General features: G+C 37.1%; 13 protein-coding genes across 21 annotated transcripts; 3 read left to right on the top strand and 10 right to left on the bottom strand.

Annotated features, from left to right (window-relative positions):
- Positions 1-4,457: 4,457 nt before the first annotated feature.
- Positions 4,458-17,139, bottom strand: LOC114523321 (guanylate cyclase soluble subunit alpha-2-like). The gene is made up of 7 exons (XM_028544206.1): positions 16,583-17,139; positions 16,406-16,479; positions 16,114-16,232; positions 9,690-10,888; positions 9,117-9,415; positions 8,329-8,591; positions 4,458-7,198 (listed from the first exon to the last, which is right to left on the bottom strand). Exons 1-7 carry the CDS (start codon positions 16,583-16,585, stop codon positions 7,140-7,142), a joined length of 2,016 nt encoding a protein of 671 aa, XP_028400007.1. The 5' UTR covers positions 16,586-17,139; the 3' UTR covers positions 4,458-7,139.
- Positions 17,140-20,181: 3,042 nt separating this feature from the next.
- On the bottom strand, positions 20,182-39,830 carry LOC114523320 (guanylate cyclase soluble subunit beta-1-like). 7 transcript variants are annotated; one of them, XM_028544199.1, is made up of 8 exons: positions 39,742-39,830; positions 27,536-27,680; positions 27,338-27,411; positions 27,131-27,234; positions 23,281-24,560; positions 22,702-22,848; positions 21,980-22,134; positions 20,182-21,366 (listed from the first exon to the last, which is right to left on the bottom strand). In XM_028544199.1, exons 2-8 carry the CDS (start codon positions 27,536-27,538, stop codon positions 21,027-21,029), a joined length of 2,103 nt encoding a protein of 700 aa, XP_028400000.1. In that variant the 5' UTR covers positions 27,539-27,680; positions 39,742-39,830; the 3' UTR covers positions 20,182-21,026. The 7 variants fall into 7 exon arrangements, with proteins under 7 accessions (XP_028400000.1, XP_028400003.1, XP_028400004.1 ...); XM_028544202.1 differs by lacking the exon at positions 39,742-39,830 and adding an exon at positions 38,104-38,319; XM_028544203.1 differs by lacking the exon at positions 39,742-39,830 and adding an exon at positions 34,927-35,100.
- Positions 39,831-40,012: 182 nt separating this feature from the next.
- LOC114523449 lies at positions 40,013-45,197 on the top strand. 2 transcript variants are annotated; one of them, XM_028544371.1, is made up of 6 exons: positions 40,013-40,143; positions 40,775-40,865; positions 41,249-41,381; positions 42,654-42,828; positions 43,736-43,816; positions 44,909-45,197. In XM_028544371.1, the coding sequence occupies exons 1-6, from the start codon at positions 40,086-40,088 to the stop codon at positions 44,992-44,994; spliced, it is 624 nt and encodes a 207-aa protein (XP_028400172.1). In that variant the 5' UTR covers positions 40,013-40,085; the 3' UTR covers positions 44,995-45,197. The 2 variants fall into 2 exon arrangements, 1 of the variants encoding a protein (XP_028400172.1); XR_003687022.1 differs by lacking the exons at positions 40,013-40,143; positions 40,775-40,865; positions 41,249-41,381 and adding an exon at positions 41,545-41,626.
- A 3,307-nt stretch (positions 45,198-48,504) lies between these two features.
- On the bottom strand, positions 48,505-56,099 carry LOC114523351 (zinc metalloproteinase nas-15-like). Its single transcript, XM_028544247.1, has 10 exons — positions 55,936-56,099; positions 54,955-55,119; positions 53,643-53,846; positions 53,061-53,193; positions 52,668-52,759; positions 52,417-52,500; positions 51,973-52,227; positions 51,381-51,506; positions 50,297-50,410; positions 48,505-49,450 (listed from the first exon to the last, which is right to left on the bottom strand). Exons 1-10 carry the CDS (start codon positions 55,991-55,993, stop codon positions 49,443-49,445), a joined length of 1,239 nt encoding a protein of 412 aa, XP_028400048.1. The 5' UTR covers positions 55,994-56,099; the 3' UTR covers positions 48,505-49,442.
- Positions 56,100-60,409: 4,310 nt separating this feature from the next.
- On the bottom strand, positions 60,410-68,589 carry LOC114523315 (zinc metalloproteinase nas-13-like). Its single transcript, XM_028544192.1, has 11 exons — positions 66,917-68,589; positions 66,409-66,579; positions 65,567-65,752; positions 64,932-65,061; positions 64,380-64,471; positions 64,178-64,261; positions 62,977-63,204; positions 62,383-62,502; positions 61,837-61,950; positions 60,812-60,949; positions 60,410-60,417 (listed from the first exon to the last, which is right to left on the bottom strand). Exons 1-11 carry the CDS (start codon positions 66,978-66,980, stop codon positions 60,410-60,412), a joined length of 1,335 nt encoding a protein of 444 aa, XP_028399993.1. The 5' UTR covers positions 66,981-68,589.
- Positions 68,590-71,563: 2,974 nt separating this feature from the next.
- On the bottom strand, positions 71,564-77,433 carry LOC114523313 (zinc metalloproteinase nas-4-like). The gene is made up of 10 exons (XM_028544191.1): positions 77,366-77,433; positions 76,871-77,035; positions 76,433-76,618; positions 74,965-75,094; positions 73,618-73,709; positions 73,420-73,503; positions 72,822-73,055; positions 72,218-72,343; positions 71,794-71,907; positions 71,564-71,568 (listed from the first exon to the last, which is right to left on the bottom strand). Exons 1-10 carry the CDS (start codon positions 77,421-77,423, stop codon positions 71,564-71,566), a joined length of 1,194 nt encoding a protein of 397 aa, XP_028399992.1. The 5' UTR covers positions 77,424-77,433.
- Positions 77,434-81,104: 3,671 nt separating this feature from the next.
- On the bottom strand, positions 81,105-85,501 carry LOC114523403 (zinc finger protein GLIS2-like). The gene has a single exon (XM_028544306.1). The coding sequence runs from the start codon at positions 84,280-84,282 to the stop codon at positions 82,750-82,752; it is 1,533 nt and encodes a 510-aa protein (XP_028400107.1). The 5' UTR covers positions 84,283-85,501; the 3' UTR covers positions 81,105-82,749.
- A 9-nt stretch (positions 85,502-85,510) lies between these two features.
- On the bottom strand, positions 85,511-96,840 carry LOC114523405 (ubiquitin-like-conjugating enzyme ATG3). Of its 2 annotated transcripts, none has more exons than XM_028544309.1 (12): positions 96,600-96,840; positions 96,436-96,477; positions 95,217-95,266; positions 94,984-95,054; positions 94,689-94,867; positions 94,272-94,347; positions 93,507-93,541; positions 93,133-93,288; positions 92,724-92,771; positions 90,609-90,685; positions 87,327-87,395; positions 85,511-86,706 (listed from the first exon to the last, which is right to left on the bottom strand). In XM_028544309.1, the coding sequence occupies exons 1-12, from the start codon at positions 96,675-96,677 to the stop codon at positions 86,622-86,624; spliced, it is 966 nt and encodes a 321-aa protein (XP_028400110.1). In that variant the 5' UTR covers positions 96,678-96,840; the 3' UTR covers positions 85,511-86,621. The 2 variants fall into 2 exon arrangements, with proteins under 2 accessions (XP_028400110.1, XP_028400109.1); XM_028544308.1 differs by having other exon boundaries at positions 94,272-94,350; positions 96,600-96,839.
- Positions 96,841-96,877: 37 nt separating this feature from the next.
- On the top strand, positions 96,878-114,040 carry LOC114523404 (replication factor C subunit 4-like). The gene is made up of 13 exons (XM_028544307.1): positions 96,878-97,069; positions 98,465-98,632; positions 99,093-99,153; positions 99,696-99,754; positions 105,087-105,156; positions 105,575-105,648; positions 105,940-106,060; positions 106,632-106,676; positions 112,096-112,176; positions 112,362-112,442; positions 112,656-112,700; positions 113,177-113,248; positions 113,575-114,040. The coding sequence occupies exons 1-13, from the start codon at positions 96,969-96,971 to the stop codon at positions 113,674-113,676; spliced, it is 1,080 nt and encodes a 359-aa protein (XP_028400108.1). The 5' UTR covers positions 96,878-96,968; the 3' UTR covers positions 113,677-114,040.
- Positions 114,041-114,057: 17 nt separating this feature from the next.
- Positions 114,058-128,642, bottom strand: LOC114523402 (misshapen-like kinase 1). Its single transcript, XM_028544305.1, has 34 exons — positions 128,293-128,642; positions 127,875-127,940; positions 125,070-125,126; positions 124,880-124,924; positions 124,626-124,706; positions 124,291-124,339; positions 124,137-124,198; positions 123,707-123,797; positions 123,286-123,358; positions 122,729-122,786; positions 122,473-122,527; positions 122,127-122,290; positions 121,786-121,873; positions 121,444-121,528; positions 121,006-121,088; positions 120,707-120,759; positions 120,266-120,339; positions 119,984-120,030; positions 119,745-119,800; positions 119,187-119,297; positions 118,750-118,968; positions 118,345-118,408; positions 118,164-118,229; positions 117,922-117,999; positions 117,724-117,791; positions 117,513-117,582; positions 117,143-117,243; positions 116,878-116,971; positions 116,322-116,380; positions 115,949-115,991; positions 115,761-115,796; positions 115,586-115,666; positions 115,346-115,485; positions 114,058-114,993 (listed from the first exon to the last, which is right to left on the bottom strand). The coding sequence occupies exons 1-34, from the start codon at positions 128,332-128,334 to the stop codon at positions 114,910-114,912; spliced, it is 2,643 nt and encodes an 880-aa protein (XP_028400106.1). The 5' UTR covers positions 128,335-128,642; the 3' UTR covers positions 114,058-114,909.
- A 2,039-nt stretch (positions 128,643-130,681) lies between these two features.
- LOC114523423 (gamma-interferon-inducible lysosomal thiol reductase-like) lies at positions 130,682-131,595 on the bottom strand. Its single transcript, XM_028544328.1, has one exon. It carries the CDS (start codon positions 131,509-131,511, stop codon positions 130,777-130,779), a length of 735 nt encoding a protein of 244 aa, XP_028400129.1. The 5' UTR covers positions 131,512-131,595; the 3' UTR covers positions 130,682-130,776.
- A 1,915-nt stretch (positions 131,596-133,510) lies between these two features.
- Positions 133,511-134,380, bottom strand: LOC114523464 (gamma-interferon-inducible lysosomal thiol reductase-like). Its single transcript, XM_028544393.1, has one exon. It carries the CDS (start codon positions 134,346-134,348, stop codon positions 133,599-133,601), a length of 750 nt encoding a protein of 249 aa, XP_028400194.1. The 5' UTR covers positions 134,349-134,380; the 3' UTR covers positions 133,511-133,598.
- A 1,207-nt stretch (positions 134,381-135,587) lies between these two features.
- Positions 135,588-136,448, top strand: LOC114523312. The gene has a single exon (XM_028544190.1). It carries the CDS (start codon positions 135,588-135,590, stop codon positions 136,446-136,448), a length of 861 nt encoding a protein of 286 aa, XP_028399991.1.
- The last annotated feature ends 5,345 nt before the right edge of the window (positions 136,449-141,793 follow it).

Genomic DNA, 141,793 nt, shown 5'->3' with positions numbered 1-141,793 from the left:
CAAAATCTTGTGCTGTACGGTTTTTGGTTATTTAATTTATTCTCTCCTTTTCACGAAGTTCATAATGAAAAACGGTTATGGTAAGATTCGAACCATCGATTTACCACTTGGGAGACCATTGTCTTAGCCACTAGACTATACAAGATCTTTTGCTGAACGGCTATGGTTCTTTGATTTGCTTTATCTTTTTCTCGAAAGACATAATGAAAATCTGAAATTCTTGGACTCGAGCCCCCAGTTTGAGACATGGATATAGCATTGGTTTCACCGCTAGAACAGCAGAACTTCAGGCGAATTACTACACTATTTTATTTCACCCAACCTTTTTTCGAAGGATCTTACATAAAATTATATTAGTTTACTTTGCTGATGATGATAAAATTTCTTGTCTAAAACGCACAAAAATTGAATCTTAGCTTTAACTTATAATATCAATATTTCTGCTGACGCTAAAATATCACAGAGCAAAGGAGGAGCATTATATCTCGCCATAAGCTATAGTTATATGTGGCCCAGGTGATGCTAATGGTTACGGCGCGCTTTTACGAGTCATTCGAACGATTTAGAGTGTCTAAATGACCTGCAGTACTCGCATTATTTATGCGACGTTCGATCTTTGTGTTCCATGCTACAGCTGTTAGTTACCCGCTCACCGGGCCAGCCCGGTAAGTTAGATTCATTTTTTGGCGTTTATATCGAGACTAAGCTGGCCCGTTTAAGTTTTAAGTTTTGTATTCCAGAAAACATTTAGCTCTTCCATTTAAAGTTTTTTCATGATGTATATTCATTCATAATTTTCTTATGAACGTATTTGTACATGTGATATACATCAGGGATACGGACAGGGACGCCGGAACGATGCGAGGGCAAGGAAGGCAGATTTTGGTGAAAGTGTACTCCTGTAGCGGCGCATTAATAAAGAATGTTTGCAAAACATCGTTAGTTGACTTCGTATCGTCGTGATTTCTCTTCCCAAGATAATTTGTGTGTCTAGACGATTGTGTTATTCTTGATGCTCGTTTTTGGCACTTCTACTTCGGATATAGAATGCATGTAATTAATCGGTTTTTAAAATGAAAGGGCATTTTTGCCTCCCTTGCCCCTGCTGGTAAAAGGCAAGGGGGGCAGTTGCCCCTGCTGCCACCCCCTTTTCCGGCGTACCTGGATACGGAATAATAACTAAGTAACTAAAAGTGAACACATTAAGTTTGTGTCTTTCATATCCTATTAAGTTATTCATAATATAATTATTCATATATAGCAACCCTTTGATCCGGCAGCGCAGAAATATGTAAATTTATATCTACAAGACACCGTGATTAGGTCATTTAGGTGTGTAATTTTGTGAATAAACACCACAGTATTACCATCATGCATGTATGACGTCATGCGTATAAAGGTATGAAAAATCCTAGATCTGCGCAGGGAAATTGGTTATTTTTGTTGAACACTCGTAGAAAATCCTAATGCATCAAAAAACCTTCACATATTCACAATAATTATACGACTGGAAACCAGGTTTCGCATGATCTTACAAAACTAAATTTTAAACAACTCGATGTATCATTTAATTATTCGCCGATGGCGAGATGATATAGACTATCGAGACGAAGTCGAGGTTTTTATCCAGCGATATTCATGCAAGCCTGATTTGGTTTATAAATATACTAAAAACAATAATAGCCAACCAACTTTAGTGTGCTCAGGGTGTAGATTTTGATCTTTTTGAAGCACCAACACCAACAATTTTTGTTATCATTCTCATGCAGGTATTCGTAACATGTTCGCTTACGATGAGACGGAGGCGAACGATGCCATTCCAATCAACGCTGCCAACTTCGCCCCAACTTTTAACGACGTGCAGCTGCTGATGAATCAGTATAATCTTGAGTTGAACGAGGATATTTCCATCCAGAATCGTGTTGAAGTTCTTAGTTTGGTAATTGATTCAGCGCGTGATCTGATCGCAACACAACTTGGAGTTACCTCGCAGGAAGTAGCTCTCATGCGAAACGGAACCGAGGCTAACAACAATATCAACAATGGTCAAATACTGAAACCAACTGACGAGGTATGATACATGCTGGAGGTTATCACTGAGCTTGTTTGTCAGTTATTTTTGCTTTTTACTATAGAGGGGAATGATATATTCGCTTTGTCAAACTGAAGAACGACCAAACGGTGTGTCAGTCGTATCATTGCGCTGTTTGAATAGGTGGGAAAAGCAAAGAATCCCTCGAAACACTGGAAACCGCCTTAACGAATAAAAAATGAAAATCCCTATCTAATTTTCGATGGTGCACCTTCATACCGATGCCCCGACAATATAGATCAACATGGCCCCCATACCCACATTTCCCGTGTTTCTATTAGATTATACCTAGAATATGTGGATGAAAACCATTTACGAAATTCTTGCTGCTTGTTTTAGACTTTAGTCCTGCTTTGCCATATTCATTGAATTTCGGTTTCTATATATCTCTATAGCCCCGTTTACACTACACTCGATTTTTTGGTACGGCACGGCTAAAAGGGGTACCCGTGCCCATTTCATCCGTGCCCGGCCTTTGTTTTGGAAGCCTGAGCACTAGTAAAATTGGGCACGGGTACCCATTTTAGCCGTGCCGTGCCGATAAATTGACTGTAGTGTAAACGGGCCTTATATGTCTATGTGTCAAAGAAAGGGCTAGTTTCACGTTGAATACCTTTATATTTCATTGTTTTTATATTTTGATAATAATTATTGTACTTTTGATAGGTTGTCCTTTGGGAGCAAAATCATCCCTCAAATGGGCGTGCCTGGTTCTTCCGTCAGGCTCAACGACCATTCGTGATCCACAACATACCATCCGACTTAAATGGGGCGTCAACAGACACCGAAATCCTAGCTGAGTTCATGAAGCTGGTTAACGAGAACACAAAGTTTGTCACATTTTCCCATCTCTCCAACGTTGGTGGCCGTCTGTTGCCGGCTGAAGCAATTTGCAAAGCTGTCCATGCTCAATACCCAGACTGTCATGTGCATGTCGATGGCGCGCAAACATGGGGCTGCATGGACTTGAATTTAGTTCAGATGGATTGTGACAGGTATAATTATGATTATGGTATAATTATGACCAGAACTTTTTGAAAACCTGCGAAGCATTACTGATTAAAAAGCATTACAACCACCCACGATATAATGTTGCTTCACTTGTTTGTGCTGTCAATACTAGTGAACACAAGTCATAAAATTGAAAATTCATATTATTAAATTAAAATATTATTCATTCAAATATTATTTAAATCCCACAGTCCTTTTTGTCATATGTAGTTTATGTACAACTTTATGATTATGAAGAGTGCATTAATTTTGAACAACCTGTTGTTTTTTAGTTATTCAGCATCATGCCACAAGTGGTTCTTGGGTCCCAAAGAAACTGGAATGCTTTACATGAAGTCGGCTCGTATTCCAAACTTTGTCCCAAACACCTATGGTTACGACATGAAGATTATCGCCCCCGAGGAGCTTTACGAAGATGCCCGCAGATTCGAAACCCTTGGTCAGCGTGCAGACCCCAGTGTGATGTGCATGCTGAACACTGCAGAGATTATGGGAGAAATTGGGTTCCATGCAATTGAAGAGCGGGTCCGCTACCTGGGCACATTGGTATACGATGGTTTCAAAAATTTTCCAAATTTCCCCATGACAACACCGGCAAATTTATCTCAACGCATTGGTGTGATTATTGCAGGGGTGGACCCTGATGTAAGTTGAAATATTAAACATATATTTATGTTGTTTTAGGTCGAATTATAATTGACTAATGTTAAAAGAAAGTCAATGAACAATTGCAATGGAAAATATTCTTGTCTCGTTAGTAGAAGTCTTTTTAAATGTCTTGATATTTACTGTACTTTTTGTCCCATTGGGGGGAAATTTACTTTTTACATTAGTTCTAATTCGAAAAGTTCTAATTTGATATTTACTTTTCCTTTCAGTGGGGCGCGGACCTCTATAATTATTTGTACCAAAGTTATAGAATCGCGGTAGCCAGTACAAGTGGTATACGCATCTCACCTACAATTTGCAACATGCCAGAACAGATGCAATTATTGTTGGATGCCGTCGCAGAATACATTCAACTGAGTCCACCTCCAAGCCCACCAGCCAACCAGTAATGCATTATTCAGAGAATGAACCAAATAATGTAGTTGAAGTAGCCTTTTAAATCGTATATAACTTGAAATACGTGCTACTATGATTAGTTCGATAATTAGTTGGAATATTTTTGGATGAAAATTGAGTTCCATAAATACATCATATACAACTCCTATTTTTACTCCTTTTTTTGGATGGAATCTCTACATATTCGGCAAGGATATAAGGCAACGAATTATTTCATTTCAAACCTAACTTATTACCACCATTCCAAAACAATCAATGTAAGAATGATGCGTTATGATGGCTAGGCATTACTTCAAAACTGACGCACAACGCTGCCACAACTATATGTATATGTGTCTCTAGTGGTATTTTTGAAGATTAACCTCTTTGCTTTTAAAAAAACAAACCCATTTTGTTGTTGGGAACATTTGAGAATTTTTCAAAGTGCTGATTTTTTAGCATTACATTTCACCTATTTCTATATAGATCAGATTCTTCGAAATCATTCTGCCTTTGCCAATTTGTTAATTTCATGGCGACCTACGTGCCAAAAAGGGAACGAAACACAATCTTGTTCACAGCACATGGAAATGAATGATCAAAGTGACTCCTTATTCTTTTCGACACGTAAAAAATTCAGGGCTATATTTAAACTTGAGAATGGTAGGTAATTGAAGCCAGCGATATATAATTAGCATTGACGATTGATGCGTTTGAACAGCGGTATAAATCATGCATGTTTATTCGGATGCGTAAAATGTCAAAAAAAAGAATATGCATAATTTGCCTAGCTATACGATTATGGTGTAAGTGTATGGTTTGCAAGCTTCCACTTCCAATCGACAGAATGAAGGAGTTGTCGCAATTCGACGTATTATCATCTGCATATGTAATTACATCACAGGCCTAATTTTACGAGAAAGTACAAACTTATGACCATGTTTCTTAGCAACATATTTTATCAAGTTTCATGCAGCGTGGCGTTATTGATATGACAGCAGGTCATTACAGGTCAACGAGACAAACAAAGTATTTCGACTGTCAACTTTTTAAAACTGCTGATATTTTACGCAGGTAAAGAATTCCCTGGTTGTTCATTGCTAACAACTTGTACAGGACATTTTTTAGAGCTTCATGTTATACAACAGAGCAACAGCAATTTCATATTCTACAAATTACCAATTATGGTGTTAAAATAACTTAGCATAATTTCATAAAATGCAATAACGTAATTAATCTGTGGTTTAATTTAGTTGTGGTAAAATGAAATTTTTTAAATTAATTGCTGTTCAAAATTATATTTTTTTCGTTTTCTTTCATATTGATGAATATAAAAAGTATTTGGTTTTAAGAACCTTCCTGTTTAAGCGTTGCGTTATTGCCATAACTTCTAGACATCAAACGAAAGCGAGTTTTGAATGTTTGTTTGAACAGCATTTACTTCAGCATTCAAGAAGGCAATTAAAATACCGAAATATGACTCGTCTACAATTGGCACAGCAGTGTGATTGACAATCTCGATTTCAAGTTTTCCTATATTTAGAGCAACGTTATGACAGCAACTCCAAAATACTGTTAAAGCCCAGCGTTTAAAAGATGCGGTTATTTGCATGTATCTTGTTTCCTCACTTATAAGACTTAAGTTCCACAGAGTTTGCACTAAGTATTGCTTTAACACGTTTGCCGTTCTACATGGGAGAAATAGCATATTCCCAACTGGTGTCACATCACTCTTATGAATAAATAAATAATGACCCAAATATGCGTCAACCGCTTAATATAGATGTTTGGTTGCAAGAATAATTAAACCATTTAATGACTTAAAATGCATGCTTCGGAATTGCCAATTTTCATTCGTCATTGAAGATCACGTGCGTTAAAATGGTTAATATTTTATATACAAGCTGAGAAGGTCTGCTGCCTTCGCGATGATGTTGATGTTCGTCAATGATATTAAACAGCCATTGTTTATATCATATTTAACTATAATCCAAATTGTACGATAGCAGTTACAAATCTCATTATCATTTCAAGCTGATTTTCATCGACATTGCAATTTTACTAGAGAATTTCCAAAAGTTGTTATAAATTACATCAATATTTTCTAAATAATTGATAAGAATACAACGGAATAATTGCCGATATAGGATTAGCGCTGCACTCCATATATAGCTCATGAATAGAGGAAATATTATTGAGAAGTTGCTTATTATTGTATACAAAACTACCATACAGTTTGTGAAACACCGAAATCCCTGAAAACCCTTTGTGTTTCACGCCTATGGACATTATCAGAACTATCAACATGCATATATAACAAAACCAATGTTTTTTTTTTCATAATGCTAATATCTTCAAAAATGCGAGCTCAAGATCGTGTCAGCGTGAGAGTTATAACGTGTGCAAATAACCTCAAAACTCCTCCCCTGCAGAGTTGTACATATAATTGCGTTCCGCTGTTTAACATTTGCATTAATTAATATCTACATACAAGTATAAGTACACGATATATGAGATATGGCGAGCTCAAAATGAGACATTCAGTTAGCCGATGTATTAAACTATACAGTGAAAACGTAGGTCTACAAAGATGATTATAACCTGCCAACTAATGCATTATGTAAGAAAATTTGTATGGCATGAACCTATATTCGTGTGTTTAAGCATAATTTTAGTTAGTCAATTTTTGCCTCCTGTCACAAGCAATATATACAAAACGTAATTATATATATTATTAAATTTGGAGTTTATATTATTACAATACCATTCTCAAGTCGACGAGTTGCCCTAAGCCTACTACTTGCTCGCTGCTGATACTTTTCACTCAGGGTGAAGTTCAGTTATTGCAACGCGCTGAATATGTTTGTTACTTCAGAAATGAACGGTTGGAACTATTGGTACCCGTAAATTTGATTTCACAGAGGAAATGCGTTCATGACGCAGTTAGGTTGCGGAGTCACTTTATTCATTTCCATTTCGGGCTTAAGTCAGGTCACGTGAGTGAACAAAACCGTGTTTCCCAACGACGTGGTGAACGCTCCTTAACTTTCCCTGAAAAAAATACAACATACTGCTTCGTTAGGGGGTCTGAGTAACATAAAAATATCCTGAAATGGCGAATAGTATATTTTTTGTAAACGCATGCACATTCGTCGAGTCTCAGTGCAGCAATAAACCAACGAAATAAGGTACGTTCACACAAAATCCTCGTTAAATTTCTCTAATTTTTGTGAATTAGAAAGCGTCAACGAAATATATTTTCGTCGTAAAGTCTGAGGACATTCAAGCAAATTAAATTGGCCTGGACAACTTATTCGAGAAGTACTATATATCGAAATAAAATTTTCGCAGTGAACAATTGAATTATTCATTATGTATCTAGCGATGGTAATTGAAAGATAGATTAATTTTGACATCCAACTGCTCCAATAACTTAAGCAAATATTATATCAAAGTTGTACAAATAGTTCATGCAACGCTTTAGTTTATAATTGTTTGGTCCTGCCATGGCAACTGTTGGAAACAGTAGACGTACAATATGCATGGCAACCATGGTCTGCGACAGCGTGTTGTACTAGCATTGAGAAAATACTAAATAACATGCGGAGTAAATCAAGGCTGTTTTATTTCTTCTCCACTTACTGTTGACAGTTTACACTTTATATTGAAACACTTTTATCGAAAATATTCACACTTTCTCATGTTCCTTCGAAATTCTAAAGTTATACTGGTCAACATTTAAACCACTATTATCGATATTCATTGCTTCTATGTTCTGATAATAAATTTGATGATTTTTAAGCATATTTTAGAGAAAACATCACCAAGTTGAACGATAACAGAGAATCGTTCCAGAGCAAATGCGACGCCAGAAGGATTTGGCCATTTTTGCCAGAGTACCTCCCACAGACGATTAAGGGAATTATAATAGCAACTACCTAACGAGTCTTCTAGAAATGGCATCCCCCCCTGAAAAGCCGTACTTTTACTGATAAGCGAATTTTTTTTACTCAGTAGTGATAAAGTGAGCGAACTGAAAACAATTAACTTTCTCAATAAATACAGTAAGGTCCCACCTGATCACTGTCATAAATATAACATAAATATCATATTATAAATATACCGTCAATAAGCTTAAGAATTTTTCACCGTGGCTTGTCTTGGACGCCAATGTGAGTTACCTTTGTTGTTTGATTCCGCCGGTGTTAATTTAACTTCATTATATGGATTGTTTTTCTTACTCTCTTCTATCTTTTCCAAAGTATGATTTGGTGGAGCATTCTCTTCTGTGACCGTTACCTTGACCACCATTTTACTTTTGCCGGCACTGCTTGCTTTTCTGGTGAGAAAGTAGCACGTCTCGTTACCACACCTTGGGTATGCATCTGGCAAGACACTTTGGTCGCGCATTTCGAAGGAAAACGCGTTGAACGACTTCAAATACCTGGAAGAAGCAGAGGTTTGAGTTGCATATGATGCATGCAATAAACCAGCGTTGGTTTCTGTAGATAGTAGGATCTATCCGTACACGTACAGCTTCCTCTAGAACTAGAGAGCTAAAGACACCCCGGTTTGGTATACGGGTACGGGTAGCCATATTTTACTCAATGGAATTTCTTCTTGTTTGCACGTTTCGTGATACAAATCATGCTGGCCTCAAGAGGCTAAAGTCTATAACCAATCTATAACAACTATAACCAATCATCTTACCTAAATAACTATTATTAGACCTAGAACTTGGTACATGGAAAACACTAGCTAATATAGTTATAGTTAAATTATCTTCGTGTGTTCTCATGTGCTCGAATGTGAGGCATGAACTTAAACAACACTGTGTTGGGGGGATAAAGAATAGTCTCTCCACCATGTTATAGTGTGCATACAAATGTGGTTCTCTTTTTTATTACCTAGAGCCTTTCATCTAAATCCAAAATATAAGATATTCTGATCAAAAGATTTATACACTTACTTGTATGTTGCCGGACTCACGTTAATTTTCCCAGCCTCACTTCCCGACTCCATCTTGTTAGCAAGAGTAACGTTATTCCCAAATAAACAATACCGTGGCATTTTCACTCCAACAACTCCAGTCACGACGGATCCAGTATGAATGCCAATGCGCATGCGCAGGGGCTTATTCTCTGGCGAGACCACCTGGGCCGCGGATTCCATCATAGAAAGCGCCATCAGCGCTATACGATAAGCATGGTCGGTCATTTTAACATCCAATCCACCTGCTACGACATATGCGTCACCAATTGTCTCAACCTGTTCAAAACGATTGAAAGTGTGAATGCAGTATTCGTCCTTAATGTGTAACGTGCCATCATAGTGGTTATCAGACATTTGATAGAGAATTGAACTTGTTGAAAATTTAATTCATACAATGTGCAATCATCCCCCTACCCCATCCTGCATGGTCATCGTAAACTGTCATAGTGTCAATTGAAAAAAAAAGTCATTAAACCCCGCTCCTTCAATATAAAAGGAAAGATACTGTGCGAAAAAGAACTCAAAAATTGAGGATATAATCAGAACGTACCTTATACAACTCTAATTCTGTACATCTCGTGTCAAACTTCGTGTACAGAGCACTTAACATATTCACGACATCCATGGGGACGCACTTTCCACATATTGCCGTGAAGCCCACAAGATCACTGAACAACATCGTAACGCTCTCGATTGTCTGCGCATCTACGGGTTTCTTATGAATAAGTTGCTGTGCAACCTCTTTGGGGAAAATTGCTTCTAATAAATCCTCAGTTTTCTTTTTCTCATGTTCAAGTTCCGCGGACGTCTCTTGTACTTTCGCCTTCAGTGATTGCAGTCGTTTCTTTAGACCGCCTTGCGCCTTTGACTGTTCGCTTACTAAAATCAAATCCCTAGTCGCATCGTGGATTGGAATATCACTGATGTATAATCCTTGCTTGCGCAAGTGATCCAGGTTTTCCACAACTGGGGAACCAACGTAAAGTATGCACTCCGATTCGGGCATGTGGATCATTTGTCCTGTGAGATTCATAACTCGTTGTGTTTTCTCGGAAACTGCACTGTTAAGATGGAGCAGAAATGATGAATTGCATTGTGCTTGAATTGAACGAAAGCTCCACTCAATATCCGGCCTAACCAGTTGAAAGTAGTCACTTAATCGATTGTTTTGATTCAAAAGGCTTCCACCGAGTATTCGCACGAGTGCGCTTCCCATTTGCACAATTTCAAAATTTCGGTTGAAGATAATATGGAACGGAAAGGCTTTACAAAATGTCTCCATGTTAATCGGGAGATCCTTGACGTTTGAGGACTTCTTGCGTTTTATTCCATGAACTTCATCATTGACTTGGTCAGTCAGCGGCACATCTGAACTTTCAATCTTGAATGTCACGCACCCAGTTTCCGGATCGAATTTCTTGAAAACGTCTACAACTACAGTTACATCGCATAACACTTTGGCACATTGTCTTAATGCTCCGCAAACAAACTTCTCCAAACCCCTTCGCCCGGAAAAATAATGTACTGTGAGGACATGTCCCTTTTTATCAGCTGGTTCGCAGGTAAACGATGGCGCTCTCATGCCGTCATACCTCTTCGCCTCTTTGAAAACTTGGTGCATGTGATCCAGGTTGTTCAGCATAGTGTGTAATGAACATCCGAGTGATGTTAACATTTTCTGATGATCATTGAAGCTCACGTTTACAAATTTTACTCCGAACGCATCCAACAAGTCGTCTTCTGGCGTGTCTGAAAAAAGAATTTGCATTTCAGAACTCAAATTAACCGAGATTTTAGAATAGACGTATTGTTTTAACACGCAGATCCGAAGCAGTATTTTGTGGTTAAATGAATGTTTGATCGAGTTGAAACATTTCAGGTAATATTGTCTGAGCATGAGGAATAAGTTTTAAGTTAACTGCTAATGATTCCTAGCTCGATTAATTTGATCATGATGAACGTCATAACTGCATGCCTGCATGATTATACATAGCTTAGAAATCGTAGATAGGAGCTGTTGGCCTCTCTATAGTAACTGTAAATCATGGCTTTTCTGTAATAACTGTAAATTATACCACGCTACGTTTTCAAAAGAATCAGCGAATGAAGTGGTATAGATTTGTACAGGCCGATATCGCAGTCGTGGTCGCAATCTGATTCTATCGGCTAATTATTGGTTACCACCGCGACTCCTCCGTATCCTGAGTGATATAATGTCTATTTAAGTTTTGTGCGAAAGTAGATTTTTGTAATCTATTAATAATCCAAAAACAAAAACTGCTATATACTAGTAAATATACGTAGCTACGTTCATTTCTAATGTAAATAATTATGCTATAGAAAAAACCAACATAAGTAGCTACGAAACTGGAATTATCAGCAATTGGGGAGCTTTTGCCGTGCAATGCTTTAAGAATTGCACTTTGTTTATAGTGTTATACTGGGAAGCTATTTGAATTCAAAATATAGCATTGAAATGATTATTAATATACAATAGAACACCTATACGGTTACACAATGATCTTGATAAAAGTATGCCACCGTATGCGTCTGAATGTTAACAATTGAATCCATTCACTATTTAACCCTTTTGGCCTCGATTGGTGCGTGTATTGTAGGAATATTGCATTAATTAACAGCAATTTGAAATTTGAAGATAATATTTTTATCATTCTGCTAGAAAGCACCTCTCGGACGAACACGCCTACTTTATTTTATCGGGAAATTGCCTTGAATAGTAAAGTGGTATCTACGGCGCTAACTAGCTGAATGATATATGAATCAATAATAGATATGCAATAGCTACATTCATAACGCTCGTCAGCCTAACATATTCACAACGCTCGTCAGTTTAATTTGCAGATAAGGAATGCTTGCAGGTCCGTGGAAGAATGCATTTTTAATGATATCACCAGGAAATTCTAATGTACAGTTCTAACGCGCATCGTAATTATAAACGAGGTAAAGAAATTGGAAATAATGGCGGGTGAATGTACGATGTTGCTAAATGATATAAAAGGGACAGCGCTGCCTTCGGTTGCCTCCGGGGACACCAGGTTCTGGGGGCAAATCTCTGCTGCCCTCCATGGCACGGCCTCACTTGAGTGGTCTACAGATTTTCGGAGTTTCAAGTCATTCACAACACAATCTGGCCTTGGGGTAACGCAACTTCAAAATTCCTATTCATTCCAGATACAAATATAACAGCTGCGCATTTACCCGAACATGATACTGAATATTGTTGTAGTGACGAACAGTTGGCCTTTTTTAAGGGCAAAAATCTCGTTTCCAAGACAGCGCACTATAGCAATGGGAATTTTCATGTGTGTTTACAAAGGCTTAGCGATTGTCAATGCGTCTTATTGACTTATGTTGTGAGGGTAACGCACGAGAAAGCACGATAAAGCTGTGTTTTTTTTTATGCAAGACATCGTCGTATGGCATATGCAAGACATCGTCGTATCGCATTGCACTATCTTGTTGGAAAACAAAATAAGCGAATGTTGCTAAACGTGTCTAAGGCTTTGCCACGAAGTATGTTCATTATAGTATTTTAATTAACTGGAAAATTACACTTTGCTTGCAACAAACGAATCTCTAAATCACCGACGACAAACCGAGCTATATGAAGCGAATATTATCAAACTTGACACTTCCATAATTGTGCGATTTTAAATCGCGTCATTTTAATATTGTGGCTTCATTTCGTTGCCATGACAACTTGACGATAATGATGTAATTAATTAAAAAGTGTGATATCCCTTGTCTATCTCTGCCACCTAATATCTATATACAGTGACACCGTTTTCAGCCTATTATTGACATAAATCCTTATAGCTACGGTAATTATCGGCCTTGTTTGAAGTTCGAAATTAATTTCTTAAGGTTACTCGCCCACAAAGGTCGTCGCCATCAAAATATTGAATGAGATACTGTTTGAAGTTATGGCAACTCCTGGAGGCGTTCCAGCCAATGTACACAGTTTCCCATTCAAATTAGGCCAGCTTCATTTCTCTCCAACCTTAGAAATGTGTCTTAAAACTTTTTACGCATCTTTTGTAGTTGACATACAAGTAAAGTAATCACACTGCAATTACCGACGCGTCCTTCTTCGAAGCAAAACATACATGTTTGTTCTGCCTCGCCCTCGTCAATTGAAGTAATCAACAACGTTTCATACCGAACCAGTATATGTACCAGTTTCATGGGTACATTATACAAAATATATTAATTTCAGCGCGAGTTAGACTGCCGAGATGAACGACCACGTTGCGTTTTAGAAAATGCAATATGGAAAGTGCATATATAGCTAGATATACTTGCATGGTACTTGGTGCTTATGGTGCAAGCAGTATTTTAGGATATAAAAGACAGTTCAAATTGCAGTTGTATACTAATATATCAAGAAATAATTTTCATGCATCCACTGAGAGATATCACACAGTCACGTTTTGTCCGCATGTGACATGTGAACTTTTTGGTGAGAAATCACAACATCAAAAAATTGAAAGGGTGATGCACAACTATACTTACTACACAATAAAGAGTATTTATGTTAGAAGTATTCTTTAATTAAGATTTCTATTAACGTATATATTGCCCAAAATTTCTTCTTGTTTATTCTTTATATTCTTTCTAAGGGGGGTCTGTTTGATAAAACTTTTAACTGCAGTTTATAATGATTATTTTTATCGGTATACTCCTGTGGCCTTATCAGTGCAATATTATCTTTGTGGGAATCTGTAAAATGAAGTTGGGTGCATCTTTGGATTTTTTAGATTATATTTAATTTAAAAATGTGTATGCCAAGGCTATATAAATTTACCCCATGCCAATGAAAAACGCCAGTTGAGTGACTTTATATATGACGGTGGCTGTTTGTACTGTTTCTAAATAGTGGTTTCATGTCGTAATTATTCGAATACTCGTTATTCGAATAAGGTGTTACAGGTGATGACAAGTATACATGTGTATTGCATGTCAAATAAACTCATCCGTGGATGCAAGAAATTGTACACGCGTTTATACGCGGTAGAATATTGCATATATCCGTAAACTATAGGGTAAACAATTGCCCCATGTTTGGTGTAGTCATGGACATACACAGTGGATCAAGTTGATCCGTAGCTTCGATATATAATGTGTACGATGAAATACCGCTATCTGTATAATGTATTTTTAATTCATTGAAAGTTGTCGGTAACAAAAATAGAACAAGGGCGTAGAAGTACTGATGCAGGTGTAGCCGATGGTGTGATGCAAAGTCCCAAGCAGCCAAAACATAATTATGATAGGATTACCATGCGTGAAATATTCGTGAAATAAAGTATAACAATTGTTATTTTCTTGTGTACGTTAGACACTTAGACTATTACTGTCTATATGAAAAGATTAAGTATACGGCGTTGAGAACTCAATATGTACATACATATACGCTAAATGAGGTGAATTTGGGCTTAATGTGGCCTATATCAGTTGCCTAGTTGTCAGTTAAAATTTCCAATAGTGATAATGATACTCAGTTTAATTGAAATTGTGAACGCCAAGCATTTTTTTTATTTTTGTTTGCAATATGCATCTTCGATGTCGTCTTGCAAAAAGTTGTAATTTAAAAATGATAAAAAGCGTGGATATAGCTATATACATGACAATTAAGTATAAAGACTTTTTCTTGTGATCTACAAAATTCCTTACGGCTTGAAACCCTGTTCCTCTGCATAGATTAAGTCTGGAGAATCAATTTCACAGTGCATATAGCTATGTATTGGAGACTAGACTAGAATTGTTCTGTGTAATTTTTACTTAATATATATAAAGTTTCGGCCTGCAATAATTTGACCCGGCACATTTGAGATGTATGACAGTCAATGCAAATTTCTCAAACGGTCGTCATATATTAAGCACTAAGTGTTCCTTAATGAGACTGTATATAAAACACATTTGCCATGAAGGGCAATAAATTCTCTGTTTTAAATGCAAGTTTACCGTCCTATAGTTAGCACCGAAAACTAATTTTACAGCAATTATAAAGCTTGCAATGTAGATTCGAGGTTACATACACAAATTTCCTATACTGATAATTGCGTCAATTGCACTGATAGAGAATGAGAAATGAGAAAGCAAATGTCGGTGGAAAAAGACGATAAGCGCCGTCTTCGTGGTGTTTTTGTGAATGCGATGTTCATTAACGAAGGGCCGTGAAAACCAATCTCATAAAGCAAAGCCTGAATTAAAAACCCAGATTCAATGGTAATGAGTAATGACCGCATACTGTGTGCCCTCCAAGATTCCTCGCTCGCTTGTTAATTGCCTGTTTTAATTGGAAAACCACTTTTCGCCCCATGTCAAAACACCGCTCAAAACATGCTGGCTGCTTCACGGTGTTTACACAGGAAATCGTTAGAAGATGCCTTTGCAAAATGACTATCGTGCCCCCGAAGATACATGCTAAAAGACACGAATACCATTTGTCCCGCTAGCGGCTCGAGTTTGCAATTTGTGTACGAAGCTAGATCTACGTTTTAAAACTGGAAGTCTATACGGTATATGCATGACGATTATTAAATATATGCCGGCGTTTTGAAGATAACATGTGTACATCGTACGGTAGTTAAATCCACATGCAGTATGCCGTATCCCGCATGCAGACATGATTGGCCTATTTGAGCAAGTTGTTGCATGTATATGTTTATACATGTTGCAGTGTAGCATATTCCCCTTTCGACACAATAGCGACTAAAGGCTTTATTTCACACCTTTTGATGTATATATGTGAGTTAAGCGGCATGTTCGTCTTTGTAAGAAAGTTACGATTTATCATATATAGCGAAGCCTTAGCTACATGTGAGTGCGGAGTATGTCGCGAATGTTGCGTTGTTAATTAATTTATATCCATAGTTCTCGAGGCAACAAGCAAACGGGCGACTAAAAGCATATGTAAACAGCCGTCGTCTGCCGCTATCAATTTATCATACCTAATACTCGCGATGCGATCTTCACAATTCTCCAAATCATTTCATCTTCGTAGACCTTTCCGTGGTTGTCCGAGTCGCAGAACTCTTCTGTATCGTTCTCTGAGAGACCCGCTTCGTCCCTGTGGCGAAAGATCCAAACGGACATCATTATATGAAGAACAAACTCGGCCAAAAGATTTGAATACACAAACTTGTCTAATTACAACACTGAGTAATTTCAATTCTGAAGCAATGCACGATGTATATATACAGTGTTTGTGTGATGATAGGAGCATTCCTGTCCCTTCTTTACCTTATTTCGTTCCATTTCTGCACGCCAAATGTCTCTACGACCAAATCGTATAGGATTTTGTGTATAAAAGCGAGCTAAAATGGGTAAAATATAGTTGTTATAGACATTGACAATCACGCTTGATAAGCCGTAAACTTTACGACAACAGACGTTGTTATGATACGATGATTTGCTTACCATGTCGTTTACGATGTCGTGGAATAGATTGAAATCTTCGACAGCACGTCTGTCATTGTTACCTGTGCCACTGGACGTGCGTTATTGTATGTCACACAAAATATATCACATCAGTAGCCCGTCATAGCATTCTGCTACCATCAAATTAAACTATATTAACCATTTAATATGTGCAAATTCGAATGGGGTACAGGCCAAATGAGTTCCGTGTGGATCACAACTCACTTCCGGAGTCGCATGCCGAACTTTTTTTAAATGCTCGATGACCTTTCCTATACCAACGGAACGCGATAAAGGCAAACGGTATACGGCCGTTTATATTACGGTCCTTCGGCGTATATATTCAATACATTCGCATCTATCAAATCGCGTTGTGAGATTTTATTCTTGCACACCTGCGGTCCGCTTCTTCACTGCATACAAGATTTCATGATTAATTTAAATATTGGCAGCTTAGCTGTATATTGCCTCTCGAAGAAACGGCCAACCACAAACGCGAATTATACTTTTCCTCATCACAAATTGAAATGAAAACGCCGTATGCAGTCGTCCCCCGTACATGCGTATAAACTAGATCTCATTAGAATGGGGGGATTAAAACTCGCCATTGTTTTGGAGACGTTCAGCATTGTTTGAGCAGAAATTGTTTACAAATGGACAAATTCATTCAAAGAAAGGTTGCATATACAGCATATAGAATTTTCTCTTTTGTTATTTAGATTTATATAAACGTCGTGTTCCGTTTCTATATATTGCAACTGATATACATGCATGCGGGTGTAATATATATATTTCTTTCGAGAATCTTGAAGATATGTCTACTCTTGCGTTCAGCCGTAATTTTGAACTTATTAATCTACCCATGCAGGAAGCATGACCTATAAAGTTAATAATACATCAACGCGCCTGTATCAGCGCATTCATGGAGTCATCGATCCAAGTTATTTTCGGAAACGTCACTGAAAATTCGTCTAGCTGTTGCCCGATTGGCGTAACATCGATTAAACTCAAACAGGACGCGCAAATTAGAGATCCATGCACTCTGTGATTGTGAGCTCCGAAGTTTTTTCAAGCATTTGTATTGCATACTCCTAGCTTACATGGCCATGTTGCGCAACAAAATTTACCACTCGATTTTAGGACTGTTTACGTTTCTATCATGAGAATTGCATGCACTCTTCTCACACGATATGAAGCTATGAAGATATGAAAGGCAAAAAAATGAAACAAGACCTTTTCCTTCTCAGCATAATTATGTAAGTTTATGGTCTGCCAGGTGTATAAAGTCCGTCACATTCCTGCCTTGATCAGAACCGAAACAAGTTGATTAAATTCGAGTCATAATTAAAGGTGCATGCAGTCTATATAGACAATAGTATTTTACCCATTTCATATCCTATTTCAAATCCATTTGTTTCGGTCTAATTCGTGTTTCATATCAAAAACTCAGTGCACTGTCGCTGTTGCCTGGCAACATGTGACAGCAATGGACAGCCAACTAAGTTTGCACGGTTCACTATGTATATTTTCATGCAACGCTAAAATCGCTTCAATTGGCTTACATATTATAAGAAACATCCCAAACATGATCGACAGAATTTGCGAATACAGCACAAAGCTTATATTTGCTTCAATACTGATAAAATGAAAACTATATATACTCCTACAACAACAACTTTCCATTTCCGACGGCCTCGTGAGTTCAAAACAGTGTTTTCTCCTAAATAGCCGCTCTGACGTGCTCTAATTAAGCCGCTTAAAAAAGTAGGATTATTAACAAAGTTCGTGAACTTTTTGTTTTACCGCGAGGATTGGTTATTATAAAAGAACGAAAGAAAATCGCTGCTTCTTTGAGAAAGTTGACGTACACGTGCAAAGCGTTGGAGTCTTATTATTCATAAAGCGGAGAAACCACTCAAAGCGTATACGTATATCGATTATTCTAACAAGTCAAGGATGAAAGAAACATTTACAAATTCTAACTGCGTTTGTTTGTGACTAGAAATGTGCCACTGTTAACTTTTTAGGTGACCTTAAATTCATGGTTGAGCTTTATGCAACATGTTCTATGTCTACGCCTCTACGGTACTTCGCTGAGTACATCATTTTTAACGTCGGTACAATACGGACAATTTGAACCGGAAATTGCTTTGTTTTCGCGGCACACCCGCTAATGATTGCTGGAATCACACACTTCAATCCTGAGAGTTAATGATATTTGCGGTTGTGTTCAAAAAACGCCGCAATATTTGTAGAACGAAGATTCGAAACTGCGAACAAGTAATAGGACATTGTGCAAATACAAGAGGAAATTGATTGTCTGCCACCTGCACTCGCAAACATGAATATTCTTTGTTAACGCCACAAATAGTTTATCCACGATAGAAACTATTATTCAGCGCTTAAGCACTGATAATGACCTATACCTGTTCCCGAAGCAATGAAAGCCATTCACTCTTGAGCCACATATCGTATTTTTGCCAGATACGGCAAACCGTTTAATCATCGTTATTATTAACTGCATGCAAGCACTTTTTTCAAAATCTTCGGTAGTTCGATTTAGCGGGAATTGAGAAATTATTGTGCATCGTTTTTTACAGAAATAGTTATTATTTATAGTGAAAATATTATGGCTCTATAACATGATGGCTCTATAACATGATTCTTGGCTTTCTGTCTACACACTCATTCTGACGACGCTGTAAGCATTTTCGTCGGGACTGAATGTTCTTATTGTAGTATTATTGCATGGGTAAACTGAGCGTTTATGTCACATAAATTATCCTCCGAAAAAAAGTAGTATATTGTTAGGATTAAGAGATGAAACAGATGATGCGTGATGGCGACGAAGGCGATATTTGATACATGAGTACAGAAATTTCTAACTCCCCCGAGTCAGGCGTTTATAACTTTATTATAAAACACACACTGTTTTTTAAAAACAATATTATGTTATCGGGAATGACAAATGTGTAAATGATGAATTACGCTCTCGCGGGTATTTCAAAGAGATGAAAGTGATTATCTATTTTGCCAAGAAGACACCAGCAAAACAGGCGGGAAACAGTGTCTATAATGCCATATGATATAAAAAACATCCACTGAATTAAAATGTGAACACCTGCATGCCTTCTGGTTAAATAATTCCAATTTTCGTTCGCCACTCAGTGGCAAGAGCATTACAAATATATATATATATATATATATATATATATATATATATATATATATATATATATATATATATATATAATTATATATATATATATATTTGATTTGAACATTTGAACCAGAGACCCCGCAACTAATTTGCGAAGGCGACCCTGGGGGAGTATCGACAATTTAACTTCGCTTCATCTTTGTGTTATGACCTGATATCAAACGATCATACGTTGTCTGACGCAGATTATTTTGTTTGAAATGAAATCTTTAAATCAAAATATAAATCCTTTGGCCCTCTTGCAAATTCAAGATTGAGTTATGAAACATACAAGACGTGCCAGAATAACTGCGATATGATATTATTCATGCAGATTTGTTTTATATATATGAGAATATTCAATTGAACATTTTCTTTAAAATATTTAATTCAATGCAGCATTTACAATTGTTAATGTCGTTGATATATTAGCATTGTAGTGTTGGAAATGTACGCTAACTATAGAAAAATCTTTTTCCGGGTATAGACATGCATTCTTGGAAAGTAGTGTTCCAAACGTTTGTGCGATTTTCTGTTTTCGAGACTTCATATGCATGAGTATAGATTTTCTTTCATACATATCCCGTGAGAAATTTTTCAGTAAGATTACTGGTATTCAGGCTGCGTTCAGACATGCCCGGCACTGGTTCCCGTCACTTTTTCTGATACCTAAGTTGAACCCGACCCTTCCAAGTTCCAAATGAAAATGGGAACAGTGCCCATGAACGGACACTACCTCCAGAGGTAGGAGCCTACTCAACAAGCGCAATGTGCTCAGCATGTTTTATGAACCAGTTTTAACTTCGGGCACTCGCAGTCTGAAGTCTGAACGCAGCTTTAGAGTGTTTCAGTAAGAAATCAGCATTCAGGTTTATCGATATTTATATCCGCATAGCACGGAAAATTCAGTTTTACCGCTATATTTTTTAAAGGAATACTCTATTTCAATTTAAAATATGACCAGTCTGACCATTTTGGCCGCTTCATGGAAAGCACCCTATGCCTCCCATCCAATCGCTTTCTCAGTTTGTGATTCGAAAAAAGGCATCAAAAAACATTTATTTTCCACAGGCTCAGCAGCATAGAAATATATAGAATACTGTTACGGTATAACACTCCTTCACGCAGCGCATGCCAACATTTTAAAGGTTTTGCATATTAAGCGTTTCTTTTCTCATCAATGTTTTCTGTGTATAATGATTCACTGAAGACGTAATTCGGGTTCCGTGCATGCTTATAGCGTACCTAAGAGTCCTGAAGTGCATCCACGATGTTCAGATTCGCTGCGATATCCTCAACGGGAAAGTTATCCACTGTCGCACACATTTGAATCATTTTTTTTGCTCGCTGCCTGGGTGGAGTGGGAGGTGGGGAAGAGCTCGGAGACTGGCGTACAGGAGTCCCGCTGCGAGGGGAAGACATTGGAGAAAGAAAAAGTCCGCCATAACTATGTGGTGGAATCGAGGACATGATGTCGAGAATTGAAGGTTTTCTTGGCGATGTTGGACTTCGTGATACGAAGAAACACGGAACGGGTGTAGGATTCGGGTTGGGTTCAAATTTATAATCTGATTCTTTCAGGTATCTGGAAATAGCACGGAATATTGTGCGTTAAATACGGACTCTAATATACGGATATAATATACAGATATCTAATATGACACAATTCGAGACCATCCTCCGAGGTATATGTACATCGCTATTTATGGCTTAAAAATCTCACCAGAGATTTTTAAGAAAAATCACACCACGAATTTTCGATGTTCATTGCAGTATCGGAATACGTCTTTTTTTTATCAAATACAAATACATTCTTTTATATACTTACTGATTGCCCGCATGTGTATACTTTTTTTAAAAGTATATAATAATAGTCCTTGTCAGGCAATATAAGACCAAGTACACCAGCTTTCCCCCCTAGTAATTTTTGTACTCTTAAATAGATCAACATTCAGTGATTGAGAAAATTCTATAATACTGAAAGGTTACGCATTTCTTAGGACCTCTTCATTAAACCTTAAATTTAAAATTTTAAACTGAACAAATCAAATACGATCATACCAAGGTCTGCCACATCATAGCATTAGTGGTGGTAGAAGTCCAACCTACGGTCACCTGTATTCAAGCATACGTGCAGGACAACTTGTTTACCACAATAGCAAATTTTACACGCGTTATAGTAACAACCATTCACTTACTTCCTTGTTTCAACGCTGACGTTGATGAATCCAGGTTTACTCCCAGATTCCGCTTTGTTTGCAATCCCGACGGTACCTCCAAATAAGCAATACCTTGGCATCTTCTTGCCGACTACACCGGCCATAACAGGTCCAGAGTGAACACCGATACGGATCTATAGATATAATAGACCATCAGACGAGGAAGTTGTCAAATTATGGCAAAGACCAAAAAAGCTAGGCTCCCCTGGTCTGTTCACGCTTGGCTTACAGTATTATTCCAGATCTAGATAATACCTTCGACATTAGATCATGGATTTCAACCTATTTCTAGCCTAAAATTCGGCTTCAGCTTGAAACAATATCGTATTTTTAACGTTATCATAAACTTTATTATTGTGCAGGCGTTGAGAATTTCCTCTAACAAGACTCTACATAGGGAATTCTTGCTGGTTTAATGTTAATGTCTTAGGATCTTTTTTAAATTTGTAAACACATTTTATAAACACAAGCAGCGCGCAAACGAATGTTTGTAAGAACGAATCACCTTTACTATAAGCGCATATAGTGAAGCATACATGCATCCGCGGCATAAAACCTCCGTGGTACGTGTTTGTTAAATTCCGGCCAGCCAGGACGATTAACGACAGACAGGGTCACAGGTTGACGGATCCGTACTATACTGGTGCATGCAACGTCGGTGTCACTGCATGCCAATTTTGTCTGATAAAAGGCGAACATACCTTGAGAGGCATTTTGTCAGCAGGTGATAATACTTTTATCGATGTCTCCATCATACCAAAGGCCATGTTCAATACTCTCTCCGCATGGTTGTCACAAGGGGTGGGAAGACCACCAACAACCATGTACGCATCGCCAATGGTCTCAACCTACGATCAAACATGATGCAGGAGAACGTCAATACATGAAGCAATCTTTGATGACGCTAACAATTCACTAATTAGCTCAAAAATGCTAAAATTACCGCAAAATACTGTAATAACGTTAGTAGACAGAATTCAGCTCATCTGACCCTTATCGACTAGCATCCCCACAGTGCATATATATACAGCATGTTTTTAACGATCGTTAATTGTGTGTTGTATATTCACGGAGAATGCAGAAAATTACACTTGAACTCGAAATTTTCCAAGGGTGGTAATCTCTTGGACACTCCTAGATCTAGGTGCACTAATACACTTTTGTTAAGGAAAACGTCGAACCAAAAGCTGAGCATTGCATGAGCGCAGACCTGGATTGCGAGATTGATACGCCTAAGATCGATAATGTATCTAAAATAGAAATATACTTTATGAACATACCTTATAAACTTCGTTTACACCACTTAATAAGTCGAAATAAGTGTACAATTTGTTGAGCATGCGCACAATATCCATGGGAACCACTTGATCGTTGGAACAAAGTGCGGTGAAGCCCACGATATCGCTGAACAAAATTGTGACCAGTTTGTAATTTTCCGCTTCGACTGCCTGATCAACGCGTAATTTTTCGGCAACATTTGGCGGTAAGATAGAATGCAGTAGATCGTCCGTCCTCTTTTTGTCCTCGATCAAACAAGATTCCATTTTTTTCAAGTTGTTGCTCGTCTCCTCCAGCTGCTCGACCAGCTCGCGTTCTGCGCCTCGAGTGTGCGTCATGAAGATGAGGTCCCGCGTGGCGTCGTGAAGCGGTAGGTCGCTTAGGTAAAGTCCTTGCGCACGCAGCGCGTCGAGGTCTGCGACTCTTGGGGAACAGAGGAATAACAGTGCTTTCGATTCAGGGACATGCACCATTTGCCCTTTAAGTCGTATTTTTAGCCCTTTCACCCTGCCCGGCTTTCCGCAGGCCGAACAAGACGAATGCGTTGGTCCACATGCCCCGCATGGGATTATTCCGTCCTTGGTTTCCACGACGAATACAGTATTGATATGTGCCAGGATGGGTGCAAAGCTTAAGGCTAACTTTGGCCGCTGCAAGTTGAAAACCTCGGTGAATTTTAATTTATCCGACGATTGCTTGTTGAGAACTCTTAATATAGCAACACCAGCTTGAATTATCGTCAAATCTTCGTCGAAAAGGACGTGGAAAGGGAACGCCTTGCAGAATGACATCACATTCATTGGATTATTTGCGATACCATTTCCTTTCAAGTAGTTCGCATTGAAGTCCCCATTCGTTTCATTCTCGATTTGAAGCAAACCAAGTTTGGACTCGTTTGTTTTGTCTTTCTCTTCATAAATGGCAAAGATCGTGTGATCACTGCCATTCTCGCCTTTTTTCTGCAATATATTCACCGTAACCGCGGTGTGAAGCACATCTGAGCAAATCGTCTTAACCAAGCCAATCACGATAGACTCAAGTCCCGAACGTCTTGTATAGTAGTGCAAAAGCAATGCACCGTCCTCTGCTTCCGTGCAACGAAACGAAGGCGCTTCCATTCCTGGGTAGATGTTTGCCAAGTGGTCGTGAAGGGCGTCCAAGTTGCAGAGAAAGTCTTGCAGGTTTCTTCCAAGAACACGTAGAATTTGATCATATCCAGACTGTACGGTGTAACGAAAGAAATGCGCACCAAAGCCTTCCAAAGCTGCATTAACATCCAGCCCTAAGAGATCAGAAAATATCAGTAATTCATTGTTTTCTGTTATGCCCGAATGAATTTGCAGCTATTCCCTGCTCTATCAATGTAATAATCAACAATATACCCGAACCATCTTTTGATTTATAATCCTTACGAACGTTTGTTTGCGGAGTCTTTCCCAACTCGTTACATTAAACATTAAATTTAACGATAAAATTTTGTTAGGTATTATTCATTCCTTGCTTTGACCTGTTATATTTTGACTATAAGCATTTTACATGATCTTCAGGTATATTGCCACACATCTTGGATTATTGCGAACATGGCGAAGTGGGGAATTGTGCCAAGCGAGTTTGTTTCTACACAGCGGTGTCCTGCAGTCCTGGCACAATTTTTTGCTGGGTTTTTTTTTCTCAATTAACGATTAATAAAAACATTCTAAGTAGTTAAGGTTTCAAAAGGGCGAACCCAAAACTGACATAGTCTTATTCCAGAACGGTGGACAGCTTTTGCTCCTACTTAAAATTTTACAAGAACCGATCAAGATATTAGATATTTAAATTTTTGACAAGGTCTATGATGGTCAGTTCATTTAAGCCAGTTTAGATTTCTGTACAATGGACGAATTTTACCGGTCCTAATCGCATATGCTATATATTATAGGCTTACGTACGATTCATGGGAATATTTAATTACTGAGAGCATGCAGTTTTGCCACAATTATAGCTAGATAATGCTTGCAACGTATTCTGTTCTTGGTAGTTATTATCCTGTGAAATCCTATAATGACCAATGAGTATGATCTATATCTTCACGTTTTCCAGCCATTTTTTAGACGTTAAATATGGCGGAAAAATATGTACTGCCCAAAAAAAAGCCAACAAACTGTCCGCAGCTGTTTTCAGTTAGTTCAGACCGCTCATCAGGGGCGTAACTTGACCCTAAGCGTTGGGGGGGTGTGAAGCAAATTTGCCCTACCAAAGGGCGTGACCTGCAACAAATACGCGGAAAAGGGCGTGGCAACCAAATGCAATTATAGCTCTTTTTGATAGGCTGTGAGACAGTTATATATTTATTACGCAAACCCGGCTGCATAAAACTGAAAGCGAGATTTTGATATATATTTCGGAAATTATTGAAATCTACGAGGCGCCACCATGGTTGGCGCCGAGAGAAAGATTTTCGAAAATTCGGTCCTCTAGATCGTCGGAAACGGCCTTCTCAGACTGACAACTTTCTCTCGAATTGTAAGTCGCACCCACGCCTAATTTTCAAGACTTCCCGCACCCGAACTGATTTTCAAGAAGCGATATCTCCTGCAAATTAAGTTAACTGAAAAATCTCAAGTTCTGCACATTTGCAGTCTCTCTAACCAGCGAACCCCTATTTGGATCGATTTTACTAACCTACAATTCTTATAGCTACATGTAAATTTAAAGTTTCGTTAGTTTGTTTAGTATTCATATGGTTTTTTTTATCAATTTGGGCAAAAATTGTCCAGCCTGAACCCAGCGGTCTGCCCTGCAAATTCCCAACAAATTGCCCTACCAAAACACTGTTTTCAACAATTGGGGGGTGTCACACCCCCCCACACCCCCCCAACAGTTACGCCCCCTGCCGCTCATCACCCTATCAGTGCAAATAGGTGACCCCTACGTTATAATACTCGCGTGTGACGTGATGCCGCATACAAAATTGCAAATGTGTTGATCGAATGGTAACATAGGCGTGAGAAAAGATATAATGTTCCTTATACCAAAGTCTTTTCCCAACTGAGCAGCGTGACAATTTGGCGTTGCTTATGAGATACCTACTTCTATTTCTATTCTATTCTATTCTTGTAAAGTGCACCGTCAGCACGTACCGTGCGATATTACGCGTGATCTATCAACGACCCTCAATATCTGCACAATTAATATTAGGACTTAAAAATAAAGGACTACGACGCAGTGAGTGAGAGACTTTTTTAAAAAAATGTATAAAAGACTTGCAGTTTTACACTCTGTTCACGCTCTGTTATATATGCAATTGTCAAGTTTGCGTCTTGTGTACAACGTCCGCATATTAGGGCGCAGAAAATGTTATTTCAAGTTGGCCGCAGCTCAACGAAATTAATTTCAAAACATAAATCAATTCTTTCGACTTCTTGTACCGATTATTAAAATCCATGCGATTGTTTATATATACGACATATTTTTTTACAAGCATTTATACGTAGGGTGCTTGGTCGTCGCCTTCGGGTTGCCTGAAGTTTAGGGTCGATATAAATGCTATTTGATGCAAGACGCTTTTTTGAGCTAGAAATCAGTAATCAGTAAAAGTTACTTTTGCCATAACATCAAATATTAACACAAGCCATACCGTCCTATTGATCTTAATTAAAAATTTCGTTATAACAACATCGATAACACAGTGAGCAGTGGGCTATATACATCAAGAAGAAATCATTCGAGATTACCCGTATATTCAACACGAGAACCCCGCGAAAACTGGCAGACAATCATGTGGCCTGACTAATAATACGTTGAGCGATAAATAATTTTAAAACTTCGTGCCAACGCTTATTCAATAGTATAATGTATAATCTCACTCACCCAGAACTTCACAAGCAGTTCCGACAAGTTTTAGTGTTTCCGCGTCGCTGTAGATCTTATGAATGAGGTAGGAGCCTCCTTCCAATTCCACGCCTGCCTTATGTCTACAGAAATAGGAGCAAGCGCGTTACGCCAGTAATTTGAGCAGAGCTGTTTAATTGCCAAACGACTCATTATCACGTTGGGTTATCGTGAAATGTTACTCACATAATTTCACGCCATTTTTCCTCACCGAATCCACCGATAACCATATCGGCGAGACAGCAGTGTATGAAGCCGTACTATAAAAGGAAGCGTTGGTACACATATGGTTAGCGCTTGTCGCCCGCAAATATTTCCGTAACTAACGCACTTGTCGAAGTGGGAACTAGTGAAATCTCACGGGTGTATCGCATGAGCACTTACCATACTTTATCAGCAAATTATTTGCATTCAAAAGAAATCCTGTCAATATGGTCAGCCTGGAGGTGATAACCGATCTCCGATGTACGCACACGTACGCTCCTACTTGCGTTGTTCTAGAAGGCGTCTCTTGTCTTGACACTTTTCGCTATAACATTAGCAACGAGAAGTCTGTCCGTCATGTTTACATCGTCAAGGTTAATGCGTTGGCTTTTTAGATTAATATTACAATTCATTCGCGTAATTTCGATCGATAAACATCGAATATGCCGTGTATTTTTATCTGGCCTCGATCGCGGACGACTTAACTCGCAGCTGGCCCGAGGTTCCCTTTTATAAAAACTTCCACACGATTGAGGATGTAAAATTCGGGCCTTGTGCATAAAATGGTGACGAGTAGAATGTGACAGATGTTTGCCGATGCAAGCCTTGATGTCAAAACCGGTCTTTAAACAGCGGGGGGAGGTATGTCAACAACAAAAATCTAATCGAAACGGAACATAATGAAGTTCTCGCAGTTGGAAGTACGTTAAACAAGACCGCGGTTGAAATTTATCTGGTGTAGACTAAAAGATAAACACGCAGAACCACACGAGGTCACTTCATGAGTTCTAAAACCGCTAAACCTCACGCGAGTTTTCGCTAGAAGTTATACAAATTGTTGCTTAATTGTCCGCGCAACACCGCCTTTACGACGGCGTCTATTCCAAATTTGGGTTGATGCTGATCATGCATACAAAACACCACTTAGAATTCATTTGATTGTGATCAGAAAGGACTTGAAACTCTTTTAATTTTAATTAGTTCGATGCAAACGGAAAGAGAAACGAATTTGTTTAAGTAATTGAACGAAAACAAAGGACAGATTAGAAACAAAAGAGTGTGGTAAACATGACGTCTGATTGGCAACAACAAGAACGCGGTGGGCTAAAAGAAATGTTTGTTCTAACCTCGATAGGCCTGTTTTGTACGGTTGCGTTGAATCTCGGTTGTGTTAAATGCTTCTTCAAACAAATACATAGAAAAGTATAGTAGATGTCGTGTCAGTTAGTAATCGTGTCGCTATGTGCATTTTGACGATAATTGATGAACATACCCCATTGTCTTTATCTTTGGCCTGATTTAAACTGGTCTTTCAACGTAAAATTTTAGGATAGGTAAAAAATATGTATATATATATAGTTCGCTATAGATATGCGAAAGGCTTTATATATATATACCCGCTAAGGACTTTATACTCGCTAAGTTTATTTCTAATCAACCGTTTACATAAAAGTGAATTTCTTCAACTTGTTGTCGCCTTGTCGGTAATACATATTATATGTCTCAAAAACGAAATCCGCTAAAAGTTTATTTCTAAATCGGCAAATCGCTTGCATGAGATTGCTTCTATACTCGATCATAGATGTGATTTTAGACAAGACAATATCAAGTACTCTACAACCAAAACTCTACAGCTCTGCGATTTTGCAGCGATAAAGCGAGCATAACTGACATTTGACAAGTCCATGCACAATTGTCTACGGAAGTAACAACTCCACTGCCCCATGCATGGCATCCCCTGACGAATATAGCGTGTTACATTCATAAGGCATTACTATAGAGCGTATATTAAGCATATATATAGTTGTTACAAATATTAACAGCACTCGGTCGATCACGATACTTCGCAATCTATTTGCAAAATTGAAATGCGATGTATTGTGACTGCTGGTTTAAAATATAGGTGTTACGGCGCTTATTGGAGCATTAAATACTTCCTAAAACAATTTCACCTCAAATTACTGAGTGCATGACCCAAAACGTACCCAGACTAGACGAACATCCAAATATCGAAGGCCTGCAATAGATTTTATTTATCCGCTTTCTTTCGCCAGAGAAATTAAAAAAGCTGTGACCCCGAGCTTTCACTCAATCCATGCAGGACACACGGTAGAAACGCGAACGTGTTGTGTGCATGGTGCTGTCAAAGAACTCTTTTTGAACTGGACGATAACTGACGGTTGTTTGGCCGCCATCTTTGAAGCCAACTCGAACCCGACGATGGAGGATCAGTGCCAGAATTGCAATAATGCGGAATTGATGATTGCGTCATGTAGTAAAAAAATTGTACTTAGGATGGCACTTTTTCAGTGCCATAATTGAAAACAGTCGATAAAATTTAAGATCAATTTTAAATCATTCCACATCATATTGTAGATTTTATACTGCGGTGAATTTGGGTTGCCAAAAAAAAACTGCAATTTAATTTAACAGAATTTCTGGCTGGTCAGTGTCCAAACGTGTATGGGCAATACGGATAACAGTTAAAAAACACTAGCTAAAAAATAAGGCAACAGAAATAACATTTTGCATGATGAGGTTTCCATGAGTAGGACGAGAAGCTCCAAAGTTCCAAATTTAGCCATATAAACCTCGTCAAATTATATTTTTGCAGCGAGTAATTTTCAAACGTTTAGGTAACTGATCGAAATTCACACTAACAGCTTATTGCCACCAATATGCAGTAGTAGAATGAATGCTATATATGCCAGTTTATTAAAGTGTATAGAATATGATGTAGAATGATCGATCCTCCAGGTGCAAAAATCATCGCAATTAACGCAGTTACGCAGTCCATTATTTTCGGCACGCTCAACCACAACGCTGACAAGAAAGAGAATGGCACTGGCCATCAATTCGGCGTGGAATTTGCTTTAAAGATGGCGACCTCGATTTATCCGTTCCAAAATAGAGTGCTTCTTCCCATTCAAAATGGAATAGGTCTAAATCCTTATATATGTCATATTTAAAAAAAGCCAGGTGAATAAATGGAAAGAACTTAGTTTTCCGCATTAAATTGACCTATCTGTTAAATGATAAAAATTTGGAAGTAGCTAAAGCAGCCCATTTAAAGAATTCGCTGCATGAGATAAGTCTGGGTTCCCTACAAGATATAAACATGAGCAAGATTAGGCTAAAAGAAAGCTATAGTAATGTAACTAACTTGCATGTGATCGGATAACAAAAGATTTTGTTTCTATTAATACCCATTTTCAAAATTGCATTAAAGAAGGCCATGCAATACCAAACACTAGTTAAATATACGCGCGATCTTTGTGAAATCAAAATTCCCAGTATCAAGAGATTACAGAGATTATATTATCCCCCTTATAGAGATTATATTAACTTCAACGTACATTTTGGTCATGCATGGCGGAAGTGTTGAATAAAACTGATGATAGCTATAAACGGCTATTGCATGGGTGGAAAATGGAAGACGCATTCGTTTGGCAAGCACATGCATGATGTGGGTATTGCTAGATAAACGTTACAAATAGCTATATATCAACGATATTAATTTGGTGATTAATTATAAGTTCAGCCTTATCAGTCGAGAACGAAGTGTATACATGCAGTTATTAAAATATATTCGTATATATTACCTGGAATCATCACTCTCGATGTGTATACTTGACAGATATATTGTTTTATTTTGTGCGATGACGAGTAGCTATATTTATTTATTCAATGAACATGTGCGATTGCAACGTATGAACCCGCTAAATCATACGGTGAATTACTCTGTTTCCGCAGTTTGATATAATCAAGCTCCTCTTCAGACTAAGGTAATGCATTCCAAGTTGAAAAATTACTCCGTGGCCATAAGATATAGCTTAAATAGTTACTAATGCAGCACGATATCAAGTCTTACACAATGCGGTCAGACACAAATTTGCGGCGAATCCGCAATATGTACACCCACTCAAAATTTGCACAAATTAATATTGAACTTCGAGACGGTTTCTTTAATTATGTATATATATTTATGTAGTCGTATTATGAAAATAGGCTTATTTGCAGGCTTAATCCGCTTCAGCCACGATATCGCGCTTTCAAATCTGTCGCCACAGCCGCGATTGAGCAACATGGAACGATGTCTATATAGACGCCAGCGAATCCTGTAAACTCAAGCGGGAGCTTATCGTTCTTTCAGGAGCTTAATTATCGTTCTTGCAAACAATTCCGGACCCGACTTTCAGATATTTATACGTAAAAGCTATAAGATACTGATCAGTAATGAATTATGCATGGCCTTTACAGGTAAGGCAAAGCCAAGATGGTCGGGTTTCACTTTACACGAGCGCAATTCACATGTCACGCACGACATCATATATTTTGCATGCAGTTTAGGAATGCTCTAGTCGAATAGATAAAATATACGCGGACTAGCACAAGTGGATAAACTAGAAGAGGGAAAAGTAAATTAGGCGAAAAGGTTCACGGATAAGCATCACATTTTCAGTATAAACATAGCTTTTGGCTTTCGTGACCGCGGCCAATCTGTCTAGATCTTGCGTTAATGCATGGAGGGAAACGGCATGTTCCATGTATGCATGCAAGAAGCAACTCTTCCGGTGGAATATCAAAACTCGCGAATATATAGTTAAGCGTAATATCTATGATTTTGCATGCAATATATGCGACACATGTAACTATATAGACGGTGAATGCGTGTTCGGTAAGCAAAAAAGAATATTGATCGCTTTCAAAACTCTCGATTAAACGTTCTCATTTTTAATCGATATATATTATCATTAAGGTTGTCCATGTTAATAAACAAATATATAAAATATATATATATATAATTATATATATTATATATATATATATATATATATATATTTATATATATATATTTATATATATATGTATTTATATAGAAATATAGAAATATCAATCACGTGACTATTAAACATGGCTTATATTGTTCACTTACCTCTAGTTTCTTTATTATTATCAATATTGTTCACCTTACTATGACACTTTATGAAATTTTCAAGATAGATTTCCAAATATTTCTCATAAAACTAACGTATGCAGTACAATCGCGTGATCGATATTTACCTATTTATATATATTTCCAGGTGACAACCTTAATGATAACGACGGGTAATCGATCAAAAAGACGTGCGCGCAAACCGTTGAAACTGGATCGCGTGCGAAAATAGTTATCGCCTGAAGATTGTACAAAAACGAGTACGTGAAACCTGTGTCGAAAGACAGTGATAGCGATGAAATACAATTTTTTGATTGCAGCACGTTTTGTCGATATCTCTGCACGTATAATTATAGACCTTAAAATAGATAAAATATATAGAGAGGCTATACATATATAAATACACGTGCATGCATGGTGCATGCATGCATGCAGCGATATGATTAAAATTCAAACATCTGACATATCTTTTATTTATGATAACGAAGATATGAATGTAATACAACCCAGGCACCCTGCATGCGAATTATGCACCGCAAACGCCTGCACTTCATCAGTCCCATATAATGAGGTGAATCATATGGGCATAATATATATGTTATTAGGGCCTGTTTACATCGAGCGAGTTATCTAGGCGAGGTAAAAAGCGCATCACATCAAAGGCTTAACCTTATTATATCTTTCATTATATGCAGTTTTCACCTTGCTTAGCCGCGATAACTCGCTCTATGTAACGCCTGTTTTACACTAGCGATATTTTTCGCGCGAAGCGAATTTATTCCTTTGTATGTGAGCAATTCGTTCTAGATAGTTGCAGTTGAGAGCTCTAAAAACAAAAGTAAAATGTCATGCACTTCGCGCGAAAATTATCGCTAGTGGAAAACCGGCTTAAACAGGCTCTAAAAACGTTGGTCACGCCAACGGATTTCTGATTTCCATCAGACCCGTCACCCAAACAATACAAAGAAAATAATATAGTTATATACAGAAGTTAATTTGAACTTATGTATGTTCTAGCATATAGTTATATACTAAATGAACGACTGAATAAGTTTCGTATGCTCTGCTAGGAAAACAACTTATATAAGGTCGAATAATTTCAAATATTGATAAATATCCCAGCTATACCAGCAACCTCGCAAGCTAGGCTTTTCTACCTACGACCAACGCGCCGCGCCAATATATACCGGTATCCCAAGAATAGTTATCCCCCCCCCGCAAATTTTGCCCCCGGGCCATATTTCCTTGGAGATTTGGCCCCCTTTCAGAAATTTGCTCCCGTCGAAATCATTTGCTTTATAGTTTATTGAGTTCGAAAATCCCAATGCTGCACGTGTGTACAATGACGTAACAAACTTTTAGATCAACTATGAACCATAAATGCATGCAAGTCGATCACAATCCTATAACCACTATATCTCTATTACACGTACTGTACTAAATAGCACAAGAAATCGGATCTGCGAATGCTGTTGTAATGATTACTAGCGAGCGCGGGTTTTCTGCGCAAAACATTACACATCATGCAACACACGTTCTTTCACTTTGTGGGAGAAGGGGAGCACTATGCTATAGGAAATGGCCTTTAAATCGTTGTTCTGGGGTTTATATTTTCATGGAACATATATTGGAAACGTTTATGTTTAATTGCATGACGGCTGAAACCCTTACTATTCATGATTCCCCAAAATTACATATGTAATCATGATGCTTCAGGCGGCCTGTTTACATAATTATAAGTGATCTCCATAAGTATATGTGACTTCATCGCATTTAAGCTCTTTTATCATGTCATTTGAACTTTTTAAAGATCAGTCAACGTGACAAAGTTCAACTTATCTTAAAATTATATGCCCTATAACAATAAGTTTGATAATACACACTGATTCTTTGTCAATACACTCTGAGTCTTTCTGTCAGTCCCATTGGTTAAAGTCTTCGTAGATTTGAACATATGGTTTCGATTGATAGCTACTATACCATATATATCTGCGGATGCATTTTTCCGTGATGAAAGTGAGGAAATAACTCTTCAGCAGGCGTATCATCAAGATAATTCATCAACCTAGCGAACGTTTCGAACTTTCGCGCAAATACACGTAAAAATTGTTGAATGATCGGACAAAATTTCTGACCACTTCTTTGAGCATATACACGCACATATCCGCAATCAATTTTTGGGTCTTTTTCTGCAATTATTTTCTCAAGATTCCATGAATTCGATCAAGCAGATATAGAAAAAAGGTTTCCCACCGTTATATTTATAAGCAACTTAATTTATGCGGACAGCAGACAAAATAGTTTGTATGTAGAGTATTACCTATTTGGTAAGGCGCCGTTTTGCATTTTAACATATGATATCATATATTAAGCCGGTAAGATTAATACAAACGACTTGAATTTGCAACATCATCTAATGCACATAGCTCGATTCGGTGAGGTTAAAACACAAGTGGGCCCAAACTCCAATGAAAATAGCGCAATATATATACGCGATGTGCTTGTATTACTATATAGTAATACGAACAGCGTCCAACTACTTTTCTTACAATGAATAAACATGCGAATATATATCAGGAAATATATTAAGCATTGTGTCGGTACCTGTATAGTAGATATTAGCATCACTACTTACATGTGTTATGTTGCTGAGAATCTGGCAAAGTCTTCCAAAGCTATATAAGTGATGATATCCAATTCAGAACTGAGTAAATCAGCTGCGCTATAGCTCTGCTATGATGCTAGCTATATATGATGTGCGATTTGCGAGTGCTCCGTTATTATTTAGGCGAAACGGATTTGAAACTATTAGCATGAGGAAGATTAATTTAAATCAAGGAGGGATGTCGCTTAGCATCTAGCCGCAAGTTCGTTAACGCTGGCTGCCCCATACGGCGACGTGCAGCGCACGTTAGTGCAGATGTTGTTCTAGCCTTCCCTAGTGCACATACAACATCCTAGTAACGCTTTCTACCGAGAAAGTTGCTAACCTGCCTTGCGTTTCTACAAAGTACGTACCGTCTGGATGAAGCAGGAGATCGTATCGGGAACCATGAAAAGCGCAATGAATATTGCATACGAATGTGACACTAATCACGTCAAAGGCAATCATTATAATGATTCGCCCAAGCCTTCGCGTATAAATAGGAATATTGTCGTAATGTTGATGAAATATTATTTTGGCGGAAAGATAATGCAGTTGCGGTATTGCCCAATGTTGACAGCAATCAGAATCGTCTGACTCTCGGTATTTGAAAATAAATTGCTCGAATAATGTATGTAGCTACGTTTAGTTTTAGACGAGCCTAACTGACTAAAGTTGAAGATGGACCACGGTTCGCATTTTTTTTACTTTTGCATTTTTATTCTATAAAACATTAGAAATGTGGTTTATATACACGAAAAGAAAACGCAACACTCAACAGCGAAGCGCAGCAGTATTTCTAACAAACATGGCTAGATCCCAAGTGCATTTTAAGCTGATTAATATATCATAATAGGTATATACGATCGCGTTAATGCATGTAACATAATCAGGGCAGTACGTAGCTACCATATAGTATATATATAAGTCTGATGCTAAGGGACATTCGGACAATCGGATTCAGTCATATGCAATACAATTAAGATGCAAGGATTCAGTCATATGCAATACAAGGGCCACTAAGTTATTCTGTTTCAATTTTCGCATGAAAGTCCCATGCATAGCGTGACTGTTTATTATTATCCGGCTGGTCAAATTTTTTTCGTCTTTAATGCGTTCTCAGCGAGAACATCTGAACCGGACGAAAATTGCTTGTGCATCCTATATATAACTTCGTATGCATGCGTCGTCTAAATTACGTGCCGTATAATGTTAAAAAGCTCATGGACCGTAAAAACCCTTTGTAATTTAATGTTGGGCCATCAGTTGAAGCATCGGCAATAATTCTTCGCTACAATGTGCAAAGATCAGATTAGAGAAGTGTAGGTTTTGACAGATTATTTCCAAATCGCATAATGCGATTAAACTACCCTCACCCTGACCTATATATATAAGATCTGTTGACTAGGCATAGGCAGACTGGTAGACTGTACATATAAAAAGTCATACTATTAGGAAGAGAAAGTTAATATTCGGTAGCTCAACTGTGGTAGGACAGAGAAACAAGTGTATAGTCAAGTAATTAAAAATCTGCATGCATGCATGCTCGATTCAGCACAGGTATATTTTTCTATACATTAGTGTATTACATATACATATATATTCTCTATTATATATTATTCCTTTAGCGCTAAATATAAGCTTTGATAGAAAATAAAAAATTGGCCATTTTCACCAAGACTCGGTAAATTTAAAGTGCCACTGTGACGAAAATTCAGTTGCCTTTTTTTACCTTTATTGTAAAGAAATACTAATATAATATCTCGCAAAATATTGGTGTGTCAAGTCATTTTATGACTGCGTTATGTGCGCATAAAGTTCGTAATTTTATGACCGCCCACCGCCATTAAAATCCGCCATATTGGCAAAGTTCATTACCGGCATAATTCGCTCAATTATAGTACGCGTCCCTCATATATATAATTACGATTATTATACACAACTATTCAACCCATATAAGTTGACATCGACATTTTCATAGGAATAGTATCGCATGTTCCTAAAAAAGTAGCAAACTGAGCAGTAGGAAGCCAATATTTTTCCTAGAGCTTACGTCAGTATATTTGTCGTTATTTCATCGAATATTGATCGAAATTGACTATGCAGTAGTTTATGCACTCACACACTCACACTCACATCAGTAAAACCTAGAGCCCAATAAAAATTTTTGGGTAATTTTGCCCCATGCAGGTTATGATAATGCCAAAATTTGTAACGCTGAGAAAGCTTTCGGGAAAATATGTTTCCCCGTGGTGAATTGCAATCTGCCTATGTACTGGATTGGATATACATGGTGTTCATAAATTCAATACAGCATTTCCAAAATATCCATTTCTAAATTGTGTTCCTATGGCAACAGACAACTGTCCATTCTAACGTGCATTATAATTGAACAAAAAAAAACTTTATTAAACTATTTCGACAACATCTGCCGCCCCAAATCATGCCCAGTTGTACACCTGAACGTCTAAAAACTGTATGCAGCCGTCTAAATTATATATATATTTCTATATTAGGTAATTTCGATAGATAAGACGAAACTATAACGATGGAACTACGTTTCCGTTCAAGTAGCTCTATATATACCCGAATTATGTTATCATTCTTTCAATTCTTCCGTAAATGTATAGTGTAAATGTTTAGTGTATTACCGATTCTCTCTAAGGTATAAAAGTACCGATTCCTGAGCGGTATATCTCCGTCGATAGCATATGGCTCAATCAGCTCTAGCTGAGTCCCATTTTTCTCAAAAGCAACGTTTTGCTTTTTGTTTTTAACCGTCCTTATTTTAAAGTGCTGCTCAAACACTTATTGCCGATGATAAAAGCTGGATGAAACTGAATCAAATTGATCAGTTAAATTTCATTTTTCCTCAAAACAGTGATCCGGTTAAAATTAACATCCTATAGCTGCGGGATATTTCGGTAGAGTAGTAGCAGAATCGTTGCTATTCCGGCAGAGTGTGCGGATGTCAAGTGCTTACCCTAACTGTTTAGCATTTTCAGTATATTCACAAATTCACACTACAGAACTGCAACCCGCGTGATCAATGTTCAAAAGAATTGCTGCATGATAGTGCATGCATGCATGCATGTAAGTTAAACTGAATTAATATATGTGTATATATAGTCGTTAAGAAAAGCAATCTTCAGCACGCTTTATACTTACCTTTATTTGTACAGATATCATCTGTTGTTCCTCGCATATTTATATATATATATATATACAACGGAAGCGAAGGCTAAATATTTAATTGTCACTTCGGCTTAAATATGCTGTCGGCCGCCATCCCTTTCCATATGCACTGCACTAATTACAAATTCTAATTTTCTGAAATTTTTAATTGCATTTGGACAGATAAGATTAGAATGACTCGCGATGATGAAGCGTGTCTGCAAACCATGTATACATGCAAATATAACATCATTGTAGATTCAGCAAGACGAAAAAACATGAACTGTTCTAAATAGGCAATCGAAGCCAACATATCAAATCAATGAGCATATACATACTGCCAATAATTGAGCTCGAGTTTATATACAATTTTTCTTGCGAGTGGACCACATTGTTAAACGTCTCCATCAAACAATTATCACCGTGTACGCCGACGTGTGTTCTTTTCATGCAATTAAAATGCATTTCATGCAGCAAGCAAGCCGCTAATCTTGATTAGGAAGCAAAGAACGGCATGAAGTTCAAAGCGAAAACCCAACGCGCCGCGTTATTTCGAAGTTTCCATCCATCTAATGGCCACAGCAGAAGCAAAGAACACCGCATGCAAACTTGAAGCGGGAAATATAAACGATAAACAAGAGTATTAACTCCCGTTAATGTGATAATAATGCAGTTTGTAAAGATATTTTAGCACAGTTATAGATAGTTAGGCTATATTCAGGTGCATGCATGTGTTAAAAACATCATATAGTCGAGTGCATGCTATCTGTATATATACACAATTTGCGGAAATCATGCGCCCAAGTCAACTGCATGGTTTTCGATTCATTTCTGACTAGGACGTCTTGAAATCGTTTTCACCTATATGCAAGCATCTTGTCAGTGGAAACCGAAATCAAAATTACATGAACTAATAATAACTTTTCTATTTCTGTAACTGTATAACCTATTGCTGAAAGGACCTATGCATAATGGGAATATCCGGACCCAAAGTTTTCTATTGAATGCGGCCGCGGCTACAATTCGACTCTAAGTATAGTGGAACAGCAGATAAAAATCCTCGGTAGGTATAAAAAAAACAACATATAAGACCGGTCATTGCGATTGCTGAAATATAGAGTTTACATTTATTACCTCCACGTCAACTATGGGACAAATACTGAATCTAGATCTTTTTACAGAACGTAGAAACATTTCAAGCCAGCCGTTTGTAATCCCATTCGGTTCAGAGTTGCAAAAAGAGTTCAACCTTCCTCCGGTAGGATTTCAAGTTTTGAAAACCTTCCTCAAAATGACGTTACGTCACTGATTCAAGCGGCAACCAGCATAATGAAATTTTGCTTTGTGGTACATATACATCCATGTGATCAATCAGAGTGTTCAACCTTGAACCTTCCTAGCTCACTTTACAAACCTCATTCAAAGCAAACCTTCCTCCGGGTGGTACCCGCAGCTTTTTTGCAACTCTGGTTCGGTTCAAACTGTATAGTTATCGTTCCACCGTAAATTTCAGCGTATATATTACATATATTCTCATTAAATCATTCAACTTGGAAGACATTTTCTTCCAGTGAGCTTGATCCGTGATCTCAATATTCTACGCTATTTAGAATTTTCTGATGTTATGCTTACCCTTTCCTGAAAATATCATATTTACGGTATATACGCGGTTTCCTTCTATACCAAGTTTCCTTCAAAAATCGTCCGTGTTCGCGTTAAAAGACGTCGTTTATCTCTAAACAAATGAAATTCTTTATTCCTTTTTCTTTTAACAATATGAAAAATGAAAAGTTTGAAGTAGATAATCCGATTTTGAGGCTATGTCTGCGTTTTGTATGCTTATCGTTCAATTTTGTCTCAATATAAATTTTGAGGCTATATGTCTGCGTTTTGTATATAGATGTTTATCGTTCAATTTTGTCTCAATACAAAGCAAATCGCATAAGTCTCACTGATACAAGGAAAACGTCTTCGAAATGGCTCTCGAGCCCGCAAGTATCGTCAGAGCTAATCATGATGGATGGAAAATTGCGGGTATGATTTTAATTCATTGCGTTGCGCAGCAATTAAAAACGCTGTGGCATGCATGCATGCGTTCTACAAATGTTGGGCATTTATATATAAGTCATCGTCTTTTGCCTCGAGTCCGCCGGAAGATTTCTCACTCAAACGCTTGCACGCTGAAGGCATGTTGATTTCATAACCGCCTTTGGCATGCATGTAAATTTGGAAAAACAAAACATGGTAAACTTCCAGCGAGACGATATACGTCGTTTTCAAAAGAAATTTGTGCTATTAGCTATAAAAAAGCTATATTATTAGCTACATTATTTGATTAAAAGCTATATTATTAGTACCGTGCTGACATTTTCATATTATGTAAAAATTTTCAATCTATCCTTATTTTGACCGCTCTTTTTGTACGCTCGTATAATACGATAAATATAAACAATACAGCCATGCCCAGCTTACGTTGTTAAGCTATCTCGCGTGAATGTAGCTAACGGGCTTACGTATCCATTATTGTTATTTCGTCATGTGTTTCGTATGCTTGAAGAGCATATACAGATATAAATTTGAACGTGGAAATGTACACGAACTGAAATATAATTTGAGTTTATTATATACATGCACTTTGAGTATATTATATACATGCACTTTGCAGTCAGGAACGCTCGCCTCATAGAGGATGGACAAGGTTCGGTAATTCCCAAATCACTTGTTCCAAAGAGAGATGTTGCTACAACCTCACGAAGGTGAGTATATATATAATAAGTCGTCACACATTGTCGTCATTACCCTTCCCTTTATGTCAAAAATGAACGGCCCCCTTCCCAGGCAGTGTTATTTTAAAACTATTGTCTATTGAACATCCCGTTCTTAAAATCGGTTGTAAAGATACGAAAAAAGACGTACGTATATTGACTGACTATATATAGCCACAAAAATAGCAACCAAACTGGTATATGCTTCTGATTCAATAATAAGGAACCCCATTTTTTATATAATTGGCCTTTCATCGCCTATCAACAATGATCGTTCTCTGCCAGTACGATACACAATCTCTGTTCTAATGTACCATATTACCTAATTGAATATTTTCCAGTTAATTCAAATGTTATATATATACTTGTTTAAGTGACAAGAACGGTGAAATAAAGTTGCCACCACTGGTGTCAAAGACTAAAGACAGGCCTAGTTTTGCACGAAGAATTTTTCATCGAAACAATCCTCATCCTCGTATCAACTTTCCTTTTCTTAATGGAGACAGGGTAAATCTCTTATAAATTCCTTAAAAAGAGACGCTTTTTAGTCACAGTAGAACTACCGAGTTAATATATTACGATAATTTTTGATCAGTGCAATATGATGCGTGTGAAAATTTAACCAAAAAATTATGCGGATAATTAACATCGCTTCTATGGCAACGAGTGCTATTCGTATACACTATACACTAAACATAAACATTGGCATTGCGATCTTCACTGTGATCGTTTGAGGCAAGCAAAGTAGCAAGGTAGGTAAATTCTCGTTAATTTTAGGGCACCTTATTCTTCGCTTTTCGAGACCGGGTGGCAAGACGACTAAGAGTACTTCTTACGATGCTTTTTGTACTAGCGAGGTTTGGTTCCTAGTAACAAATTGTTGTATGACACATACATATAGAGTTATAGAAGCGTCAATAATATCCCATTCTAAAATTGTAATATAAATTTTCCTAATTCTCAGCACTTCTGGCGAGTAATCTGCTCCAAAAATTTAGCTTGGGCGTTTGTTATTACGCAGTATTATTCACACTTCATTTTAAAAGTTTGCATTCCCCGGAAACTATACTGTATATTATTGTATTTCAAAATGACAAAATCACCATGACATCCGATATCATCATGGGCAACCCTTTTTATTTCTTGCATCAGTTGTATCCCAACGTCTCCCCCTCGCTTAATGAAATTAAAGCTTGCTACATGCATGTACAAATGTTTCGCTTAGCTTTAAGAATTGAGACAAATTCTCCTCATTCATAAAGGGAGATAGCAAAAAAAATTGCTTTCCCAGGTATTATACGAGCAGTACTGCCAGTAGTGACAAAATTCGTTCCTTCGTGCACAGAAGTTTAACAATCACAAATATGATTGTCATCTAGGAAATTTACGAGAAAAAATACCTCCTAGCTGCAATCTTATTATTTAACGTTACAACGGGCTAGACTGATTCATTAAAGTCATATTAAGGAACCGAAATATAATTTATTGAAAGCTGTGTTTCCAATTTGTGATGTGATTACAGCAATTGAGAAATTTCTGTGCAATAGTTCGCCTTTCGGCGCTGTTACAATATGCAATTTTCCTTGCAACATGCAATGCAATTATGATTCTGAGGGGATGTTAATTTGTAAAGAGTATTCGAAACTCTAAGAAAAGTTTGCAGATCGTAAATGTATTTGACAACTTTAAACGCCTCAGAAGTAGAATTGCTTTGCAAGTTGCAAGGAAAGTTGCAAATCCTTTCTTTTATTAAACGATGTGACGTTCATTTTGTTACAGTTAAATACCTACAAGGTCTGGAGCGCCGACATAGGCATGGAACCACCACCATTCCTTCGAGAAAAGTTTCCACCTCGTCCAAAACTGAAGCAATCCACGAATGCTCTAAATGAGGGATATAAAACTGTCTATCAGTTAGAAATCTCAGAAATGCCAGCCAGATTGAGATATGGAGGTACGTCCTTTCAACGACTGCATGGCTGTTTACGCCCTCTGCATATGCCCTTTCCTAAGCATTGTACAGGGTACGTGTATCAGGGAAAATTAATACTAAAAAATATTCACTTTGTGAGGTACACAGTTAGAAGTACCATTTTTGTATTATGCTTAATAAAAATATGAATGATAAGTGTTGCCTGTATACAGGTTCTGAGTAATGACCTCAACGTCATCTTTACGTTCGTCGCCTAGCTATGCGGTCAAACGATGCTTTTATGCGCTATATTGTTATAGAGTTTCTATATCCCAGAAATGTGTAAAATATAATTATAGCTATAGGTACATATACATTCAAACTTTCAGCTATTGCATAGCAAGGCGCCTCTGTACGTCTTAACGACCGACATAAACGAAGATAAACCTCAAAAACATAATCTTAATTTTTGGTTTAATAAATTATAGCATTACTTGTTTTGTTCTCAAGCAATGAACTCCCGAATTCGTCGACGTTTGACGGTTTGTTGCCAAATAAGCGTACGTACTCTAAAGCCCGCCGCACACGAAAGCTATCACTGCTCAGCTAACGACCAGTGTTGTCAGTACTGATGAGTTTAATTAATATTGTTTGCTGCGATTTATCCTGTATACAATAGTCTATTCTGTTGTCTCCTGTTGTCGGTACATTCTCGTTCGTTTTTGCCACCTTATCTCGTTCACATGTGCATGCAAAAAGAGCATAAAATTCTGTATAAGAATTAACATTCCTTCATATTCGTTCGTTCTCTACAATGAAAGTTATCTATTAAAAACGACATGTAACGAGGCATCTCGACTCAATTTATTGTTTTAACGCGTTCAGTTCATTAATTAATGGTTCACTAACTGTCCTTTCAAATTTTTAAATGAGGCATTTTTTCATTCAGTGGATGCAGTCAACTATCAGCCACCAGAGTTAATGAAACACTCACCATATGCTACCAAATACGCCTGGGCCACCGAGGGCTGTAAGTATGCTAATCTCAGGCTTCCCTTCTCAGCAAGTTCCCATTGCCATTCATTATACTAGTACAGGGTGAGCAAAAAAACTGACACCTTATAGCGGCTGTAATGTCATAAAAGTTGCCTAAAATATCTCATGGGTATACGAAGCATATCAAATAAGTACCCATTAATTAACCTAAAACATGAAGTTTTCCCTTTGGGAGTTAAAATGCATTCCAAGCTCTGTAAATAAAAAAGAACAGTTTATCAAATCGTTTTTCTAACACACGCGCCACATTGATTAGTTTAATTGGTTTAAACACTTTGGCATTAATTAACCACGTCCTGTTGATTGTACACATATATAGGAATTGTCAAATTCCAGCTATAACTTCGCGGCTAATTTTACTTTCAAAGTGTCAGGTTTTTTTGACTAACCCTGTAGATACGCGCATGACCTAATTTGTATAAGAATTCATTCACTCCCCCCGTGTATAGATTATGCAAACACAAAGTAGCGCAAGGGCAACAACCATAATATTTCTACGTCAAAAATTGTGACATGCGTGTCAAGAAATCTAGACTCTCCCGCCAGGTTTATTTGCAAAGTACGTGTTTTTTATTTGTCGTACACTACTCCAATCGTTGCCCATGATTAGATCCTGGTATGGTAACCTAGTATGCTTACTATTTACCGTGGGGAATCGAAAATTGCGGTCCGAAAAGCAAATGGTACAAGCTAAGGATTTCCGATGAATTTCCTATAGCTGTTGTAGCAATCATTTGCTTTTCCAATTTCCGATTCCACAAGGTACTATAAATCGTAAGCACCGCCCCTGCTTTTCCATGACGCGAAGCAGCTATAATGACCCGCGTTAACACTTGCGACTTTTGCTACTATCTTATATGCGATTTTCGTCTTTTGAAAGATGTGAACGAGTGAATCAGTTACGGATGTTCAAATAAGAGCTCTTATACATTCGTGACTACTAGTCACTAGTTACTAGTTACTCGTTCACATCTATACCAAAATTGATGTGCATGTAAACTGGCCTTAACGCAATTTCAACTGCAAACTGATTCATCGTCTATATATGGGAATATTTTTTTTTCAGTCATGCGCGACACATTTCCTTCCTTCAGACATCATGACGTGCCACCTGTCCCGAGTCGCAGTGACTCGGAAGCAAAAAATACCTGATAATCTCGTCTACTGAAATGAATATTACTTACTGTAAACGCGTCACGATGTGTATTATTTTAATTTATACTTGCTTGTGTGTTGCGACAATTTAGGTCCTTACAATTTAACATATAGCTATTATTACTGTTCATATTGCTTCGTAGAGTTTTTCAAACAAAAGATTACGTCGTAAAGTAATAAAAGAGGTTAATTTTATTACATTTCATTATCACAGAAATTGTTTCTCGCAGAATAGTCGGGTTTGTGTGATATTTATATACACGTTATATGATAGTTGAAGTATATATATCGAAAGGATTTGAATCAACTCCGAACAAGTTTTCGTTTATAAGAAATTAAAAAGATGACGAAAATAAGTACATGAAGCTTCATTGAGAGGAAGTGCGAACTTAAAATGATTAGCTGCATTATCTACACGATTTTCTACATCTTGTTGATAAAAGTCTTCACGAGCTCATTTTAACTTCTCCTTCAGTTGATGGAGTTGTGTGAAATCTAACGAAAGTTTCTTTCGTCTGACCAGCGGGAACGTACCTTAGACATTGTGATACTTGCTCTGTTCTGTTGCAATCTGCAGTCTCGTCCACAATTATGCTGTATTGACCACTGTTCCTGAATTCACTTGTGATCCTCTTTTGCACCATATCCGAGACAATTCCAATGAGTTCATTCTGAATTTTTGGACCAGGAACTGGTCCCTAACCGCTGCTAATCTTCTTCTTCTTCTTCTTGTTAGGGGGCGACGCTCTTTAAAAAAACCCTAAGGCTCTATCATTACTTGTTTGATCGGAATGAAACTTGGCACAATTATTCTAAGCAATATTCCGCATCGATTGACGGAGTTCGAATACTTTTGACCTTTGAAGCAAGTTACAAGCAATTCTTGATATATTTGCAGCAAATAATATATACATATCATTAATATTCAGCCTATACGTATACAGGGTGTCCCAAAAAAACGAAAACTATTGAAATCACTCATTGTTAAAATTTGAATGCCGTGCTAACGAATTTCAGTCCGTGGGGATTTAATGCAACTTATAAAATGCTAAATGCTTTGTGTTGTTAGAGAAAGGGGACATGTCGAAGGTCATAGTCCTTGAGATGCACATCTAAATAATGTTATCCATATTTGTAAATTGTAAATATTGTTAATAAATATCATTTTTGCGAACAAGCAAATTTTACTGCATCATATGCATGCATAAAAATGAGTATGGTATACATTTATACACCTGTGGGTCCCAACAGAGTGCTTAGGCATTCAAACTCTAACAATTGCATTGTTATGGGTGATTTCAATAGTTTTCTTTTTTTTGGGACACCCTGTATAAGTAAACGGAAACGATTAGAAATACATTGTCCTCTCTATTGTTATAAATACAATGCAGTTCAGAAATTAAACTCGGTTACGCAGTTCCTGGTCCCTATAGTACGATCGCACTTGTTTGGGAAGGCCTTTGTGCGTGTGCTTCAAGTTGGCGTTGAAGCTTCAGTTTCAGCAGCATCTAAAGTGCAGTAACTCAAGAAAATTCTCTCCATTGATATCTGAGACTTCCCAAATATTTTTTCTATTCTCTAACATTCTGCATGTTGGGCAGGAAACATGAGGCACTCTATAATAACTTGAAGGAATTGCCGGTTGCTTAATACTTGCTGCTTATGAGCGCTGTTTACTTGCTTCACGACGGATGTGTCTCGTTTCTGAATGGCTATGAAAAACGCGCACTTGATCATCGATGTTATGCAGTGCTTTTCGGATCTTCCATGCATGCTTAGAAAGTTTTTCTGGTTTTCTCCAATTATCGAATACAAATGAATCATCATTCTCGAACTCTTTGCAGGAAAACCACACACACACTGATTGTTCTCGATTTCGTAAGTAATCCATGAATATTTTTTATACAACTCAGCATTAAATCGCCGGGAATATTGTTAATTCCCAAGAATTGTGGCCGGATATTCTGCTAGAATGGGCTGATTGGGACAAAGGAACTTAGACGACATTGTTGATAACTGATAAACTGCTGTTAGGTCAACGACCTTTTCTGGCTTTTCATCTGCGTTTTTGTCCGAGATATTAATTTGTTGCTTTCAGTTGCTTAGTTAGCTCATCAATATTTTCGTCCAGGAGTATACCAGCACTGGCATAGCGTTTTGCTTTGTTAAACCTCTTTCTAAATGTTCGAACGTCCACGAACATTATATCTTCTTCGACTTGGTTTACAGTTGGCTGTTGCATTTCTATAATTTCTATTTATGGCTGGAACCACTGGGCATTTGTGTTATTCGCTTGCAACGCATTAGAACTAACTGCTTCCTTCGACTCACTTGATTTGGAGTCAACTAGACAACCTGTAGACTGGGTACAAGGTTGAGTAATAACCCTATCGATGCTAGCTAGGTACCGGCTCCGATTTATCGTCGGCGTTACCTCCAAAAAGCTTCCCAATTTGAATTGTGATGATTCAAGTAAAGGACTAAACTTTATCTTCTTACCATGATGGATATTTTGTATATGCGGTTCTTTATAGTCACTATTCATTTTTTTCTGGCATTCGTCGCATTTCACCCGATGGCGATAGCGTCGTACTTTTGCAACCACGACTACGAGAGTTAGTCGACATTTCAAATTTGCGATATTCTTACATTCGGTGACTATATAATTGACGTGATGTAATTTCTGTTGCCTCTATAAATTATTTGGACGAATATTTACATTACGCGCTGATCAAGGACAATTACAATTTTAAAACAACTAAATACTCGATGGCCGTGTGCTGCATAAGTTGGCATGCAAGCATTTCCAACATTACTGTAATCTTTTATCAGTATCTTTTATACCTACCTTATATTTTCCGTATTTATAATTAATCAGATTAATTACTTAACAGTTTCAATAAGTATGAAGTCCAGGCTTACGATTTTCAGCATTTAATTATATATAATTTTGTATTTCGGTGTAAAAAACTTTTCAACAAAATGCTACAAACATTGCGATAACATTAATTCGGAGTAAAAATAATAAAAATAAACAACAATTTCCATACTTTCCGACTGCAGCAGCTAGATCACAACGTTCAAAAGGAGAATTTGGTTATCAATATCCCATGGAAAACGCCTTTATATATTTAGATTAAATTTGTTTAGAAAAGTTAAGAAAACTTCATAGATTCTATTTAGGTATTGGGGACGGGTTTTGATTTTTAAATGTTTCAGTCAAGTACATAAATCAGGGTCCAAATTCTTTTGTTAATAATAAGTAAACACTTTTATTTTAATATTACGCACTACGCAGACTCGATTTCTTTGTTTATATTTTGTTTTTTAATTTCCCCCTACCACAATTTTTGCCCGACTTGGGTTGAAAATAGGAAGGGCAGTGCCCCCCCTGCTACCCCCCTTTTTTAGTGCGGTTATAATGGTCTTTGAAGGTCACGTCGAAGGTTCTTCTTAGTTTGTTCTCGTGGCTTCCGCCTTTCGGAATTAGAGACACGCAATATTGACGAGGTCAAGGCCCCACTTGGTTTTGTAGACGACGGCGTTATGTTTTCGTGCTGGCAATCGTAAACGCTTGAGTGAGATCATGTGAAATAGGAAGCGCGGTTGCCGATGATATAGGACTCAATGTGACTATCAGAAGGGAGAATCAGGTGGTTTGCCCAAATGCAATCGTGGTCTGATATAGTGGCAGATGAAGTTTAGGTCATTTGTTTTCTGCATCTCTTTATATGATAGCGCACTATAACGGTCATAATTATGTACTATACGACAATGATAATCAAGGACGAAGTAACGAGGGTAAACTACTGACTTCAAAACACTTTTGTGCTGACCGTATTTTATTAAGCGTGTGCTGTGAAATATGTTGCTGTAAATACAAGTTAAGCATATTATATACACGGATTGTCGTAGGATGCAAAAGGCCGTTAAAGGTCGTTCACAAGATCTAACTTCCAATTCCCTTATGACGTACGGAATGTAGTTTGTTATTGATAAAGAAGTACTGCATTGGCTTTAGTTGACTTCCTGCCAATATACATTGCAAGTAGACAATAAAACATACGTCAGGAGTGATTTGGATACGACGAAATAAGTTCGTGTGAACAGACCTTAAAAGAGTGAATCGAAAGTAATAAACTTTATGCCAGAATGTAAAAACTGAATTATGAAGTACGAGCCAAAAAACAAAAGCTGTGCACTTTTACTACTTCGGTAGCACATTCGAATTGGGAATCAATGTAATGGATAACCATGCAAACGTCACAGGTCACGTGACCGAGGAATTAGGCAATACAGGCGTAGTTGAATGTTCTGACATCTGATTGTGAAATGCGGGCAGACCAACTGTCACCAAAAATGGGCAAAAAGACTCGAAATGTTCAATTAGAAAAATACAGAAAATTCGCACTACTCTATTCACAGCAGTCCCAGCCATCAGCAAGTCATTGGCCTGAAGAATAAAAAATAGAATAGGATAAATGGCATCATAACTTCAATGAGACTATCGTAACTGACCGTTTGGTTTAGCATTCGAGCGGAAGAAGTAAGCATACCTACACTTTGAATAAAATTTGTAAAAAGTTATAAAGCTTTTTTGCTGTACGAATGTAAACGTTTACACGGAAGCCTGGCTGCTAAATTGTAGCTTGCGCTTCAGCGCAATGACGGGGCAATATCCAATGGTTTTGAAAATATACGAAAAATTCACTCGTAAAATTGATTAACATATAAATTAAAAGATGCTTTCGGATAGAAACACTTTGATTCAAGTAGATGGTGAAAAAAATTTTTGGAGTGTTTTTGAACAGGTAAATGGGTAGATTTTGTATTTTAAAGCACGCACGTTTTTTTGTAAGTTTAACTTGTGGATTTATCAACAAACGTACGACACCGTTTTTAACTTATTCGTCAATTTCGTTAAAATGACTTTGATGGGAAAGCATTTATTTTAAAGGTGAATCTGTTTAAAAAGTAATTGAAATTTCGCTAAAAATTGTAGTACAATATTTAAAACTATTCGTAGCACAATTAATGAATTATGATTATAGTTGAATGTGATAGCTCGAGAGTCGACTTTATAATTGTACTTGATATAGGATTTTACTTACACGACTTCGATCATTCAGCAGAAACGAGTATTATAGAATTTCAGTGATGGAAATATATGTTTATTGCTTCAGGCGAAGGGACTTTGCATGCATGTATTTCTAGTCTAATAGAAGACCCCAGTATTTTATTTGGCTGTTTTACCCCCAGGAGCTTGTGCTAATGAAAACCGTAAGTGAAATTCCCTTACCATTACATGTCTTGCAGCAATTTTTTTTCATAAAATTCACGAATGTCCTCTCACAATAGCCCAATCCTTTCCAATATTGGCAATTCCTGGCAGACCCTACATCGCCATTGCAACCTGAAAAATAGTTATTATATGGTTAATATATTTCAAGATTTCGGCTTATTTATTTACTCTCGACGTATAACACCGCTTATAGTTTTCATAAAATTAAGACGATACGTTGCGAGTACATGCAGAACCGGACGAATTTGGAAGCGTGTTCGAATTCGTTTAGTTTGCTTTGCAAATACATAGAACCAGTCCATTTTTATCCAATTTTACCCGGTGTAAACATCTAAGTGGGCGAATTGGAGTACGGTTCCAAATTCGTCTGGTCCTGCATGTGTGAACGTATAGCATAAATTCGTGTGCAGAACTCGTACATAATAGTGACAATGCATGGTTACTAACTCACTTACTGATCCTAAAGATGGAAAAATTTTCATCCGTTTACTATAAGAATTATACAATTACTTACTGATAGTTTCCGTGTTTGGATGGCCTGATCCAAACACGCGGGAATGTTGCGAGAGTTAAGAAAATTGCGCGAAACACAAGCGGAAGGCGAGTGTTTTGCGAGCTTTTCTTAACTCTAGCAACATTCCCAAGTAACAACGACAAGGCCTGAATATAAATTTAAATTCTTTAAAACTTTAAATTTCCGTGTTTGCATGGATAGCCTGATCCAAACACGGGCTTCGACGAATCAGAACACGCGTTATATACATGTTTTTTTATAATACTAATTACTACAGCCTGCATTTGAGTCGGTTATTCAAATCCAGGAGCTTGTAACGAAAATCGCGTAGATGAAATTCCTCTTACCACTGCATGTCTTGCAGCAGCTTCACATATTGCTTCAAAATATCTGTAAAATTGCATTCATATGGAACCGGACTAGCCCGGCTTTGGCGAGATCACGCCTGAACGTAGCGAGATCACCTTAAACGGGCTCATATGAAAACATGCTAAACCGGGCTGGCCCGTCTCATATGAACAGGCCCTAAAATCTTTCAATAAAAAAAGAAGAAAATCATCTAATTACCAGTGACAGAGCTAATGCATGTCTTGCAGCAGTTTTTCTTCATATAACTCACGTATGTCGTCTCACAATAGCCCAATCCCTTCCAATATTGGCAATTCCTAGCAGACTGCAAATCGCTTTCGCAACCTAAAATTCCGGAAAATTATAGTTAAATCAGTTGTAAATATATATCTAGCTCAGTTTTGACTTTATACTTAACACGTATTGATTAAATTATAAAAAACTTTGCTTTTCCAACTCGCCGCTCAGTTAGCACAGAAGAAGAGATAGTAGGCATGGCCACAAAATTGGCAATGTGAAATACACTAGTAATTTAATAATTCAGTTATTTATCTATTCAAGTGTTCAGTATGTGGATGACAGTGCGATTAATATAGCTACAGGCTTTGATGTTGCACATTTGAGTATTCATACTGCCATATACAGTGCGTCCCAAAAAGTACCCTTAATTAACAACAAAAGAGGGATTTCAATAGAGGGTATTATTTTTGGGACAAGGCACGAAAAAGTAGCTATACAGGTAAATAGATGTATCATGACATAGAACTTGTAAGCCTATTGAGTTTGGTATTTATGTGATGTTTTCTTATACCTGATGGGTTTGGTTTTCTTGTAGGCGTCGTTGAGCATTGCGATCGATAAAGAAGCTGAACTTGTTTCTTATCTTTTGGACTTAGCCCATTTCGTTGTCCTAATCGTCTCCCACTAGGATTTTTGCTATCAATTGTTTTCCGCCGGTTGCTTGAGAAAGCATATGATCCATAATGCATAACGCTACCATAGTCATATCCCACGCCAAGGCTGTCAACTCCGTTACTGGAATGTTTCTGGAAGTTGAATCTCATCCCTACAAATGTAATTTGGCGGTAATGTTACACTAGGATAAGCATTTCTATATAGCATTACTAAATTATGCATGCAAATAGCGACACGGCTATAATTAATGCACGCATAAATTATTCTCTAATTGGATTCGGATAAATTTATTTCCTAACATATAAAGTTCTTTAATCTTTATCATAAAAAAATACATTACTTGGTATAATGTTGTTCCAAAAAATTTCGACGTATGCGTCTCTGTCTGGACGGGATTGTTCATGCCAAAGTCCCATTGCATGACCTTGTGAAAATATAATCTATGTATTACGCTATCTACTTCTTTCCAATTAGATTGGTTTATAATGACTATGCATGGAATAAAGTCAATTAAAGTGATGTGATTCGGAGTTTGGTCGGTTCAATGTACTTAGATATATAACATGATTACGATGATGTCGTTTGGTTTACCAATTTCGTGAACAACCACTCCATGCTGTTGACAACCATTACCAATTGAAATTCTCTGTGCACCACCTACGCGGCCAACCTGTGAGTAGCATCTGAAAAAAGAAATTTCCCAAATCATTTCTTGAACTGAGTGCCGTATAATATTTTTTAGAAAACTAAGGACAGTTTTAATGCATGCATTTGGCGCATGCAGGTGGACTAAATGGTGATTCCCCAAGGGAATGTGTGTTTAGCCTAACGCTATGCATCCTGCATCGCCTTAACCTTACGATTATCTTCTTGTGGCACTTGTATAACTTATTCCGTGTTGCCTCAAAAGGCATAATCAGACATCGACTCGACTTCTGCATGCTGTCCAATCATGAACTCTAAGAATACTGCGGGACAACTTACCCGTTGCCGCGGAAAAAGTACATGTAATCTTTTGGTCTACTCTGTCTCGTCACATCCCGCCATCCACCCATACAAGAAGGTAACGTTGCTTCCCATTCTTGAATCCCGCGTTTGATGTTGGACTCAACACCTCCTAGAAAAAGATGTGCGTAAATTTAAATATGCTGTCCGTTTAATCCAGTTTAACTGTTAAGTTTTTAGTTTGAATATTTAGTTTCTGTTTGTACATGAATCATGCTACTTGTCTACCACCTGGAGATTCCTATACGGATAAACAGACTGTAGTGAACGATTTTTGGTAGGCGATACTTTTATATCTGCTCTATTTAGATGATATTATTTCCGTATTGAGCACTCTCTAGTAGCTATTTCGCGCAGGTGCTATTTGTCTACCACCTGGAGTCTGGAGATTCCTATAGCGATGAAACAGACTGCATATTGTACTGCATTGTATATATATAAGTAAAAGTTAGGCCCATGCCTAATACTTTGAGCCTGTAACACGCAAATGACGCTGAATATCAATTTTGGAAACTTTTCAACCTCGACGATAAGAAAATTAAAATGTATTTTAAAACTCACGTAAACTTCCGTCGATGGCGTAAGCTATGGCGTTTTCTCGCCATAACCTTCCACGATTACGTATGATTGCCCGTCTCTGGCGCGATGTTCCAGCATTTTCCTTGATTATTCTTATCGCTTCGTTTTTATTCTTCGTATTAATATCACCTTCGAACAAGAAGGTTTCCTGACTTTCCTCATCGCTTCTTCCTATCTCACCGTTGCCTAAAGGTGTAGAGGGAATGAATTATATCAAAATATGTCGTATATTACAGTGCACTCTCGCTTTAATAAGCACCCTCGGTATATGTATCAATATTCAATTTTCAAGTTACTTCAGTTTCATTTCTGGAATTAATCTGCATGCATGTATATATACCAATTAAGTCCTAAGTACTCTAATGATTTAGTGTTGGTAAGGCTGGATTTCATATGGCATAATTCGTCATAATTCATGATAATTCGTTGTTATGCGAAATCCGTCAGATGAAAACCGAATTACAACAAATTACGACATGTGAATAACGACGAATTATATCACATAAAAACTGGCGTTTACTCAAATACAATGCATATCGAACTGAAATATACGAGAACGGGCTATACATATGCCCACTTGTCATTTGCATATGTGTTTGCGGTTATAAAGTTCACACTTGAATATAATATCTATAATGTAAATGATATGTTCTTCCAGGTGCCAAATGACCGCATAAGTTTAAAAAGCAGCCTTAGCTTAAGGCTTTTCATGTTTACCCGACGAAACTTGGAGTGCCGTGCCTAAAAAGGTTTCACAGACTAAATATTATATTTCGTAACCCTATAGATGCATGACTAGATTTAGAAGGTGGTTATATTGCACCTTGTCTGACCTCAGTCATGAAAATTTTAATTTTCTTGGCCTTGCCAAGGAGCGTGCATCTAAACAACGGCTGTAACATCAAATTCAGTAAAAAGGCCATTCCTCCTGACCATGTTTCACAAGCCACATGCGCAATAATCACAAATAGGAGTTGTCGAATGATAATAAATTTATTTTTTGATATGTGTATTGTATTTATATAATCCCAGAGTGACGGAAGTGTATTTCTACTTATATATGGCCTACATCCGCCACAGGTTTGAATAAAGAAAAATCGGCGATATATATATCACTAAGACTTACTGTCTAAGATCGTTAGGGGGTTGTTATAAGGACTCCTCCTATATTGCATTTAAACAGCATGCTTATATATTTATTATAAAGTCAACAAATAGAGAAATATTTCAGTAAGGCAGGTTTGGTCGTGCTCAAAGAATAAACGACAATTCATGAAGTATACATTCACGCTACCTCTTTCTTTGGCATTTATGCTTAGAATCATATCGAATATACTCGAATCATCAGATCTTGACACGTCAGGATTATCTTTTGTCGCCTTCCATAGTGCTTCCCAATTGGTTTTATCGTCCCCTGGCTCTGGTAAATATATATTGTTTTCCTCCTGTACAGAATTTGCTAAAAATGGAATAACGAAATGTTATTCATATTTAATCCATCATGCAGTTACTTTTTTTCGCAGAAATACGCGCATATTTGTCAAATTAACACCCCTCCCGTTGAAGATTACTTGCATTTTTCTACTTTAATATTATTTATATTATATTTTTATACATAAGCTCCAATTATTTATAGTATATAAATATATAAATATTGCTTAGTTTGTGCATACTACTCTGTTGCTATACAGCTGTGAAAGCTTGATCATGACTTTTCCAAAACAAAAACATGCAAACAGAGATGCCTGCAATCATTGTATACGAAGCTACTGAAAACCCGTTTTAATGCAGCGGTGCCATATTATGAAGTAGCCTTCAGGATCGACCAAACAATCATACAGTCGCATATCTCAGGATCGACCCGTCAAATAATCATATAGTCGAGTTAACCCGAGTGAAGTGTTATAGCCGAGTGAAGTAAATTAATTGAGCATCACTGCTGCTCCATTCACCATCACTACAAGATACCAAATTTTCTTTGGTGATATAAAATCATTGTAAACAGTCATGTTGTAATAATTGTATCGAGACAGTCAGGAACCAATTTATGGTTAATACATATATATATAGCTATATTATTCAGCAACGTGCATGATATCAGCTCCACAAGTTCATTCCCAAATACCATTTCCAAATAGTTTTAGCTGAATAATAAATGCGCACTGATTAGTGAGGTCAATCAGGATACGAGAATTTAGTTATCATATTATTTGACGTAGACAACTGTATGCGACGCAAGCGCAAGAGTGTAACCCTGTAGTACAACGGCACTAACCTGGCGTGAATATAATTCCGCAAAGGGTGACAGCTGCAATGATGAACTTCGTAGACATGATTTTCCTCTTGACTTTTGTTCACTGGCACAGCGTTCGAATGAAGTGTTTCGTGCAGCGCATTGCTGTCGCCTTTATACCATCTCAAAGCGGGCTTGGCGCGCAATGTGTTCCCAGCTTGGCTTTGACGCAGGACCACGCATTGCGTGGGACGAACCAAAAACACATAAATTAGGCGAGGATGTTAATATGCGATTTCCGCTTCATTTGCAAACCAAATTTGGAAATTTCGATGTGTAAATCCGGCGTAATCAACGCCATTAGTAAGGGCGAGATATTGCGAAATAACCTGAAAATTACCTAATACAAAGAACCCATCCTTGTATATACGTTTGATTACTGTGTAGATGTTGCATGTGATTGACAACGTAACCTTAGCTCAAAAAGTTTTGTATTTTGTTATATGTCTTGTTTGAAAGCCATTTGCTGGGTTTTGATTTTCATTATCAAATTAAAACACCTCGTTTCAAGGTCCGGCTGCTGTGCTAAATATCCTTTTGTACCTGACGCCTAACAGGATATCCTTTGCGAAACGGCATAGTACAAAACATGGACTGGACTGAACCGGTCCATATTTTTTTCTCTGGACTCAAAATTGGACTCCAAGTTGCGCACTATTTACTTATAAATATAACTTCGCTACCTTGCTTTCGCGCCCAGCAGCGACCTCTAGTGCAGCCTTTTCATCTACAACTTGGTAGGCCTCGTAATTTGGGCTCATCGATATTGTTGATGAAAACGATTCCGCGCTTGATTGTCTACCATCAACAACCCTCGAGTACAGTATTTTCGCCATTTTTCCAAAAAGATTGCGTAAGTAAGAGGCATGTTTGATTTCTTGACTCAAAAGATATCAAAACGCAATGTCGGTTCTAGCCTGCAACGCAGACTATATATTGGGGTATATATAGTCTGCTAATCAGCGGCACAAAGCTTGTATGGTCACGTGGGTTTCCCGAGAAATTGTGGGACTCATTTTGATTGGTTAGCTTATAATTATGCAAAATAATCAAAATTTCAGAATATTTATTATTTTCACAAACAACATGGCGTCCTTCATCGAACCATCTTTGCTTGAAGAAGAGCACTTTTCGGAAGCTATTCGGATTGTATGCTGTTTTTTTCAAGTGGAAAGTCTTCATCGAGAGCAAGTCGAGGCACTCAAAGCCTTCTTACTCGGTAAGAATATCTTCTTTAGTGCTGACACGGCTACGGGAAGTCTCTAGTCTTCCAAGCGGTTCCTCTCCTCGCTGACCTTCTTGAAGAACAAGTCGTTGGAACCAGCATTGTAATCGTAATATGTCGGCCGCAATGTCGAGAGAACGCTTTCCTTTTACAAGATTTATATCTAACTTCTTTTCCAGAACAGAGAAACACAGCACGCACATCGGCGCGGCCATGTGGCAAATAACTATGCAATTTGCGCGCAAATCATATACATAATCATAATTATAATACCGGAAATAATTCGAATATTCATGTGACCATACAAGCTTTGTGTCGCTGATTAGCAGACTATATATACCCCAATATATAGTCTGCGTTGCAGGCTATGTCGGTTCGAGATGGCGCCACAGTCGGTCCGCCACAAACTACACTTCGATCATCGTGGCCTTTCGGTTTCAAGTAACATTGTTTTTAAGTTAAAATTTAAACACAATGTTACGTGGAAGACTTTCGGTTTAATCAATGCTTGTGCATGCGACTTACGATATATTATGCATGTGGTGATCATTTGCTTCACATCAAAATTTGACACCTGCATATACAGTATTCGTATTAAACAAAGAGGTATTATTTTTATTATTTGAGGTTTTTAAATGAACAATTGCAAGAGTGCCTAGACGGATAATTGCTCGGAATATGTCCATTTCTGAAATCTGAATCGAACAGTATAATGATAATAAGTCTGAAAGAGCGGTACATTCCTTTGAAGAATCAGGGAAATAGCTGTTTCATATATAACAGTTTTTTTTTACTCCATGCAGTTGCAGTCCAGGCTTTATCGAAATTTTTGCTGAGTCCAGAGAAACAAAATATGGACCGGTCCAGTCCAGTCCATACTTTGAACCATGCGTTGCGTCTTGCGAAACGGATATTAAATTAAACCATGCTCCCTGCTAGAACTGGTCAGAAAATTAGGTAACCGGCGTTAAACGTACGGTGTGAAAAATTAGTTGCAACCGAGGCAGTACCTTAAACTGTATGTGTGACTATTAGGGCAACCTGCATTTCATTTCACAGATATTTTTGGAACACTATCAATATCAAGTGTTTTCTATGTGCGTGCGATAACATTGTTTATTCGACTTTTATGAACTCGCATTTCGGGCATATCAGTGCGGCATAAAAGTTCATGAAAGACTATATTAATTGGACAGGATGCAAGCCAAGTCTGCGCCATGCCGTATTGCTTCACGACTGCGTCTAAACTTGACCAGTTGGCTACTTGGCTATGTCCTATGGCCAGAAGTTAGATTTAAAGTTCCTAGCTAATTGTATTCAGAATGAATTACAGGAATATCGATCATTCTCACGATTTAGTTCGTCATGCCATAAGAGCACGCGTTATTCATTTACCAATCTAGTTCGTTCTTGCACTCGCGCGAGACCAGAATGTGGTTTCAGACTTAATTGATACGCGCCTTTGTTTGAAATCGTGGAAAATATTCTCTTCCAAGTTCCAAACAGCGAAAGTTGATAGGATTCGTGAAGGTGCATCCATAAGAAAAATACTGAATAATTTCAAGGGCTCTTAAAACTATCATGCGGAAGTGCGGTGTCATTATCACACGCCCAATGTGAAAAAAAAAGAAATGTTCAAGTGCTTATGGTCAGATTTTGAACAAGGAATTGACAATTCTGATGAGCAATGTTACTTCTCCAAACATGTAATAGCACCTTCAATGACAATGCCAAATTCTAACACCTCTACAATAATTTTGCTTTCAAATCATGTTGCACAGATATGCAGTATCACCTAGCTAATAATACATATATGTATGTATTATATGTCTACGTGTTGACACTTGAGACCGCATTTTTATCTATTCGATGCAAGTCATTGTAGCGACACCATGCTGGTAGGAATAACGCCCAGCGAGGCCTGGATAGCCCTTATCAGTCGCCGAAGATTGATTTTTTCCATCCTTTGTGTTTGAAGATTGATTTTTTCCATCCTTTGAAGAGTTTTAAAAACTACAGAAACTGCAACAACCCATGAAGAGAGACTCGAGTTTCATTAACATAATCTAAGACCGATTTAAGAAACACTATCCGATGGTAAGCCCTATCGAGCTTTCGTACAAACGGCGCCAGATAATTAAAATGTTGCTCTAATTATTAAGTCATATTGTGAACGTCGAAACGTTGCGTTAATTAATTTTTTTAGTGCGGGTATAATGGTCTTTGAAGGTCACGTCGAAGATTCTTCTTAGTTTGTTCTCGTGGCTTCCGCTTTTCTGAATTAGAGACTCGCAATATTGACGAGGTCAAGCCCCCACTTGGTTTTGTAGACGGCGTTATGTTTTCGTGCTGCCAATCGTAAACGCTTGAATGAGATCATATGAAATATAGGAAGCGCGGTTGCCGATGATATAGGACTCAATGTGACTATCAGAAGCGAGAATCAGGTGGTTTGCGCAAATGCAATCGTGGTCTGATATAGTGGCAGATGAAGTTTAGGTCATTTGTTTTCTGCATCTCTTTATATGATAGAGCACTATAAGGGCCAAGTAACGAGGGTAAACTACAAGACTTCAAAACACTTTTGTGCCGACCGTATTTTATTAAGCGAGTGCTGTGAAAAATTTTGCTGTAATGTATACAAGTTAAGCATATTATATACACGATTGTCGTAGGAATGCAAAAGGCCGTTAAGGGTCGTTCACAGGATCTAACTTTCAATTCCCTTATGACGTACGGAATGTAGTTTGTTATTGATAAAGAAGTACTGCATTGGCTTTAGTTGACTTCCTGCCAATATACATTGTAAGTCAACAGACTATAAAACATACGTCAGGAGTGATTTAGATACGACGAAATAGGATCGTTTGAACAGACCTTTTGAGGGTAAATCGAAAGTAATAAACTTTATGCAAAAATGTAAAAACTAAATTATGAAGTACGAGCCAAAGAAACCCAAGTCAAATATAAATGCCTAATATAAATACAAAAGAGATGCCTGCGGAGGAGGCTACAAAAAATTATACCTGTGCACTTTTATTGCTTTGATACCGCATTCGAATTGGGAATCAATGTAATAAATAACCATGCAAACGTCACAGGTCACGTGACCGAGGAATTAGGCGATACGGGCGTGGTCTAGTGGTCTGACATCCGATTGTGAAATGGGGTTACCAAAAATTGGCAAAAATATACAGGAAATTTCGCATAGCAGTCCCAGCCATCAGCAAGTCATTGGTCTGAAGAATAAAAAAAAATAGAATAGGATAAATGGCATCATAACTTCAATGAGACTATCGAACTGACCGTTTGGTTTAGCATTCGAACGGAAGAAGTAAGCATACCTGCACTTTACATAAAATTTGTAAAAAGTTATAAAGCTTTTTTGCTGTACGAAAGTAAATGTTTACACGGAAGCCTGGCTGCTTAATTGTAGCTTGCGCTTCAGCCTTCAGCGCAATGATGGGGTAATATTGGGGCCTTTTTGTCCCCATATTTGCATTTTCATTTAGACTTTCATATATTATACAGTATATAATATATATTGTAATAATTTATAATAATTTATAATATATATTATAATACATTATCTAATATATTATCGGAGACCCCTGTATTTTTTGGCTGTTTTACCCCCAGGAGCTGAAATTCCCTTACCATTGCATGTCTTGCAGCAATTTTTTTCCATATAACTCACGTATGTCTTCTCACAATAGCCCAATCCCTTCCAATATTGGCAATTCCTAGCAGACTGCACATCGCTATTGCAACCTGAAAAGTAGTTATTATATAGTTAATATATCTCAAGCTTTCGGCTTATTTATCTACCGTCTCCACGTAATTTAGCCTATAAAGTATAATTCTATTTATATTTTAATTAAGTTAATAATACAACTCGTTTTTTCCATACTCGCATGCGGTCATACCACATAGCAATAAGAGATATAGCTAACGACTGATAACATTTTCATCCCATTCTGCTTTTTTTTAACTGGAGCAAATAGCGAAAAACAATGTGGTGCACCGTGTATAGTTTTCATGAAATTAAGGCGATACGTTGCGAGTACATGCCGGACCGGAGGAATTTGGAAGCGTGTTCGAATTGGTTTAGTTTGCTTTGCAAATACATAGAACCAGTCCATTTTCATCCAATTTTACCGTGTAAACATCTAAGTGGGCGAATTCGAGTACGGTTCTAAATTCGTCTGGTCCTGCATGTGTGAACGATAGCATAAATTCGCGTGCAGAACTCGTACATAATAGTGACAATGCATGGTTATACAAACTCACTTACTGATCATTAAGATGGTAATTGTCATCTGTTTACAATATAGAAATACCAATTACTACAAATGTGTTTTTGGCACTTCCGCGCGACTCGATGCATGCGAATTCTAGGGGTAACCACGCTTAACCACGCTTGCTCTGTCAGCTACCTCTCTCGTAAAAAGCGTAAGTTCGATTCCTGCCGGAGGACCTATAGTAGACTCATTTTCCCATCAACTGTTCCTGGCTTGAATTTGAAACGTGTATAATTTTACTCGAAATTAGGACCCTTTAACCCCTAGAAATTACTGACCACTATACAGCCAGCATTTGAGTCGGTTATTCAAATCCAGGAGCTTGTAACGAAAATCGCGTAGATGAAGTTCTCTTACCATTGCATGTTTTGCAGCAGTTTTTTTCCATATAACTCACGTATGTCTTCTCACAATAGCCCAATCCCTTCCAATATTGGCAATTCCTAGCAGACTGCACATCGCTTTCGCAACCTAAAATTCCAGAAAATTAGTTAAATTTATGTGAATGACAGTGCAATTAATATAGCTATAGAGGCTTTGACGTTGCACATGTGAGTATTCATAATGCCATATACAGGGTGTCTCAACTGATTTCAATATAGTGGGTACTATTTTGGGGACACAAGGCATCAAAAAGTAGCTATACAGGTAAATAAATGCATCATGAAATAAAACTTGTAAGCCTATTGAGTGTGGCCTAGCTAGTTAAAGTTAGCAAGGTAGATAATAAATTTCACTATCCCCGAAAAAGGGAGTATTTCCATCATTAAATATACATTACAACGCGAATTATGCAGCCCGTATTTGCGTGGGTCGTTTTACCCCCAAGAGCTTTGCGTGGGGCGTTTTAACCCCAGGAGCTTCCATGCTGGGCGCTTATATATTCTAGGAAATTCCTCTTACCTGTATCACTACATGTCTTGCAACAGTTTTTCTCCATATAACTCTCGAATGTTTTCTGACAGTAGCCCAAACCCTTCCAATATTGGCAATTCCTAGCAGACTGCACATCGCCATTACAACCTTAATAAATGAAAAAAACAGTTGTTGAATAGAGTGAACATATGTAGCCTGCTTTCTTGGTACTTTCCACTTATACGTATATTAATATAATACCCAAAACCTTACGTGAATAAGGGACAACAACAATTTGGTGCATCGCGTACTGTTAGGATATGTATGTCCAAATTTGAAAATAGTAGGACTGTAAGTATATGCGTGGTATATTTCTTTAGTTTGATATTTTTGGGAGCAAAAATAGTTGAGGGGACAATATCACGAGTTGTTTCCCATGTCATAGGCCTATATGCATGCAAGCCGCGGTATGCGTGGAATAACCTTTTTACCACTTCATTTCATCTTAGTAGCTATCGTTTCGCCATGACAAGACATGTCAGACACGCATTTGTCACTTATTAATTGCTACATGCATGTTCCGACCCCTCTGTGTCACAAACTTCCTAGGATATGAACTCCCCCATGTACCCGTCGATATACCTGATGGCGTTTCACATCCATAAAGAAGTCGGACTTGCTTTTTATCCAGCTCACTAAGCCCTTCTTCCTGTCCTATTGGTTTCCCCGCAACAGGTTTAGTCTCGATAGTTTTCAGATTGTTCTTTGAAAAAGCATATGCTCCGTAATGCATGACGCTCTCATAGTCATACTGGACGCCAAGACTATCGACCGTGTCCTCGCTTTGCTTTTCAAAGTTGAATTTTAAATCTGAAAAGGAAATTTATCGGTAATACTGTATCATGCAGTGTGTCATGCAGAATATGCGAATAACTTACTCATGCCTGCGGGCAATCAATTTTGACACTGGTCATGTCCACTGTCCACGCGGGGTAGGGCGTATGAACCTGGGCGGCAGGAGGCCTTTTCAAAAATTTTCGAAAGAAAGGGAAAGTGACCTTTTGTGTGGTTAAAAGAAACCTTTTTGATAAAACATATGTCGCTGTATATATAATTTTACCTTCGACAGGTCCTTCACATGCAGTGTTTTAAGCAGTTTTACGTGGTACATATATTTACAGTTTAAGACAACCTAAAGGTCGACACAGAGAAGTCAAAATGTCAGTATTTTCAAGTTAAGTAATTCGCAAGAATATTATGATAGGTTGAAATCTATTTGCTTTTAGAAAATTTCATAAATTCCCCTGAAGGCTATCCCCCCCTAAATTCTTCCACTTATGCATGAAAGCACTCTGCTTTAAACTCCCAGCTATACTCCGTCGGAACATAATATTAGAGAGGTTAAGATACCCCGGTTCCGGTGTAGGGGTACGGGTAGCCTTATTTTGTTCAGTGAATTTCCATCAGTGTTTCTCAATTTTTTCGACGCCATAACTCGACAACACCTTTCCAGTAGACTTTAGCCTCTTGAGGTAAGCATGATTTGTATCACGAAACGTGCAAACAACAAGAAATTCCAATGAACAAATTATGGCTGCCTGTACCCGTACAACGAAACCGGGGTATCTTAATCTAATATATACGCCTTTCGGGGGTTAGCAACCCATCTTGGTGAGTTGTACAAATAATTATACAGATACATTCAGGATGAAGTCGCGTGAATCCCGGACAGGGGTGAAGAAGAAACAGATGGAAACGTCAAGATGAGTAAGATGCGTGCGTACTAATATCATGCTATGTACACCTACATGGTATAATGTTGCATATACTGATATCAATGTACCTGGTATAATGTTATCCCAAAGAATGTCTACATAATTGTCCCTGTCCGGGCGGGATTGCTCGTGCCAAAGTCCCATTGCATGACCTGATAAAAGTAGTTAAATGCAAGAATATGAGTCGGCATTGTGCGACATGCATAATACCAGAATATGATCACTAAACATACTGAAATACCAATGTCTTGGGTATGCCGACATAATTACCAATTTCGTGAATTATTATTCCATGATCCTCACAACCACGACCAATTGATATTCCCTGCTTTCCACCTACTCGTCCAACGTCTGAGTAACATCTATAAAACAACAAATAATACATTTCTTTAAGCATGAACCCACGAACCAATATAATTATATCAGTATATGTTTCAATGAGACGTGGGCAACGCCGTGTGAGTATATTTCACATTGGCACACTTTCAGTATAAGAACACTCAATTAGTTAAGTGTACGTCAGTAAATATACCCTCAATCTTAGTTTCCAGATTTAGCGACTGTTTCTATATATCAAGCCCGTATATTATAATGCGGCTAGCTGTTGTTTGCAATGCATCGATCATTGCTGCATGAAATATTTGTATAAGTAACTTGTTATATTTTGTCACTGACACTGGTTTGTTAGCAAGCAGTCGACATGAGTTTGATATTAAAAAAAAATTATACACTTCTTCGAAAGTATTGCACCTCTTCGAAAGTATTGCATGCATGCGCATGGCTTAAGGCTAATTAAAGGTAAACTCAAGAAAATTGACCAACCCATCGCCACTGAAGAAGTACATGAAATCTCTTGGTTTATTCTCGTTTGTTACATCTCGCCATTCACCCATGCAAGGCAATGTTGTTTCCCATTCTGCAATCGCTTTTCTGATGTTTGATTGAACATCATCTACAAAAAGATCACAACAAACATCAGGTTTTCGCCACCGTTTGGGCACAGCAAGAAACGAAAGTACAAGCAACACATTTTTGCCTTGATGTTTGCATCATTGGCGTGTAACCATGCAATCATGATTCCCTTTGTGTCCCATTGTTGTCAGAAAACAATTCAATCCCCGACAATTCAATCCCCGACTTGCGAGTGCGCGAGCTTTTGTAAATCAGGCCTTAGACAGCTTGCAGTTAGGTGTTCCTATTTAAGGGGGTCTTTCTTATTGCATGTGTCGTGTTTATAATGAAAAAGGGCTGAGCCTGAGGGTTAAAAATTTACACTTGGGACGAAATCTCCTAACTGAGTGAGATTCTAGTCATTCTAGAGATTCTTATTGCTATGATTTAGTAAAAGTATTATTGGAAAGAAAATTTTGAATTTGATCTCTCATTACTTTTGAAAACGTTTTACTCGATGGGTTTTTGAAGACCATAGAAAGTTGTACCGCATGCGATAAACTTACTTAAACTAGTGTCGATAGCATAAGGAATATTTTTTGGCCATAAAATACCACGATTTTTTGTAATCGCCCGTCTTTGACGAGACGTGACGGCGTGATGCGTTATTATATTTATCGCCTCTTGTTTGCTCATCTTAATGTCACCTTCAAACAAAAAGTCACTCCCATTGCCTTTTCGTGTTCCGCTTCCTACAGAAGGGTAAAATTAAGAAACATGAAAATAGAACAAGTGCGAAAGGAAAATATTTGTTTATAATTATGTAAGCTCATCAGCACGTTGTTATCCATCTTGAATCCACTTTACCTCCCGCAGTGAAAAGAATTCGGTGTGATGTTGTTTGCGTGCGGACAAGGCATGTCCCTGATTGGTCAACTGGGCACGATGTTAAATGAGAAACGTACTTTTTACGTCATAATTAAGACATTCTACAAAGGCCAAGTATATCTCTGCGGTCGGCCCTGTGGTGTATGCATAGGCTACTTTTTTAAAGTTCAGGGAAGCTAGACAATGTATAGTGACAATTTTTAGAACCTAGATATCATGCAGTTGAATTCTTTTGTATTGTAATAACATTTGAATGCCACAAGATCCAGAATCCAGATAGATATACGGCTGGGTAATTTGTGTAAATCTGGGTCGCAAATTCAAGACATAAATATATAGCGCCATACCAGGGTTGTAAACGTTTAACTTTATCATATACGTTTTTACTGTCCATAAACTTTCATCCCTTATATACAGAGGATGTTCAGAAACAGTCTTGAAGCACGCTGTATAAATGGGCACCATATCCTAGCTATATATTGCTTACATATATAAAAGTTGTCAATAAAGGAATATAAACCTCTTTCTCTGGCGTTTATTTTGACAATTTCGTCAAATGCACTACTCTGATCACCGGGTCCATGAGTTCCTGACGACCGAGTATCATTTTTCATCGCATTCCACAATGCTTCCCAATTTGCTCTATCATCTCCTGGGATATACACATTCGTCTTCGAAGAAACAGGGTTTGCTAAACAGATGCGGAAAACTGCAAGTTATTGTGCCGTAAATTCGGTTAAAACTTTTGGTAAAATAAAACTCAGTGAGTGCACCTGAGATGGTGAACTAGTGCATTTTTCGTATATAGTAAGTTGGCTATATTTTGTTTGCAAAAGTCTAGTTTGCGTATATAAAGCTAGACCATGGCATTAATGAAAATATTATCTAATCTGACAATTTAGCTACTTATTCAATTTCTCACTAAAGTGAATGCTGCGCTTACATATATGACCATCACAATATTTAAAAAGCCAAAATACTTAAAAGGTGCTCTAGTCAACAAATGCATAACACGATTCAACACTGACCTGAACTGAAAAAGATTTCGCAAAGGAAGACAGCTGCTGCGATAAATTTTGTAGACATATTCATATTCGTGTCTTTAATCCTTCTTCTTGATTAGTATACTGACACTGCGTCTAAAAAGATTGTGCTGTGCCGGGCTTTGCCCCTTGCTTTTATACCATCTCGAAGTGGACTTGGCATGCACACATTGCAGGTCCAAACTTTGAGTCAATATCACGAAAAGAAAGAATGAGAAAATTGAATACCGATTAGCGAAATATTGAGTCAAGGATTAAGTGTCAAATGGTTTTCTGGAACTGACGAAATTGATATAAAATTATTAATATAAAATTATATCAGGGAGTTTATAGTCATGTTTTTTAACACAGCATTGATAAGAACAGCCTAAAAATTACTTATTAAGCTGTTAAACATACTTCATACTTCTTCACTGTTATATATAGGCATACACCCAGCTGCTTTTAAAATGTTTAAAGTATATTGGTGCACTAATGTATTGCGAGTTATATTTTTCAGTTTAAGTGATAAGTGTTTTGTTTGAACCATTATATAAATAGAGCTTTGGAATCAGTGTCAGAATGCAACCTTTGGTTTTGTTTTGAAACTTGTCTTCGAGTTTGACTTGCGGTTTGTATACATGAATAATAATATATTATATATTAAATAATATTTGCAATTTTTATATATAGCGCAGAATTCATGCACGCTTGATTCCATACACAAACATGAATTTTATCTTCCTGTGGTTATCTTCGTAAAAAAATATTTTTCTCTGATTCGCTTCGCTAAATACTATTTTTCATGCACCAGTCGAATTAGATGTTATATATAGGTCATATCGCAACCTCGTTTCACTGAAATCCTGCATGGGGACGAGGTTGGTCATATCTGGTCGAAAACCAAATTACGAACAGTCAGACTATCATAGTATCACACTAAAATTACGTCGTATAACAAAAATTGCATTTTCATGTAAACACGCTCGACGCGACGGTCAATCGTTTAACGCGAGATGGTATAATTAACTTTAACCGAGATTATACCGATACGATCTTGTTTATTAGTAAGAACAAGTGATGGGCGCACGGCCAGGTTATATTAGAAGCTTAGTTCCGTTCGTCTACTGCTGCGGTTTCTATAAAGTCTCGATCGGAAATGTTTAAGTGATAAGTGTTTTTGTTTGAACCATTATAGAAAGAGAGTTTTTTTCATCGCTATCGGCTCTTCATCGATGAGAGTCATGAAAGTAAATCAGTATGGTTCACTTGTTTCAAAAACCTATTTCAGTGTTTTAACTGTACTTGCGTGGATAAAATATGATATCATTTGCTAAATATACAAAAGGTATATAATGACGTTCACTGGCTGATTGCATGTGGGGTATAATCACGTAGACCGCAACAATGTTATTTTTTCACAATGCCAACGTATTACAAATCACTCTGCATGCACATGATCACATCTAATAAGGAACCGTCGTCATTTATGGTAGAGGTGGAGAATGAAGTGAAAATGTTTCAAACAATTTTCCCACCCCACCTTCTTCTCGCTGAAATAAATTACCCCACTGGCACTTCTAGACTGTGAAAAGAACTATCCTGCCAAATCAACACCAATCACACACAATAACAACCATTATTATATACACAAGCGCCAGATATGAGGTATGCTGCAATCTCATTGGTGGGCTACTAGACAGATATTAGCTCATATCTGTCTAGTAGAGAAAGTAAACAAAATGGCGGAAAGATTTGGGGAGTTGAGTGAAATAGAAATCCAAGCCTAGTTGATAATAGCACACCAAAATGCACCGAAAGGGCGACAAAGTTTGTGTGGTCTATCAGCTCATACGACTCGAGTTCGCAAAATAACTGTTAATTATATAATACAGATTCGTAAGCTTTGACAGTCACCGACTGGCAAAAAGTTGTTCAATTGAAGGATGATAACGGAATATGTTCATGTTTGACATCATAGTTTTATAAGTAAATATTTTTATTGTGCGGTTGATTTGGATTCTACAAAAACACATCTAGATCTCGACGTTTCGACCTAGCCAGGGGACCTTCATCATGTTCACACATTAAACCGGGGCGGGGCTATACTAATTAAAGTCTAGAAATCTTTGCTTTTGCCTTAAATTACCTTTAAATTACCTTCGCAGTATAAAAGTTGTATAAAGGCTAGTTTTCATACGACATAATTCGTCGTAATGCACATGTTCAGTTTTCGCATAACAATAACGAATTGCAACGAATATGTGAAAATTATAAAGAGGGAGAATTATGTGAAAACTGCCTCAAGAAATTCTTTTGTTGTAAAAGCGAATATATTCATTAATATCTAGTGTTGCGTTATTTTTCACCCGGTATATTTTAAGTGTAGTGATTTCTGAAGGTCATGTCGGTTATTAGCTGACGGGTTTGGGCAGGTTTGTTTGCGTGCATGGAATATATGTAGAGGTTTCTGATATGCACTACATTTTACGCACTTCGAGATTACAGAAAGTGTATGAAGTTTCGAGAAATTTTACCAAAGGAAACACAAGAAACATGCACTTATTTTTAAGTATCTGAGGTCACAAAAATCAGGATTTTAATTTCCTTGCGCGACCAGTCGACAATCCCACGAAGGACCGCGCATTCGGTTGGAACTTGGAATCGCTTTCGAGTGATATATTTGATTAAATAAACAAGGATAACACTTCATTTATTGACCGTTTCACAATTGAACTCACATTTCTTATTACTTACCAAACTTACCAGCAGAGTATAGAGCATACATACATGATTGTCCCCAATAAAAAAAATATTGAATCATTGAAGTGTTCTCTTGTCACAAATATAGTCATTCTCAAAACAAGAGCAATAAAATTTCCTATTTGCTCATCAACTGTTATCGATAATCGATGATCGCAGCTCGCTCTAGATTCCCGAAAGTTAGAGCATTCGAAGGATCCAATAAAAGCTCAGTTTCGTTCAACTTATAATAGTCGGTTCTAAACGCCTCTAAATCAGGCTTGCTCTTTTGGTCTCTTGAAGGACGACGTATTGAATTAAAGCCTATCAAATGCAATTCAAATTCGCTGCAATTCAAACAATAGATAATGAAATGATAATGAAGCTTTAATAAAGTTTATCATCTCATTATCTATTGTTTGAATTCGACGCGACCAAAATGCCCTAGGCCTTTATTAACATCACATGTATCAGCACTCACATTGTGTACGTTTGACTATAGCATGTCACAGACAATCTTCATTGAAAAACAGCTATACAGGGTGTCCCTATACTGAAAAACCAAAACTAGTGAAATCACCTGTTGTTGAGATTCGAATGGCCTGTTCGCGAATTCTTGCCCGTGGGGATTTAACGCATCTTATAAAAATGCATAGCATTCTGCATAAAAATCTTTATATCAAAGTTTTATACACTTGCAGGTCCCAACAGGGTGTTTATGCATTCAAACTCTATTATTACAGTGTTAATTATGTGTGATTTCAATGTCTCGGGTTTTTTGGGACACCCAATTCATATTTTCATGTTCACATATATAGGGTACAATTAAATACAATAGTACAATTATATTACAAGTTGATATTTTTTTGAGTATTTTTTTGTGTAGCTCACAAAGTAAGTTAATATTCTTTTGAATTTTATGAGGTATAAGACGTTGAAAACATTAGGTTTATGCTGGCGACCAATTCAATTGAGCCATTAATTTGGGGTAGCGCTCGCTACGCCCTGAAATGCAGAATTTCTACATACGTATACCAAAAATAATCCTAATGACCCCTTGTATTGATAGCCGCCGTCGTCGTGTTTCCGTCCTACATCTGTAAAGCTTGATTCATATATATCACCGACGGTCGGCGATGTATTGTTTGTGTTCGTTGACGAAGAAAATTTATACAAAATAACAAAGCATTTTATTCTCCAGTGATCACCGACAATAGCCATCGCCGACCGTCGGTGACATATAAGCATCAGGCTTAGGGTCCCTACTGTAGAAACAAATGCTGAAGAATTAGTCAGGCATTTGTGCATTCATTTCATTCATTATAGTCAGGACTATGTGATTTCACAAATCGAAATCGGCAATCCGATTGGCTGTAGCAGCGTTCGCAAAACTCTTTTACGAAGGTCCGGAATCTAAATTCTTGTATAATCTGTTGTTTTGTTTTCCTAAACAATATTTATCAACTTTGTAAAGTTTTAGTATGTGAAAATCTGATAGTTTTCTAGTGTGTCTCCTTTTAATCTCCGCGCTATTTCCGTTGCTAAATCAGTATTTGAGCGCCAGTGTGTGGAATCCTTTCTCGGACTTATTTAGTTGTCAATAACTTTTGGTTGTCGATCACAAATAGTTGTCGACAACTAAATCGCTGTTACACTATATGCAATTTCCTTGCAACTCGCATCTCAAATGTAAATATGACGAATACTGATATCTTTATTGTTGAAATTAGGCAACATCCAAACATTTTACAAATTATTATAATTATATAAGGTGCTTCATTTAGAAGTAATTTTTTTATTTACATTAAAAATTTTATTTTAGTATAAAAGTTTAATTTACTGTTCTGTTGTTTTGCCGGCTGAGAATATTATATTAAAAAGAAATATAGTATAACAGATCTGAAGAAGATTTTAATCTAAAGAAAGAGAAATAGTAGAGAATAAATAACATGAACGAAATTGGAGTAATTATTTAAATATATTTCAATGACCTCAATGGCCGCTGTTGCGTTTGGTCCGACAAACACTCGGGCGAATAAAGAGGTTCTAGTAAAATTCACACGTTTTTGCACAGTTATACGACCGATTATACGAGAGAAGGAGCTTTTAATGAATGAAAACCGTGAATGAAATCCTCTTACCATTACATGTCTTGCAACAATTTTTCTTCATATAATTCACGTGCGTCTTCTGACAGAAGCCCAATCTCTTCCAATATTGGCAGTTGCGGGTAGACTGCACATCGCTATTACAACCTTCAATGCATGACATTGGGTAAAATATGGTAAATAAAGTACTCAGATTTTGGCCAATTTTTACTTTCCACATGATCGCCTCTCCTGTGCTAATTAATATACATGACAATCGTCTTTAGGATATAGGAAATATACACTTGCTACGGCTTAGAAGCAATTGCGGTGAGCATGATATTGTCACATACATAACAACCAGCTATCAACGAGCGCGTTATGCTATATAAATCTAACCGTCTAAACCGCAGGCTGGCCCGTCTCATATGAACAGGCCCTAAAATCTTTCAATTAAAACAGAAGAAAATCATCTTACCAGTGACAGGGCTACTGCATGTCTTGCAGCATTTTTTCTTCATATAACTCACGTATGTCTTCTCACAATAGCCCAATCCCTTCCATGATTGGCAATTCCTAGCAGACTGCACATCTCTTTCGCAACCTTAAATGGGTAAATATTTAAATATAATATGTATCCTACTTATATTATACTTTCCTTGTAAATACGTATATAATTATGTAATTAGTATATAGTAATAACACTTAATAACTAATAATAATATATATATATATAATAACGATAAACTTGTTTTTTCTCGTCTGACCGATGATTTAAGATGAATGCGTGAATAATTACAAAAAATCATGCATGTATATTGTTTTCATATGAGGTCGTAAAATAGTTATATCTATGTGTGTGGCTCTAATTATATTAATTTCAATTTTTTATCAAATTATGGCCGTGGTTTTCGATGTCATCCATGTATAAGCCACAGTAGAAAAGCTTGTTTTACTGTTATTTTACTTCTGCACCTTTCGATTTTTTATTGCTGTTCTGTCCTTGCTGTGATGCAGACAATCGAAACTTCCCATGGGTATACGAACTCCCCTTCCTCCCTGTCTTTCTGATATACCCTCACCTGCTTCGTTTACACAACCATAAAGGAGTTGAACTTGTTTTTTATCTAAGTCACTAAGCCTCTGTCGCTGCCCTATCGATTTCCCCCCATCAGGTTTAGTCTCGATAGTTTTCAGTCTGCGGCGGTCTTTTGAAAAAGAATATGCTCCATAATGCATAATGCTTTCATAGTCATATTGGACGCCACGACTATCGATTCGGCCATCGTCGTGCTTTCGAAAGTTAAATTTAAACTCTGCAATGAAAATTTTTCATCATTATCATAGGATATCTATAGGCATGCACAAGCTATGGCGTTATAATTAAGATAGTCAATCATGTTTACTGCATTCACAGGCATGCACGATTGTTCTAGTAGATTAACCATATCTTATGAGACTTTCTTTAGCTACTACGTCGCTATTCAATATGTCAACACCCAAGTAGGGGAAATACAATTATGTATTCTCGTGTTAACCCCGAAGAAGTATGAACAAGAAATCGATTACAATTCCTAGAGACGTTTTTTGCCTATTTACGTTCTTTTGCAATACTTGATAATAATAAAATATAATTACGTGATGATAATAATAAAAATAATAATAATAATATGAATGTACCTGATATGATGTTATCCCAAAGAATGTCTACGTAATTGTCCCTGTCCGGGCGGGATTGCTCGTGCCAAAGTCCCATTGCATGACCTGTTAAAAGTAGATTGATCGAAGACTATGACTGAGCATCGTGCGAAAAATTACAAGAACAAGTATCACGGAACAGATTGAACTATCAAAATCTTGTATGCCCGACATAATTACCAATTTCGTGAAGTATTATACCATGACGCTGACAACCACGACCAATTGAAATTTTCTGCCTCCCACCTACTCGTCCAACCTTTGAGTAACATCTGAAAACAAGAAGCAATTTCTCTTGACGTTCTTTACAAAAAGTCACAGAATAAATATAAAACTCGCCCACTTCAATTCTTGGAAATTATTAAACAAGGCTCTGATAAGGTTTGTGAACTCAAATAAATCTGCTTCGGCATAGGATGTATTTAGTGGCTAACGTAGTATCTCTAGGCGGAAAATATGTGAAAAAAATTTTCACGCTATAGATTTCTTATTATTTCATGCAATTTGCGACGACATAGAATAATGCACTTCTGAAGGACGACCAAGCACGTCTTTGCGTGATTATATTTATTTATGATGCCTTACTGTGAAAATTGCTCTCTGAAAATTATTATACAAACTCTCGAAAACTTTCTGCAGATTAATTTCAAACAATCTTTCGTCGAAAAAAATCTTGGCATGTTTCGTTAAAATTTGAAACAAATTGGCAATTGACATTCATGCATATACACTATATATATATGATACTGATATATGTATATATATATATTATATATATTATATATATATTATATATATATATATATATATATATATATATATAGGTTATCACATGAGGGGCGAGGTGATATCAGTTTTATCGCTTGAGGGACGATATCATAAATGTCACGAGTGAGCGCAGCGAACGAGGGTCATTTATGATATCGTCCTGAAAGCGATAAAACTGATATCACCTCGTCCCGATTGTGATAACCTGTTTATCACATACTTCCTTTTTTTCTATAAAGCAATCGACATCGACTGAAACAAACCTCGAACTGCTCGAGTCAGCCATCTTTGTTTTGACAGCGGCAAATGCAGCGGGACAAAAAGCGATATCAGTGACAAAAAGCGATATCAGTGACAAAAAGCGATATCAGTGACGATATCGTTTTTATGTCACCCTGTTATCGCCCTGATAAAGGCACAAGTATGTGATAATAATATATATATTATATTATATATATATATATATATATATATTTATTATATATTATATATATATATATTATATATATATATTATATTATATATTATATATATTATATATATAAGTTCCAAGTTTTAGCAGCCGCGAATCTATATTAAGCAGGCTTATAATAGCTTGCTATAGCGCTGTTGTCTACGGTGCGTCTTTGCTCTTGGAATACTTGTCAGTAAATTCGTCGTCAAAGTTCCATTAACAAGCAGTTGACATGGGTTTTGATATTAGCAAAATATACTTATATATAGGCGCAGCCCAATGCTCAATGGAAAGTGAAAACCTACCCATCACCACGGAAGAAGTGAATAAAATTTTTTGGCTTTTTCCTGTTAGTTACATCTTGCCATTTACCCATACAAGGCAAAGTTGTTTCCCACTCCGTAATCGCATTTCTGATTTCTGATTTAATACTATCTACAAAAAAATGTCCACAAATATCACTTTATAAACAGAAAAAAACGCCACTCTGAAACAGCAACTTTATTCTCTGGTGGCGCCGGCCCTCTTGAAATTAAAGTACTTTAATTAAAGCGGGAGTGTTTTTGTCTGGGGTCACGAGCTTGTGCTAACTAGGCCTTCGACACTTTTCCTTATGTCTTGGAGTGAACTTTGAATAGTACGTGTCAAAAGATTCACTTTAAAAAATTCACAATGGGACGAAAAATTCATAATGGGATGAAGCACAACACACAGACTCACAGTGCACAGCACCAATATATATATTTAGCTGCAAGGCCTCACTATAATATTCCACAACACTTAATGTACTTGAATTCTGGTTAAAAGATCACAGACCACTGTAATGAGAATTTGCATATTGCCTATTGGTTAGCTTTATTATATCCTTTTCGATTCAACTAAATAAGGAATATTAAAAAATTTATTTATAACAGCGGATGTTTTTAAAAATCTGTTGGATTCTACTGCTCGATCTCGCCATTTATTCGAATTTGTATTTTTATTTTACCAAATGGCATTTTATTGTAACGATTTGAGGTTCCTGCAAGGCCCAATACAACTGTATATTTGAGCGTGGCTCTGTATTACTATTAGCATATATTTGCAGTCGCCCGTCGTCGTTCGGTCATAAGGTCGATTATTGTATTGTTTATTTGTATCAAGTATAAACCAAGATTTACTGTATGAATTTACGTCTAACAAACTGATTTAATACGTATATTTCATAGTTTGAGTCCTTAAACAGCCCATGAGCGAAAAGAAGATTTATATATTTGTAAAATCATGTCTATGCATGTCAAACAGTACAACGTAATCATGACTACCACCAAACAAATATGGCAATAACTAATAAGAGCATTTAATATAAACAAATTGCCCAACTGTGACACTTACTGTAAAGTGTAAGCAGAATTAAGCAATAGGCACATAATATTTGGCCTGTAGCATAGCTTGGAGCAATACTAGCTTATGCTGTAACAGTTATGAATATTACTCAGTCTATACAAATTGACCGCATCCATGTTTTTATTCAATGGATGTAATTTCCCAGTTGGAGGCTCAGTAAACATTTAAACATTTTCATTGCGTACTTTTTTCTCGCGTATAATTTTTGTATAAATTTCGGGTTCAGTTGATAAGTTAATGATTTTTGAAATTTCATTATTCCGGAAGGGAGTTAATTGACCACCTCCCCGTTTTCACTTCCGATAATTTTGACTAACGTGCGAAAAATCCTAGACCTGTCCCTGAGACCACTGTTATGAGAGTTTGTACTTTAAGTTATTAACTTACTTAAACTAGCGTGGATGGTATAAGGAATATTCTTTGGCCATAATCTATCACTGTTTTTTGCACTCGCCCTTCTTTGACGCGATGTCCCGACATGAGACGTTATTATATTTATCGCCTCTCGTTTGCTCACATCAATGTCACCTTCGAACAAAAACTCGCTCCCATCGTTCTTTCGTGCCCCGCTACCTATGGAGGAGAATAAAATTTGTATAGTGTGAGAATTAAGTTCAAGACATGGTTTTAATATATGTATTAAATATCAATGTAGTTAATTACGTTCCAATACGCGTCCACCGGTCGCCAGCTGTTGTCAACAAGAAGGAAATAATCATTATCGATCTATACCGTTACCTTGTGAATAAAAAAGTACCCTCTAATAAAATCATAATTTTGTTGTTAAGGGTTTTTTTGGGAAACACTGTATAGATCGACGTATACCTCTCTCTTTAGCGTTTACTTTGACAATTTCGTCAAATACGCCCAGACCATTAGCTCCTGATCTTAATACTTGAGGATCATTTTTCAACGCATTCCACATTGCTTCCCAGTTTGCTCTATCATCTCCTGGTATAGCCACATTCGTCTTCAAAGATACAGGGTTTGCTAAACAAATGCAGAAAAACTACATATTATCGTGTATTATTCATACATATTATTCTGTTAAACTTTTTGTAAAATGAAATTAGTGAGTGAGCGATTGAATGAGTTAGTCACGTATAGATATAGTTCGTTGGTTGGTTGGTGATTGGTTTGTTTGTTATATAGTTTGATGGTACGTTATAGTTAGTTTGTTAGTTTGTCAGTTAGCTGTTATTATATCGACGGCTATTAAGTGGTTCATATATTTACATTTATGTCCACGCACAATATCTAAAATGCAATCAAAAATCTAAATAGTCAACAAAATTAATGTAAACACGATCCATCACTAACCAGAACTGAAAAAGATTTCGCAAAAGAGGACAGCTGCTATGATCAATTTCGTAGACATATTCGTGTCGAAACACTGTCTCCTCACCTCTTTTTTAGCATTCGCTAGCGCGCGTCCAATAAATTGTGACGTTAAGGCCTCTGCTTTTATACAATCTCAAACTGCGCTTGGCACACATTTTTTGTTCCTATAACCTTGACACAATATAACGTATATCCCAAATAGGAAGATTAAAAAAAATTGAATACATTTGAATACATATATATGCATAAGCGAGATATTGAGTCAAGAATTAGGTATATGGGCGGAATAATTATGTATAGAGAGTTTATGGCCCATTTTAAAGCAACTTTTACACGCTATTGCCCTCATAGTAAAATCTGAAGGGAATCTATCGAGTAAGAATTATGTATGTTTCTAATACTTGGCTAATCTACGCTGTTAATATTAATTTTTTATAAATTAATACGAAACATCCTTGATTTGTTTATCATAAAAGTTAGAAGTCAAGTTCAAATCCATGTATACATATATAGCATTGCCCTTATATAGTAAAGACGAACATGTTAGAATAACCTATATAATTATGGGTTATACATATATCTTAAGCTAAATTTGGTAGAAAAGGAACAGACTTAATAGGCCAAAGCAGACAAACTGGTTGAAAGATATATTTTCAGCAAACACGTTGGGGCACGTCGGAGAAGTTGGGGGGAGGTGATCAATTGTTGGATTTACGAAATCATATATGTGTCTTGTTTGCGAGTAAGAACTTGTCATGGAGCACGCCCAAGTTATATTAGAAGCTTTGTTCCATTCGCCCTTGCACGACACTAAGGCGGTTTCCGTAAGGCGTAAACATGCCAACCTCAGTCGACGGAAACGTTTAAGTGATAAGTGTTTTTGTTTGAAGAATTTTAGAAAGGAGTTTTTTTAATTCCATTGCTATATGCATGCCAAATTTAATTCCATTGCTATATGTATGCATTTACATGCCAAATATAGGTTCACGGGATGGTTCATCGTGTGAAAGGTTTGGCTACATTTTAAGTGGTTCATTTATTTGTTCTGCGTTATCAGTTTGCTTAGCTTATAGACTTCCATCAAATATTTAAGAAACTCTTTAGCCATTTTCCTTCACATTGTTTAATTAAAAGAGAAATATAAGAAAGTTTATCGGCATTATTCCGACTTGATAGACCAAAATTGCGCCGCAACAAATTTGCATTTTCAGCAAACACAAGATGTTTGCATGATATGCGAGTAACATTGATATTTAACATTGATGCATTGATATAGGGACTGTTATCCACTTGAAAATGGCTGAATGACTGCTGTTGCATAGTTGAAGGCATTGTTCAAGCCTCAAAATACGCGCATTTCGCTTCATTCCTCCTAAATTCACATGGACAATGTCATTCACAAACGTGACTCCAATGGCAATGCGTTTTTCCATAGATTTCCTTGTCATCGGAAGGAAAACGGTGGAAACCGAGGAAAAACTTTGAGGAAATGGTCCTTCCGAGGCTTTGATGATTTGTCATGCAAGATAGCCCAAATCAGTGAACTAATTAATATGGATTTCAAGATGTCTGATGAAATAGACACGTCAGGGGTGTAGAGAAAGCGAGAAACCGGGGAAAAAAGAGTTTGGCTAAAATCATAAGTTCACTCTTCCAAAATTCTGGCTCTGTCTTTTCGTATAATTCAAAAACAACCCTTGTGACACTTGATAAAATTTTGCACAGCATGCATGGATCAAAACGATCAAATACACTGGCGGTCAGAGACTAAATCTATAGGATGACAAACAATAACAGGGAATTTAATATAAAAGACAATTTTCAGACCTTTTTTAAAAATGCTAAACATGGTAAAGAATTAGGCAGGGGTTAAAGTGTGTGCTTGCCACCCTACAACCGTATCAAGATTACATTCCAATAGCAAGTGACTGCATGAGAACGAGTTTGAAATTTTACATATACTAACAGGATCTTCGCCTCATTTTGTCAATTATCAAATCAACAAACATTTTATTAACAAATATTTTATCACTGCACATTTTTAATTTTATCACGGCACATTTCACTTTATCACTAGCTGCCCAAACTGCATGCATGGTTATCACTTATCACGGCACAATAAAAAAGGTATGTCCCCCTACCACTGGGATAAACTTCATTTGACTAAATCTAATTAGGTATCATTGAAACAATTTCAAAACAGCACTTTAGTAAACTGGTTATATTAAGAAGCTACGTCCTGCATTCCAGCGTTTTGGATAAATTAATCCATTTTAAGGCGACGCTACTTTGTCGTATCTCCCTTCAAAAATGTTTGATTATAAAGCAAACTATATGTTTTGATCAGGACTATAACTTATGACCAACAATATTGCACATTTAAATTTTGGTGAATGCACTTTTCAGTGAATTTGAGGTGAATTTCTTTGACCAAAAATAGAGATAGCACCCCGAAAATGCGAGTTCTAGACAATGCAGTGCTAGAATGATATGATATCATATTTCATATCTCTGAGGACACGGTTCTGACCAAGATTAGCGAATGTCAAATTATGATGTTTTAAATAAACAATGTACAAAAAGAGAGATTCCATAATAAGTGCTAAATAAATTAGCTCCTCTGAAAGCAATCAAATGCGTGGTAGTTCATTTGTTTGTTCGAGAAATGGTATCCGCATTGTGCAGTTAAGTTATTCCAATTGCCTAAGAAAAAAGCCAAGGCTATATACACTATACATGCAGGGTCACGGTCCCCTAAAACCCACAAACTGTCGCCTGCATGCAGGGTGTCCACAAATTTACACTATAGAAAAATTAAGTATGTTCTAATATAAAAAAGGGGGGAAACGTACAAAACATATAGGATCAGACGAAGGAAATAAACGATCAGATCTGCATTCCAGCTGGTTACATAGCTATAGTATAGAGCAACCATGCAGTATAACTAATAGTTAGTTCACAACAACACCACACGCAACTTAAACTCTAAAATGCATATAACTGTTGCATCTTATGCAGACTCCATGAAATTTTACATGTACTGCTAGGTCATGCAACAAGATAATTCCTATACATATTTGACCAAGGAGAAGCGTTGCGAGCAACTTCTTATTAAATGTAGTATAACAACCACCTAAAATAGACAAAATGAATTCTCGACATTTCAACGTTTCCTGACCTTTAAGTTGAAGCGCGGTCGGAACTTTTTTTGTCAAACTTTTTATAGCTACATATATATTTATATAGCGCACATTTTTTGGCGACACCATGTACATACTGATGGAATACTACCAGAGAACGGGAAAACTACGGTGTCCCAAGAAAGGAAAACTATTAAAATTACCTATTATTATAGAATTCCCTAACAAGACCCTAACCGAGGCTGAACACAAGTTCGCGCAAAATAGTCTACTGACACTGAGCATTGATATATGAACTATTCATTCCGATAAAATTTAAATAATTCAAAATATTCAACTTCGCCCACGGGTTTTTTTCATTCCTATACGGTTTAGACGTCGCATTTCGTTCGCATGCAACTAAGAAGGTCAATGAGGCTTACATTCCATCATGAGACGAGCGAACTAGCTGCGATGTACTATCAGCCACATTTAACGTTTGCGCGCCACTTAGCGCGCGTCATGTCAACTGGATGGTCATGCATGCACGGGGGGTGTTTGTTCGTTCAAAAAGAGTGAGACTAGAAAGACATGGGTACAAAACATTTATTAATAAAAAACAAAATATTTATTAATAAAAAGTTTTCAATTCATTTATGCGAAGTCTACATTATTACACACCTTCAAGTCCTCGTTTCTCTTAAACAAAGCAATAATGCATTTTAAGCATTTTAAAACAAGGTTGCTTTGTTTGTAATGTTTGTAATATAGCTTCTATGTGTTTAAGTGAGGCTTGTTTTTGTTTTATTTTTTACAATTTGCCGGAATGTAATTCAGTTTAATAACGAATCAGCGACGCTGGAACTGGAGGCTGGAGGTAGAAAGCAGGGGAAGCTCCCCTTTTACCCGGCTTTAACTAGCGGTGGCGAGGGAATGGATGATTTAAAGCATTACATTGCAATTCGTCCATGAATAGATCTGCTTTGGGCATGTCTCAACACTAGCAATACAGCTAACAAAGTTTCAAGAATAGTGCAATGTCTGACCGAAAACCCTCACAGAAGTATACACTTAACAAAAATCCCCCCCCCCCGTTGATTTTGTATCGTTCCGGCGTCGCTGATTGGATAAATTGCGTCGAAATGAAATCACAGCACGAGAAAACTACCTCTCGGGTGAAGGACTGAACTACAAAACACCAATTACAAGTTTAATCTTAAAACCGATGCTTTGTTTTCAAAACAGTTGGAAGAAAAATTTTATACAAAGAAGTAGCTACTTATATACAAAATATATATATTATACAGAAACCACTTGAATTTCATTCGATGAGAGATTGACGGCTTAAAAGGTGGGAGAATCAAAATAGCGATAAGGGGTGCCAAGCAAAATGCATCATTCCCAAAAAACGTACGAAATTTCTGGAATTTAGACAATTACATCTTGGAATTTTGATGTGGTTGGAAAGGATATTTTAGGAATTTGGCAGAAATTTGCTAATACTCTGTTAACGTTTATAAAGAGCATTGATTGGTATTCAAAAATACAGAGTTTAAAACCCCAGGCGAGTAGCGTTACATTATCCAACATTTTTTTCAGTTTAGGGCCTCTTATCAGCCATGCAAGGCCCACCAGTTAAGTACTTTCCCCGCCTCAGTAAAAATCCTCTTTTTAAAGGATATTGAGAAAAATAAGGATTACTTTAATTCAAGATAATGTATTAGCATTTTTGCATTCTGTGAGCCAACCTTAATTTGTTGAATTTTACTAATGTCATCTGCAGAGCCCGAAAGCATTTTATTTTGCATATTCTTTTACATCAAACAACTGATTTCCCTTCACTGTCAATTTCTTCCACCCTTATCAAATATTTCTTTTCCCCTCACTCGAGTTTTTCCCCACTCAAAATTTCCTAAGAGGCCCGTCCCAGGTGCTTATATGCTTGAATATTAGCTAGGACCGATTTCTGCTTGTTCCAAAATGCCGAAAGTCTACTGTAAATAGCCGAGAATGTCTAGGCAAAGCACGAACAGAATGCCCGAACAATACACAAAAAATATTTGAATAAAATAACGCCTCCCGCAACGGTAGACCGGAACAGTGATATATAAAGCCTGTTTATCTTAAGCGAAAGTTCAATACTTCGCATTTGTATATTGAGCAAAAATAATATATACATACTGAGCCATCAGTAAAAGTTGCATCGCTAACAAAATAAATTTAATGGAACTTACAAGTATGTTGTCAAGCGATCGTCGTATGGATGACTGGGTAAGTCAAAGGAGGCATCATCGGCCTGGGTAAACTTGCCATTTGAGTGCGTTCCACATTAGCGTTCGCCTGATCACGCATCGTATGTGTCCTTACGTGTTTTCGAAGCGAGCTCGGATGAGTGTAACACTTGTTACAGCCGTGAAACTTACAGCGATACGGTTTCTCGAGGGTATGAACGTGGATGTGCTTACGTCGATCACTCGAGTTCGCGAACCTTCGACTGCATCCGGGGTACTCGCAGAGGAACGGCTTCTCGCCCGTGTGCGTGCGAATGTGGATTTTCAGGTTTTCTGTTCGCGCAAATACCTTCTTACAGCCCGGGTACGTGCACACGAACGGCCGTTCGCCGGTGTGAACGCGTAAATGATTCACCAGCTTGTACTTCGCCTTGAACGGAACGCCGAGCCGTGGGCAATCCCGCCAAAAACACGAATAGTTGCCCAGCGCGTTCGTCAAGTGTTCGTCTCGTAAATGGTCCACGACGTTCTGAAGCGTCTCGTATTCCTTTCCGCAAACGTCGTCATCCGTCCCGAGCACGGGCTCTTGCCATTCGCAAACGAAAGTTGTATGAATTGTTTCGTCTCTTACCCCCTCCTGCGTCTTCCGCGATTTGTAAGGAGTCGTTGCCGAGGACAACGTTGTCGATGTCGAAGATGAATAAATGTGCGGGATCATGCTCGGTGCACCTTCGGGTAGCCCAAGCGACACGCTCGTCTCCATGACCTCGCTTGCGTCGACCTGCTGTCCTTCGAGGCCATGGAATTGATCTTCGACGCGGATCGGCGTTTGGGGAAATCTGCGATTGAACTGACGGTTATACTGGCTGTCTTTGAAGTAGATAACGCTGATGTTCTTGTCAGTGTTTTGCGGCGAACATGGGCTGCCAGGACATGCACGACTCGCACCCGAGCTAGTGTGACCGTCCTCGTATATTACTCGCGAATTTACCGCAACCAATGTACTTTGCTCGCTTTCCCTATGTTCATGGCGCCGGCCAGTGGGGGGCGAACGCTTATTGTCCGGTTCTGAACTCCCATGAACGTATTGCGTTTCTTCGTCGCTTGATTCTACCGTTCGTTCTTCGTGAAAATTGGCGCTTTCGCGATTCGGAGAAGAAGGGTTCGAATGATACGCAGGGAACGAGAAATAACTCGACCCCATCTCACCAGCGCTTGGCTGCCGCTTGTCAAAATTTACCCGACTAGTCGCTTGTGAACTTGAACTTCCTGGCGAATATGTTTTGGCGCAGGATTTGCCGAATTCCAAGTCGCGATGATATTCAATTCCCGCGTCCATTTTATTACCCGTTAGATCTGCAAACCTCGAGAGCGTGTCATTAAACGTCGATTCGATCTGCTTTCTTTCCATATTTGCAAGCGCGATTCGTTCACCGTGCTTGTTGGCATGAAAACTTCTCGCGGTCTTTTGAAATTGAGTCATCAATCGCACATCACAATATGTCGGCTCCCCACAGCTGTTTGAAATGGATAACATTGAGTTCATACCCCTGGTGTCAAATAATTCCCCGTTGCCCTTTTTTACCGCCGCTGCGACGAAGGGCCGTATTCCAACACCGTATTGGTCTGTGTTACAAGCTTATATTCCAACCTGAAGGCTGCCCACGCTTGGTTGAGCTACGTTTATCTGTTGTGAAATAGCGTTGTAAAAAAACACCCCGCAATGCACGTGGTGCATTCTCCCTTTATCTTGACACCCGGAGATGAACGAATTGTTTTTATTAAATAGCGAAAGGAATAATCTCCCGCCACGATCTAGATCCCTATGGCGGACTTGATCGCGCCCCCTGGACGCATCGCGTGGTCTCGTCGTATTGCGGTTTTGATCAAACTTTGCCTCGGCGCGATGATTCTTGCCGCTCAAGTACGGCTCAAGCTTGTAGCCCCGCTTTCAGATGAGCAAGCCGGGCCGATGTCATGTTTGTGAAATGGCGATTTTCATTTCGAGACAGTTTGTACACAGTTTAGGTTTACCTCCTGCGGTTATCCATCAACATGGATTTCCTTTATTAGATTAGCAAGCACTGTGAATGCAACCCCAGGGGATATTTTAAATGAATCCTTTCAAGTGCCATAATAATAACGTTTGTCCCTGCCGCGCGCATTCCGCTTGTATTGGATGGCTTCCTCTCGAACGACGGCACAGGTTTCGGCCGAGATTTCAATGCGATTGATAGCAACTGCGTACAGTTCGGAAAAAAGAAACTATTTTTGAAGCTTTAAGTACGTGGGCTGTGTTTTAATAGGCGAGATGTTATCTACGCCATCGCTGTGTTTATGGACCGTGCAGCTGGGTAGTGCGTTTCAGTGTTTAATTTCACGCTCTGGGGTGCAATGTCGGTGGCCACTTTCATAATAAGATCTCACGGCGTGCGAACCACCAGTTCAAACGCAGTCGGCAATCTCTATATTGAATATTAATCATGAAAAACACACGCGGTTCGTCGACGGGTTGCCGTGAAGCTCATTTCGATCCGAAGCAGATGTTTGTTGCCACTGAGCTCACCCGGGGTGAGCTATACCTTTCGTTTCATTTCAAATATGTTGGATATTTTCATGTGGTCGATCAATAATGCAATTCCTGACCTCCCGAAGGTCGAGAGCAAAGCGTGGTCGTTTTTGATCGATATTTCCCAGCCCACAAATGCGCGAAGTATTTTTAAATTCAAAATTGCGACGATAAAATCGTCGTCGTATGATTGCTAAATATAATTACTATATTGCCTAGCTTCTCCGGATCTGCCTTTCTTTAACCACAGTTTTCACTCCTGATAATGAATTGTATTATCATATATGCAATATATCACTGCCTGTAATGTTGTCTACGGTCAAATACAAAGAAGTGCAAGACACAACGGGTGTACACGAGTCGAAAGTTTCTTCTTTGACTTGTTTGATATTGTTATAATCAAATAGAAAATGTTAACTAGCTATATAGCTCGGGCAAAATTAACCTGTTATAACAGAAGATTTTCAAATATTTCATATCCGACAATTTAAAATCATATTTGCATGTAAGCCACCGTATGACATTAGACGCGACGACCACTGAATATCATCTTGAAAGTATTATGATTTCAATACGTATACTAAACTTTATATTAACTAACTCCTATAAATATCATCCCATTTTAAGCCATGAAAGTCGAGATTTTACCCTAAGAATAGGCATTTAGTATATAATTTTTAACAGAAAATGTCAAGTAGTAGCGAGAATTCATCCTACTTGAACAGCAGTCACATGCATGTAGAATTTGAATATATGAGATAAAGAGAGTGACATCTTTTCACAAAATAGGTTCAGTCACTGCTTTAATGACTCGTCATTTTTAACGTGAGGAAAAGATGCATGTACGTTTTACCTGAATTGTTTACAAAAGCAAACAGACGACCTTGAAGGGGCAAACATAAAAACACGAGGTTATTTCTTTCGGCTTTGTTATGCTATGTTATATAGGAATAAGACCAGTGATGAGACATAGCGCAGTCTGCAGGCAGACATAGAACAGGCAGACATAGAACAGTCTGCAGGCAATAAATTTAATATTAGCTACTTCCTACATGACGACATACTGCGGCCGGCGTTTTTCACTACCACCAACCACAGCAATATAGAACAGAAAATAATTGTACGCTTTGATTAGCAAAATTAGCTTTGTCTATCTAATCATTAATGTTTATTGAATGTTGATATATTGGACACAATGTAATATGCAGCGGACGTTTCCAAGAATAACCCTGTATGTTGGTCTTTGCAATGTAGTTATTCACGTCTCTGCTGAGTGCTGACCTTTCAATTTGTTGTATGAAAATTGGCGCGATTGATCATGATATTGTAAAATGGCGTGTATAATCGTACTCGATTGTAGGGATGACAGCCTGTACAAATTTGAGAAATATCAAAAGATACCTGGACCATAGTCAAGGAAAGATGTATATATATATATATATTTGGAAAGATGAATAAAGAGGACCAAACAATTGCAAATATCTTCTCATGCATAAAATTCCGGTTCAGCAAACGCCACGTTAAAGTCTCGAAATTTCCATATATACGTGTTTTATCAGGGATACACGTCTATAACACAAGTCTATCGGCCGATACCAACAAAGGCCTATATCCTATCTCATGGACAATCGCAGACTATAGAGCACCTAAAAACATGAAAGAAACCTGCGACGTTTCCAAGAAACGCCCTTTGTCTGGAGGCATACTGCGACAGTCCAATTGATAACCTAATTACAGCAGTCATTACAATAATATTCTCCGATTAAAAACGACTTATTAGCTACAAAAGTTGCAATGTAACAACAATATAATGCATTAATCTATGGACTGTTTGGAGGGACAGGAAATATAAGTCTGAAATTTTTTGTCCCTCCAAACAGTCCATAGATGCTTTGCGGTTCGCGACTAGACCCAGTACCCTGTTCGATTGAGAAATTAATTTACAGTATAGCTCATATTATACAGTGAGTAGTTATATTATAAAGAGCTATATGAGGAATTTTCTGAACAATTAAGGATACATATGAACTCCGAGTTCTCCTCCACCTTCGGCAACAGTTTCAATTATTTTCTTCATCACGTCAGCATGCCTAGCCAAAATAACATCAAGTTAATAAATAAGCTTGTAGGTACACCATGTAAGTATTTAATACTGAACAATATTTTGCGAATAGCAAAACATTTTGGTAGAAACAATAACTATTACAGAAACAAACATAGCTATATTGTCCTTGTCCAGAGTGACTTGTCCTAAAATTTAAACGGCTTGAATTTTTAAATGGGAATATGGGAAGTTATTCGGGCCATTCGGCCGTGAAATTTGTTACAAGTTCTTAAAGCCAAATATCAAACACACACACACGGTTTAAATTATTAATTCCAAGGTTTATTGACGAAACTGCAAAAGTCTTGAGATCGTTTTATATATTTGGACTCACGTTATCAAAATAGATATCAATATAATTTTGTATCTATTTTCTGAAAGTCTCAAGCACCTTCTAGCCCTTTCTCTGTCTTAGGAATTTTCAAGTGCCCTTGAAATTGATTTCTCCTCAATCATTTAAGCATTTTTCAAGGGTTTCAAGCACCTGCACGTACTCTATCCATTCTCTTCGGACAGTTTGCTATCAACAAGTCTCAGATAATATAGGTAGTTGAAGATGTTTTAAATTCACAACAAGGATCGGAAATGATAGAGATTGAACGAATTAAAATATTTAACTCATACAATGAATTCGCATCAATACGCTACAAGAACTGCTTCTCGATATTTTTTTGACCTTCAAAATAAGAAAATTAATAGAGATAGTATGAAGATAAACAAGGCAGGTGTTTTGTATGGGGGAAAAAGGCCATCACTCCCTTAAGACGAAACGTTGAGAAATTTTTCGACGTTGTTATACTAAACTTATAACAATTGGGTTATCTTAATTGAGGGGAACAAAATAGAGCATAATACTATTCTTGCTACACCCATTGAACCTGGGCTCTAACTTTCATTGTTTACTATCATTCGTTTACGAATCCATCATTTGTTTATCATTCGTAAACGAATGATACGAATGATGTATTTGTATTGTCCTGCACAACTATTCAATAAAGTGAGCACTTCGTGAAATAGACTCATGCAAGTCTTATTTAAAGTGTTTTGTTATGGTCATCTCTCGACTAGCCGTTTGTTTGCTTCGTTGTGGAGTCCCACAGGGAGCTATATTAAGCCATAATTTGTACACGTGTGCATATTTTTCTTGTATTCTAATTTTATCTCGAAAGCCTGCCGAGTTTACCGTGATTAAATAAAAGGTTCAGTTCAGTTACAGTTCACATTTGACGCGAAGTTGTGTCAGTGAAGACGCTAGCCCGACCTAAACTTATACTATGTGTGACTCGAAGCATACTATAGCTAACGTTTCTATCATTTGGTGCATTTACGGACTCTTATACGGTTTAATCCAACCTTAATTGAAACAATCAGAACAGTACAAAATCTTCAAAAACTGAGACTAAACGTCAAATGCTATCTTTCGAATATGTATTCAGTGATTGCAGTCAACTCCAAATTTTTGTGGTGACATTTGTTTTGTCAAAATTCAAATTGCACTTTCAAAAACACTTTTTGAAGTTAAACAGATGGTGTAAAATGATTATTAGATTAAGATAACATGCAAGCTTAATTAAAATTATACAAAATTTAAACTGCGTGTGCCTCCCCAGGAAGCAAATACAAAAAAAACAAAGTAAATATCCACGCTTAAAAACACTTATAAACTTACAGAATATGATTTTTTTCTCTTTCACATGTCTCCTTCATATAGTTATCTGTTAGCCTCTATATCGTTTTCCCGACATTTCATTTTGCAAAGTTTATAAAACGCTTGTAGAACTGAAGAGTTTACGAAACGACTGTTAAATTGCGGACATCATTAAAATATAAACTTTCAAAACTCTTTATTCGTTATTAATTCGCGCACGCGCATAACTGACAAAACGGTTGAACGTCGACCGTCCACCGTTTATGACAATCATAGAATTGGACAACTTTGGATTCCGTTATGTTCTGTCACAATACCTGGCAGTAATTCTAAAACTCTGAGCGGAATTAGTACCCGAGCCGGCGAGTATCCACCATGATTTTCAACTTCGCAAACAATGTTTTCATGCAATAAACAGAAATCAACGCAGAAATTCACGCGCAACATGTGATATATAATATACGTAGCCTATAAAATTATATCGTTGTTGGTTTTGTGTACTTAAAGCTGCTTTGAAATGCAACGTTTATCAGACGTGCATGTATGCACGGGTGCAATCGTTAATAGTTTACTGCATCATAAATGCGCCCAATTAAGGTATTTTAGCACTTAGCAGTAATATCAAATCTAAAAGGATTTGAATTTTCCTGTGCGAAAACGCACGTGTGAAAAACGCTCAAGTGGATGCGGTCTTAACACAACAGGGACAACACAAAGAAACCGCTGTGTGCGGTTTGTTAATGAAGTATTTTCTCAACACCAGACATTAACACCAGACATTAACAGATTAACATCAAGTATACAACACTAGACAGAATGATGTATTATACGCAAGCTTTTCTTCTGATTGATATGAATGACGACGAGGAAGACAAGCCGAATGATAAAGTGCATTTATGCATGAGAAATTGCAGTTCTACACTGGCGAGTAACTTAGCTAAATGTACAATCAGATAAATATAAGACAAGTCAGAAATAGGCAGCTTTCGCACGAACAGTGAGACAGGACGGCCCGCCCGGGTTGGGTTTGAAGATGCAACTGATTGTTAAGTGTTATGCTCAGAGTATGAATACATTTAGACACCGTCTATATTTACTGCATGCTGATTCACATGCAGTTTTATTTTAAACGTTATGCGTAAAAGTCGGCGAAAAAAGCGCGCACCTCAATCAAGTGCCTCCAAAATATTATGTAGTACATGCATGCATGCATGATCAATGCATGTTTTGTAGATCAACCCGTCATTGCAAATTGACATGGGACAATCTTATCAATGACTAATATAATCTTGTAAGGGTTCCCAGATAAAACCCTCCTTACAATTGCAATTTGTGGAGTTAACGATATGGGACGGAGATTATGTTCCACGTTCTAGGTGGAATAATTTTCGGTATCGGCGAGACAACTAATAACTTGAGTATCTCTGGGATTTTTCCTTCATTCAGAGTACTATTGTAGATTTCGGATAGAATTCTAATGCTCAGAGTACGACTATTTCCTGCATGCTGATTCACATGCATGTAAATCATTCCCTCGAGAGATTCACTCACCTGCACGGATGGACGGAAGCCATTGTCGTTGGGAGGTGAGGATGCGATTCAATTGTTACTGTTTTCTTAGCGTGATCCTGAAAATGAAAAACGCACAAATCTTAAAATCAATGTATATATATGAATATTAGTTGTATACGATACGTCACGTAGTACTACTACTACATAGAGACCAAACTATTAGCTATAACATTAATATCCGATGCCATGTAATCTTTCGAACTGTATTTAAAGCCCTGTCCATTTTAATCACTTTATCTATACGATACAAGAAATTATCTATTTACCCGTCTTCACCGCCAAGTCGACCTAAATCACAAGACCCCTTGCCCTTCTACTAGCTATATGTGTTTTAATGTGTAATGAGTAGTGGCACATGATACAGTGGGTATAAATAATTTCAAAAATAAGCAAGTGCACTTTATGCGCGCACTTTCAACAGATGAAAAACTATTGCACGTATAGTATTGCAAGTAAAAACGAGATTATATTCGTCGTGATAGGCTAATAATAACGGTTTTACTGAATAAAACTATCGCGGGGTTTAACTATACTCATCAACTAGTATTTACATGACAGAAAATTTAAGAATCTCTCAGTCATTATTCTGCCTGTATAAATTTAGTTCAGTCGAATGTCTTGATTCAATGGTACTACAATTACAACTGATTATTTTTAAAAAAAGTTCCCGATAGAGGGCCTGTCTTTCGTAACATGCGCAAGATGTATAATCTTCTATTCGCCTTCTTGACAATGTACTTAATATGTTGCATAACAGGTCACAACTTAAGGACACACCAATTTATGTGACGTTCAGTACTCACTAGATCTGTTGTTGAATCAATAAATAAGACATTCTCCTACGGTAAGTTTATAATGAAGAAAGTCAACCATCATTTCCTTACATTTATTAGGGTTCAAGTGCATACCCCCTAGATTCAACGTATAGTTCAACATCGTTAACCAGGAGCGGTGTTAAACTTAATGAGCATGCATGCATCTCGGAATGATTTCAATAGTCGCCAAATCATCGACGAATTTGACTCTCAGGTTCCAATCCTGAACTAATCGATTTACCAAAACCGCAATTGAGGTATAGCTCGTATCCATCTAACGATAGAGGCACGTTATATTTTACTGAACGCTATGCATGATTGACCAAATCGAAACCTGTACTATGTGAAGCGAAAAAAGCACGTAGCTGAATCAAGCGCCTCGAAAATATTACGTCGTATATACATGATCAATGCGTATGTTGTAGATCAACCCTTCATTGCAAATTGACATGAGACAATCTTATCAGTGACAAATATCATCTTGCATGTAAGGGTTCCAAGATAAAACCCTCCATTACTTTTGCAATTTGTGGGCGATATCGGACGGAGATTGTGTTCTATGTTCTAGGTTGAATTATATAATTCTAAAGCAAAATTGCGGTATACTCTATCCATTGGAAACCATCCGGGTCAGGCGTCTTATGAGATTTAACTATCTTCAGAACATGGAACATTTTGTATTGGTTGATGAACATCTCTGATGGGATTTCGTCTAAGCGATTAATAGTGTCCGGGTCCAGAGGTTGATATTCTGCGGACAGATTGACAAAATAGCTATAGTTGTTCATATTTTCCACCAGTTCATTTAATGATGAAGCGAATACCCAAAAGTTGCTCCAGTCATTTCACTTTGGTTTATCGCAAGGACTTATTTTCAGTTTTCCCAATAGCAAAAAAACTATTAATAGCTTTCATTATAACAACACAAGAGTTCAAAATTAGTTTACTATAGCATGGTCGGTTTGTTGCGAAACGTATGCCATGCATCTTTTAATACCTATAGCCTGCTTTCCACTGTCGCGTTTTTTGCACGTACGTACACGCACGTAAAAGTTATAAAAGCTTCTAAGCTGTTGTATAATTAACTTTATTGCCAAAAAAACAAGCGAAATCTTCAACAGAATCAAACCCTATGCATGTATGCAATCGTAGATTTTATATAAGTATCATTTAAATGATTTTAAACTTTTACGTGCGTGTACGTACGTACAAAAACGGGACCGTGGAAAGCAGCCTTAACTAACGAAACGTAAAAAACAGTTGAATGTACAAACCCTACCTGACTCATGTCTTCGTACATTTCCTCCACAGATAGAGGTTTACGGTTCTAGTAAGAAATAATAAAATTGAATTAGGAGGATTTCATACTTACTGCCCTGACGTAGCTATACTGTGTTATTATACCATGGGTAGCCTGGTGAATGTGGTTACACGTCACACTATCTTATGTATATATTTATATTAAGACTGGCAACTTCGTCGACAAATTCCTCATTGGCTGTTCAAATTTCGAAAAAGTTGGCCCTTTTTTTTCTATGCATGTATGAAACCAATACTGCAAATTCTATAGCAATGGTATATACCATAATTTACACAATTTGCAAGTAGATTTGAAATAACACATTGCAAGTTAGAATACAGACGATAGAATGTGAATTGCTAGGTTGTACTTATATTCCACTCTTCACCTCGTTATAACCAAAAAGCCATAATCTCGGAGTTTGATAATACTTGTCATACGTCACATACATATCGTATGTACGCGTTTGCAATATTCCATCGGTTGCTGGGCTGTTTTCAGTTTCTGTACTGGCTTTGGACGTTTTCTCCACTTCCAGAGTGCCCTAGTGAAATGCAAATCTTGTGTTTCAGTATTATATACCTACATCACACCTAGTCACCTACAGTGGGGTAGAGAGCTGAGAAAGATAATGATCGCGGGATGATCTTGATGCTAATCGCAACCTTGATATATTTACTTAAATCCCAGAAGCCCTTGGCTAAACATATTATATCCCTATTTTGCGAAATATAGCTCTAAAATGGAAACGACATACGGTACCTCGTCGGTATCAAGTTGCCCACTTTCTTCAAATGCTAAAACAAATTGAAATGATATAGCATTTGTCGATATTAAACATCGAACATCCTGTTGCACAATACGAGCAGCGTATGTACTTGCCCAAACTTGCAATATATTTGTTCTAGTTTTTAAATTATTTATTAAAAACAAAGATTTGGCTTTTAGGTAAAAAGGTTCACGATTCTGTTCGATGTAAAAAAACAATTTTCCTAAACGTCTCTAAAAATCTCAGTCTTTCCCTAGTGAAAGGGTATTGTCCAGATCACCTGTTCCAAATTTCATTATAATATATTGCAGGTTGAGAAGGTTTTAAATGGTTCTGAAGGTTCCGAATTCTTGCAATTACCAACATTAAACTTAAAACCCCCCAAAACTGGGAATGGGGATAACATTTGAATACAAACATTACTTAGAGGCCGCGATCACGAAATAATGCAGTTAATTTAATTTAAACGAAACCGGGCTATGAAGATGCAGGAGTACTTATTTCGTAAGTAACGAATCCAGTGAATGGGTGATTTTCCGGTCACACAAACATTCACATACACGTTAGCTACATCGATGTTTCTCAGGCTTCATATTTTGGGTGTAACAAAATAAAATAACGGTGTCACATGTTCGACCAGAGGACCATCTAAATGCTTCAGGCGATCTCAGAACATTGCTTACGATATTGTACTGCACTGCACTACATTGTACTATTAAGGTAACATAGCTACGGTTGAATTAATAAAAAATATTAACCTGCCATATCTTCAGCCTCTTCATCATCATCATCTTCGTCGTCATCGTCATCGTCGCCGGAAACAGGTACACCCTTCTTCTGGAATAAAAGCATAGAAAATTACCTAATGTACACATTGTTTCAGCGGTTGGGAGAGCAGTCTGGAGTCCACTCCTCTACAATCTTATCCCTCAGTAGGTACCACTCCAAATACATGCAAGGCTAATATATTGCATACATCATGTATATCACCGGCAAATTTTGCTTGTTAAACTTGCTAGTTTAAAAGTCTCGTTGTCATCGTAGTAATTTTGAGTATCAGTTCGCTGTGTAGTTCATAGAAGAGGGTTTTGCATGCTTATTCTTCACCACATGGTTTGACAATTCAATTGCTAGAGCATAGGCCCAGAAAGTGAAACATAGTTACAACTTCTTACCTTGTCTGAATCAAGTTGAATTTCTGCTGTTTTTTCATCCTGAGCAGTTGTTGACTGCTGATTTGCTGTACTATCTGTATTGTGGGTACTGACCCATCCCCCATCTTCATCCTCAGGTTCCACAATTGTTTCGTTCTCATCAACATATTCCATTTGTTTACACCTTTTGTAGCATGGTACTAAATTGTAAAAAAACATGCATGCATGTAGAATACAGCATGATACTAAATTGTACAAAAGATGCCCAGATATAGAGATTTAGAGGATATCATGGAATACTGAATGATTAACTCACCATTTTTTGTGACTAAGAACTGTTTATCTTTCGGAAGATAGGTCTTAACTTTAGTCTCATCTCCCGTGGACCTTGTTGAATCAAAATAGAATGGATTACATGTTACTTTGGTACGATAGCACATCATCTTTGGCATCATACCATAACACTCAAAATTATAAAACAATGTTTTGGCATAGTTTATGGAATTCTATCAAACACAAAATGAATTTTAATACCATACAGAAACTTACCATTGCCATGTTGGACAGTGGTGAACAAGATGGTCACCAGCAGCAACAAACTAGACAGGAAGAGTAACATCTTTTGTGAGCAGACAAATATAATTGAGAAATATAGCAATGCATATGTTCACCCTTGATTTATTTCTTTCAATACAACAAATTTGGAATTAGTTGGGTTTATTGTGGAGAACTAGAAGACTGAAGGAGTAAGCCTCATATAACTGGTTATTCTTTATTTCTTGTCTTGGATTTTTCATTTATTCAAAGGTAATAGAGATTGAGCAAACACCTTGGGTAAATTTTTGATATGGTGATACACAGCTGGCATAACTGTTGCATGGTTTTATATATACCCATATTTTATTTTTTCCTTGTCATTCAGGCATCTTATTGGTAATCCTCCATGGTAATTTTCTCTCTTTGAATTATTTTACATATAGTTGTTTTTATACTTCATATATCAAGATAATTTCTTTTACTTGGATTTTGTACATTTTTAAAAGTTTTTTTAGGTTGCTTAGTTTCCTTAATGAAATAAGTTTCCTCAGATCCCTGTTAGACATATGAAGTTTTGAAAGGACTTGAACAAAATTTGTCAACAAATAACAAACATACACATCTTCCCATGACATTGTTAAGTTTTTAAGCCTTGGGTCTATTTATTCAGAGGCCAAGAAAAACCAGGGCCAGTTGAGAAAAAAAGTAAAAGAACTATAAGGAATTTGGCTGTCTAAAAACAGATTTTGTGGTGGAATTTTTGAACTTTCATCTTGATAGGCTAGCAATAAGTATTGAAAGTAATTTTTTAAAGAGAAAGCAATGGGTTTGAGACTTCAGCCAATTTTAGGACGGTGGTAATGGCACACTAAGATTTTTACGTTTGAAATTATTTAATTAATCTACATGCATGGTAGCCGCTTGCATCATAACGAAAGGACCTTTATAGCCTGGGTGTAATTATTGTGGCATGCTGAACAACTTACTAACTATAAAAAAAACACCTGTTCATTTAGTACTTTGGGTGCTGTATTTTAAAAATTACTTGTGAAGTCATATCATTACTGCAGATTTTCTGGACACTGCGTTTAACATGCAAAAGATGGTAATTTATAAGGATTTGACACATGCTAAATGTTTCCATTTGACGATTTTATCCAGTGGACGTGTTTACTATTAATAAACAACTTACACAATTCGCGGCCATTGGCCTTTTGCAGTCTGTACCTACCTCTTCTGGTGTAATGACGCCAGTTTCTTGAAATTTAGATTCCTTAAAAGTAGTTTAAAAGATCGTGTATGTGGCATGGTCAAATATTGATACTTTGGTCTTTACACAACATCATACGGATGTCTATTATTATACAAAATATTGAAATACATTATATGTATTACCTTTAGGACTGGTGTAAGATACTCTGCAACTCCTAAGGCTGTGCCTTTCATTTTATTAAGTACATCTTGCATCGCCATTCTGCTTTAATAATATTCGGCCCAAGAAAACGCTAAGAAATTTATACCGATCGTGGCCAGAGGTTTTAAATATTGTGAAATCGAAAATACAATTACAATGTTTTAAAGTTCCGTACCGAAGCTTCCAAGAACCAAGAACGTGTCTAATCGGAACAAGAGTAACAAGGGGGACTAGGACGAGTTCTTCAGGAAAGCGCGGGATTGCGCGGGAATGTAGAAACTCGAACACTCAATATGTCTTAGCCAATACTTGTGAGAATACAAGTATAAGAAAATACAAAATTCAGCATTATGGACGCGTTTTTAAAAGGATCTACATCTTCTACAGCATCCCTGAAGAGCAAAGTGCAGCCCACAAAGGAACCGAGGGCCGTACCATGGGTGGAGAAATAGTAAGTTTAAAACTATATTCTTCTGCTCTAGGTTCAACTTCATACACACATTTTTATAGTTATCGATGTTTGATTGGTGATCATATGATTGATGAACATATAATTGGTGAACATATAATTAATGAACATATAATTGATGAACTGAACATGCTTTGGCGACATAAAAAAATCAGTAGACTAGAATGGTGAAGACGAGGATTTGGTGGAAGCCACATTCTCAAGGTCATACCTAGTCCCTAAAATGTTGGGGGCGGGAGGATGTTGCCAAGCTAAAATTTCTTAATAAAAGATTAAAAGTTAAACGTTTCCATCAAGGAACTGAACTGTTTAATAATATATTTCATTTATCTAAATAAGACTGCTTCTCTCTGTATATCAATTTCAATATTAAAACAAATGTGAGGGGGTGCCTGCTGCTGCACTCCTAATCTCCCTTTTAATATGGTCCTGCACATTCTACAATCCTGGGTAAAGCACTTTGGTTTTTTCATTTGATTGCTAAGAAATCATTAAATGATATATTCTCATATATATATATATATATATATATATATATATATATATATATATATATATATATATATATATATATATATATATATATATATACTGAGTGTGTCTTATTGTGTGCAACACCAAAAAATTTTGAATTCAAGAATTTCAAAAAAAATCATATTTGTAACGACTAATGACTTTCAAGTCTTGCAGTATTTCAATATCTAATGTTCTCTCTTCTCGTTCTATCTACATTATCTAATTTAAAAAGGAAATTTTAAAATATAACCCAAGTAACTCAACAGTCATCATTGTTATGCAAAATGTAGAAGTGATAGAACTACTTATGCAATGCCTCCTCTTGATTGTAAAAACATAAACATACAGGATTACAAAATCTTAATTCCTATAACATAAAATTTACTTGTTATATGATATTGACATATTCTTTAACTTAGAATCAGATTAGTAGGCTCCTATAGTTTATGTTGTTTATTAATAGTTTCAATATGTGTATAATTTTTGTGAGTGAACTTGAATACAAAAGATTTCAGTTTAAAACCTTTACCATTCAACAGTGTTTATGATCTCATCAACCCCTTCTCATCTCATCAACCCCTTGTGCCAGGATGTGACCTACTACTTTCAATTAGGCCAAAGTCATGTCAAAGACAGTGCTACTGGAACCTACAATTGACTGTGGCACTTGATAATTTCATGAAAAATCCTAAATCAGTGCAAGTGCTTGGAAAGTTCTACATTACAAAGTGTTTATTTACATCAATTTCTTTTCAATTATCTGCCAACATACAGTAATAACACAAAATATTTATGTTGCTTAATCCACAATATTTCCAGTTCTGGTTCTAATTTTCCTATTATACCGTACTACTTACTTAGTCGTCCAAAATCTGTTGATGAAGTCGCTTACCAAGACGAGGTCGTAAACGTTCTGAAAAGAACACTTGAGCTGGATCAAGCAGCTGAACTTCCCAATCTTCTATTCTATGGACCACCAGGCACTGGTAAAACGTCAACAATATTGGCAATAGCAAGACAGTTGTATGGGTTAGTAATGTTTACTTATAAAGTTGAATAGGTTATTTCAGAAATCTCACGTGGTTCAATAGGAGATTTTTCCAAAGTTTTGAGCAGGACAGCTATCCCTTTTTCGGCCGATTTACCCCTGGCCTGGGCCTGATTGTTTAACGCCCGATTAACGCTAACCTGTCAGATTTTCAAAGCAATCGCTGGATGCCTACAAAACAGTTTTTCGCATGTCATTGAAATTTTGTTAGATATTTTTCTTATCTTGTTAGTTCATGCACGTACCATTTTGCCCCCAAAACTTTAAATAGTTTCCACAGTTATAGGGAAATATTGCTTACCGTTTGTTCACTGGTTAGTGGCCCAAATGTCGTGTTATATAGGTTTCTGAAAATTAGTCGTACATTTGCTCGTTGCTTACCTTACTTGTCTTAGCTCGGTCTCCGAAGTTCGCCTTCCAATATCTTTCCCTATATCTTAGACCAGAGCTGATGAAGGATCGTGTGCTAGAGTTAAACGCTTCAGATGAAAGGGGTATCGAGGTACAGTACTGTCGATTTCACATTACCAGGGAAAGAGGATCTGCGTAAAAAACAGTTTTATAAAACTTTTTAATACATTTTGTTATTGGGAAACTTTGTTTTGATGGGTTTATTAGCCTTTAAAGTTACGAGGCATGATGTAAATTGAAAATTTCTTGCCAACTTAGAAAACTGATTTGCAATTCTCGATTTGACGTCATGTTCGGTAACTTTATCAAGGCTAATAAATTTATCAAGACAAAATCTTTCAATAACAAAATGTATTGCAAAGTTTCTTAAAATACCTCAAACTTTTGATAAATATATTCAAAATACGCAACCATGGTATTAATATTCGCCTCACATTTGAAAAATAACGCGTGATTTAAAATGCAGACAATCAGATAAAGTTATCATTATTTCCGTAGATTTTAAGAGATATGTTTATATATAATATTTAACTAATTCTTCAATCTTAAAATAAAGCCATCGCTACACGTTGTTTCACGCTAAGCTATAAAAGCAAAGCGATCATCATTCCCTTTTATTCTTTGATTTTACAGGTTGTTCGAAACAAAGTGAAGAAGTTTTCTCAAAGAGCTATTTCCTCTACCACGCCCAGGTATGTCGCGATGCATATGAATTATGTATGCATGTCGTATATAAGCGTTTCGCCTTTTTTCGGAGATTTTTCGGAGAGCTGTCGTATATAAGCTACAGTATATATATATATATATATATATATATATATATATATATATATATATATATATATATATATATATATATATATATATATATATATATATGCATGCATGCATGCCTATGACGTTCCATCTGCACGGATAAACATACGTTTTTCGATCTTATCTATAAGTATAGCGGCAACTGCCAAGATTTAAAACACTGATCGTTTTGCTGAACTGAAATTCTTTGTGCGACCCCTATCTTCAAGAGCCAGAATATCCGTGACCGTGGCTGTTTGCAAATCGTGTGCGAGTTTGCGCATATTGTATTCCATGTTTTCTAACGGCGGCAGATATACATTTAAAGAAGTGCTATATATAAATAAAGAAAATATAAACTGTAAAAATTTAACTAAAGCGACGACGCATTTTGCGAGGAATTAAAAAAACATGGTATAAAATGCTTGTAACGGTCCGAACTCGTTATGTCATGTACAATCGTGCCAAGGTCAAAGAGTTTGCCGACGTGTCGTATATCGTATCACAATTTTATGAGCGGTAATAACTTCATTTGACGGACGGACGATAAATTTTTTGCGTGACTTGCGGAAATGTATAACAATTAACAACGATTACGGTATTGTTGTTCACGGGCATATAGTTAAACATATATTTACATGCCCAAGGTTTAAAACGACATGCAGGTACTTTACTGAGTCTGGGAGCGTTTTATTGTGTTTTCTTTTTAATCTCAAATAAAGCAAATATAGAATTGGGCAAAATTACTTTGCACGTCAAACTATATAGCTGCAGGCGATAAAAGTTTGACCTATAGATAAGACAAGGGGGAATGATAAAACTGTAATGTTAATATTATGACTTTGAGATACGAATGAGAAATCTTTATTACTTTAATATTATTACTTTGAGATAAGAATAAGAAAGACTAAAGTAGTTAGAGTAAACAAAAATTCTCGCGAAAAAGATCAATATTCATCAAAGTGAAGCAAAATTCGTTATGTCAGAATCTCGTTGAGCCATCTTTTTTAAACATCTCACGTGTGTTTATTTCGGCTTTATCGTGGAAGGCAATATTAGCAAACCATGTCGAATTTTGCGCGCGTCAAATGCAATTAATTAAGACAATAGATAATGATGTGATAACCTTCATTAAGCTTCATTATACGTACTGTTTAGATTGCATTTGACGCGACGGAAATTCGACGTTGAAAACGGACCTCTGTTATCGGTTATTTTGCAAAATAGAACGAACGTGTCGTTAACTATGAATTTAAGCCACTTCATTGTATAGGCGTGACGCAGTTAACGTTTCGCAGATTTTGAATCCTGAAAATGGCGCTTCATACAGCAGACCTTGTGTCATTTGCCTTCGAATTGTGTTCGAAAAGTACCGTTGAGATGATCACTTCAGAGTTGGCCATCTCGATTGTCAATGGCGTCCTCTGTGTTCTCGGAACTGTGGCAAACGCCATGATCATCACGGCGTACCACCGCAACCGCCGTCTACAAACAACTGAAAATTTCATTTTCCTTGTCCTTGCCTTCACGGATATAACGGTGACATCGTATGTGCAACCTTTGTTCATTGTTATAGACACGATTCGTTTTTTTCCGGGAACGTGTGTTAAATGGCTTGTCACGCTCGGTGTGTCGTCCTTCTTCGTGTGTTGTGTGTTATCACTATCAATCATTCTCGTTCTCAGCGTGGTCAATTTTGTTTCCCTAGCATATCCGTACCGTTATCCGAGCATCGTAACGAAGCCTCGTTTGAAAGCCACACTTCTCGCTCATTTTCTGCTTGTTTTTCTAGCATCGCTCATAGCAGTTCGCGTCGCGCTTAAGATATTTCATTATGTGATCGTATGTGCCGCTTCGGTCACCATCCTTTTTGTCATCTATAATTGGAACTGGACGTTACACGTTGTTCGTCACCATCGCATCGCGATCCACGCCGCCCAGCCTTCGTCGTTTCGTCAAATTGCGAAAAAAAAGAAGATCAAGCGATCGACGGCGACTGCTTTTTTCGTTATCTCAAGCTTGCTGATTTCGTATCTGCCATTGATGGGATTTTTGGTTTATTTTTCATTCGCTGCTGAAATCTCGCTGATCGTAGGAGATATTTCGTTTCAGGTGGCGATGACGATGGCCTTCATGAACTCTGTGTTCAATCCTCTCCTTGTGTTCTGGAGGTGCAGCCTTTTTAGAGGAACTGTGGCCAATTTGTGCCAGGCAAGGTCTTCTTCATGCTATGCGCGTTGACAATTTGGACTTATTTCGATTCATGTGAAGTGAATTGATGTTTACACCTTGTAATAAGGGAATGCACAAATATGGACGTGCCTGATGAACCGTTATACTTAGAAATACACTGTCCTCTGCATAAGAAGAAACGAGTTCGATTAATGTGATTGGTTCCAGCGCGTGCTGGGATGAATCTCCAGTAAAGATCGAATTAAGGAGTATGTCCATCCCGATCTGTTGGATCATTGTCCATGGTTGGATAAAATATTTCGCCGTGCAGCCAATCCTGACAAACCTCGATATTTAAGTCGAGCTAGTATAACTGAAAGTAAACTTGCATTGGTAAAAGCTGTATTACAATATAATAAAGTACCAAACTAAATAACTACAATCTTGTGCGAATGGTACACTCTTTGGCCGTCGCGTCAGTGATACAAATTGATTCTGACAATATATATCATTTTCGGAGAATGCTAGCGAGACCGTCAGGAAAAACGTGCCTTGGTGAAGGTAGAGATAGTGAACTCATTCAACTCCTGGTTAGAAATATTCCTGTAACTGATGACTGCTAGAATAGTCATGGTGGTGGTGTTTTGTATATAATATATACTGAGTGGGACATGCGCGCGTATGACCCTGAAAAGGTCTTCTTTTTGTAGTTACGATAGTTTACCCAGAAGATCTCTTTAGGAAATCATTCATATGATATGTTTACATGAATTTTGGGAGATGGTCATATGGCAAATGTTATTATGGTCATATGGCCAATGTTTTTTTCATCGTGCTTTGCTGCACGTAATGTACTTCGGAATATCCGCGCGAAGTAAACATTCACGGCAGCCGTTCAGATCGAACGAAATCACCACTTAAATTAGTGGAAAACTAGGTCGGCGCAAAATGTTTGACCCTAAAACTACATTTTCATTGATTAACACGCACGATCAGGTGTATTTACTATTCGTGTAAACCGCCTGTCATCATTTTAATCATGCAATTCTATCATGTTATTAGTAAACTATTGATTCCTCTTGAAATGTATAGCTTAATAATATATTAAACAATTATTGAATGAGGTTGAGCAGGATATGAGGAATTATTAAGGCCGAGGTTTGTGTTATCTGCCGAAGCCGAAGGCTGAGGCGGATAACACAAACCGAGGCCTTGATAATTCCTCATATCCTGCGAGAACCGAATTCAATAATTGTTTTATTATTTATTTGCAAAAATTGAACCTTTTCTTTGATGAAGCCATTCGTATTTTCCCGCTTTTAGGTTTTGGCACAAGCCGCATAAATTAGCGTGACGTCATACCGTGCAATAATTTTTTTCATATCTGACGAAGTGACGTCAAACGTGCAATAATTTTTTTCATATCCGACGAAGTGACGTCACTGTCCAAATTTGGGCAGCTGCCGAGCGGATATGACGATTTCGCCAACAGCTGCTGGCCAATCAAAACTCTTGACTCATTTTCAATAAATAATAATGTCACATATATAATACCTTTTTTAGAAATCAATTTGTCATGATTAAATGATGCTGCTTTCTATTTACATTTTTGTACGCTTCTATGTGTGTAAAAATATGAAACGTAAATATTGTCAAAATCAGTAACGTTACTTTTGTCAGTAACGGAACATTTGTGCATAATGATCAAGTTTTTGTAATTTTGCGAACAACAATATTGATTGCATGTATGTCATATTAGACACGATCAATATATTTAATATTAGTTATTATTATTTATTGAAAATGAGTCAAGAGTTTTGATTGGCCAGCAGCTGTTGGCGAAATCGTCATATCCGCTCGGCAGCTGCCCAAATTTGGACAGTGACGTCACTTCGTCGGATATGAAAAAAATTATTGCACGTTTGACGTCACTTCGTCAGATATGAAAAAAATTATTGCACGGTATGACGTCACGCTAATTTATGCGGCTTGTGCCAAAACCTAAAAGCGGGAAAATACGAATGGCTTCATCAAAGAAAAGGTTCAATTTTTGCAAATAAATAATAAAACAATTATTGAATTCGGTTCTCGCAGGATATGAGGAATTATCAAGGCCTCGGTTTGTGTTATCCGCCTCAGCCTTCGGCTTCGGCAGATAACACAAACCTCGGCCTTAATAATTCCTCATATCCTGCTCAACCTCATTCAATAATTGTTTAATGTAAACTGTCTTTCAAGATTTTAGTCTGTTCATGCAATCAAGTTATTTTAAAATAGTAATACAGTTTTGATTTTATCTCGAAATAACTTAATAATATACAGGTTTCGTTTCATATATTCTTCAGTATTAACTGTGGTATTATTATATGGCAAGCGTCACTTCCGGTGAAATGGAGCTCAATCAGGACAGGCGTTACCCCTGATCCATTACGAGATGAAAAACAGAGAAATTCTGTGAAAATGAAAAATGAAAAATGCACAAATAAATGTTCGAGAGAAAATTTAATTGCTTTTGAAATGAATAAGACGTCCCTAGACAGTTTAGGTAAACTAAACAATTCAATATTTTGTTTTTGTTTTTATCAAATGCGTACCAGGCTACTAATACGAATTCATGCATTTCTTGTTTATTTCAAGTGCAAATACATGCCTTATGCCATATAATAAACTTTTTATTAACCTCGCTTGCTCGGTCTTTACCGAGAAATATCGGACCTCGATTTTTTTGTACAAACCTCGCTCTTCCACCTCGGTCTGCTTGATATTTCTCGGTAAAGACCTCGCGCTCGGTTAATAAGAAGTTATCATTATTATATTTATCATAATAACTATATATAGCTACAATTGGTACCCGTACCCAATTTTATTAGTCCGGTTCAGGCTACCAAAACAAAAGCCGAGCACAGATGAAATGAGTAGGGGTAGCCGTGCCGTTCCATTAAATCGAGTTTAGTGTAAAGAGGCTTTAACCATCCCGTTCCTGGTTCCTGGACTGCATGGGGCTTTATATACGAACTGCGACCATGCATCGTGTCTAACTTCTTCCCTCTCTTTTAGTGGGAAGAAATGCCCTCCTTTTAAGATAGTCATCTTGGATGAAGCAGATTCTATGACGAGAAATGCTCAGGTGAGTGTTCAGTCCGTGACGTTTTCCACCGTTTGTTCGAGTCGCAATGGGGACAACTCTTGATAATTACATATCCCTTAAGAGAAATTCCTGTGGATATTATCAGACGCGCAAACATCATGTCATCGGGAGCCCAATTACGCGATACCAGATTCGCATCACGTATCATCAGGGGCCAGTTGTAACACTAGTTAATTTTTACTGTAGTTAAGGCCGGAATTGGCCGGTGCAGAATAGCGAATTTCTGAGTTAACTAGCATTTAACCATGCATGCAACATGTAGTCAAAGAGTTTTATACGACCGGCCCCAGGACATCAGGTTTAACCACCTCGCAATACTGAGTTTAGGACGTTGAACGTGATGTCCTGATAGTGGGAATTAATCTGAAGGCTCTAAAATGTACACATTTATATTTAGGCGGCACTTCGAAGGACCATGGAGAAACAAAACAAAACGACAAGGTTCTGCCTTATCTGCAACTATGTGAGCCGGTGAGCATAATAATGATATAATTAACAATTATACCACGAGCTCGAGTCGTATATGAGCTGATAGCCGACGAGGTGCGTAAAACCGAGTTGGCTATCAGCCATATACGACGAGAGCGAGTGGTATAATTGTTTTATAATATAGCCAAATACCATTTCTATTCTCCACTCTCCAGACAGCACTCTCCAGAATTCTGCCAGGTGGAAAAAATCTGTTCCTTCAAACTAGGGAATTTAGTATAATTATTATGCTTATAACTATAGTGGACGATGAGTTTTTTTCATCAATTATAGAATTATTGAGCCCCTCACTTCACGATGTTCCAAATTTCGTTTTAAACCTCTACATGATGACATTCTGGTAAAAAGACTAAAGGAAATTTGTGGCAAAGAAAGCGTTCAATATGAATCTGGAGTAAGACATTTATTAAATTATTATAATAGATTTAATTACCGCGTCATATATACAAAGTTGATATAAATTTGGCCAAACGACTTCGCCCGAAAGCATTGTGGATGGCAACTGCAGCTAACTGTATAAAAAGCTGTATGATACATTGATTTCAGATTTTAGGGCTTTTGCAATATTGTAAAATATTTACCTAAAATTTTATCTTACCTAAAGGCAAGATTGATAAGGCAAAGTTGTCCAGGTCCGAAAGGTTTCCAGTGAACTCTATATAGAAGTGTGAAATCACTGAAATGCCAACTCCACAGACTGTTCTGTGATTGCATGTTTGAATATTCGGCGAATATCGTGCTTATATGGGGCAAAAATTTAAAAGAATCAGGTATTTCAGTATGTTTTTGTCCTTCAACCGTCTCTTCAACCAATTTCTCCTCAAGACGACCGAAAACTACGTAGAGTTCACTGGGAAATTCAGGTCCTGCAAATGAGTAATCAACGCAGGCAATTTAGCTACGAAAGGCCCGTGTCGTAGCTGTATATTTTTCCCCCAATGTATTTCTTTCTCCACATTTCAAAGGTCATAGAAGAACTTGTAAAAGTATCCGAAGGTGACATGCGAAAGGTAAACAATGATATGTGTTAACATTGATGTATACACTTGCGTTACAAGTTTTTAATTATAAATTAATATCGATTAGCTAGTCAATATGTTTGGAGATGCATTTATTTCTACATGAATTGGGAAACATTGAACGATATTCAGTCGGTTTCGTTTTTAAAACGTTATTAATCACGATAAGAAAGCTGAAAAGTATTACTGGCAATTTTCTGTATTGTATGACAACATGCCATACGGCGTCAACGATCAATCTGAATTTTTTTTCGATTATCCCAGAGCCTTAATTTATGACAAGATATTCAGCTCCGTTTTCGCGAACCCGAAGCCATGAACCCGGAGCTGAATATCCTGTCATAAATGACATATGTCCCTCCGCTATAGAGGATCGCGGGCTTGGAAAACACGATTGTGTCGGTGATAGGCAGATGAGACAAAGTGGTGTCATATACTTCTTAACATGCACCTGCATGTCTCTTTGTGCGCAATACAGGACATCAATGCACTCTTTGTTAAATATTTTGACCACGACTTTTTTCGAACGCGACTATATAAAAAAAGGCCGGGCGATTTTTTTTAATTCAAGCAACATTCCCAAGTGTGTGGATCAGGCCACTCAAACACTGATTCAAACACTTTTTAAACACAGAAACCATAAAGTAATTGTTTTTAGAATAACATCAACAAGGTAGTCTTCTATTTTTATTTCAAAAAGCGAATAAAGTTCCGTGTTTGGATAGTCCGATGATGACATCGAGCAATCAGAATACGCGTTATATACATGTTATTAGGGACCTTAAGCATGTAAAACGGGAACACGACGACGGCAGCCATCAACACAATGCATGCTTTATTCAAAAGAAATGAATTATTAAATACCTATGGGAGTTTTATACGTGATCTACGTTGTTTACAATAGCAAACGTCGTTTATTACGTCCTATGTAGAACGTCTGCATTTCAGGACCCAGTGAGCGCTACCGCGAATTAGGCTCTATATAGAATTGTCCCTAAACGTAAAAACAGTGTTTTCAAGGTCTTATATCTCATTAAATTGGTACAATTGATAATATACAACAACGCTTTACCATAACACTAATTTAAAAGAGTATTCCAACCACGTCGTCCCTATTAATTTATAACACTTGACTACATACATTTAAGTTGCAAGCGTGCGTCACTGACTACAATGTATATAATTCAATTGAAAGAGGTTAAAATTAATTTCGTTACTTCATTTGGTTAGAACAATTAACGTTTGCATGCAACTTCTTATAGCTATATTCAGTTCAATCACGTGAGATTTAAATTCTCCTGGGGTCGGTTGTACAAAAACGTAGTTAACTTTTAACCATATATAGTTAGTGACAGAATTGTCCAATCGAGGTATGTATATTTCTGAATTAACTACGATTTAATTACGCAAAATGTAGTTAAAAGTTTTATACAACCGGCCCCTGACAACGTTTATTGAACAGCTGGTGCCATATTGATCTTTATACTTTACACGCACTCAAGTGGTTTTCGTTGATGGCTGCATTTAAGTATAAATTATAAAAGTATGCGAAGTCTCTGGTTTGGTTCAGTGATATTGCATGGGGTGTTTCGTCTCATAAAATAAAGTTCATTCCGTATTTTCATCATCAAGTTCTTCGTTGTTTTAAGGTCTGCCCACACGATCCAATTTTCTTGGAACCAATTCACGACTGATGGATGTTTTGTAGTGTGTTGACTGCTTCATTTGCAATGTATACGGGCAGCAAATCATGCAATGCAGTACTTTTTTTACGATAGCACATTATAGCTATATAAATTCCATTTGTCAGAAATGATTTAGATCCAACAAAATTGGATCATGAGGACCAAGGCCAAAGCAAACCTATATTCGCACCCCAACAGCTGCTATTTTATTCAGAAAGGTCCAAAAAAATGAGGGTTATTGATAGTCAGTCACACTGACGTGTAACTCACAAACGTCAGACTACATTCCTTCGAATTTCAGTTCAAATGAAAACAAACGCCTGCTTAAAACTGTACGTATATTGCACTATTTTGCTCGTACTCCATTTTCACCGTGATTGCCAGCATTCTGTGCCGGCGTATGTGCGCGACTTTCATTGCTGCGGCGTCTGAACTTCAGTTGAAAATATTCGGTGAACATTTTTCTGTTTCTTTCCATACCGAAGAAATACACGAAAGGGTTGCAGCAGGAATTGATGAATGTGCAAGCGGTTAACCAGCGCCAGACCGTGTTTTTTTCGTGATCCGTTAAGCTTTTGTTCACGGTTGAATATATTCGGTAGATGCAGAAGGGAAGAAACACCACATAGAACAGGACCGTGATCGTGAAGGTTGTGAGTACACTTTTTCGAAAAGAGTCGTGTCCGCCTCGAAATCTTTCTCCCATCATCGCTATCATCGATACCACCACTCCGGTCTTTTTTTTCGCTATCCTAAGTAAAACGCCATAAATGATCGAAAGCACTATGAGCTGAGCGAAGGATATTGATGCCAGAAATATTTCGTAGTCCTCGTGAATTAAGAGATCGTAGCTGAAGTAGTGAATTATTCCCAAAACGAAAGATGACAGCCACGATATGCCAATGAAAGTCGAACACATGTTAGATGTTATCAACAAGTTATACCTCAGCGGCCAAACGACAGCCGTGAACCGGTCCAACGCAATGCAAATAATGGCATTGCCGGTTTGAAAAATACACACGACATATAAGGACGCGTATATGCGGTACTCATTGGTGCTTTCGCGCAATGCCAGCAGATATGTGCGCCAAGGGAGATACGTTGTTAATGCAACGAAGTCCGATATCGCTAAGTTCAAAGTCAATCTGTCGGACGGGGACATCCTTCTGCCGCGACGCGAGAGAAAGTAAATTATCTCACATAAATTTGCCGAAGTTCCAATAACTATTTGAATGGAAGTGAAAATCACGAGCCCTGTTGCAGCTTCAGAACTTAGATACCTCTTAGTCTTCGACATATTCCTTTTTCACACTGGACGCATTTAAAAATTATATTCCGTAATCATTTTTAATAGTCTGCACAGCACGTGGTATTATCACCAGTCACCACAATTTTTATAGGAGTCCCTGTAGCTATATAGGAAGCGTTCCTTACTGAGCTATATACGAGAAAATCTTCTTTGACGTGAAATGCTATAAAATTATTATATAGCTTTTCATCGTTTTTCTGAGTGCATTATAGCAGGAGCAAAGACAAAGTTCTCACAAATCCTCGTTTCGTTCAAATGCTTGCATGTTCAAAATGTACTTGCCACTTGTCAAAGAAAATTTGCCTATATGCAAATCGGGCTTGCAAATGTGTGTTTTCCCGGCCTTTCATTGGACAAGAGATCCACACGTGGCGGTATTAAAGACTCCATATTTACGCGTGATCAACAGTGTGGACAACATAAGCGGACAATACTAAGTAAAAGCCTGGTAAAAGGCATAGTTTTCAGCAACATTCTAATTGGCTAACGAGCAGTTTGTATTTTTTTGTTTCTATTTTTGGATTTTGCATTAAGTTTGCATTTTTGTTTTGTTAATATTAAGCTTAATTTATTACTCTGTCAGTTTACATGCGGTATACAATTTATTGATCGTTAGACGTTACAGCTTAAATAACAGTTAAAAATTTCACCTTTAAAGCGTCAAACTGACAATAAATGAGCGAATATTTCTTTATAATTAAGCTTTGGATTGACATGCATTTTTTTTGTTAAAATATCAATTTACAGTTTTGTTTTTGAGTTTTGTCTTTGAAAACACTTAAAGTTGAAACAATGGTGTGATAGCTTTTTGTAGTCGGGTATGTTTTTGCAGACCGACATTTCAAGCAAATTTACAAATAAACTCCATTTTTTAACAAAGCAAATACGAAATAAACAAAATTGACACCTACCTGTTTAAAACATGCGGTAGCTTATAGTTATATAGATTACATATTAAACCGTTCCTCTTTCCTCTTTCATCGCTTATAGCCTTAAACTGCATCCGTGCATGTTCTTTAAAAATTATCGATGTGTTTGCTCATATGAACAAATAAATTTGCTCACTTTAAGCATTTTAATAGCCACATTTTAAGCTGCATGAAAGCTTTGAGCCTTCGTATATCGAGCTTATGAACTGAATTCAGCCCGCGAACTCGCTTTTTTTCGGATATAGGCTGATTGAATATTTATGTACACTACATCACAAAAACTAGATGCTCCTGACTTCATGGCAGATCTAAAAAATTAGGAAGCAAACGAAATCTATCAAGTTTTCAAATAACTCTAGCACTTCAACTTTTTTATTCATTTTCACGCATGCATATGGTGCGATGAAACTCAGTGGCAGTGCTTTTTCATTTATTAATTATAATTATTATTTTATTGTGTTTTCTATATATCAACTTCAACATAATTGCAATTTGGAACACGTTAATAAATGTTCATGTTTCCTACCGGTGCGGCCTTTGCTGAAACTTCGCCTAATAGTTCCAAAAAAATTTGTTCGATGCCTTTCCATCTGGAAGAAATACACGAAAGGGTTAAACGAGAAAGCGGTCAGCCACCGCCAAGTTTTGTTCGACGTTGAATATACCCTGTAGATGCAATAAGGCAGAAATGTGCTGTTGAACCATAACATGATTTTAAAGGATGTGAATACACTTTTCCTCAAGTGAGAGAATTGCGCTTGAAGTCTTCCTTGCAACTTTGAAAGGTTTCTTGCCTGCGTGTTCTTGCTGCTCTTACTATGGCACCATAGATGGATGAAAGTACGATCAGTTGAGCGAATGATATTGTTATCAAAAATAGTTTATATTTCTGATGTACATCGAAATCGTAGCTGGAACGATGCAAGATCCCGAGAATGACAGCCGACTTCCACGATATGCATGGCTATGAGACCTGAACATGCTTGAGATATATCAAGAGTTTATACCTCAATGGACGTACGGCCGTAAGCCAATCTAGCGCAACACATATGACAGCATTGCCAGTTACAAAAATGCACACCACATACAAGGAAGTGTATATACCGTAATCATGCACCAGTCCTTTTTCGGAGTACCAGCAAATATGCGCGCCAAAGAGGATATACGTTGTTAATGCAATGAGTCAGATATATGGCAAAGTTTAATATCAGTTTATCGTAATAGACAATCGTTTGCCGCGACGTTAGATGAGATAATTTCCCATAAATTTGACGGAGCTCCGATTACCATTTGAAAAGAAATGAAAATCTTCTTGTGAACTGAGAAACGTCGTTGACGTTGTTGCCGCCATTCTTGCTTTATGATATTAAATAAATTTATTGTTTGAAAATTTTCTTCACTCAAATACCATGCACGCATTTGTACTATTAAGCCCAAATTGTATCCGCGTTACACGATTGTATACTTAAAGAAATATGTGATTTTAGGCAATAACCTACCTCCAAAGTGCTTCGAGATTGAAAGGAGATGAACAGGTCGCAGTTCAAGATATTGTCGAAATCTCTGGTGTATGTATATCCCAGGCTTCTTTTCGAGTTTTTAATAACAATTTAACAATCCTTCAGACATGGTACCGCAGTCAGGATTATCTGATAGCGCATGATACTCATGCAGAATACTAAGTTGTAAAAATCAACAAACCATTTGTAGACTATAGTTATTAAAAAACCATGCTAAAAAGTCTTTCTTTTAGATTGTTCCTGAAAATGTCATAGACGCTATTCTTGATTCGGCTACTTCTAATTCGTTTGAAAGATTAGATTCTTCTGTAAAGGTAAAATACTATATATGGAAATAATACCAACTTCAAAGTACAGAATTGGGAAAAACTGTCTACGTTTGTTGTGATTTCAACAACCAATTTTCATTTGATTATCAAACTCATTTACTCCCCTTTGGATACCAAGTGCGGTGAAATCAATTTTACTGGTATAAGCTGTATAAACGTACGGTAGCAGGCAGATCTTTAATCAAATTTTACACATAGGACATTATATTGGAAGGCTATCCTGGAGCTCAAATCATTAGTCAGGTAAGATCATGTGCGTGTCTACCAAATTTTTGCGGGGAAAAGGTCATGACATATGGCAGCTTCATTTTCAACACCTTTAGACCAACTGCATAGTGACCGCTTTATTCACGATTTTGCCGAAATCAATTCGCAAGCTTGTTTTTTATACCTCATGCAGGCTTGTATATTGACTTCTTTGTTGCCTCCGCATTTTGTTTCGCTATAAGTTCCATCGATCGCGTTTCATTCTTCCTATTTTTCTCTTCCTGAGTAGTCTAGGTTGTCATTTTTGGTGTGCGGATCTCGGTTTTGGACGTTGTTTTTCTTATAGCTTTCTCCGCATTTCTTTAGTGTTATGCTTATGTTTACTAAGGGGGGATGTAAACTAGTAAAATCGACATAATCTTCAACTTTGCGATAAATGTGAAGTTGAAACATGATTTATGGCACTATAATATAATTGTGAAATAATGAATAATAATTTAATCATCTTTTAGATCCATGACCGCATAGTTGAAATAGACCATATTACTGATAAACAAAAGTCCGTGATCACAGAAAGGCTAGCGGTTTGTACCACACTATAACAAGTATTTTATAATAATATGAGAAAATGTCACTTCATTGTAAATGCAGCTGACAGCTCAACCCGAAGATGAAGGCCACATGCAGGACAGAAATCTAACAATTTGAATTCCATTCTCAGCCTTTTGGAGGTAGTCTGCAGGCGAGAATAAAATTGACTGCAACTAAATTGAGTGCAGCGTAAACGGGACTAAAGTAGTACAAAATGGTGATTGGGACTTTAGAATAAAGTGTATATAATTATAGCTCTGCCAAGAGAGAGAAGGTGGAGATAAATCTGATCTATATTTTACATTTATCTACTTTTCAGATCGTCGACAAATGCCTGTCTGACGGCGCAGATGAATACCTCCAATTGTTAGATTTGTGCTCCACCATAATGACCCAGTTTTGTAAGGATAGGTCGAGTTAGAACTATAAAAGTGTAACTTGTTGCTTCTCGTAGAACCTGCATGCATGCTTGCTACAGATTACGAAAACGGATACATATTAAATTTACAAAATATTGCGTATATTTGTAGCATACGAAATATTAAAGTCTCGGTAAATTTTTTTGTATATAGATCTCACGTTATAATACAGTAGCTAAATCCAATTTGTCGACGTGTTCGTCCCTCTAACAAGCTCAATTATTGTATGCCATGAGTTTAATTTCACCATTGGTGAGGTACGTTGTGTGTTAGCTTTACGCTTGGAAACAAAAAACAGGTATATTGTGTTGTTGATACTTAATTGGAATTAATCGCACGTTGAATGATTTACTTGTTTTGCAAATTCTAATAGGACGAAAACATTAATCATGAAATTTATTAAGAATACTACAATTATAGTCTTTATTGCTACTCTAAAAAAATATTTTCAAGTTCATAAAACCCAACTTTTCTAAAACTCGAACTGTCCGACTGCCACTGATCAATACTGTATTTAGGTTTAGACCATTATTAATAGTAAAATTTGACCAGAAAACGTATTTCCTAACATGGAATTCCTGATGCTCCATGCACTAATTAAAAAAAAGGTGGGAAACTTTAAAGTACAAGCTACAGGAAAGTTTGCCTGACGATTTGCGTTAACCCAGGGTTTACTGAGGCGAACTTTTGAAATACTGAGTGGTGAGGAGCCTTAAATCAATATAATTCTATACATTCGTTTATCGCACTAACGTGGAATGCTAAGCGCCAATGACCTCCACGTATGCATGCATGTTAAAATATTACTTTATACAGGCATAAAATGAATCCGAAACGATGTAATAATTCCTTTAACGAATAACTTATAGTTAATTTCTCCACTTGACTATTGCTTTCAAAACAAGGATCGTGTAGCGTGTAGCAAAAATTTCAGCGTCAAAAACGTCGCAGGAATCACTACCACTCGTACACCAGTTGTGTGATTGCGTAAAACCGGGATGTGCGGTAGTGTAAATACTGTCGCTGTATCTGCTGGAATGGAACGCTGTTCTGAAACGTTCGCAGTCTCTATATACTCGTACGTCTACTCGATATATCATATATAGTTACGAATGAGTGATTGTCCTTCATTTTTAATGAGTCTTCTCCTCCATGTGGCCCACGTGGAAACGGTGTAGACCCTGCCACTGGGAGAATGGTGGGAACAATCTTTCTACGGACGATAGTCTTGCAGACTAACAGTGGAAATTTTTGAAGCTCTTGCTCAGCGTCATGTAATACACTTGAGAGCTTGCGCTGGTCTTCGAGGCGAAGAAAATCTGAAGAAAACAGAGAACACGTAAAATTCTCCTAGATCCAAATTCGAAAATTCTCTTTGGTGAAATTGATTCAATGTTAGCAGGATACAATGATCAGTGCTGAAGCACAAAGAAACTGAGATCTCAAGATGTATTCTCAGTCCATGAGGGTCTTTACTGCTCAATATTGTTCTTTACTGATCAATATGTATTATATATATATTGTTGGAATATCATATTCGAATGGTGTACTAGAGTAAAACATTTCATCATGCATGGTTACGTTTTTTACTATTACATTTCCGGAGATGTGAACCGCTTTAAAATGTTCACCACGACAGGATTTTATGCTCCACAATGTTGTAAACTATACCTTTTCGTTTCTTTCGCACAGAAATGTGAATGCTTGTACTCTTTTATGCATAAAAACCCCATCTAGCTGTCCTGTTTGCACGGAGCGAACTTCGATTGCTTTCTCTCCCCAGCCCATCACTTGACCGGTGCCAACATGAGCTATATGAGAAAATTTTAAATAGTCAGTTTTAAACTAAGACAGAAGACTTTTCTGACGAAAGCCCTTAAATCAAACCTTAAATAGGATCAGGCGTCTTACCAACAGCATAAGGAGTTTCACCCCACTGCATCACGGCATGTTTTACTAAACTACCAGAATTGTTGACGTAAACACCTTCGTCTGCAAAAAGGATCGAGGCACAGGATTAAAAAACAATACAAACAAAAGGAATAGCAATAAGCAATTCATATAAAATCTCAAGATTTGTACTTACTGTTGAAGCAAACAAGTAACTCTCGTCCGTTTGATTCTATATATGGGAAAACAAAAGACAGATGGTGAAAAACGAGTTCGATAATACTGTACTGTTCCCCCCTTTCCTTCTCATGAACATCCGCAGAGGTTTTCACTTTATCCATACAAGATCATGTGATTTGCAAGGCGCATCTTGCTGCGTATTACCTGGAAGAGGGATAATGGCATGTGCCTCGAAGCGCTCTGTCAACTGAAAGAAATGAAGATATTGGAGAATAAGTAATTGGGATGTGTTCGACGAAGTTACATTTGGAATCTAAATACGTCGCTGATGCTTATTGTGAAATACTGTATAAGATGAAAAATTACAAAATAGCACTACACTACGAACACTAAAACTACATCTATGGCTCGAGGGCCGCATCGATAGTGGCAATTGGCATATCGAGTAATACTATTATCGAGCGATATGAGGGCAAGTGATCACTTGAGAGGGTATGGTAAGACTTTCGTTCATTCCTTAAATCATCTAACAGATTAATTTTGTATATTTCGAAATCGTAACACAGTTTAAACTTACGTGCGATGGAATGTACAGATCATAGACAGACGCAGAGTCCAGATCCACACCATGGAAACCTGAAGTTAAAATATTTTAATCAGTTCGAGTTTCGACACGGATACACATACAACCGGTTCCAGTTTAACATAATTTAATATTAACGTAATTTACTAAAAGATTATTGTGTTTTACTGTTCGTGATTTATGCAATAGCTTGATTTTTAAAGCAATATAAATTTTAGATGCGATCTCGATTTTCATAACTGATAAGATTGGAACGGAACACCATTCCCAAGGCAAATTACTCGAAAACTAAATTTTTTCAATCAAAACATTTGAATTTACCTGGAAAACTTGAGAACATAAAGGTGATAAAGCTTTTAGGTATGCAGGTGATGTGGTGAATGGCATTTGTACCGAACAAAATTGCACCCTTGTACCGAACTTTGATTGATTGGTCCGCATTTACGGTGTTTTCTGATTCACATCAATTTGCGCCCCAACATGCATTGAAAACGCTACTTGGAATAAGAACTCCATTTCGGGAAAATGTAGAAAGATATACTGTACTCACCACTCTCTGAGGCATAGATAACTTTTAGCCTGCTTTGGTCATTTTCAACCGTCATATTTACTTTCACAGGTCTGGGAACAAGATTCGTGAACGACTAAGAAATGGAGAACGACTTTAGTTGGTGATAGTTGGTGAAATATACAACACGAAGACTGCGGAAGATGGATCGGTTTCGGTTGTTGACTCACACCAACGCTCATAAGTTTGTGTATAACGGCATCTTGATGTACGGGGATTTCGTAAAAAAATAATATGCATTCTTTACCTTGAAAGCCATAAACTTGTGATACGGTTTTGGCGCCCATGCGTACACCTCGATTCTGTCTTGCACAGCAATGGACAAGAACTTTATCCGGTGGAAGTTTACTGCAATTGCAAAAAAAATGTGAACTCTCTGCTTCAAAGTAGTAATTATAGAGAATACGAATACAATTTTAGAATCCTCAAAGATATGAAATGTTAATTTCCTATTAGTTTTAATATATATATCTATATATAGATTTAAAATTTTAGTAGGAAGTTCCCGATTTGGTATATCCATATTGCCTGTATATAGGGCTGTCAAACCTTGACTCACACATTATATAAGTATATACATTTCCGAATGGTCAAAAAAATTATGCTAGAACACTTACCAACTTTGTAATGAGTGCAGCCTTCAAATTCACCGACGGTAACATACCCACGCAGTTTACTTTTATCCGCCTATAACAACAAGATTCAACATTAACATTATCAATAAATATATATATTCTTCTATTATTATTCCTAGAGAACTAACAAGGTAATGGAAGCAATACTAAGTAAAATTAAGGTGAATCTTTCAATTACACGAAGTCAACATACCTCATCCCCTTTGACAATCTTGTTTTTCAGCCATGATAAATAATATACTCGTAACTTGTTTGTCTTTCCTTCAAAGAGGGGAAGTTAAGGTTTAAACATAAATTGAAGATAAAATGAACCCGACTAATAATTAAAACTAATGAACCAACAAATTTTGGGCGTCTAAATGAGTTATTAATTCAATATCTGTTAAATTACCGCTTATGCTCGTCAAAACGTTAATGCCTTCCAACACATCGATCTGCTCGAATCTTCTTCTAGACACCATTGTGAAAACTAAACAAGGCAAATTTATACAATGTGAAATATACTGTCGTCAAATACTAAACCCTTGCTGCAGTACATAGATCGCCCGCACCTGCCCAGCGAGATCACATGCAATCACCCGGTTACACGGTTATATCTTATATTTTCTTCGATTGTATATACGGTTCACAAACCTTTGCCGTTGCCGCTTCGGTCGAGCAAATATAGGCCATTTTCCGTACCGATCAGTAGGTTGACACCTGAATAAAAAACATTTGAAATACAAACTCGTCTTAATGACTTATCGTACACGTACTACATGCGGTGTGTCGATAATTAAGAGAACCAAATAAGCAGGTGCTAAAATTATCTCACCCCACAGCGCGCCACAAAGAATTTCGGTTCGGAACTTGTATTTATATTTACCAATTTGTGGCATCTACGGAGATAAGGAGAATCAGTGAGATTACGATGACATCAAACAGAAAATCTGCCCAGATATGTTCACGAACTCGATGCCCAGCGTATAATTAGTGTTTTATTTAAAATTAGTAATAATACCAAAACAGGTATAATTCAAATTACAAGTTTTATTGCAAAAAATTCCGGTTGAAGTATATCGTATCCATTCTTTACAGAGAAAATGGGCAACTATCCAACCCTTCGACAGTCAGTAGATATTCCCGGTACGCTTTGCCCATGCATCAAAATGATATTTACGAAGCCATTTGAGAGGAAGAGAGAGCTCATTTCATATATGCTGTATAATACCATACTCACTGTTGAGTCGTCGTACTGGGATAGCGTTCTCTCGGGTGTGACATTCACGGAGACCTCTGCTGGAACTTGTTGTTTGCTACCAAAGACGAACGATTTGGAGGCCTTTCTGCCTTTCTTGTCGTCCAGATTCACGGATGATGACGTAATAGATTCATCCGATATAGAATTATTATCAGCGTCATCTTTCGCCTTCGACTTTTTCAACTTCTTCTCTTTTTCCTGGAAGTTACAAGACAGTAGTTGTTAGAAAAATTCTAGTGTAGTCTAACTATTCGGTAGACTACAAGCAGATACACACTGTTCTATCCAATAGGCTACTGTTCGTAAATTTATGTATCGGTGTATAATAAATACATGTACGTACTGTATTACCACTGATCAGGAATCTGGCTTATTCATATATGAATATCAGAATGTCTTAGTTCGGTAAGCCGTACCTTTAGTTCTTTTTGTTGTCTTTCTGGCAGAACGTCAGGCAAACTACCAACAAACGAACTTCGAGATGGTCCGCTGCTTGTCTCTCCGAAGCTTGTCGACGACGAACCAGACTGGGGGGAAACAAATCAACGTTTAGTTGTACTGTAACACTATTAGCTAAATAAATTTCAGCTTGTCCAACGAAATATATTATACCGGCAGGATACTTATTCGGAATCAGCATGCGGTTTTTATAAAACTATACTGCTACGATGATGAAGTCGAAGTTAAAGTTGTCAAGGTGTTGAACTCCAGACTCAAGTCCACATATTAATTGTACACTTATATACGGCATTATTCTATGTCGGACTATAATTTCAAACGATTACGCCTATTTCAAACAATTTTCTGCCTAGTTCATGCTTTGTGGATTTTTTCCATCCATTTTTTTCATATATATATTCATGGTTGTTGCCAGAGTCCATGGTGAGAGAAATTTCTTCAATTAACCAATCACGGAAAGATGTACTGTACGGTATTTATGTACCCTGTGTGGCAATCACCATGCATTAACTTACTATTGAATCGTCATCTCCATCTTTAATCACTAGTGTAGGATCATCCAGGCGTGTACCTACAAAATATGAAGTTGGGAAACTTTTCGTCAAACTCATTACTGGATTGTATATATACGACTATTGGTGCATGCAATAAAACAGCTTCTTCTTTACTGTATAGGTACACTATATGTCGTATATATTTTGAACTATTGTAGGAAATGTACTATGTTATGTATAGCATTACGGTTTCAACATACTTTGAAGTTTTCTCGTGATTGTTAAGGTATCGTCTGAGTATTCCTCTCTAAAATAATAATAATACACTTCTTCAGAAGGAAAATTCCATGAGTTTTTCGCTAACTTGTATCTCCAGGGTTCATCATATTTTTATTTGTATAAAACGAGTTACTACATTTCACAAAAATAAAAAAATATATAACACCTTGTACCGCATTCAAGGACCAACGGCTGGCTTGAAACAAAGTTACTGCATGTACAAGCCGAGCAATAACACTCGATAATTTATCGAAATACTGTACCTGGTGTCCTTTGATCTCTTGCCATCTAACGTCCTGTCGTTATAATCCATGCCACTGTCTTCATCTTGATCAATCTAAACGAAAAACACGTTATCGCAACGTTCGTTGGAATCACTTGCCACTGTACGAGGACATGGAATAAGTTATATTAAAATACAAAGCAATGGTAACTTCGAATAAAGAAAACATTTTGATTCAATTTTCGATTTTAATTAGTTATCAAGAATTAAAAAAGTAGCTTCATGTGACTAGCGAGTAGTAATTAATTAACTTGCATGGTAATGTAAGTAAAACCGATTCTGTATATGTTGTCGCTATTGTGGACGCAAGATTATATTTGCATGCATGGTTATCTTAAGAGTTTTCTGCAGGAAATCCTGGGTTCAATTATCTGGATAAGAATGATATAGTAATCACTAAAATACAAAATGCTAAACTTACTTGTGCACTGCTGCTTCCGTGTCTTGAGTGACGCCGCGGTTCAGCTTGAAGACCTAAATAAACAATCGAATAGAAACTAAGGAGACTAGCAACTGATACCGGCACTCTGATTGTTTGAAAGCCAATATCTAAAAATCCGTGTTCTAGTGAAAACAGACGAAGTCGTTGTTTGAGCCCAGTCTTAAGCAAACGCATATCGCCGTAAAATTCAACGTTATGCAAAAAACGGTTACGTATAGTGATTATACGATTATGGTTATAAGTTATGGGTTATGCCGTAATGAAGTTTATATACATACCTGGAACATCCACGTTATAACTTCCACCTTGCATTAACGTCAAATTCCGTCGCAACGTCGATGACTCAGCGCCGGTCCTAATTCTAGAAATAATTCAAACGCTGAAACTTTAGTGCAAGTAGGTATATATGGATACTTTCATGTCCCTATCACGTAATAGGTTCTACCAAACACCGATTCATCACATTGTATAATTTCTATTCAGTAGATCATCAACTACCCCATAAAATCTCTCTCAGAAACCAGGTTAATATAGACATAAATGTTTTACACACTCATGCATGGGGAAAGACCCCATGAAACTGAAAACAATATACATGTTCACCATCTCTTCCAGGGGCAAGATCTTACCACAGTTATCTTTTAAGTAGGTGTGGATAAGATATGTTATATAGATCTCCAGGTACTGTACCTAACGTAAATGTACATACAACATACCCCATGTCATCAGCAATCGCTCTTGCTAGTTGTGTGTCATCTTCTTCGTCGCTTGCTGAGAAAGTGAAGTCATCCTCGGGATCAACTGGAATATGAACACAAAAGATACTTGGGTATGGATAGAGGGAACATACATGAACATACGCTAAGAATGGTGAAAGATACTGTAGGATTTTACAATACGAAATGAGACGCCCAAAATACATCTAATAGTGGGGAGAGTGGTCTTTCATGCGTCGGACTTTCATGCGTTGAAACGATGTCAATGAAGTATCTTCCACCAAAACCTTCCCTCGTAATGCATGGAGACGAGCCTTAGAAAGAGGCACATGGTCCACTTACTTCGCCTCTTTCTCATTCTGTCAATGAAGTCTTTCAGTTCGATTCGAATCTTTCTCTCGTTGCTTTTCATATCCCGAACAAATTCATGCTGGAAAAAGAATATGAACACGCATGAGAAATAAATCAGGTTCGGGGATGTGGCATTAAGTACATCGATTTACTATGCTTTTTACCTCGTTTTCATATACTTTCTATATACAGTTTGATTTGAAATAAGTCGAAAAACAAAATTTAATAACTTGAACACACGTTTGACGTGGTTCCGCTTAGCTTTTTACACAAGTAATGTACTCGCAAAGATTTGCGAGCACATTTGTTTAAGCGTTAAAAGGATTACTTACTTGTAAAAGCTGGTCGGCCGTTGGTCTTCTGTGATAGTCTTTTAATAAACAGGTCTGTGTGAAGTTGTGAAATCGTTTTGACCACGCTTTCTTTGACTTTAACCTCGGTGGATCACTTCGGGGGATTAAAAAGAGCGCCCGCATCGGATGCATGTCACAAAGCGCTAAGAGAAAGAACGATAAGAAAAATGTGTAAACGTGTAAAAAAATGTGTAAAAATGTCATAAAAATGCAAATGCATGCCCCTGGTGACTGCAGTATATTTACAGAGGAATATCTTCTGTATTCATTAGCATGATATGAGCCTAAAACGCATCACTTCACTTAGTGCACGAAGGATACTTACGTGGGGCGGATTCCGCCATCTCAATAGCTGTGATACCAATTGACCAGAGATCACACTAAATGCAAAAACAGATTGTCTTTTGCATACTCTAGTTATCGATATAGCTACTTGTTAGCTGTTCAGGTTTTGACCTGATTTTTATCGTAAAAAGAGGAAGGAAGATTATAATTTCTGATTGGATAAATATTACCAGAGATAAATTACATTTCACCACGCTGAAATGTTCAGCGGCTTCTCTACGTACATATGTACTCACCCTATTGTCGTATGTTGCATCCGGTTGCTCGTCGCAGACGATTACCTCTGGTGCCATCCTGAACACACAGAATAACAACAAATAAGTTAAATGAACTCTATTTAAACACATCAGCCTCAAACTGTCATGGTGTTAGTGAGTCCCAAAATTTAGGGACGGGTGAATGTTTACCACTTAAAACTACTTTAATAATGCATAAACATAGGAATAAGACGAAAAGAATAATTATATAAACACTTTATAGACTAACTAAGTAAGATTAAGGTCGACGAGTAAGTCTCCCTATAAAACGATGTAGCTACACTATATACACGACAGGAACACAGTTCGTACTTCCGTACGTAGCTATCTTATTCAATATTTTAGGTCCATTACATCTTTTTAGAACTCATTTTAGGTTTCGGAATGTAAAGCTTTCTCAAAGATTCTTACAAATGGTAATAATAAATGCATGGCGTTATATCAAAAACTCATCCTCGTTTTGTTTTAGTCCCTATTTTGGGGTGCATATACTGTACTGCAAGTACACAAGTTACATATTATATAAACAGCCTTACCAATACGGTGTTCCAATGAACGTGTTACGTCTTCCAATCGTTCTGTCTAGTTGAGCACTTACCCCAAAGTCAACTAAAATGAACCGAAACTTCAGAAACTCATTACATATTCACCGTGTACATTCGCTACATTTGCTGAAAGATTATATATCCTCTCGATTACTGTACTATAGTATCGTCTTTACGACGAGAATATGGGATGCGTGCTCTTTAATCGCATACGCTAGGATCAAAATCGTATACGACTAATCGTATATAGCGTAACAGGACCAAAAATACTGTAGCTCTTGCACGAGATTCTTTTTCAGACTTTAAATGGAGGCTAGGGTGTTAACAATATTACCGAGAAACCGACATGCGGGACCAAAAAGAAGGCTGTGGCTTTCATAACAGTAATGCCAGCATGTAAACGTTCTCTTACCAAGTTTGACTTCAGCGTTATCTGTAAGCAGAACATTTTGTCCCTTGATGTCTCTGTGGATAACTCGATTCTGATGCAGATGGCTAACACCCTGAAATAAAATAGATTGGTATGAGACAGGTGCTTACCAGAACAGCCTAATTTTGAGCCGTATATATATATATGTACTGCATGTATATTCTAGATCTATTAAGTTGATGTTACTTAATCGCAAGTTAACTGCATGCATTCAAAACTATACAGATCGTGCATAAAACATAACGTGCGAAATACTATTGAAATCTCATGCATGAGAACTAAACAGTAAACTACACAATACTTGTTATACAATATATGCATGTATATCACGGTCTTGCTATCTTATAGAATTGCAATGTCAGTACATACATGTGCGCGTATATATACTATATTTTATACAGACTATACTTACATTTAAAACCTCTCTGCATATAAATGCTATCCATTCCTCTTTGAGCGTCTTGTTTTTGCTCGCTAGAATGCACACATATAGTAAATTAGCAATGAATAGGACTCTAAAAAAGTAAAACAACTCAGTGCTATTTAAACAAGGATTTTGAACGTACTTTTGACAAGATCAGTAATTGAACCCGCGCCACAAAACTCCATCACAAGCTAAAAAATAAAAAAGATTGTGTAAGCACTGCATATACTATTAAAATGTCAAAAACACTTCTTGACGTTTCGACAAAATGGCCTTCGTCTAGTTAGGCAAGTTGTTACCACATGCATGCACATGATGCAAAGTTATTAGGAGACACTGCTCCGAGTTAGTTTTATTGAAAAAAACTGTACGTCCCGTTGCGTCTACTTATTGTCCACTAACATTGTTTCTTTTAAAATACATATGTATAACGACAAATTAAGAGTAGAAATATGCGACAATAACAAATATGCCTACCCATAACTGATCCTCCTGTCCTGGAAAACCTTTCTTGATGAACGCACCGTAATAAGTAGCGATATTCCGGTGGTTGGAATACTGCAAAGCAAAATAAATATCGAAGTTATTCAACTAGTTCTCATAAAATAATCAGTATCACTGTACTTCTCAGGTTTTGAATGCAGTATAGCGCAATAAAATGTACCTTGGTACACTACATGCCATGTGTGAAATGCAACAGAAAAGAAAAAATTCTGATTTTTCTTAATCACCTTTCTAAGAACATTGATCTCCAATCTTATTTCTTCTTCTTCATCCTATCCAAGAGATAATAATCAGAATGATTATCCCCATTATCTTAACTCAAGAATGGTCATCTCATCGGAGATGCATGGTTTATTATTCCGAGTAATTAGTACTTCAATGGAAATAAAATTATTTTGTCGACGCAGCTCTTCATACCTCGGTGACGTCCATAATCTTGATTGCAGCGAGCTGCCCTGTCTTGTTGTGCCGCCCCTAGTAAAAAAACACATTGAACGTGTTCAACAGCACCGGCATATACTGTAATACTGCGGATTCAGGTAGACCGGCAATTGTGAACAGTTGTCTCGTTAATTTTAACGGTAGAGCTATGACGTTTGTAGGCACACATTGACACGTTCTAGGGTTAGGGTTAGGATAAAGCGTGGCTTTAACGTTCTGACATTTTCGGCATTCTATTTTAGTCACTTTTGTCAACTATTTTAGTCACTTGCCAACAAGACAAAAACTAACAAGAACGCACTGACTATAGTATACAAAGCGATATAAAATTAATATACACAGGCAAATTTTGCCATATAATTTCGCGAATTCTAAAAAATTTAATTTAGATCAAAACTTGGACGGCATCAGTGAATGACAGTGAACGCAATTCAACTTGTTTCGACAGTTTCGTATTTTTTTGCCCCACGTGGTCATACATCGCATCACATGAGCTATTCTGTGCATTTGATTGGTTGGGTGGCAAAAACAAATGGCCGACTATTTAAATCACTGAGTGATTTAATGATCTAAAAGAAGCTGGAAAGAACTTTAAAAATTGTTCTGGAGAAGGTATATCCTAAAAATACAGACCAAATCAACAAGATACGGAAAAAAATTCAAGTGGTGAGTAAAGCTGACAGCTTTTTCTGGGCTTGTATAACTATCAAATTAACCAAACTATTAAATTTTATACATAAAAGCGGAAAGCACCCAAAACAATGAAAATTAAATCAATAGAAAAGTTTTTCTTTGGGAAATTTTCAGTATTCTTGTGCTCTTTACAGTATGCTATCTCATCATAAATTGCTGTATTGACTGTAAAATGCTGTAGCTATAATTTAGACACTTTCCCACGATACCCTGTTATTAAAGCTGCTATAGAAGCTAGGATTTACATAGTTTTGCACACGCCTTTAGGCTTGAATATTAAACAGACCATTAAGATCCTTTTCAAGATTTTATCAGACTTATCAGTGTGATTTCATCTGGAAGTTATATAATCTATTAATTGGTAATGGCAAATTTTAAGGTCTGCTACCTACAAGCTTTAATCCACAACAGGGTTCCATTTTTTAAAAAAAGAAGCAGTAAAGCAATGAGTTAATTGTGTCACTCCAACTGCTACACGATATGTTCATCTATTGTTTAAAGGCATTCCCTATCACTTCACTTTTTAAGTGTTGGCACAAATTTTCAGCCCAGTCCTTACAAATGTATGATAGATGATTAAACAGCAATGCTGTCCAGCATAAATTGGAAATTCCAAATAGTAATAAAAAAAGCCAATACAATTACATTTGTTCGAAGTTTAACTCTTAAAAGTTTGTTTTACAAGACTAAGAGGCTAGAGATTCAAAACAGTCAATTTCTAATAACCTAGAAACACAAGGATGGTCATAGCACTTCCATTTTTCAAGACCTGAAAGTGCTGCAGAACTCTAGAAACATTGTAGGTACATATATGTAAAACGCAAAGAGAAAAACTGGTCGCAACTACCTAATACCAGTGTCATTCACAGAATGGCAGCTGAGGGAGTTGTCCTCTCAGAGAAAATTACACTAACCTAAAATTACTGTATTGACTGGGAATAAAGAGTCCCATTGCCAATGTGAACCTTAGGTTAAAATACCAAACCCAAAAATTCCTAGTTTAACCTGATCCTACACACTAGGTTTCAATGTCACAAATCACAACCAAATGACTTTGACTTTGTGTCCATCTGGAGTTAACAAAAATTGCCTTGTTTCAGCTTGTTTACCCAACTTTCACTAGCCTGTTCAGGCTAGTAGTAATGGCTTTCTTGAAATTCACACCAAATTGAAAATATTTGTGACACTAGATCAATATTCCAAGGTGACTAGCAGGACTACAGTATAATTATGATAAATCTCTTGTTCACACATGCTTACTTCCTATCAAAATCAATCATCTTTGTATTTGACAACTATGTAATTATTAACACACAACCATGTTAATAGAAAGCCAAGTTCTGTTTATAGAATTATGAAATGGAAAACATTTTAGAAGTGAAACATTTAGAAGTGACGTGATTAATAGTGACACCGCGATGTATTCCAATATATTTCAGTTATTAAAAATTCAAATCGCCTAAAATTCTTTCACTGAGAAAATTATTGCTAGATTTCACCTCAACATTAATTAACTTAAAACATTGGCGAGTAATGAAACGCCATATATTACTCTAATTCAAAAATCCGGGTAAAACAAAACGATAGAAATTTAGAACAAATGCGATAATAGGATGCAAATGCAATATAGTAAATGGACTGTAATGCTGTGAACAGTTTTGTATAAACAATTTAGCGACATACTGAAGTTTATAAACACATCGAGAAGTCTCATAAAAGTTCTTTCGCGACGAAAGCCGAGTTGAAAGCATGTATGTGGGCACTTGTCAAAGATAAGACCAAATTCAGACTTAGTTCATTAAACTATTGTGAGACATGCAAATGAACACCAGTTAAACACGACGTGAAGCAGGTAGACAATGCTGCCGCTTTATTTATGCTATCCTGATTTTAGAGACAGCATGTAAATTTCTGCCTTTAAAATCCAATCTTCAATAAGTTAAGTTTGCATTGCGTTTTATTTGTTCAAGTAGTGCCAGTAGAAATAGTCTGCTAGTTTGGAGAAGAAATCTAGGTGACTTGGCCTATAAAATTAGTTTTTGTTACTTTTTCTGAATAATAATAATGCAAACTTTATACTAATAATACCTTATGAACTTGGCCATACGTTCCATTGCCAACGACTTCGACCAGTTCAAAAATGCCGGCTGGATCCTAAAGATACAATAAATACAACTTTAAGGGATCGATTCTGAATGTAAAAGTATTAAAATGCGATATTATATATACATATATATATTATGCTCTGTCATGTATTCGATAACAACAAAGAACGCTTCTATCTCGATTTGACATGGTGGGATAAAAAATGACCATAGAATGAATCTCCCGACAATCAGAACACAATTTTATCCGATAATTCTTAGCATGGGGAAGAGCATGTCAAAGAGGATTCCAAAATAAAAATATTTACTCACAACCTCCATATAAATAGCTGAAGCTGAATTAACCCATCTTTCTACGGCTAAATAAAAACGACCGAAGGCGATGAAATATGATTATTTACCTTGAGCGTGGCCAAGTCGACATCGTCTAAGCCGAACGACATTGTTTTCTGTGATTGAGGGATATACAAGCGATCTCAGCTGTAGAAAGCTCTAATATTGCCTCGAGAGCCAACTCCGTGGGGTGATGTTTACAAGTTTTCAAAAGATGTTTCAAGGTGCCAGACACGTGAAAATGTCAGCCACTCTCGGCTATTCAAGAGCTCTTTCGTTCCAAGCAAACACGGATCGGGATTTTACATGCCTAAGCCTCCACAGCTCAAGAGCTTTGGTCCAATTTCGTTCAATTTAATGCCCCGAAACTGGGCGAGAATGTATCAAAAAGCATTAAGAATTTCCAACCAAAACATCTCAGGAGATGACGAGCATGCGGGGAATTGTGGGCTGTACTAAACCGGAAATAGCGCAAGCGAAGCGGAAGAGGCGAAGTTTGAATTCTTAATGCTTCCTGATTACGCAATGCTTGGTGAACTCAGTGGAAAAAGCCCACTAAAACGCTGTAGTGTATAACAAGATAACAAGATTTTTTTAAGAAAAATGCTAACGTATCGACATTATTAGCATTTATCGGTTAACGTTTTCAATTTTGAATGAAGACCGATAGTTAAGTCGGGGTAAAACAACTTTTTCTATTTAGTTAGTTATATTAATTTATTTTCCGTGTTATGGAAATACCGCCAAGTCCGTTGCCGCCTTGTCTGATGCGTTACAATTTAGCCAGTAGCCACATGATTATATTCACCAAGTACGATGAATTTAGTGCTATATTGTTTTTTAAAGCCCTAATACAGCGATAAACAACGCGAGATTGGGAGCACCAGAGCGGCTTCAGGGTACAATTATAGAATGCCCTGCTAGAGGATCAATTTTAGAGTATAGAATTGCCCCGTTCTTTAAAAATAGTGTTTATTCTTGTTCTCTGGAAGTCCAATTCATGCATTAGGAAACATAAATCCCTCCCTCAAATTTACGTGTTTTTTTGCGTAAATCAAGCACGGCATGAGATAAGGTACGAATTCCCGTTTGATGGAAAACTGATTGATTGATGATTAACTTGATGTAGATCTTTTGTGACGTGTATAGGTTTTTGATATTGGTTCAAACCAGTATGTTTTGCTTATCATATAAATTTACTTTATACTTTCATTATCGTAAGAGAAAATGATCTGCATGATTGTCGTACGCTAAATCTTGTATATTCGATCTAAACTATTAAAAGACAGGCGACTTGAACTTGTACAGTGGTCGGAATGTAGTGCAATGAAATTGACACGATGCATGGAGCCAAACGCTATAAACGTTTTTCCTGTTTCATAAACTGCAAAATTTCAGTCAAATGTACTCTATTGCAACCTCGTTCCCAGGGGATTTCTCTTGTGTCATTCCCTACCCTCCCCAATGACAAAAAGGGAATGCCCTGGGAACGAGGCTGATTCTACAGTATTGAGCTAAGAATAAGGATAAGAAGACTAAAAGATGGTGTGTTAAGCGAATGCAATATCGTGATGGGAACTCATTTGTGAGCAAAACATCGCTGCTGAAATTACAAATGCTTGGAGACTAACTGCTAGGATGTGAACCGCTTAATCATCGATCATTTTACCCGAATGCATTTTAAAAGTATAGCTATTTCCCAGGCAAGATGTCTTAGTTTGTGTAAGCCGTTCCGTCTTCACTGAATGCTTTCGATGATAGCTCGTTCCTTTTCTACTTCTTTCTTGCGTTCGGTATAGGCTAGGGTTTATAGGCAGGGGCATTGTCATATGATATACATCTATATAATTTATATAGCTTATAGTATAATAGTATACACCAGTGATTCGTCGCTGGCTTACGTAGTAATATTAAGGCACTAGTGATGAATCCGAAAACGAAAGCGAAACTGGTCATTCGCCATTTGTATGGATGAGAAGGCAAACCGAACCTAAAAATTTGCTTTTTTGCTGCCGTCTGAGCAATTAAGGCTCCTGTAAAAAAATCACACTATTATTTACAACATGAGCGGCCGTGTTGAATCGGATATGCAATCAAATATCAAACACGCAAAATTGTAAACATGCATCACTAAGAAATTCGGTGTTTTATCTGCAGGGCAAAAATTACTTCTATGTAATGCAACTTCTCAGTGGCAAGAGCATTGCACCGGTATCGCAAAAGCGTAGGTTCGATTCCTGCCGGAGGAACTATATATATAGTTGACTCATTTTTGCATCAACTGTTCCTGGCTTGAATTTGAAGTGTGTATAATTCCACTCGAAGTTAAGAAAACCTCTACTAGTCAGAATTTACTTCTATGTTATATGAATTTAAACCTTTAGCCCTAACCTTTAGCCCCAAATATTTCTCTCCCGCCCCTGAGAATATAACTGTTATCCAACAAATTTGTGGTGATTTTTTTTCATCTAAAAATTGATTTAATATTTGTTAGACATCTCTATTTATTTTCAATTCATATTGTTTGTTTCAAGAGTTCTGCTTTAACGTGTCTACTGCGAGCAAGCTTGTGGTTTTGGGCTGCCTTGGTAGGTCTCACAAATGAGCTTCACAAGATTATCCTGGGCTTCGTTCTGTATTTTGTCGGTATGCACGCCATTCAACGTTACCCAAGGGACATAGGTATGAGGTGGTTGTAGTGCATTTGTTTTCAAAGCCATCTCATGCTCCAATTTGTTGCCCAAAGGACCGTCGACACATGACTGAATTTGGGAGTAATCGAAGCCAAACTTTGATGCGCATTCTGGTGCGACGCTTCTTGGTAAAGAAGTCGATGATTCGATGCAGTAAATAAAAGGAAAATAGACCGTTGAATTGGGGTGATAGTGTATAGCGCATGTCTCAATAAGGTTCCCATAGCATTCTTGCTCCCCATGTTGACACTCGAATTGCCATCTGTCGCCCTGTTGTTGTTCCATTGCATTTCCATAAGGCACCAGGGCTAAATTCATAATACTACCGACGGCTTTGAAGGCAGGCCATAGCTGCTTGTTAATGAAATTTTTACAATCAGGGCAAAGGCTTTCTAGGTAAAGAGTGAAGTCGACGAGTTTTGCCTCTGATACGGGTACCAAATACGGCTCGCATTGCTTTTCAACGCCACAACTTTGAGCTACTTCACGCGATGAACACCAAACGCTCGGCGGTAGACGACAAGATTGTGAACGAACTCCAGAAAGAAATAGGGTAGCAAGAAATAAAGCCAATGTCAAGATTCTAGATGCCATTTTGTAAGTACTATTGAACTGACAATGACGGACGCGAGCAACTCGACATGCAAATTGCTATAAACTTGCTATAAAATTATATTGCGTAACAGTCACGAGATCATCACGCGTTATGTACCTCAATTTGAGTTACGTAACGAGGTTGATTGTCCATATATAAGGTACCGCTAAAGGCACCTGATTCAAACTTAACAAGCCAGATTCTACAAGAAAACCAGATCGCGACAGATTGCATGATGCGCAGAACTTTAATTGAATACGTTTGTTCTTATCATGGGGGTGCTTTTTTTGTATCTTGCCTTTTTGTATAAATAGGTATGTGCATGGTAAAAAGTATTGTATTTCATGCAGCGATAAAGTGAAGCTTAGGGACCAGGCAATGAGTATGTCAATACAGCTTTGATCAATAGATGCTTCATTGGTTCATGGATAGTCATATATGCATGGTGAAGATTATACCGTTGTATACAACACCTGCGCCCCATGTCTGTCTCTTCAATTCGGTTCTGTGAAAATATTAATGTATACTGATTAGAGCAGATCCTTAGCTAGCTGAGTCGCAAAAAAGCTGCCGGTACACGGGTACCACCCGGAGGAAGGTTTGCTTTGAATGAGGTTTGTGATGAAGGTTCAAAGTTGAACACTCTAATTGATCACATGAATGTACCGAAAAAACAAATATTTCTTTATGCTGGTTGCCACTTGACTCGGTGACGTAACGTTATTCATAAGGAAGGTTTTCAAAACTTGCCGGAAATCCTACCGGAGGAAGGTTGAACTCTATTTGCAACTCTGGTAGCTAGAATTAGCTTGATTTGAGGGGTTGGTGCATATTGATGTATTCGGCTTTCGCCCAACTGCATGCCTTCTTTTGAGAGCTATTGTTCATACAGAATGCAAACATTAATATTTAAATGTGCATCCTCCATAATTGAAGCGGTTTAGCTACAGCCCTGTGTCAGAGTGTCTATTTGAAATGCCCTGGACGATTGGGGACGATAAAAATTAAATGACTTCATAAAATATATAGAACGGCGGGAGGTTTTTCACATGAGTTTTTCAATCTGAAACTAAGACGCACACGAAGAATACAATGTAAACGTGGCTTGCCTAGAAGTAGTGATAATGACAAGCATGCTCTTCCCCATACTTGGACCAATTTTCTCAAAGAATACATAATACAATCAACGTGATTGACGTTTGACAAACTATATCCCTACAGATGTTAGTCGGATTTCTATTTGCGTAATTTCTTGCTTCAAATTATTTTTTTCTCCAGTTACCATGCAGGTAATTTCTTTGTAATTTTGTTCAATAGAAGTTAGATATTCTTTCCGAAAGATTCTATAATGTGCTAAATGTGAAAATGTCTTGAATATGAGAATTATGTTTTGAATCTCGCTCCTATATTTCGACGCAATCTTGAAAGAAAATGTAAACATATTACCTCCAAATTTTTCACGGCAATTTTTCACGTGTGAAGAATATCGTACGTCCAATCAAATTGCATGAAATTAATTTATCCAGTGAAATTTCTGAAACTTCATTCTGGTGTGGGTATATCGGCTCGATACACCTGCATATAATCGAACTTACAATGTATACATAACACAATCAAATATAAAACCTGCTTTATATGAGTGTTGTACCATAATGTAAAAAAGAATGAAGAAGGGAATTAATTCCGCGAAGAGAAAAGGAGTTATATTTTAATATTTGCACCTTCTGTGTTTGTCTCCATGACAGTGCCAATTGCTCTATAAATGAACAGTCTTTAAGCCTTCTCTCGTTTTATGATAACGCAAAATGAGGGCGAAAGCTTTCTTCCACCCTTAATTATTTTGGACCTCTGACGTCCCTTAGGCAAAGGCTCCTAAATTGTCCTATATTTGAATTGTTCCAGACCCCCGAAGTAAGTTACTTCTTTAGACTTTAGTCCCAAAAATTGCTTTCCCGAGCCACAGAAAAAAAGTTATTCAACAACTCTCTGTGCTATTCTTTTTATTATCTAAAAATGGATTTAAAATTTGTTAGGCACCTCTAATTATTTTGAATACATGCATTTTGTTTATTTCAAGGGCTCGGCATCAACGTGCTTTCTGTGAGCAAGCTTGAGGTTTTGGGCGGCCTTGATATGTATCACAAACGAGCTTCACAAGGTCATCCTGCGCTTCGTTCTGTATTTTGTCGGTATGCACGCCATTCAACGTAACCCAAGGAACATAGGTATGCGGTGGCTTCAAAGCATTTGCTTTCAAAGCCATCTCATGCTCCAATTTGTTGCCCAAAGGACCGTCGACACATGATTGAATTTGGGAGTAATCGAAGCCAAACTTTGATGCGCATTCTGGTGCGACGTTTCTTGGTAAAGAAGTCGATGATTCAATGCAGTAGATAAAAGGAAAATAGGCTGTTGAATTGGGATGATAGTGTATAGCGCATGTCTCAATAAGGTTCCCATAGCATTCCTCCTTCCCGTGTTGACAATGAAACCGCCATCTGTCGCCCCGTTGTTGTTCCATTGCATTTCCATAAGGCACCAGGGCTAAATTCATTATACTGCCGACGGCTTTGAAGGCAGGCCATAGCTGCTTGTTAATGAAATTTTTACAAAAAGGGCAACGGCTTTCTAAGTAGAGAGTAAAGTCGACGAGTTTTGCCTCTGATACGGGTACCAAATACGGCTCGCATTGCTTCTCAACGCCACAACTCCGAGCTACTTCACGCGATGAACACCAAACGCTCGGCGGTAGACGACAAGATTCTGAACGAACTCTGGAAAGAATTATGGTAGCAAGAAAGAAAGCCAATAACAAAGACAAGATTCCAGATGCCATTTTGTAAGTACAATTGAACAGACAATGATGGACGCGAGAAACTTCAACATGCAAATGCTATATATAGCCTAAAAGTCACGATATCATCACGCGATGACGTAACTCAAATTGGCCACATCATATGTAAGGTGCCAAAGGCGCCTGATTCAAGGTCCAAAGCCAGATTCTACACGAAACCAGTTTGCGACAGATTGCATTATTCGCTGAACTTTGAATGAGTTTGCTCAATATAATGAGTACTTATGTGTATCTTGCCATTTGCTTGAATAGGTAGCCTACTGTATGTGGAAAAAGTATTGTATTTTTGTGGCGATAAAGTGCAGCTTGGGGAAAAAAGCCAAGCAATGAGTATGTCAATACTCAATACAGCTTTATTTAACTTAGTCAATAGATGCTTCTGTCATGGATAGTCATGTAAGTGTCTTCACTTTTGTTTAACTACGCCTGCACTCCATGTCTATATCTCTTATTCAATTTGGTTCTGTGAAAATACAGTTCAAAGGAATCTTCATAATTTTACCTAAAAAATACCAATTTTTTCAACTGGCTTGTAGTGGAGGAAAGGCTGGTGGAGATGGCTTATATATATATATATATATATATATATATATATATTTATATATATATATATATTAATATATATTATATATATATATATATATATATATATTTATACATCTAAATATATATATATATATATATATATATATATATATTTAGATGTATAGTGATAGTGACACGCATGCTCTTCCCCATGCTTGGAACAAATTTCCTGAAAGAATACATAATACAATCAACGTGACTGACGTTTGTCAAACTACATCCCAACCGATGTTAGTCGGCATTTCTATTTGTGTAATTTCTTGCTTCAAATTTTTTTTTCTCTTGACTTTATCACACACAGAGAATTTTATTTGACTATCGCCAGCTGTGTACTTGTAAGTGTGAATCTATAATTATGTCGTTTTTATCTTTTTATGAAATATGATGCTTCTTATTTTATTACTTGAAATACAAATTTAACGGCGTTTAATTATGCTTCGGAAGCAAAGTAGTATTTTTTAAAGATTTCAATTAATTTGGAAATCAGCAGCTTAAAAAAGCTTGATTTATGATTCATATGGTAAAATTCAAGAAAAAAAAACAAATATCGTTTGATCCGAGCAATTGCATGGACGCAAGATTTTTGAAACAGATTGTATGCTTGTGTATTGGAAGATTTTATGGAGCTAATACAAAATGGATGTGATTATATATATCCAGCTATCACTTCTGTGTACTGTGAACGTATTTTTTACTGTCGTTGGAGTATTCCTGAATACGCTCGTTATACTTTGCCTTTTGAAATCTTCACAGCTTCAGAAGAAGTTGTGTTATTTCATGCTAATGGTGCTGTCGCTTTTTGACTTGTTTGCAGTTGTGACGAATCATCCTATGCTGATAATATATTCAATCGTTTGGATGATCGAAGACTACGAAAGATTGGGAACGTTGTACACGTATGTGGACATCACGGATATATTCCTTGGGTTTTCATTGCTTACGCTTTTGGTCATGAACCTCGATCGCTACCTCGCGATTGTTTACCCTCTTTTTCATAGAACCTCGGTGACTAGGCGTAGACTTGTTGTATTTCTGGCGATATTTCTTCTCTTCGAGGTAATCTTGGCAGGAATCTCCATAGACAACTTGGTCATCTCCGATGGGATGGCCACCTTGATTTTTGCTACCGTTGTCTCGCCTCCGCTATTCTTCATTAACTACAAGTTGTTTATCGTCGCCAGAAAGATTAGCAAGAGGACCGCTGCGTCTTCAGCTGGTTTAAGAAAGCCGGTTTGCTTGAAAAACATTTCAAGTTGTCTCCTGGCTGTGGCCTGCTTGCTCTGTCTCTACCTTCCTATGAGCGTCTACATTGCCTTAAGCATCGCAGAGAAATCAAAGCTGTCGCCTAAAGTGAAAATATCCTGGCTCTGGACAAAAACTATCATCGCTACGAATTCTACATTCAATTGTCTTATATTTTTCTGGAAAAACAAAATGTTGCGTTCTGAGGGATTGACGGTTTTAAAGTTACTGCTTGGGATGTGCACAAAACAATAGGAGTTGATTTTGTCGAAACTCATTTGAGACCAATCGTGAGCTTGCCTTAATTTTGTTTCCGCTGGTTAGGGCAATTTTATGGATCCGATCGAATAGCTATTCATTTGAAACACGAGCAAGTGAACTTCTGTTTAATAAACAAACTGTAATAAATTGAAAGAGTTTTATTAGTTTTGTTAATCGATCGGCCCTTCAGAACTGCCGCATTGTATTTACACTACATGGCCGGCGATATAATGGACTCAGTAAGTTAAAACTCCAATCACAATCTATGTTTTCACATAAAGGAAATGTGAAACGAAAATTGCGGAACGAAAATTTTGGCAAGAAAAAGCGCCACAGAAGGCTTCGAAGATTTACTAATGAATTAAAGAGTCGTATGTAGCTTAACAAACCAAGGGTAAATGTTATCTATTTGTATATATATAATAACATTTTGTCGAAATTTTGGAAATATCATGTGTACATATATACGTGCGTTAAAATTCTATTATCGAAAACAAACCAAACGTCGCCAAACCATGCATCTTTGGATTTGACCAGTTTTCTAAAACATGAGGAAAAAACTCCTGGGGCCGGTTGTATCAAGCCCTTTATATACATATATAGCTTAAACGGTGGATAAAAGAAACTTTCATCCACTGAATATGCAGTGGCAAACAGTATTGTTGGTTGAAACATTTGTTTTGCTTGTTATAGCTATAAAACGATAGAGAATTGTTTATCTCATTCACTGAATATAGTTGCATGTAAACAGTATTGTTGCATGGTTAAAACATTTGTTTTACTTGACCTAACCCTTTCTGAAAATGATGTTCTCACTTTATAAGTATTAAAAATAAAAAAATATGGTTAATAGGGATTCAACAGACGGGTAAGCTAAACACGGGCTTCATACAACCGGGCACCTCCGAGGAGACGAGAATAATAATAATAATAATAATAATAATAATAATAATAATAATAATAATAATAATAATAATAATAATAATAATAATAATAATAATAATAATAATAATAATAATATAATAATAATAATAATAATAAATATAATAATAAAATAATAATAATAATAATAAAATAATAATAATAATAATAATAATAATAATAATAATAATAATAATAAACTTTATTTAAAGAGAGTTACAATAGTACATTTTTACCTAAGCGGTATTCTTCCAAATGGCTCTCATTATGATACATATAAATAGTTTATGCGGTCATTATATACAGGAATGGCATTAGAGGATTATATACAACACAATTAATGAACGGAACTACAGGGTGTATCAAAAAAAAGGAGACCTTTAGAAATCAAGCTATTGTTAAAATTTGAATGCTTTTTCAATTGCATTTGCACATATGCTAAACCTTAGTGCGTGAAATATTGATGGCATGCATGCATACATTAGAAAAAGGAGACCTTTAGAAAATGAATTGACGTTTGTACACAAGATTGTCTGCTCCTGGGAATTTGAAAATAACTTTAATAACATAAGGAAAAATAACGACCCAAAAATATTCAAATGACTAAGCACAAACGACTAAGCACAAAAGCGATAACAGTATGCGTGGTAAATTGCTTTAGCTGGTCCTTCAAAACATGAACAAATCATTTGTTCATTATTTTTTAACACTGCGTGCGAGCATTAGGGCTGTTCACATGCGTTAGAATTGACTTTGAATCCGGAATGGCTCAGCATCCCATTTTACAAACTCTGCCTATTAAAATGTTTACATGAGTCAGGAATGAATTACAACTTGATCTGACACAGATTCACTTGACATTTCGATCCGGATTGAAAATTACTGATAAATTGAACATCAAAAGAACTGAATGTCATGGACCATGACCTCCAACGTGGCCTCCATTTCTCTCAACATAAACTACCGTACGCTTGTGCATATCGCGAACTGCTTTTCTGATGACGGCTGGCTGGGTATAAGTTAAGACTACAAAAACTCCTTGCTCCGAAGTCAGTTGAACCATTTTTGTTCTGGTAGTGTGCTTCGTCATTTGAATATTTTTGGGTCGTTATTTTTCCTTATGCTATTAAAGTTATTTTCAAATTCCCAGGAGCAGACAATTTTGTGTACAAACGTCAATTCATTTTCTAATGTATGCATGCATGCCATCAATATTTAACGCACTACGGTTCAGCATATGTGCAAATGCAATTGAAAAGGCATTCAAATTTTAACAATAGCTTGATTTCTAAAGGTCTCCTTTTTTTTGATACACCCTGTATATGTACAAAGGAAAAAATATTATGTATACGTATATATAAAACACAAAGACTATACACAACACAATATATAATATGTACGAGACAACATAAACTGACAAAAGAAATATTGAATAGTTTGAGATAAAAGTAGAATGAATATTGAATAGATTGAGAGAAAAGTAGAACAAGTGAAAAGTCAATAAGTGTAACATATACACTTAACAATGTTAGTACATGAAGAGCAAGAAAAATGTTCAAGATGGTCAACTTCATAATTTAAATCTCGAAAGAACTTTTTTAGTTTAAACTTGTAGGCTGAAGGGGAGTAGTCATGGACCATTTTTAGGTCATTCGGCAAAGAGTTAAACAGCAAAACTCCACTGTATGAGAGTTTAGTTTTAGCCAGCTCAGATTTGACTAAGGGTACCCTTAGATCGATTAGGGAACGTCGAGTATGGACATTATACATCTCACCAGATATATGAAACAGATTGCGAAGCTCACTTGGTGACGAGCTACGCAGGGTGTTGACAACTAACAGTATTTTCCTCATCTTAATCAAGTTATTGATGGGAATCCAATTAAGTTTACGAAAAAGATCGACAGAAGGGGTTGACATACTCTCATCCAAAGTTAATCTTGCAGCTCTTTTTTGAAGTTTTAGCAGCGGATCAATAAGCTCGCGGCGTGCATTTCCCCACACAGTGATGCCATATAAGAGATGAGGATATATAAAGGCATAATAAAACTGAATTCTACACTTCACTGGAAGGGATGAACAAATACGCTTAAATAGATATAGTCGAGAATTTAGCAGTTTGAAGATTTTATCCACTTGGTAGCCCCATGCAAGTAAGATTTTTATCAAGAATTATTCCAAGTAGTTTACCGGAATTAATTTCCTCTATCGTAAATTCCTCGTGTAATATGCTGACACAGTCGAGCATTGGATACTTTCGCTTTGAATATATTTTCATGAATTTGGTTTTACTAAAGTTTAAGGCCATATTGTTATGTCTAGCCCATTGGGAGGTAATACACAGATCGGTTGATAATGCTGTTTTGATCATTGATAGTTCACTATTATGGGTTAAGAGGGTGGAATCATCAGCGAAAAGTGAGGGATGTGTGGTGTTTAAAAATGATGGTAGATCATTTATAAATAACAAGAAGAGTAACGGACCGAGAATAGATCCTTGGGGGACCCTGGTTTTTATTGTTAAGGGGTCTGACAAATGGTGGCTTACTTGGACTTGTTGAGTTCGCCCTTCTAGGTATGATGTGAACCATTTCAGAGTTAGATCAGTAGCTCCGTATGCGCGGATTTTTTGAAGCAAAATAGTATGATAGAATAGCGGGCAATAGCTAATAATTATAGAAAAAAAGCAAATCTATCGAAGGCCATGCATCGACGCAAAGGTACAACATTTGAGCTTTACAAACGAAGCGACTGTAAATATATTGAGTGAACGAAATATTACCGCGGTAGAAAGGCAGACAAAGACGCTATAGAAGTGAAGATCGACGAAGTTCACGGGTTGAGGGTAGAAATCCAAGAATTAAAAATCGAAAAAGACAACGGAGCAGAAGAAAATCGGGAGTGGAGTGTGACAAACTTGAGGCATTAAGAGCGCTTGTTTCTGAGCTAAAAACATTAGAACGGGAGATCAAATGTGACGAGCAGAAAGTCGCAGAGAAGCTGGCTTCAGAGGAATTTACAAATCGGACAACAAGAATCAACAGAGTGTGTCTTTATTGCATGCAGCAGGCCATCGATCGACCGAGTATATAAAAGGATTGTGGCAGAAACAGATCGGCGAAAGATACTATATAGGGGAAAAGCAGCTGTGTTTTAATTGAGCCGCATGGTCAAAGACAAGGCCGCGAATTGCCGTAGTCAACAATTAAGTTGCCAGTGCAAGAGGTGCATGACATCACTCGTCCATCTGTTCAAAGAAACCAAGCGACCAAGATAAAAAAATAATGAGGGTGGGCACTGAGATACTGATATAGGCAAGAGAGAGAAAGAGAGCAAACTGATCGTGGTCTAGCTAGGTTGAAGGAATTACTTGCCGTGCAGCACACGGGAGCGCGGGAAGTTCTATATGCATCGAAGAAACAACCATGCAGTGAAGAAAGAGTATATAAGAAGATAGAAATGATGATGCGTCTACTGGCAGAATGATTGAAGTCATCAGGTGACAGTCAACTACTGGTTTGGTAGAGAAGTTCTAGCTAAAAACAAAGTCACCATGCAAGGTCGACCAAAGCAATTTGCTCTGCATGTGCATGTGGACAACGCAAGGTACAGGCGATTGGTTAGCCACTTTAACCACCTGGGGCCGGTTGTATCAAGCCCGTTTAGCTTAAACGGTGGTTAAGTTCAAAATTAAATAGCACTCCTACATCTCTCTTGAGTGAGTCAACTTGAATATTATGCACTGAATAGGTAGTTGTAAACTGTATCTTTATTGTATTAAAATATTTAGTTTGCTTGTTGAATAAAACGATAGACTTGATTTCTATTTTGAACTTAACCACCGTTTAAGCTAAACGGGCTTAATTGTTGTTCAAAGCTGGGAAAGCGCTAACCCTGGGTAAAATCTTACTATGCTCTTTTAGCCGGTTTATATGATTGCTTCTCCACCGCTGTTTGTTTCAAAACTTTACAAAATAAGACTTCTATTGATCCACAAAATATTTATGAAAAAACATGTTCAACTGCATAAACAAGCGATTGAAAAAAATTGATGTGAAAACTTGAGTGAACCCTGGGTTAAACTAACCGGCTTTTGAACAACCGGCCCCTGAACAACCGGCCCCTGAAGGCAATCACAATGGCTGATGTTGATGACAAACGTACCACAACTCCAAATACACCTGATAGTAAATAGTAATTAGGTGTTAGTAAGTATATGCATAAATTAAAATTGCAACAGAGCCTCGAGTTGGTCAACCTGGTGAGCCATTGGCAGAATATACAAGTTTCGGCTGGACTTTTTAACGATTTGTTTGAAAGAGAAATAACGGCATAAAGTTTTGTAATCAAAATGATTGAAGTCACCCAATATCATAACTCCTGCGTTAGGATGGACTAATCGTTTATCTGCGGTAGAA

This window comes from Dendronephthya gigantea, unplaced genomic scaffold (assembly GCF_004324835.1).
Source record: "Dendronephthya gigantea isolate DGI-Jeju-01 unplaced genomic scaffold, DenGig_1.0 000027F, whole genome shotgun sequence".
In the NCBI taxonomy this organism is placed as follows: domain Eukaryota; kingdom Metazoa; phylum Cnidaria; class Anthozoa; order Malacalcyonacea; family Nephtheidae; genus Dendronephthya; species Dendronephthya gigantea.
Note: the sequence above shows the minus strand (reverse complement) of the source record. Positions and strands in the feature narration are given on the sequence as shown.

What these genes read in the sequence shown, in the direction of transcription:
- LOC114523321 (XM_028544206.1), bottom strand. An exon ending in CAGAATTAGAGTTGTATAAG is followed by an intron (nt 9,416 to 9,689) that starts GTACGTTCTGAT and finishes CGTTTTGAACAG; the next exon opens with GTTGAGACAATTGGTGACGC. An exon ending in GGCGGAATCAAACAACAAAG is followed by an intron (nt 7,199 to 8,328) that starts GTAACTCACATT and finishes TATTTTTTTCAG; the next exon opens with GGAAAGTTAAGGAGCGTTCA.
- LOC114523320 (XM_028544199.1), bottom strand. An exon ending in GTGTAAACGAAGTTTATAAG is followed by an intron (nt 22,849 to 23,280) that starts GTATGTTCATAA and finishes GTTTGATCGTAG; the next exon opens with GTTGAGACCATTGGCGATGC. An exon ending in CTGACAAAATGCCTCTCAAG is followed by an intron (nt 22,135 to 22,701) that starts GTATGTTCGCCT and finishes TTATATCTATAG; the next exon opens with ATCCGTATCGGTGTTCACTC.
- LOC114523449 (XM_028544371.1), top strand. Translation starts at nt 40,086, where the DNA reads ATGGCTCTCGAGCCCGCAAGTATCGTCAGAGCTAATCATGATGGATGG. An exon ending in TGATGGATGGAAAATTGCGG is followed by an intron (nt 40,144 to 40,774) that starts GTATGATTTTAA and finishes TGCACTTTGCAG; the next exon opens with TCAGGAACGCTCGCCTCATA. An exon ending in AGCCAGATTGAGATATGGAG is followed by an intron (nt 42,829 to 43,735) that starts GTACGTCCTTTC and finishes TTTTTCATTCAG; the next exon opens with TGGATGCAGTCAACTATCAG.
- LOC114523351 (XM_028544247.1), bottom strand. Translation starts at nt 55,993, where the DNA reads ATGTCTACGAAGTTCATCATTGCAGCTGTCACCCTTTGCGGAATTATA. An exon ending in CGGAATTATATTCACGCCAG is followed by an intron (nt 55,120 to 55,935) that starts GTTAGTGCCGTT and finishes TTCCATTTTTAG; the next exon opens with CAAATTCTGTACAGGAGGAA. An exon ending in AGTGGTTGTTCACGAAATTG is followed by an intron (nt 52,501 to 52,667) that starts GTAAACCAAACG and finishes TATTTTCACAAG; the next exon opens with GTCATGCAATGGGACTTTGG.
- LOC114523315 (XM_028544192.1), bottom strand. Translation starts at nt 66,980, where the DNA reads ATGAATATGTCTACAAAATTTATCGCAGCAGCTGTCTTCCTTTGCGAA. An exon ending in CAAGACATGTAGTGATACAG is followed by an intron (nt 61,951 to 62,382) that starts GTAAGAGGAATT and finishes CTGGAATTTTAG; the next exon opens with GTTGCGAAAGCGATGTGCAG. An exon ending in CTGCTGCAAAACATGCAATG is followed by an intron (nt 60,950 to 61,836) that starts GTAAGAGAACTT and finishes ACTACTTTTCAG; the next exon opens with GTTGCAATAGCGATGTGCAG.
- LOC114523313 (XM_028544191.1), bottom strand. Translation starts at nt 77,423, where the DNA reads ATGTCTACGAAATTGATCATAGCAGCTGTCCTCTTTTGCGAAATCTTT. An exon ending in TATAATACTTCACGAAATTG is followed by an intron (nt 73,504 to 73,617) that starts GTAATTATGTCG and finishes TACTTTTAACAG; the next exon opens with GTCATGCAATGGGACTTTGG. An exon ending in ATGCAGTAGCCCTGTCACTG is followed by an intron (nt 71,908 to 72,217) that starts GTAAGATGATTT and finishes CATGCATTGAAG; the next exon opens with GTTGTAATAGCGATGTGCAG.
- LOC114523403 (XM_028544306.1), bottom strand. Translation starts at nt 84,282, where the DNA reads ATGAACTCAATGTTATCCATTTCAAACAGCTGTGGGGAGCCGACATAT.
- LOC114523405 (XM_028544308.1), bottom strand. Translation starts at nt 96,677, where the DNA reads ATGGCGATGCAAGATGTACTTAATAAAATGAAAGGCACAGCCTTAGGA. An exon ending in GGCTTTTTGGTTATAACGAG is followed by an intron (nt 92,772 to 93,132) that starts GTGAAGAGTGGA and finishes ATTTCTTACTAG; the next exon opens with AACCGTAAACCTCTATCTGT. An exon ending in TGTACGAAGACATGAGTCAG is followed by an intron (nt 90,686 to 92,723) that starts GTAGGGTTTGTA and finishes TTTCATTTTCAG; the next exon opens with GATCACGCTAAGAAAACAGT.
- LOC114523404 (XM_028544307.1), top strand. Translation starts at nt 96,969, where the DNA reads ATGGACGCGTTTTTAAAAGGATCTACATCTTCTACAGCATCCCTGAAG. An exon ending in ATAGCAAGACAGTTGTATGG is followed by an intron (nt 98,633 to 99,092) that starts GTTAGTAATGTT and finishes CCTATATCTTAG; the next exon opens with ACCAGAGCTGATGAAGGATC. An exon ending in GCGTTCAATATGAATCTGGA is followed by an intron (nt 106,061 to 106,631) that starts GTAAGACATTTA and finishes CACATTTCAAAG; the next exon opens with GTCATAGAAGAACTTGTAAA.
- LOC114523402 (XM_028544305.1), bottom strand. Translation starts at nt 128,334, where the DNA reads ATGTCGTTCGGCTTAGACGATGTCGACTTGGCCACGCTCAAG. An exon ending in ATGCAACATACGACAATAGG is followed by an intron (nt 122,528 to 122,728) that starts GTGAGTACATAT and finishes TTTTGCATTTAG; the next exon opens with TGTGATCTCTGGTCAATTGG. An exon ending in AAGAGATCAAAGGACACCAG is followed by an intron (nt 120,031 to 120,265) that starts GTACAGTATTTC and finishes TTATTATTTTAG; the next exon opens with AGAGGAATACTCAGACGATA.
- LOC114523423 (XM_028544328.1), bottom strand. Translation starts at nt 131,511, where the DNA reads ATGGCATCTAGAATCTTGACATTGGCTTTATTTCTTGCTACCCTATTT.
- LOC114523464 (XM_028544393.1), bottom strand. Translation starts at nt 134,348, where the DNA reads ATGGCATCTGGAATCTTGTCTTTGTTATTGGCTTTCTTTCTTGCTACC.
- LOC114523312 (XM_028544190.1), top strand. Translation starts at nt 135,588, where the DNA reads ATGGATGTGATTATATATATCCAGCTATCACTTCTGTGTACTGTGAAC.